The sequence below is a fragment of the Wasmannia auropunctata genome, unplaced genomic scaffold (genome assembly GCF_000956235.1).
Source record: "Wasmannia auropunctata unplaced genomic scaffold, wasmannia.A_1.0 LD335514.1, whole genome shotgun sequence".
NCBI classification, from domain to species: Eukaryota; Metazoa; Arthropoda; class Insecta; order Hymenoptera; family Formicidae; genus Wasmannia; species Wasmannia auropunctata.
The window spans coordinates 235930-380108 of record NW_012027376.1 but is presented as its reverse complement, the minus strand read 5'-3'; the positions used below and the strand labels follow the sequence as shown (position 1 = coordinate 380108).

The 144179-nt window shown below is 39.3% G+C and overlaps 5 protein-coding genes across 15 annotated transcripts; 4 read left to right on the top strand and 1 right to left on the bottom strand.

Moving 5' to 3' along the window:
• The first annotated feature begins 23497 nt into the window (after positions 1-23497).
• Positions 23498-83036, top strand: LOC105456869 (potassium/sodium hyperpolarization-activated cyclic nucleotide-gated channel 2). 5 transcript variants are annotated; one of them, XM_011701211.1, is made up of 13 exons: positions 23498-23678; positions 24683-24953; positions 58659-58822; positions 60207-60343; positions 60822-60965; positions 70575-70682; positions 75864-76013; positions 76439-76657; positions 76729-76875; positions 77086-77203; positions 77342-77618; positions 78773-78908; positions 79435-83036. In XM_011701211.1, exons 1-13 carry the CDS (start codon positions 23498-23500, stop codon positions 79579-79581), a joined length of 2199 nt encoding a protein of 732 aa, XP_011699513.1. In that variant the 3' UTR covers positions 79582-83036. The 5 variants fall into 5 exon arrangements, with proteins under 5 accessions (XP_011699513.1, XP_011699515.1, XP_011699514.1 ...); XM_011701213.1 differs by lacking the exon at positions 70575-70682; XM_011701212.1 differs by lacking the exon at positions 70575-70682 and having other exon boundaries at positions 77342-77630.
• An 8782-nt stretch (positions 83037-91818) lies between these two features.
• Positions 91819-109987, bottom strand: LOC105456872. 4 transcript variants are annotated; one of them, XM_011701220.1, is made up of 4 exons: positions 109443-109987; positions 108755-108936; positions 92323-92907; positions 91819-92217 (listed from the first exon to the last, which is right to left on the bottom strand). In XM_011701220.1, exons 1-4 carry the CDS (start codon positions 109692-109694, stop codon positions 92025-92027), a joined length of 1212 nt encoding a protein of 403 aa, XP_011699522.1. In that variant the 5' UTR covers positions 109695-109987; the 3' UTR covers positions 91819-92024. The 4 variants fall into 4 exon arrangements, with proteins under 4 accessions (XP_011699522.1, XP_011699523.1, XP_011699524.1 ...); XM_011701221.1 differs by having other exon boundaries at positions 92323-92895; XM_011701222.1 differs by having other exon boundaries at positions 108755-108918.
• Positions 96105-107455, top strand: LOC105456870 (carbohydrate sulfotransferase 11-like). Of its 4 annotated transcripts, none has more exons than XM_011701218.1 (7): positions 96105-96356; positions 100701-100873; positions 105037-105290; positions 105626-105866; positions 106387-106566; positions 106753-106910; positions 107026-107455. In XM_011701218.1, exons 1-7 carry the CDS (start codon positions 96344-96346, stop codon positions 107111-107113), a joined length of 1107 nt encoding a protein of 368 aa, XP_011699520.1. In that variant the 5' UTR covers positions 96105-96343; the 3' UTR covers positions 107114-107455. The 4 variants fall into 4 exon arrangements, with proteins under 4 accessions (XP_011699520.1, XP_011699518.1, XP_011699521.1 ...); XM_011701216.1 differs by lacking the exon at positions 96105-96356 and adding an exon at positions 99855-99897; XM_011701219.1 differs by lacking the exon at positions 96105-96356 and adding an exon at positions 99934-100078.
• On the top strand, positions 109967-118445 carry LOC105456886 (tankyrase). The gene is given in 14 exon segments (XM_011701246.1): positions 109967-109976; positions 110637-110756; positions 110759-110782; positions 111648-111850; positions 111948-112273; positions 112469-112722; positions 112830-113163; positions 113279-113409; positions 113487-113715; positions 113907-114292; positions 114513-114938; positions 115858-116390; positions 116483-116832; positions 117057-118445. Coding segments are annotated over 14 exon segments (3567 nt in total). The 3' UTR covers positions 117298-118445.
• A 3393-nt stretch (positions 118446-121838) lies between these two features.
• LOC105456868 (protein phosphatase 1 regulatory subunit 3B-A) lies at positions 121839-141913 on the top strand. Its single transcript, XM_011701209.1, has 4 exons — positions 121839-122527; positions 138527-138769; positions 139644-140165; positions 140673-141913. Exons 2-4 carry the CDS (start codon positions 138533-138535, stop codon positions 140853-140855), a joined length of 942 nt encoding a protein of 313 aa, XP_011699511.1. The 5' UTR covers positions 121839-122527; positions 138527-138532; the 3' UTR covers positions 140856-141913.
• Positions 141914-144179: the final 2266 nt, after the last annotated feature.

Below are 144179 nucleotides of genomic sequence, written 5' to 3'. Positions count from 1 at the left end.
ATGAGCGCATACAAACTTTAGATAACTGCAAACTACATTTATAATACATAGCGCAGCGAGATTGCATTATGCTGCCGTTAACCCTCTAAATAATGATGGGATTTAATCACAGGAAAAGTTTATACAGTTGATTGACGATATGTAATTTTTCTAAACTACAATTCGTAGCTATATAACGTCTTGATTACGACTTACTCGACGTCTTGCAAGTAAAATAAAGAAAAATGAGACAATTAAAGTAGAGGATCGATAAATAAAATTTCGGACGAAATAATCTTATGACGTTGTATTTAATTTTACATACTAATTTAATGGGGCGACGAATAATTTTCCAATAACTCGCGTGAAGTTTCCAATAACTACGAAGGCTTTAATCGGGTTACGAGAACGTAGGATCGATCTCGAGCCCTTTATTCAATTTAGTCTCGCGCGGATCGTTAAAGCGATGTCGATGGTATCGAAATTCGCGGTGCGAAGTATCTCGGATAACAGCTAGTTTCCTCTACAGCCTTCGCAAGATATATCGTCAAGTGCATCGATGCCTTTCACAGGACAAGAGTCCCCAGGGGAGACCCCTCTGCATTTTACAGCTGGATTTCCAGCTGTGAAACCCCGGGTATTATATTATAAAAGCACGCGAGGTATCGAATGTAACGGCGTTCTGCGATGGCTTTATTTTTATTACCGTTACCCTTTGACATCACCGCATTACGCGAAGCTCGTAGTTCACGTTACTAACCATTTTGTACATACATATGCTGCACGGCCGGGAAATGGACAGGCCGCGGAATCAGCGCTCGAAATCTATAACGGGTGACAATATACACTCGCGACACGAATTTAATTCAAACTTAGCTCGCTTTCGCTCTGTTTCGCTTAAGAAAGTATATAAATCAATACTTTCAAAGTATCGACAAGTGTCTCCAATTCATCATCGATACTTGTAATGTCCAATCTTGCAATCCTAGAACGCGACCTTATTTCATATGCATAATTATCTTCGGCTCTAGGTGGTGATCTTGCTTATCAAGAAAAAAAGCAAACACATGTGACTTGAAGAGCAAGATTTCGCTACTCGTTCTAATTTCGTTCTGGTGCATCCAATGTATATACGTATGTTTAGTGTCGATAGGGTGGTAAAGCAGAGAGCCTCTCCTGTTATACAGCACCACCTGCTAACAGAGGTTTGAAACGGTTTTGCAGCAATACCCGCTGTTGAGATTCGTTGAATCAATTGTGCACCGTCCAGAGAATTTATGCATTAAAAAGGAAAAAAATCGATGAGACACAAAAGCGTTGTTATTTTTTTTTCAACGATGGTCCTACACAGTAACGGATAATTTATGCGACTCGTATAAATGTTACGATCTTGCGAGATACGTCCGGCGTGACGGATAATTGGTCGCGCCGAGCACGTGACGCTCAAATTATTTACGAGACCGTTTGATCCTGATTAACCGGTAAATAAGACGGATCTTTAAGCAAATTGAGTCCGCACCGAGACCACTTAGATGACTTAATCGTTTTGATTGAACGAAAAGTCATGACTACACTGATATTACAAGAGAAATTTAGCGTCAGATAGACCGTTCTCTTCTTGGAAATCAAGAATTCTTATACAAATGTGCGTCAAAGGGATTCGCGCGAAAAATATCATTGACTTAACAAATTCAATAATGTATTATAGAATGACGTGACGTCCGCGCATTTGACTGGCGTTTCTAGACAGTGGCCTACAAGGATCACCTTTCCTTTAACCACAGATTGCGTGACGAAATAAACTTCTTCTTCGCAAAGACGATTTTCTTTTACTGCATAATATATATAATATTACTTTTGCTCTAAATATTATATACTTTAAAGCAGACAAATTTTTAAATTAAATATCTGTTAAAAGTATAAGATGAATTAGAATAAAAAACCAAATTGTGAAAAATTAAGCATTTAATCTCGTTAAATTTTATTAAACTTTTAAAACGTCTCGTGAATGTTAAATAACTGTGAACGTATCGTCGATATAATCATAATTTTCTTTATTTTCAAACATAGTGCCGTTCATCGTTCAAACACTCCATACGATAATTCTGTTAATTAGACGTAATTATTTGTACGAGCCGTATAGGTTCGCGCAAATCATTTGTCTCGTTTATTACCGTGACGATCGGAAATACGTCGAAGTGCGATAGGGCGTGATAATAGTTTATTGTTTGCGAAACGTATCCGCAGCGGATGAGTTAATTGCAATGCATTCCGCTGTTTTACAGTTTAATCACCCGTTATAATTACAACGTATCGTTAACCAGCGCGGGTAGCGCATTGCAATCAAATTATCGTTAACGGACTTGTAAAACTGACAATGAGTATTTTGCTGGGCACTCGCAACACAAATCCGAATGTGAGCGCGTCGTCTGCATCAAAAGTACAGCGCGCGCGTGCAGGCAATATATGCAAATAAGAATTTCTGACATTCCACGATGTTTCGTCCCCTACGCCCCGTGCAATCACATTCGTTCGTCCGTGAGAGAAAAGTTGCGTGAAATTTACGAATGTTTTCAAAGCGAACATGTTTGCTATCGACTGCCAGTCGAATGCCACTGACATGTTTATCCACGCGCGAGGAATGTGTATCTGTGCGCGTTGAAATCCTACTTCCTTATTTTTCTCTTCCGTTCTTTCCACCGCGCCGTGCCACGCAGGCGAGATGGATGAAGGACATGCACTTCTTTCGGTAGCACAAGCGCAAGTTAACAAGGGCACGCGCGATTTAGCAATGAACACGTTGAATAATGGGCATTCCTTCCTAACGGCACAGGTGCAGGCGAGGCCGTGCCGTGCGCCGATTTAACATGTCGAATTAAACTCGGGCAAGGCGCGAGAGACCGCGGTTAATTATATTTCGATGTTGTTTACGTACCTCGTGGCGCGCCAAAAAGAATCCCCCCGGGGATAGTATCGACGTGCCATCAAATTTATTCCGCATCGCCACCGCATCACGTTAGTCGGGCTCTCAGGCTACATCCGAAATTTACCTCGCCCTCGATATTTTTCGCAGCGCCGCGCGCGCTTGAACACGCATACACGACAAAATGTATAACATTACCCTAGTAGATTTAATAATCAATTATTTATACGCCAATTACCTTAAGTGGAATTTTATGACGTATATGTGCACGTATATGCGTCAAGCGAAGTGAGATGACGCTATTTGCGAGTTTTTGTTTAAAAAAAAAACCGATTAAAATTCAAATATAGATATATACCGTAAGCTGACAACGTAATTGCATAATGCACTCAAAATATATAAATTGTTTAAGCTCGAATTGATTGATGGAGACCCTTGAAATAACGAGTGCCTCGTGCAATTTGTGAATTTGAAAACGCCGAGGCGTAACAAGAACGAACAAATTATTCCGGTCAATAGCACGCACGAGTAGCCCGCGATAATCCTCCTTGGAAAATCCTTCGCGCAGCTCCAATTTCGCGTGTTATCCTTGAAAATCCGCGTTTTCATATTTGACGAGGTACGCGGCGCCGATAAAATCACTCGGCGCCGAACCTCGTCACCGTAGGACGCCGTTTTCGCAAAGTGGCGACTCGCTGCATAATGTCGTATTCTCACTGCGAAAAATAAAACGCGAGTTTTCCTATAGAAATCTTTATTGATAGAAGAACAAAATGTATATACATATGCTGAATAATCGAGAGCCACCGCGATGTAGACATGTATATATATAATTTCCTCGCGATCTATTTTATTTTCAACATTCGAATTTTCCTTCTGTGTATTTTTCTTACTCGATATTTTATATTTATATAAGCTTCTATTTATTTTATATAAATCCTTAAAACACAATTTGCGTTTTGTTTATTAGATGATAATATTTGACAAAAAAAAAAAACTATGAGTATCGTACAAGAAAAACGCAAAAGCGTGTAAATTAAAAAATCAGAAAAGAAATTTTGTTCTGTCTGTTCAGCATACAAAATGTAAATATTGAAGAAAATACTCATAGCTTCCAAGAAATCTGGAATCGCAATTCCGAATTAGCATGGGAAATACTATAGCTGCCAAAGAAGAAACTAGTTTAGAGCTAGTTTAATAATGCACCTGCAATAATCAAGAAATCAAGTCGCGTGCGGAAAATGCATGCTGCGACAAACTCAAGGAGTCAGAAGAAAATTCTTCTCTCCTCTTTCCGCCCATTCGTCCCTCTTGCCTTCCCTCTCCCACCTATATACGTTATGCCCCTGCGCCCTGCACCTTGCGTCTCCTTCCTCGCTCTTCCTCTTGTCTCGGCGCAATTCGAACATCGGCCGTTCCGCGAGGCTAGGTGTAGCGGGAGAGAAAAAGAGATGGAAATAGAGACAGATAAAGAGAGAGAACGCGGTGGTTCCGGTGGCGCGGATGTACCGCGAAGGAGCTGCTTGAGCTATGCACTTCAGTCAAGCCAGCCCAGTTCAGTTAGTCGAGCTGCAGTGGAAGCGTAGCCGGTGCAGAGCAAGTCGGAGAGCGGCCGGGCGGTCGGACTCCGGCCTTTGATCGGCCGTCTGCCTTTTCGTGGTCCAGCACGTGCGCGCCGAGACACCGCCTACGCACGCCGTACCCCAGCTGGCCACGGTACCGAGGGGAATCTCGCGCCGCGCCGCCGAGTGGATGGTTACCGTGGTGCGATCGTGATTTCGGTCGGAGACACCCCGTGACCGGCGAGAACCCGTGTCGCGGGCCGAGTCGGAGGCTGCGGGGCCGCGCGAGGAGAACCGGCGACGAGAGAGAGAGAGCGCGCGTTTAGTCGGTTCGCAGGAGTCGGGCAGGTCGGTCGATTCGCTCTCGACCCACCACCGATCAGCTGTTCGCCGCCGCTCGCTCCGGCGACAGTCCGACGATCGACCGTCGACACGTGCGCGCGTTCCCGACTCCCCGACTCGAATCAGCCGGCAGCGGCAGCTGACATTACACGGTGCCGCTGATGCCCGAGCGTCGATTTTCGCGAACGGCAGTTTCCGACATTCTTCCTATCAACGAATAAATCATCGTGCTCTCTCTCTCTCTCTTTCTCACGCACGGGACCACATCAAGTGTCAATCAGGGATCATCCAGTCCAGAATTAATTATCCAGTCTAGAGTTAATTAACCTATTATCTAATCTAGAAGTAGAGTTATCCAACCATCCAGCTATCGCTTGAGTGCAATCAAGTTCAAAACGTGCGTGCGAATCTCGAGTCGTTCGATCGTCGCGGACGAACCGATCCTTATCGCTCCAACTGTTCGCGAATTCGGCGCAGGTCTGTCGGACGTGACGTTGAAGGAGACCGGTGAAGGACGAGGATTCTCAGGGTGATGAATCGCACTGTCGCTCCCGCCCGTTGTGGATACGCGACCGTCGTGAAAGGTCGCGCGTAACGCTCGAATCAATCGAGCGTGGAGCCGACGAGAAATCGTCAGCGGCTCGCGGCAGCACTGAACGAGCCGGAAGAGGAAAAAGCAGCGAGGACACGGGTCCGAATTCCTTTTGACGAACGTGCGTTAGATCGCTCTACGATTAGCACAGTAAGTAGCAGGCATTCCTCGCATTCGTTCTCGCGCCGTCCGCCGGGTTCGCGCAACGAACGGATGCAGCCGTGAATAAATCAAGTGTGAAGTGGATAGAAACGTGCGAATTATCAAGCAACGCGATAAAACGAGTGAAGACATTTTTTTTTCTCCCTTGATTTTTTTCCCCTCCGATCGATTGAGCCAACCCTTAAAAGCGTGGTTTCCTTCCGGTTGAGAAGAAAGAACAGGAAGCTCCTTACAGGGTTGACTGCCGCGGCTCGCGCTCGCCGATATTTTCAGTGGGATTTTCCGATTTCCAAAGAGTTCTCTATCGGATCTCCGAGGTTTGTGCGTGGCTTTTCTGGGCTTTGACGCGAGTAAAATCGAATGCAAGAGTATTTCCGCGGAGTTTGCCGACCGTCCAAAGTACACCGGCGGCCTTGCCTTTCAAGTAGCTTTCAACGAGCTTTTCTGAATTCCCGATGAAAATGCGCAAACGTCAGCCGTCCATTAAAGCGACAGAAAATTCTTGTTAGGAGGCGCATATACGTCGCGAAACAATAATACCACATATTTCACGGGGAAAAACACGTTTAACCAATTAAAATCAGTGTCGATACACGAAACAGTTCTGGCCAATATAAAATTAGAATCAATTTACTGACTCCCGTACGCGTTGTACGTTCATAAATAATGATTGAGCGGTTCAATTTTACTGCCGATACGTGTAATAGGGGTGATCTGAGATTTATCGGAAAAGTGTCACGAACGACGGAGATATTTCCGGTTGTATTCCACGGAATATTTCCAAAATCACGGGAAAACGTCGATGCAGCCGCGATATGTACACCGACCACCGTGTTGTAGCTTTTGCCAGAGAAACTCCGGTATTCGCTGTGACGGGCGAGCACTCGGATAAGGAATATTGAAACGGCTGTGGCACCCGATAATCTGCATATCGCAAGATATACTCGTAGTCGCTTATCGCGGCTGTTCTACGGTGACAGAAAATTACCCGGCAGCAATTCTCGCCTCTCTCACCCGTTATCGCATACCGTAGCGCGTTTTGACACGCGTGCCCGAATGTGCGCGCGCGCGCGCAAATCGTGTCACACGACGGATTTCGATGAGCGTTTCTGAACAACGGATTTTGTTGCCTGGACTTTTTTTCTCCGGCACGGGCGCGTGGCAAAATATTTGTGGCCGCCTAAGCGGCGTCCGGCCGACCTTCCTCTCGGATTCCCGGACGAATTTAATACAGCTGATATATATTTTGTACGTCGGACGGCTGGAAGTACGCGATACGTTCCTCCGCTCCTCGCATCCGTTCACGCAATCGCACGTTTGGCAAGTGGATCAATCATAAGAGCGCCGGTTGATTCGTGCCAGGATCGAACGCGGAAAAGATCTCTGAGAGAGTATCTGAAAGACGTCCGTCGTTTCTATCGATTTACCATTATATGAGATTATTTTGCCTCTTTATTGGTAAGTTTGCATCGCGCAGTGATAAAGTTCGTATAATACAGTTGATATTTGAGAAAACGACTCGCGATCTTTAAATTTGACATTCAGCAACATTTGGTCGCGCTCATTATTCCGCATAACTCTAAAATTAGTTCGTAAAACGTACCGCAAAATTGTAGAGAAGAGGAATTCGTTTTTAGTATGATAATATCGTTTTCGTATAGAGCATAATGTGCATCTGGTGCATTCTTCCTCATTAATTATCCCGCGTCACACTCGTCAGGTGTGTGGCATATCAGAATGATTAACGATCGTTTAATGTATAATTATTTATCAGAATTATTCCTTATAGTCAATTACGGATTACTACGAAATCTCATATATTTTATCTAAATGTTGATGTTTCTTAAACTACATCGAATTAACGATGTCTAATTTATTGTCACTTTAATTCGGCACAATTAGAATTTTCTGATATTAACTTTTAATTTTTTATTGATTCTTAATTAAAAGAAGCTAAGTTTCTGTCATATTTTTATTCTGTATCTTTTTCATTTATTCTGAAGAATTTTCTTTAAAATACATATCTTAAACTAAATCGAATTAACGATGTCTAATTCTATTTATTGTCACTTTAATTCGGCACAATTAGAAGTTTTGATATTAACTTTTAATTTTCTATTTATTTTTAACTAAAAGAAGCTATGTTTCTGTCATATTTTTATTTTATACCTTTTTCATTTATTCTGGAGAACTTTCTTAAGATACAACTTCCTCCTGTCGTTATTATTGATTTATTACTTCATTACGATTTTCCATTTTCGACGCAGTGTCAATGAGTAGAGGAATTAATAGAAATGAAATACCTCTGCGGAAATTCCTTTTAGATTCACACGATAAACATTTCCCGGACTTAATCCGTATTGCAAATATTGATTCTATCGTGCTGGTGCAACTGCGATGCAAGCAGTAGGCTAAATCGCTAAGAATGATAAGATAACGTATTTTAAACCGATTAACGCACTACTGGTTAATACCATCCGACTGGCGCAGTCTGCGATTTAAAAATTTTGCTATCAGTCGCGTTTCTTCTTTCGTGGCCATACAAAAATATTCATCGTGATTGTTTCTATTATAATATATAACCCAAATCTACCTAACCCAAAAGTTTTATCTCAAAAGACACCTTTTTTTCTGAAAAGAATAGAAGCACTAAGAAAGTGGATTGGCAGCAGGAAGATGTAAATATCGATGACGTAAGCGTAATGTGATGAGAAACTCGAGGAAACATAATTCATCTTGAGAACGCAGAGAATCTCGACGCTGTGACAGCGCTCGTATAAAAACCAGAATGCTAATCACCATAATATTGTAAACTAATCAATGTCTATAGTAATCGTGCGATAAATGCTAGCGAAATTCCTGTCGTTAATAAACCTACTGGAGTTAATTATCGCCGGTGATAATCAAAGGAGAGATACGACCGTCTCCTTTGTTTACGCGACTGCAAAGTCATTGGTTGACTAAAACAAGCGAGAGAGATGCTCCGCTAAAAGCGACTTACTCAAACGTTCACTTTTAATTAGCGTTCTGACATTGGGACCGGACACGTCTCTCCGGACACACATTCAAGCATCTTCATCGTCACGTATGCGCGCCACGTGTCCTTTTCGGTGGCCAAAGCCGAGAAATAGCAGGAAGAGACTCATAGTATATCGACGCGGAATTCGAATGAGAAACGCAGGTGTGACGCGAATATCTCGGGGGGTTTAATCGATGAAAGTGGGGATTGGCGTCTGCACAAGCCAGAATACACTTCATTTCTCGATTGAAAGATTCGCGGAAGCGCCCGCAATCCAATTTTTAACGTTTCGTCGGGAACGCTTCGTACAAATTTCGAGATCGTAATTGTTTCACAAGGCAGTTAGGTAACTTTCGTTTCTTAGAAATAAATATTACTTTAGCACGTCTCTTATACATTTCTACATTACGAAATGAAATCATTCGTTTTCTACAGAGAAAAAAATATAATTAAAATGAGTACACTCTCGAGGCTTCCTCATTAGGATAAAATAAATTGCATAATCAATTCAGTTCGGTATAAAAATGGAATAAATATCATTTTTATATGTATTTCAGAATAATTTCCAATAAACCGTATGTTGCACGTGTGTATGTATGTGTGTAAAATTAATTAAGGTTGTCAATTTCTCTATACGATTAATTTTGGAAGGTCGCATGGAAGCTGGACTTACGTTCAGGCGATTAAGTTTAAGTATAGGAATTACGTGCGCTGGCAGTGAGACCGATGAGACCAATACTTTGGCGAAGTATTTCCCGGAGGTACTCACGGTGCTCACACAGATAATTTAGTTGAAAAAGAAGGTTATTTTCGATCGGAGACTTGGCTTTGTCCAATGGTAAATGAGTAGAGATCTGCTTTGTACTAATAATGTTACCAGTGGGATCACATACACAGAACAGCTATTAAGTAAAAGCGATTTTTCGTAGAATACCGTTGATTGCTCTATTCACTGCCTTTAATAAATGTCAAATTTCCATTGATAAATAGGATATGAAAATCATAAAAATAGAAATAAAATAATATTCTATAACATTCAGATAGCTCTCCGTGACATATCTGTAATTTTAAAACTCTGTCGTTTTTTTTCAGCTGATAAAGATTTCCAAATGTTAAGTAACATCTGACATGACCAAATTTTTCTGTTATTGTCTATAAAACGATAAAAAGATAAATTGAGGTCTTCACATATTGAAAGCGAAATGTATCGATATTATTATATTTACATAACGTTATGCGCAACTGATGATTCATGATATAGACATATTGATACAGACATTATTAATCATAACATGTGGGATGGCATAAATGGCGAGGATGTGCATAATTTAATTAAACGAAAAACTTCATAATGCGCTACTCATATGTAAGCTATTCATTGATTTGAAGAAAAATAAATTTGACCGATAAACTGACATTTAGCTAACCTTATATCGTTTAACGATTCGATTTGTTATATTCGATAAAAATTCGCAATTACATTAAAATGCCATGATATCGCTCTTGCTCTCTCTCTCTCTGTTTTTGACTCACTAATATAAAACCGATTTTCATTTATTTCATATTCAAGATTTTTATTTGCAAGTGTGATATTTCAAAGCTAACACATGATAATTACCTACGCGTTATCAATATTCTCCAAATATTTGCAAGAGAAATGGTGTAAAATTGTTATCGTATAAACATGATTATATGACAAAATTTTCGCGCGGTAATACTTACTATATATCTCTGCTTTAAATCTTTTTAAATAATGCATTAATATTAATATAACAATAACATTATATATATAACAACAATATTGTCATGTTATAGTATTTAATGCATTATAATTATTTATGAGAAAAATCAATGCATTATTTAAAAAGATTTAAAGCAGAGATATATGTATATAATATATAAATATTAACGCGTGAAACTTCTTCGATAAATGGAAATTGACAATCGTTTCGCATGTCGTTGTTTAACGTGCGATAATAGAAGCGCTAATGCGATTCGCACATATCACAATGGCGGTTAAACAGGAGACAAAACGGAAAGAAACTCAATTAAACGCAGAATGGGACGCGTATATGATGCCCGCGCTTTGCGGGTAGAGAATAACGGCGACGCGCGATTTGACGGTACAATGCCATTTCGCAGCGATTCACGGGGATTAATTGAGGCCGCGTTTGCACGCTTGATCCGCCGGATAAAAAGCCATGGACATAATGCATCTCCGGACTGCCGTGGAGCAAAGGAGCGCGATATTCGTAACTCTCACGCGGCGCATTCCCATGGCGTACGTACTGCGCCATATATAGGAAATTCCATAAAATTCTAAGCCATTCGCTCGATTGTGCGGTCCGCGCGGAGCGCAACGCGAGCTGCATTGAGAGACGGGAGAGACGCGGCAAACGAATGCGAATTGTCCGGCTCGATTGTTCGGTTTCGTGAATATCGTCACCGTGAAAGTTCGTGGAACTTCCTCGGCCAGTTTCGTATATACATGCGCACGACATTTAAATATCTGCGGCAAAGTAACCGACGCAATCAGGCACGGCAATATAATAATCCCGACATGCAGTTATTAAATCGTGTCTGATTTGTGTTCACGCTACCCAAACATTCCGCGCACGTGTATGCTATTATTGATATCGATATATTATTCGCGAGGAAATCGTCTGCTTCAACGCAAAAAGTAAATTTGAGCGACAAAAAAAAATATACAGGATAGGAAACAGTAGTAAACATCGCGATTAGAAACATGCGATCAATTCTTTTTCCTGTCATTCTTTATGTCGAAAGATTAAGCCAAGAAAATACTATTCATTCCGTGTTAGTTAGCGCAAATCTTCATCATAAATCTCGAATATACATCCATCGAGGAATCGGCGAAATAAATTCAGAGTATATATATCGATACATTTATGAGAGTCGGAAGTATTGCGTTTTTGTGAAAAAGCATGTTCTCATCGAGAGATCATTCGTCAAACGAAATTCGGGCAAGGTCGAGAGAGACGTTAAAAATCTCGTTTCCATAATCAATCCGTCGTGCCCGACGTATCACGGATTAAAACAAATGGCTGCATACAAATTCCGTCGATTTATCACATAAAATGAACGGTTCGCAAAAGTGATCAACCTGGGAGTATCCAATTTTAGATATTTCTAAATAAATATGAAATGTGGAAATGTACGTGTTGCGTGAAATTTCGTAGTGACTGTACTGTGTTTAATGTCAAACCTACGCTATGACATATAACACCGAGTTAAACTCAATTTGGCGTCATAGCCGCGAATACGCGGAAAATTTTGCGAAATGCGGGGGTCGAACTATCCCGATTATGTCAACTATAGCGACTGATGAATATGTATGCTTTCAAAGAGATGGAATACATTAACATATTCACGATAATATAAAATTATTCTTATTTATTACATATCAAACGAAATTTTTATTAAGCTCTCCATCAATATGGTACAGTTGTTTTTGATAAAGATTTAAACTTTAATTCTCCAATTTTTATTTTAATAAATATAATAAAATTTTCCTTCGATATTACAATAATAATTATAATTAACGTTATTGTTACAATGTATTTCTCTTTAACCTCTATTTGCCTATTTTAATTCAACCGAAATGAAATCAACGTCGAAAATTAATTTGTTTCAATTGTTGCATATTCTTCGATACCACTGGTAAGCGCATGCAATCGCGAGTGCAGGCTGAACATTTTTTTACGGCGTAAAGTGCCGGTGTTGCAAGTAGTCGCAAATGCGTTAAGGCCGATAAGCCGGCATAAGAATCGGGTTGTATGGAGCGTATAACTAGGTACTGCTAATCCGAACGAATCGGCCTCTGCGCAAGTAAATGGGTCAGTAAAGCTCGCTTTTTTTCCCCAGCAATCGAGGGAGTAAGCTACCAGGGATTGCGCCGGGGAGTAAATTGTGCGCCGACTCGCCATAAGACAAACTCGGAGCTTAAAACTTCGCGTGGCGCGCCCGCGCGAGCCCGCGAATTTATAACGAAAATCTCGCGTCATCGTTAACCTACCGTGATCCTTTGATCTCGATTTGTACGACATGCATGATCGACAAACATGTGAAACGTGTCACGTACGGTCCGCCGACGAAAAATGTGTCGGGCATATCGTTCGATGTGAACGTGGGACAATTATAATACGTATCCAATATTTATCCGGAACCAATTCCCGCGCCTATATTATATGCTCATTTATGGAAATCGGTCTACGAAAGTATTCCAATATCCAATGCATTAGGACTATCAAATTGGCTTTGAAGTATTCCACTATCTGTTCGCATCACATTATATCTGCAAAATTCGGAAATATCGCGATAACGAGGCACTACATTTATAAAGCCGAACTCGTACACGGGTTGCAATATATAATCGTTCTGCAATAATTGCCGTATTCGAATTAATTGGGATGTGCATAATACTTAAAGTTCTACTTTTACACGAAAGAAGTTGCTAACGTGGCGAGTTTAAGCGTCATTTTGGTGTCAATGTTACGCTGCGCGATGCCGTCAGCTACTCCTGTTCTTGAAGTGTCTTGTGTTTGGTATCTTGTTTTATTGTTGATTTCTGACATAATCACTCTAAATTACTTCAATGTAAACGTCTCGCACGTACGAGACCGGTGTGCAAAGCGACACGTGCACCTCAACCGAGCATAATCGGTCCATTGTTGGACTTTACTGAGTGTGCGTGAACGAATGTGATAACAACACGTACGCTGAATACGTGCGCTCCAACGTATACAGACACACGCTCTGACACAAGAATTAAAAATAAAAATTGAGCAAGTTTACATAAAATATTAACTCAGTTCTGCGTATTTTTGTTATAATTATATTATACAATGTATAACTTTTTCACGAAGACGAAGCTTTTTCGGAGAACTTCATCCAACTTTTTAATTATTTTACTCGAAAATATGTATCGTATATAAATTCCAAAACTTTTTTAAGACAAGCTAATTCGGGTTCTTCCTTTATCAATCTTCTTCAACATCTATGTTATTAAAAAATAAATTTTTAATTATTCCGTGCAAAAAGGTCTGTCATCGCTCTGCTTGTGCAGAAATGTTTCAAAGAAACGGCAGAAGAAAGATTACATTTACGTAAAATGTTTTCTCTCTCTCTCCAAATAATACCACTTGGGGTCATATTGTTACTCATAAGCGGCGGAGCGTTTAATATGCGGAACGTTTAATGCGCTATGACGAGGAGCTTGTACGTCCCAGCGGCGTAAATTCGCAGTTATAAATTGCCGGCGGGCCCGCGGCGGGCATATTTCCGTACCTATGTGAAAGGCGTTCTGTTCATTTCAACTCGTTACCTCCTGCTTTCAAGCTCGACTTGCGATGCCGCTTTACGCGAAGAAAAATCAAATCTCGTCGAGTGAGTTGCATATACAGAATGTCGTTGACTAAGATTATGAATAAATCATGGTATTTCATCTCAAATAGAGACATCCTTTAGATTAGAAAAGAAGGATATCCTGTAGACAGAAACAAGATTATAGAATAAAAAGATATGAGCGGAGAGAGCCAAGAATAATGTCTGAGAAGATATGTCACACCAAGTTTATGATATGTAAGAATTTGCATACATATACATACATATGTATGATTAAAGTATAAAATCGCTCCTTTCGTTTCAATAACATTGTACGCCGAGAGGAAAATATAGTTGGAATAACCATAATTTAACTATAATTTATAGTGAATTTCGGGGACAGCTATAAAATTATAATTAATTTAACCATGGTTATAATTTGCATGCATGCAAATTATAGCTTTAAAAATACATTATGGTTATATATTATGATTGTGGATATTATTATTTTCTCGTTTATTTATTTTTTAGTATTTACTTATTATTACAATACAAATAGTAAGCAAATAGTGATACTGTTAAGAAAATAGTTATACTTACTATAATTGCAGTTGCATTTACTATATTAAAATATTTATTTCATTTGTCTCATACATATCTTGATAGTTTACTATATTAATATATAAAATTATTATAATTTGTAGTAATAAATTTTTTTATATTTTGTAGGACTATACATATAAGGTCATTATTACTAACATTATAGTAATAATAACTATAAAAATAGTGCTAACCATAATTTTTTTACCATTATAGTTATCAAGCAATTATAGTTGTCACAAATACAAAATATTTTTCTCTCGGTGTAGGTTAATGCGTCGACAGTAAAATATAGAATGTAAAATTAGAGACATAAATAAATCTTTGTTCCTCTCCTCCTGCTTCCGGGGGATTTCATAGTTTTCGAATGGGAGGCAATTAAAAGTTATTACCGAGGATGTGCCATTTTTGCGCGGTCAGTGTAGATATGCATGCAATCTCGAGCGACTGCATGCATATCTACTGACCGCGTCCTGCAAAACTCGATTCGTATTTCTGGACGTTCTAAAATACTATCTCGCGTGAATAATTTCAACTGTCATCCAAGTGAAATTACAGAAATTACAGAAATATGAGGATACAAATACTCTCCCGTGCGAAATTAATTCCCCTTCGGTTATTCGTCGAGGTTCGGTGTCTATTTAGTTTATATAAGGGAAAGGGCGGTCGACCGCGCGACATTCTACGTACACCGATTTGATCGTTACGACCGCCGCCGTGACAATAACGACGATAATAGTTTTTCGTCGGACCATGAAATTCTATTGTTGCGCGATCCCGAGACGAGCGCTCGAATCCGCCGTTGCGGAGTGCCGGAATGTCGGAATTGCATTGGCCCCCGTGCCGAATAAATGTACGGGCGTTGCGCGGCCCAAAATGGCAGAAAGTCGGAGACCGTATAAAAAGAACATGACATTCTGTCCGCCGGAAACGAGAAATAGTAAAAGCTTTTTAGTATTCAATAAAAATGTTGCACGAACCACCGTAGAAAGACGAGCTTTCGGGTGTGTATCTAAATGACAAAACTTGATCGTTGAATTAAAGCGGACCTTGCAACGAGAGTACGAATTGTTCTTAACTCGAAGATTAAATACCAAAATTCTTAATGAATATTAAAAAGTTGGTAATGACTGCCGCTCTTGAAACTTCGCTCGAGAAGAGAAATCGAGGCACCAAATTTGTGAGAGTCCTTAAAATTCTTGAAATCCTCGAAGCCTATCATCAGAATTAATACCCAATATTTAAGGATCCTTTATATATTTTACGAGATACTTTTTTGCCGCTAAGAAATTAAAATATATTTCTTAATTCATTCTATCACGTCGTAAAATGCAAAAGAGACGCGATTAGTAAAAGATTAAAGAGATATCCGCCATCAAGATAGCGCAGAGCTGTAATTATGTAAAAAACTGCAATGTTTACAATGAAGCATGAATGACGTGTATACTGTTCACATGAGCATAATTTTAAGAAAAGACTTATAGCTTTTCTTATAAAATACATCGTTTATGTATAAAGCTCGAATTAGCTAATAAATACGTGTAGCTGTAAACGATCATAATTACGAACATTACGTGTAGAATTGCAATTATGAAAAAAGCTATAAATCAACTATAATATCTAACAAAGAGTCACGTAGTACGCAATCTTTGTACACTAAAATATCGTGTCAAATCTAATTTCACGTTGTGATTAACTATCGGAATATAACATAAATCATACGTGTTTTTTTTTACTAACTTTCATTAACTTGTCTTAATTTTTCACGCGTCCAATTATAATGTTTTTGTAAGAAATTACTTAAGTTTTGAAAATAAATATAGTCAAAATGTAGAAATACGCGGAAACAACGAACGAGGTAAAAAAAAAATACAATTATCTTATTGAATAATTATATGAATATAATTTTTTTACGATGTATCATAACAATTATGCAGCATATCAACTAACAAAAAAAAAACGCTATTTTAATTTAAACGATGTGGTTAATATCCATTAAGTACAATTCATACAGCACAAAAATTATATAATATATTCTGTTTTTATCGCGTCATTTTTCAAACACTTCCAATTTGCCATATTGCAGAATCGTGGATGCTAATGCGGCAGTCTACACTGTATTGATTACCGGAGTGTTCATAACTATGTGCTATCTTAATTAGATTCAGGTATTTCGCGATTAGAGGATTCTACTGCATGTTACGAACTTCGTCTGCGCCTCAGCAAGGCAAGACGCCAATATTGATTTACGTTCAATTCGATTCGCCTTTCGATAGAACATGATAAATTGAGGTCGAGAAACGAAGGCACGATCATATACGTAAGGCAAACAGCATAAGACAGAAAATCTATATCGCACAGTTCGGCGAATATATAATTTCCTTTCTTTCTGATTATCGCAAATAACAACTTTTCCTGATTTCCTTCAAATGAATAACCGTAGTAACATTTATAATGTAGCCTGTCACTCGTCACAGTCAAATATTCATTGTGTTAGACATATTTTTCGCCTAGCATATCGCACTGCAAAGAGATTTTATGAAAAAAAATAATAATAAAGCACCGTCTCTGTTAACAAAATAATAGTATAATTCGTCAGCCAATTTAATTTCGCGAAGGTGATTATAAAAGATGGTGATATTGAATTAGAAGTTAAATAAGGGTAGCCGAAATATTGTACATTAGCAGAAATTAAGATGAGCTAGCATTGTAGAGTCCGTTACACCCCGCTCATCCAAGGCCAATATCCGCGTCGATGGCACAACCTCGTCAAAGACAAAGTTCGGGTCAGGTCGTTCCCTCGGCTCGCCGTGCCATTTGGCAAATTGAGAAAGCTATAGCAATCGAAAGCGAACCTTGACACTCTTTTTTCCACCGGCGGTCTTGTATTTTCGAGAGAGGCGCATACATCTCTCGACTCGAATGCTTTTTGCCGCGGTCGACCGCATTGCCCGGCGGGGAGGTTTCTTAAAATAGATTCCGGTGCTAACTAGAGGTCGGTTCGAACACGTACGCACACATACATACGTATCGAGTGATGCCCACAATGGCACCGCGGGTTCCTCTAGACGAGATTTAGAATCTCTATGAAAGCCGGACATGTGCGCGCGTCGGCTACAATCCGCTGCTGCTACCAAAAAAGCTACGTCTCTCCATTGAAATTTAAATAAAGAATACTAATTAATTCAGCATTACTAAAACAATAAAATAATGTAGATTACGGATTGATTCTGGCCAAAGAGGAAGGTAGAGAGAGGAAAAGAGAACTCAAAATATAATTTAAATTTTAATGTAAAATTCCTACGGTCTTGTAAAAAAATAGAAATAAAAAAGGACATAATATTTAGTAAAAATATTTTCCACGAAAACATTCTATTTTCTACAAATGTCTAAAATTAAACGTTTATGTAAAACGCAAAATCGGAAATGTAATTTAAATGAAATCAATTCACGTATTAAATTTTTAATCCACAGCGTGATTTCCATCGCACAGTCTTGTAAAAACATTTGGAACTCACGAAAGCATAATGCAATTTTAAAGCAAATTATAATCTCGCATCCGCGCAATTTTTTTTACGTTGTCGAATAATTACTGCTTTTTAGACATTAGAATCCTGTTTATTCGCAACATCCTGTACATTTCATTTCTTTCTCCTTTTATCGTCTCGCACTCCTACTCTTGTCTCCGTCTCTACCTTTTCGCTTTTTCCTGTATTGAGAGACAAGGCACTTCGTAGAACACTTCTTCATTGGTGGTCTTTTCTCATCTATTGCTACTGTCGCTTCTTTTACGCCGGCAGCCTTTTCGAAAGAAAAGATCCGTCTCGCGAACCGTAAAGAGAGCTCGATGTACCGCGTCCGCTATTTTTACGTGTCTTTTCCGACGTCTTTCCTGACGCCTGGTTTATTTGCCCGTCACGTTGACGCGCAATTATTACGAACGCGCTACGTGATTTAATATGCGACCGCACTTCGTCGCACTTTAGATCAACGCGATAAAATTTCCGACAATTTGTTTTTCTTCCGTCGAATGCGTATAGCGGACGGACGCTATTGGCGCATCATGCGGCGCGGCGGAAATTGCGTTATTTTCAACTTACCGCTTGGAGAAAAACGAGCACACTCGTGACAAAATTTATGCCGCAGGAGTTACATCGCGATATCTTATAATTGCGATAAAAATAACTTATCAATGCATCTATCAGAAAACTGTCGATAAGTACAATAATAAGATTTGATCTCGAATTATTATCGGTGCGTCGTTCTGGGTGGCTGTCCGCTTTTGGCTTAATCAACTAATTTATTCTACCTGTATGTTATGCAACTTTTTTTATACCTTTCGTTCCTATAAGATTATACAATATTAGAATAGTAGTGCAAAGGAAAAAAGTATCTAAATATGTTTATTCGATTACGCAATCTAATAGTCCTCAATTTTATGTAAAAAAATTTTATGTAAAATTCGACTTAATAATTGTAGAAATACGAGTGATTAATATCAACAAATTATTTTATATAAAATTCTCTAAGTATCTTGAAAAAAATCACGTAAATTTTTGTGATGTTGAAAACGCTTCAAACGTTGGACAAGCCAAAGATTGTCGGTCCAGCAATGACCGTTTAATGACCGACTGATTTTGTATGCCTTACGGGACGTGACCGAAATTGACGAAGTGCCGCCGTTCCGCCCATCAGCCTGTGGTTCCTAACAATTTCGGTAATACAATTTGATCCCGAGTCACGCGTATGAATTTGATTTATGTCATGTGCGTAAAGCGTGATAGTGCGATAACATTGCACTTTCGCTGCATGCCGTCCATTCCCGCGCGTTCAAATTCACGGTATCGAATATTTGTTAGTGGTATACATGCAAGAAGTACGGGCAAGCGCCCGCGCCGGCTTGTGTGTGCAAATAGCGAAAATCCGCCGCCGCGATGTGATTGTACGGGAGAAAATATTTATTGCCGAGATGTTTTGCGACAAACTGAATATATGTGTTGCACGCGACATCACGACGATGAGAAAACGCATTATCGGCATTACTGTATCAGGTGTCACGTCGAACGAGCTGTCGATACCAGCGGCGAGATCGGCGTCACGCGTAATTGACCATTAGATCTTCCCCTCCCGAACTTTCTCCCAAACGTCTATTTTGGAAATATATACGTGTAATATGTTACAGAAGACCCTGCACATTATATTTTGTAGAAGAATCTCGTCGGAACGTCTCTTGCTCCGAAATAAAAAGCCATTAAACCTCATCCAAATATTATCTTTACTTAATAACTCAAAAATAAAACGGAATTATAAAATTTCGTCATGCACAAAAGAGCTCGATAATAAGAGCAATTCGTTGAATGAATCTCGAGCTTAAGTCAAACAAATAATTAAAATCTTAAAGTTAAAAATAATATTTATTTACCTACATTTTGAAACTTAGTTAGATTTGCAAAATTTCATATTTTAATATATTCTTGTGAGCCTTTTGGAAAATATGAGAGGTACGCGCCGCGGTATTCATTGTGTCGAATCGCCGTGCTACATACGAAGCGTCGCTACGAGTATTTCCATAATAACATGTATGCGCGAATAGTGAAAACCGCTTCACGCGACGTGCCGCGTCGTTGCCCCAATTCCAATTTTTCTTTGATGGTTTTGATGTATTCTACGAAGTAGAGTTATCTCTGCTATATATAGATATTCGTAGTGTTTTCTTTCCAAATTCTCTACAAGAGGATATAACACTCTATCGAATCTTGGCAAAAGGAGAACAATTCTTCGCTATAAACTCTCACGTCAAACTCCCTCGAGTTGATAAAACTCTGTATAATTGAAAAAAAGGCGGAGTAACTTCGACGAAAATTCGCGAATTTAATTCGGATTATAGCTTCGTGGAGAAACGGAGAAAAAAGGAGGAACCCACTTGTACAATGGGGACAATTTGTTGCAGGGAGGGCGAGGGCGGCGGTGGCGGCGGCGGCGGCGGTGGCGGCCGTTCTGTGACCGGGTCCGGTGGCGGCGGTGGTGGAGGCGGTCGTCGGGCACCGAGCTTACGGCTGGTGAACGGAAGGGCGACCACGGGGGTGAGTTTGCACACCAGCAGCACCGAATCCGTGCGCTCTCCCCATCATCAGCTCGGCCAGCAGGTCGGCAACAACAACTGCCACGCCGGTAACAACCCCGCCGCGAACAATCATCCACGGCTCAACAAAGATGACAGCATCAAGATCAGCATCGAGAACACCAACACGTGCACGGACAGTCTCGTCACTGCTCTAGACGACGAGACCCTGCTCATCACCGATTTCCTGGGCGACACAGGTAAGCACCGCCGGGCATCGATAATGAGAAAGAGAGATCTGATCTTAAAAGAGTCGTAAATACGACGGTTTGTCCCTCGTGCACAATTCGGGAACGGAATGTTTTGTAAATGTGCACTGAGGATATGTATCTAAATTATCACCGCACATTGTTTACAGCAATTCACACACGTTGCTCGCCATTAAAACGAACTGCTACTGATTAAACAGTTTATTTTCATAAAATGTAAATACGATAATGTCGACAATTGTTTCAAAGTTAGGTGATTCGATTAATTACGACGATATACAAATTGTAACTTTCATGCAGCGCGACAGAATGCATATTATATACATATGTATATAACACTGTATTTCACGAAATCCTAAGAGAATCCACATTAAATTATTATTTTTTATTGTTTGTATTGCCTCTATAATTTTTGCAAAAGTCTCGGTGAAAGTGTCATCACTCATACCGTTGTGCAAACATCAACGTCTCACAAGTAGTCGTTCAAATAACGCTCAAATAAACGAACGGTTCGCTTGAGGTATGTAAAAGTTATTTTACAGAGATCTGCGTAAAATGCAAAACGTAAGCACGTCTACGACCGTTATAAAAATTCCAATTAAGCTTACGAACCTCACAAACTTGTCGGAGGAATATAAAGAATGCGAGTAAAAACGACGACTTTAATGAGATCCGCCGTAATAAAGCGATACAATCCCAACAACGGGAATGAGTTGTACGATTGCATTGCGCGCTGCGTTGCCGTTAGCTTTATTATAATATCGAGCGTTATCCGTAATGTCCACGCGTTACGCGAATCACACACACGGAAGTGAACTGGACACGAGATTACAGGCTGAATTTTCCATTATTCGTGAGACCGTCAATACATTAATTTTTTAACCACGTCGCGCCAATCGATCGACTAAATCGAATCAGAACACGCTCATAAACGTCGAATTAAACGCCGCTTCGCGCAGATGTAACGCGAGTGCGATTGTCGCGTAGTGGCGCTTGCGGTGAGGTGTCATAAATCACTGATCGGATCTCTGACACGCGCTGTACACGTGTGTAACGAGCGTATTGTCCATCGCGTATTGTCCAACGCGCAGATGTAATGCGTTTGTTGATGAAATGTGACTGATGTAACTGATAACGATGAAAAAAGGAGTGCATTGTTCATTTTTTTTTTTATAGAAAAATAATTGAAATGCCAAACGAGATTACCACGATACAAGTAACATCGAAGCGAAAATTGATAGTGAAATGCAAAATACATTAAATGTCGTGAGATCCCGAAAGAAAGAGGTAAAGGGAGAATATAAATATTGGAGGATATGCTCTTCGTGTATAATGCAACGTAATATGTTTCATGAGAAACGATTACCTGCATGCTTAAAGCTGTTTCGGGATAAGACTATTTAAAATAAGAATGATTTAACATGCCCGTGCAAAGTAATAATATTATATGGCGATTATACCAAGTATATAGAGTTTTTCTTTAGCGACGTACTTACGCGAATTTATAAATGCAAATTCAACGCTGTGTCCTTTGCGTTAAAATTAATATAATCCATTACAGACATCTCGTTTTTCTGGTTTTAAATTAATATTGAATGCAATATTCGTCACATACAAATGCAAATCTTTCGCGGAAATTGGAAATACATGACGATAAACAGCGTGTGCGTGTGGATACTGGAATATAATAAACATCTGACATTTCATGCAAATATAGGCGATTCCGTGAATCGCATCCATTAAAATAACATAAACATCAATTTGCAGACCTTCTGACGATAACATTTTCTTAACGTAAATAACTCTATCGAAAAATAACATGGTATGATTTTAGCTTACAATTTTTAACTACCTACACAATATAACACAAAATCAAATTATTCCGGATTCGAAATCCGGAAATCGAATCTTTACAGAGTACTTTACAAAATCTGCAAATAAAATTGTAATTGATCTGTAAAGATTTGAATCTGAAATGATTTGATTTTGTATTGTGTAGGTAGTTAAAAATTTTGAATATTTTCTATAAAAATTACAAGGATATGAGTTATATATAAAATTTTGTCTTTCTGTCTTTCTTTCTCGAAATAATAATAAATAAAATTAATCTCTTAAATGTCACACAGAGAATTCCAAAATTTCCTTTACAAAATTTTGAAAATGTAAATATGCTGATTTAAATTTCATCTCTATTAAAGTAATATCTCCCCTCCCGATAAATACATTTCTCAAATAACAATTATATGAAACAGTACAATAGTTTTCATTCTCTTTACTCTCTTTTTTTATTGCTCACGATTAAAACACAGCAAAGGCTATTCCGTCCGTCCGTCCGTCTCGAATATCATACGGTATACAACGTGACGGGCGCAATAAATTGCGATATTGAATTTCTTACGCCACTGCGATACGTATCGGCAGGAATCATGGTAGAGAGTCCGGGGATTAATGTATACCAACATATGGGAAAAAAAGAACCGGGTTTATGTACTCGTTCGTCCGGCTAAAACCGGTCATACGCGCGTGGATATCTCTTCTCGCGCTTCTTCGCGTCCTTGTTCCGTTACTTAAGCGTGTCTCGAGCGGTAGCTGCCTTTCGACCGGGTCAACGCGATACTCAGTTTCATCTCGTTCCCCCGTCTGCCATGGCGTTGCACGCCGACGACGGAGAAGGCTCCGTTTTCTTGGAGAAGCCGCTCCTGCAGCAACGCGCCATGCCGTCGCGAAACGGTTCGAAATCGAACAATATCGACTCCTGGCCAGGATCGTACGAGCAGTTTATCTCAACTTGGGCATTATGGGGCGTTCGTAAACCGCGTAAATCCGGTGAGTGTTGATAAACCGTTAACGTTTACGCGATTGTCGATAAAAGTCATCAGCTTCGCCGGCAGATATTTATTTTTGAGAAGGAAAGATATAAACGACGATTGTGTATTCCTTTATCGGCTCTCTTTCATTTCTACTGCTTTCTAAACCAAGACTTTTGCAAGAAAATATAAAACTGATTTAAGTAATAAAAAAAATAATAAAGACATAAATAATACTGTGAGTTAGGATTAATGCAATATCTATATAAACGTAATAAATACGTGTATCAGTATAACATAATTATTTACATGCAGAAATATTTCATTAGTTATTTACATAAATAATTTACAATTAGAAAATTAAATTGAGATATTCATGCTGCAGGAATTAATTAAAATTAATATAGATTATAGCATATAAAACTGAGGAAATTATGCATGCTTTATTGATGTATGCATAGAAGTGATTCTTGAATAGTTCTCGACAAAAACTTCTTTGTTTCAAGAAAAAGAGATACAATTATGTCGTTACGAAGCAAAAAAATGTGGGCAACGAAACAAAGATACAGAATGATATCGTAGAATTTTCCGACTGTGTATCTGTGCATATAAAGACATGTGCAGGACTTTAAATAGGTTGTTCAAATAACATTTAAACTTATCAGATAATTAACGTTTTCGAGAAAACAGACAAAATAAATTTGACGCACCCTGTAATCATATAAGTTCTAAAAGGTTCCGCGAAATTAATACGCAGCAGATTTCACGTGAGTTATTTCACGAGCCATAAAGATACTTCGGGTTAACGACATTAAGTCATACGTGCCGGCGCCATCGTGGTGACGTGAGTTTACAAGTTCGGTTATGCTTGCGGACAGTCCGCGATTTATGCTTTGTGCAGCCGCGCTATCGTACGACTCGGCTCTGGTTTATCGGACGGGCGCTATCGGGTGACGATAAAAAGTCGCGGAATAACGAACGAATTGTCGTCGCGGCACTGACTTGAACACGATCGTGTTGCAGGCAACGAGATGAATTACAAAGGCAGCGGGAAGGTCCACTTCGGGGTGGACGACGTGTCCCTCTATGGGACGCCGAAGGAGGAACCGGGCCCGGGCCTCCCGGGCCAGGAGGTCAAGCAGAGCTTCCTGAAGAATCAGCTTCAGGCCCTGTTCCAGCCGACGGACAACAAGTTGGCCATGAAGCTCTTCGGCAGCAAGAAGGCGCTTATGAAGGAACGGATCAGACAAAAAGCCGCAGGTCACTGGGTCATCCATCCTTGCTCCAGTTTTCGGTATGTCCTTCCGACTGATCAGCTGATCTCATTCAACAGGCCGCATCAATATTTCGCGCTATCGCATTTCGCTTCCGGCCGGAAAACGCCGGAGACCCGCCAAGAGAATACGCCCCTCAGACGTAGTCTCATATCTAAGTCTGCTCGAATAAACTCACGTGCGATACATTGGTCCCACGTTCTCCATAAAAGAGAACAAAATTCCGCATGCACTTGTCCCTCACGGGACATAAAAAGTTTGCGCTTAGTCGTTGAGAGATAATTAGATATAAATAACGCAAATTAAAGTAGCGACGTGAAAAACATTACTATAATATTAATATTATTCATCTGATTTTTTTCACAAAAAGAAACAAAGGGTGTAAAAATTTATTTTCTCCAACACTTTCGTTACATCAATCATGAAATGCTTTTTGTGTGAGACCGATTTACCTTACAGACATCTTAAAAGGAAATGGTTGAAAATGAAAAATTACTTCCCTTTACGAGGGTTGCTTTTGAATCAATATAAAAAATTATTATTCAATTGTGCCAGTCATTTAAGTTGGTGCGATACAATTTCTAATTTTAACAGTCACCACCATCAGATATTATAGAGTCACGTTATAAAGAATTTGTTATCCGGATATGAATATGTTACGTGCATATGCCGGACGCAAGCGAAAGTGATAAATGGCAAAAGTGACCTGAGCGAACGAGCGTAAATCAATGAGTCGCGTCGGCTTACCAGCAACCCGCAAACTTTTCGGCTTGACTACGGCCCCGGCTCGCGGAACGTAAACTAGCGGCCTTTGTGCCGCAGTAAAATATCTAGCCGTATCCGGATCGTTCATCGTTCGGGGCTTTTGAGCCGCCGCTGCCGCCCGGGCGGCGCGCCACGTCTCCAGCAAACAAGACAGATCTCGAGGATCACAAAAGGACGCGTTTGACCTACGGCAAACCTACGGGGGCTAACGCGCGCGTCGCTCGCGCGGCTCCAATCGATCTGGGTCGCGCGGAATATTCAATGGCTCCACAAGAATCACGGGTCCTAGTTATGTGCATGCGCGTGTACATATACAGTCGAGCAGTCGACCTCGCTCGGCGACGAAATAGCATTGGGATTTTACGGCCTCAGGAAGGAGCCTCCGTCAGGCCTTCTCGCTTCCTGCCGGAGTCGCCTTATCGATGTGGCGAGTCACAATCCGTCGCTGAAAGTCCGGACGCGTGCTATAGACTTCTCGCGGGGAGGAGCTGTTAATGCGCTCGCCGTGCCGTTTAAGGACAAATGTATCGATTAGAATGACAACGAGCGTTCAAGAATGCCTGTCTACCGAACGATAATGGATGGGCGAGCCTCGATTAACGATAATTCCTTGCGGAATTAACCATTAATCAACATTAGTCGGGCAAAAAGGATTGCAGGAGCATCAAGTATAGATTTCGCGGCTTTGTATTAGCAAAAACGCAATTAAATACAATACGTAATAAAATTGGGAAAAGCAAGTATACTCAAATTTCGACAAAAAAAATTTATTCTCAATCAATTAAAAATAAATTTCAAGTTTTAACGCTTATAAATTAATAGAATATAATTTTTTTTCTCTCGTCAAACAATTTCTTGTTCGACGATTTACGGAAAAATTGTCGCAGTTTAATTTCCTGTTCAATCCCCATCGCACGTGCGAGTGTTTTTTTTATTTTATTTTCGAAGCGAAAAACTCTTCTGCGGGAGAAATCAAATGGGACGAATTCGCGCGGCTGAAAACGAGCGAATGGTGCCTCGGTATCAAATTGCCTATATTAACAGTGCATAGCGCGCGGCGTGCACAGTTCCATAACGCGCGAAACATTATATTCGACCGCGACTCGGCAGCGTCGGCGGCAGCGGTGGCGTTTGTCGTTCCAATTGGTTGAAATTGCCCGGCGCTTCCGTTCGGAATCTTGGCTAATTACCGGCAGCGCGGAGGACATCGGATCCTCTACGATTCCACTAAAACGCGAGGCTCTCTCGTTGGCACTGAAACTTTAATTCCCCCCCCCCTCTCTTGTTAATGGCAGCGATATCTTCCGCGGCTAGAACGAGCGGTAACCAGCGGTCGTTCTTTGCGCGACGTGTAGCGCTAATATCCCAGCTGCTGAATTATACAAACGAGCGTCAATGGTGCTCCATTTTCCAATCGTTATCGTATAGATCAGGTATCCATATATAATAAAAAGTCATATAAGCTCTCGTGTATGACGCGTATGTTTTATTCGTACGTGATACACAGCGAGGGACATGTGCCCTCGAATTAATAGATATATTATTTAAACGCGTGCAAAGACACTGCAAACATCATTAAACCTCTTTCTCATAACATAGAGAAAAATATGATAATAATTTCAATAATTTGACATATTAATATCATATTGTGTACTTTTGTTGACTTTATTTTATATGTATACACGGAAAGAACGATTTTGTTGAAAGACCTAAAAATTTTGTTAAAAACAGAAAATAATTTTTTATTGAATCACCAAAATAATTTGTTGGAATGTTAAAACTGATAAGTATTGCTATAAAACGCTTTGATATTCTGGCAATCATTTTGACTTTCGCACAAAATAATTTTGATTATTGAACAAAAATTATTTTCAGATCTGGATTCAGCAAAATTGTTCTTTCCGTGTATCTACTTATATGTGTAAAATCTTTTTTTTTTTCAAACATTATGAAAAAAATATAAGCTTTTTTATTTAATATACTAAAGAAAGATCAAGTAAATTCTACCAAATAACATTCGCAAAGATTATAAGGAATTTATAAGGATATACACGGGAATTTGGAGTGGCATCACGCTTTTGCGAGGGCGCGCGTCTACGTGAATGTGCTCTTTGATCTATAGGCCAAAATATAAATGATAGCCGAAATACCCGCTAACACATGCCACATAATCGGCTGTAATGTCGCCCGGTCAGCAGTTCATTATCCGAACATCCCGGACATGTGCACGTCTCTATAGGAGATATCACGTTAATGGAGATCCATCCTGCAATTAACAGGGATCCTTGACACGACATCGATGCGAGTTTCGATACGACGGTTGACTTTCTCTGTTATACCTAGTATATAAATTGCTTGAGCAAAATCTAGACAAAAAGTAACGCGATGACCAAAAAATTCGTTCTAACTTAGGGATAGTGAGAAACTACGGAGAAGATACTGATTGTGAGAGGCTAAGCAATAGCGAGATATAAACGATGGCCAAAATTGCCGAACACATCCGAATTATTCAAACAATTCTGAAAGTATAAGCAGACAGAGACCAGTGTCTTCCGTACAGTGTCTCGACTGGAGCTTCAGCTCGAAGCGAAACTTTATTGGGAGCTTAGTGTATCCCGAGACACTCGGCTGCGGAATATTAAAAATTTACGACGCGCAATGCCGACAATATCATTTCCTTCGTTTTAATATGCAGCCACTAAATCGCTGTCCTTCGCTTTTACATATATACGTTGCATGAATTCGCAATTCGTGGCAGTTCAATTCGCCTCGCCTCATGGAACGTGGCATTCATGACGACACCATGTGTATGACGGTATCTCGCGAAGTCGCGTTGTAAAATAAATTAAATGAAAATACTGTTACGCGTGCAGTCTGGGGACGAAAAAAGAGGAGGAGACTCTTGTCCTTTCACAGACCGCGGAAAATGTAATATGCAATTGTTTCTGTCGTAAAAGCTTCCCTGATTGTGTTCGCGGATTGCACGTATTTGTCTCCGGTCTCTATGTCGGTCGGAAGTGCCGCGGCGAGCACGACTTGACGGGGGACTCTCGGTCACGAGAATACGCTCTCTTTCCTCTCGGAGGGTGGGGCTCCTATAAATGTGAGACATCATAAAAGCGAGCATAAACCACGCTACTTAACTCCAGACGGAACGTTAGATATACTGCCCAGTTTTTTTTCTCCTCGTTTCGTGTTAAATTGTATAAAAAACCGCGTCTCTCTGGTGAAAACGACTTTCTTCGTGCTTGATTTACCATCGATATAATGTTAAGATATGCAAACCGAGCTCTCGAGTCGAGGATGATTTATCGTGCACGGCCACGGTATCGAATATTCGGCTGTTCCACATTTAACGTTTCCTGCTTTCGGATTCGTGAGAGAACATGTTATACCTTATGAAACGCGGTTTCCCGAAACTGTAAAATTTCCCTTGCAATTTAAGTTTCTGTTTTTACATTATTTCTATATATCAATGACGTATTTCGCCGCGTATTTATTCAAATCACACTTCTCTATAAAGTATACTAGAAGGAGAAAATGCACTTAAGCGATAATTGCTGTAGATGTTTAAAGTTGCCGGCAGACAAATTGTCCGTCTTCGGCACTTCAAAGTTAAATACCAGATTTGAACAAAGGGTCGAGAAAGTATAATTTAAAGCTCAAACTATATTTCTTTCGCATTTCTAAGTGAAATGCATTTGTATCGTTGCAGCATCGTGAAAGAAGAAAGATAACGTTTTCGATGCCTGAATAGTCAAAAGTAACAAAATAAAAAGTAAAACAATACAACTTACATACAAGTAAATTAAAACAACTCGTAATTCATAGGATGCGATATTTTGCGCGCATTGGCTTCGCTCTGACGTAAAAGAAAAAAAAAGTTTTACACGTGTCTGCGAAGTGATGTATTTAAAGGAACGACGACGTATTTTTATCTGAACAATCATCGTATTGTTACGGTATATTATCGAACGATACGCCTAATCGCCCATCGCTGCACAATCATCCATTCTAGTCTATCGTTTCCATTAAAGCGAGCTATTCGAGAGTAATTAACGATTAAAGCCGCATTCCGAACGATTAGCGGCGTCACGTTTCAACGAGAAAAAGTCACTATGAGATATAAAACGATTATATATAAATTCCATATGAGTAGCCATAAATATTAGAAAAACCGGGTTAAAAAAGAAATATCAAATATTCATAAGTACACTAGTTGTGGTGAATACTGTTCTCGATTTGGTTTACTTAACACGAATTCAATCCTGTAATATAGCGCGTGTATCAAATAAGACTTGAAATTTAACGGCGGATAATCGATCGCATCTGCATGCGAGAGTGTATCGCGGCAACGTGTTCAAGAAGCGTATTCAAGAAGCTGTAAATTTATGTATTCGAATAAGTGTACGCGGAACTATATCGTACATAAGGTCGTGTACGTGTGTGTGACGTATATCGGCATTGAGGATAATTTATACGCGAGGCAAAAGGGATCGCTGACACCGCCGTCAAACTTTGAAGCCGCCTCTTTAAACTTCGTCCTCTCGTCAGAACTCGCGAGAGTCACGCTACGTCATATATTAATTAATAAGCTAGAATGTTGTGATAGAGCGCGCGATTAGGCACTTCTCCTTCTGAAACGGCCGACTCGGATGACGTAAACGATGGGCGAAAAATCGTACTGCAAACACGAACAGGCGTGTGCGACCGCACAATTATGTGTATAATTTATGTAACGTAATAAACGCGACCGCGCGCGACACGCTCGTTACGTGCGTAAATGATTGTGTTATAAATGCGACCGACGAAGAGCTCGGCTTCAGCATTTCTGCGAACCTCCCGCCGCGCGCGCCGCTCGCAAAGACGACGGACTCTGAATTTCGCGTATTTTACGTTTGCCTCTCGGTGGTTTGTTTGAGATCCGAGAAGCGGACTCTATTGTGTGCCGGTTGAATTGAGAAAGGAGGAGGGACTTTCGACGAAGCGCGAGATATCCCAACGCGAGCACTTCGGTCGCGTACATTCGCGGAATAGCGAATTATCCACGGTTAAAGAGATTAAGACTCGGCGAAAGGCGGCCCCGTGAAACGTCCTAGAAATTAACGGAACAAAAACTGGATGAGGAAAGTGGCTCTCGAAGGGACAAAGAGAAAGAGGAGAGAGAGAGAAAGAGGCCGGGGAAGCAGGACAAATTGGTCCGGCTTGAGCCAGTTACAACCGTGTCTATACACGTACTATATCACCGCTAGTCCAGCGTGTCAGTTGTAAGAATGATCTCAGAATAATCATCCGATTAAGCGGAAGGCTACGGTGTCATTGATGGCGCGTTTGCTCGATCACTGGTGTAGCTGGCTACATTAGAGCCTGATAATCTTTTTTCGAGAGTAATATTATTTAAAATATTGTGCGTTCAAAATTTAATTAAAATTTTATTCGTATCGCAAAGTCGCAGGTAACTCGAAAGCAAAATTTATAAAACAAATGGATTTTTTGACCTATGATATATAAAATATGATATATAAAAAAAACAGACGTCATTTTTATAGAAAAAAATTTTCATGTGTTCGTTTTTTTCTTTCTAGCAAAAAGCTTTGACTGAGCATGTATGTATATGGTTGAAATAATAATTGTTAAAAATAAAATTTTGATATATATTTTTTTCGCAAGAGCTCATGACATGAAATTAAATATTTTCACTTCTGTAAAATCACAATATGCAAGTAAAACGCAGGAAAGCTATTAAAAATATTCTAACAATTTGTTTGTTTTTCCAAAAGAAGAAGGAGGAATAATAAATTGGTTACTTCACCGAGGTCTCTATAAATATGTATGCATCCAATTATTATATCGGGCAGCCATATGGATAAACTTGTAGGCATCGAAATTCATAGCGAGGAATAATATTGTGTCGCTCTCAATTGAGCATGCATGCACGCCGGCTAGTAATTCCCCCTAGACTCCTCCGGTCGATCAAACAATGACAATCGATGGGTTGTCCTCAGTATTCTATCGAGTATATCGTGGTGCCGGGAACATACGCTATATATCCAATCAGTTTAATCAAACACAATTCGAGTAAATATTCACTTCAAATAAAATATATCCATATTTTGCATAGAATAAAATTCAGCAAATTTGCATTTTACCGCGATATTAAGCGATTGTGGAGAAAAATATTTTCTACGGTTTACTTCTACGTTCGTCTCTCGCAAAAAGTGCACTTTGCGAAAGAAATAGCCAAGACTTTTCGTAAAAAAAAAAAAAAAAAAATATATATATATATATATATATATATAACCAAGCACACAATAATTATAATCTTACGCAAGAATTACTTCTATTCTAATGATGCATCGCGTTCAGTCTTCATTCCCATGCTATATAACGAAAAACCAACAGAGAGTGAACTACGAAATAGCTGGATGTATTTTCAGACCATTTCCAGGTGTTATACACGTACGAATCTCGCACGGGTATTCGATATTTCTCCGCCTGGTATGAGCTTCTCCAGCCGACAGTAAAATGTTATTCGCGTGCGTAATTCTTTACTTGTTAAAACGCTCATAAAAGTGAAATACAACTTCATTCGCCTGTTCCGCATTTGCTGATGGCTCTTCCTGCAAAACAATCCCCTCCCTGCTCCCCTCCGCATCCATCATCCGTTGCACTTGCAAAAATACACGGCCGTTTGTGCGGCCGGGGCACATAAATTTACGATGCGAAAATCGGAGTTTTCCGCGATGATTGTTATAAACACTATCGGCTTATTCGTGCCGCGTTATTATTACAGCTGTGGTGTACGGAGAATTTCATATATATACGCCTGCAGAAAAAAGCCAATACGAGGCGGAAGAACAAAGTCGTTTTGTCATACATGCTTTCGACGAAATAACTCCATTTACATCGGTAATGAGCGTATCGTGATCAGTTACTCTATATGTGCTCGATTCATAATTAAATATCCAATTAATTATATTTTAATTATAAATCGAAATATTCATAATAATAATAACTCCTTTAGACTCTCAAGTTCATTCCTATCAAATTTTGGTTTCACACGACTCAATGAAAAATATATTATTAATTAACATCTATGACTCTTAAGAAATTGATTAAATGGCTATTGGTTATAATGCAATCGATAATGCACAATTAGTAATTTAAGAAAATGTTTTAAATGCGATGTGTAGGTCATATATAAAGAATGTCGGCGTAATCCAGGATAAAAGATTTATTTATTTGTACAATCTAATCTCGAGTTGTGTCTTTCCTGCCGCGACTCTGCCTTATCACTGTTATGTCTTTCTAGGTCGGCGCGCGAATGCCAGCTGATGATTCTATTCGATTAAGCGCTTGATAGCACAAGAGCAGAGGTCCTGCTTCAAATCTCGCTTCTGCTTCGCACGCCGCACGTTGTCCGTGTTATATACATCCCGATAATTTTATCGCTCGCTTTTAATTACCTCGCGTCGTTTTCCAGTATCTATTCTCAGTACACTCGTAAATTTCGCGAACCAACCGTTTCTTCTCTTGCACAGCCCGCATGAGCATAATTCGCAGAAGAATTTTAACAATTTTGTGAGTCGCGCCACGAGTTTTTCGAGAGTGTCATCAAATTTTATTACAAACGATATTGCTGTAGTTGCAAAAAACTTTTTATAATACTTTTTCACGTCTTTTACTATACGAAGTGCGCAGTGCGATCGATCTCTTAATACCTATGTAGTATTTTCAATAATCTCACTCTATTTAAGATAATACGAAAAATCAATTATTATAATATCTAATTATATCCGCAAAATGTATAATTAATACATATTAGATGCTGTCTAAGTAGATTCGACGATTTTTCTACCTATATCGCATCTCGCGCGCGGTCCCAGATATCCTAATTTGTATTCAACTATTCTACGAAAGCATGTCATTTCCATATTCTTATGAGAATCGCTACCGCTCAAAACGGTCGGTTAGAACCTACTGGAAACGGCCTGCGGCCCGACTGGCGAAAATTAATACGTCAAAGCCTTCCTTATTCCTTCACTCGTGATTAGTTCGCGGCGCAAACGGCGTCATTAGACTCATGTTTCTACATCGCGTAGACGAGACGACGCATATATATATATATATATATGTATCGCGCGGCTGCTGACTGCATATTGTATGTAACGCGGTTCATAGCCGTGCATTCCCTCGGGTCAATTAAGATCTCGTGGCTATTCTATCATCCCCGACTCTCTGGAGCAGCGAACGTTGTGCAATTCAACATGGACGCTGGCTGTCTATTTCCGTCTCGCTCGCGAGAGAGCGTCCGCGCCTTCTCTCCCGCGAGTAAAAAAAAAAAGAAGGTCTCAGACCGCAATTAATTCGTCTATTCCCCGTTGCCCCGACGGGGGGGGGGGGATTGCATCAATTAACTTCGGCGGCGAGCTGCCGCGAATTTTCGCATCGGCATCGACCGATCCCCGCCGATTGAAAGTTAATGAGCCATCGCGAGTTAATTTCTCGGCGCAACGCGATTTTGTTCGTCCGGAAATGGGTTTTAATTAGAACGTCCGTTCGGCTCGAACGAACGGATTCGTTGTTCGTTCGAAAACGCGAGGTGTCATTGTGACCGAGTTTTCTTCGGGCCACGGTACGTATTCGAGGGCAATTAAGACGCTGTCAGGAACAATCGATTATGCAGGACACGCGGGGATATCAGGGAACCCGCGCTGCTTTACGAATCCACCGTATAAAATTGTCTCCGGGTCTTACAACTGTTCCCCCAGGGTAATTATCGAGGCATCACGGCCGAAATTGGCTTTGATGTATTTTACGCAATCATTCTTATGGAATTTTCCATTTTAATCGATCCGTAAAATTGCAATTACATTTTTCCATTATAATTCTCTCATCTTTCATACATACGTATTTTTTACTAATTTGCGAATAGTCACCTGGACGGATAAAAATGTCGACTTATCAAAAGTCACCAGGTAAAATTTCAAAACCGTCTCTAAAAAGATTCTAACAAATTACTGTGGAAATAAACAAATAGCAAAAACTTTTTCGTCACTCAATTTTACGCAAGAGAATTCTTAAACTTTAAATATAGGTAAATGCATTTAATATCGAACTATTACAAAATTATGGAAAAGAATAAAAAAAATATAAAAAATCAAATTTTTTTCTTTAAAAATTAATTGATTACAAATTCTTTAAAATAATGATACTAAAATTTTTTTAATAAAAGAAAATATAATAGTATAATTACAATTGTATGTACGAAATCTTTTTTTCTAGAGATAAGAAATAAAATCAATATTTGAATATGTATACACACACATACAATATTAGTACACTTGACAAGCAAATAGCTCAAAACAAAGACTCGCGCCTTCAGCGTTAAACAAAGGGAATCGAGAGAGTAATCTGGCTTTCCTGTTTGAAGTGCACTTTACTATTCGCGGTATCGATATAGGAAGCCAAAAGTACGGCATTGCGGATGGTTACGCCGTCGCTTCGTGGCCACGAATGTTTTATTCGTCGTTTAATTATACGGAACGTTAAATATGCCCTTTTATTACGTAATTACCAACGCCATCGTAGGGCACGTGCCTCGCTCATCCGATTAACGTGATCGTTTCCATCAAGTAAAGATACAAAAATCCCCTTTAATAACCTGCTATTCCGTCATCGCGCCTATCTCAAGAGATAATCGTACTAATTGAAATCGTAAAAACGTTTCTAAAGTTCAATGTACTTTCGGCTATAAAAAGTCATGAATTATGAAATGGATTAGCGTATAAAATCATAACTTCATCGAATACGGAGACTTTAAAGCGGTGATTTGACAAATATTTGCCAGACTTATAACGTTAAAATACGTCTGTGAAAATATATTAACCCGATAAAATTCGAACTATCTTTAGCGTTCCGAAATCACTAATAATTATCCTCGCTAATCTCTCGTTATATCCTCTTCTCATTAAAATAACGAAAAATTTTATTCTACATCTGGAAAGTATTTTTAATATATCGTTTTGTACCTGTAAAAATCGCCGAAATTGTTGCATACAAACTCTTTTAACGGGACTGATTGTAAAATGTTCATATATCTTGCACAAGATCGTGCGGCGAAGATTACAAAACAGCAGATGTAATTATTAACACTCAACAGCACAATAGTTGTTGATGACAAGTACCGTAATTGTCTCACAACAGGTTGGAGACTGTCATCAAGTGAGTTTGATCTCATCATGGAGACTCGACGAGTCGATTTTTTACATTGGCAATCACGATTCCTTCCGCGACGCTATCGATCGCAATCGGTTTTTGCGCTCGACTGCAATTTCTTGCGTTTTCGCTCTCGGCCGAGGGCCTTTTTGCCCACCGGCTTTGCTCCCAATCAGGGTCATCACGTGATTCCCTCGGCCGCTTACGTAACGCTGGCCGTAACCGTATACCCGACCACGACAGTGGTTCGCGTTAGCGGTAGTAGGAAACCATTGTTTAAATTTGCAAACTACCTAATGATAGGGCAGACCCGAACAAGGCCTCTGCAATTTCCAATCCGGCCGGTCGGTCGAGTTCTGATCGTCTGCCCCCCGATTTAGGTGCACCTAATGAGAGAGAAGTGTCACTCTCGCGATGTCATCGCACTTCGATTGCGCAAGGCGACGGCATTTTTTCGCGGCAACGATGCGAACATCCGTAAAAAAATAACCTCGCGTCTAAGCAAGTGCAGACTTGCATTTCCTTACGTTGTTTCGCGGACGAAGAATGTCATTCGCGATCGTTTTTATTTGAGCTTTTCATCTGCCGAATTTAATTGTACGGAATAATCATTAATCACTCATAGTTTTTAATATGTTTAATAGCAAGGATAATTCTTCATTCTAGCGATATTGAAGAAATTTCGATGCCCCGTTCGCCACAGGTGAATTACACATTTAATATGAAATATCGAGAAGCTGTATACGTAAAATTTCCACGATCATTTCATTAGTATTCCATTACAGCTCGCTAAACTGTAGCGGAACGTTAGCAAAGTCTTCGCGAAAAGCAGCCTAATTGCCCCCGGCACTTACAACTTGTATTAGCAAACTTGACCAACGGATGACTGATGAGCCAGCGACACAGCGGTCAGAGTAAGTTGTCCAGATCGCCTGGACTGATCCGACTTTAATGGCCGCGCGAACTTGAAACGTCTGGAGATTATACTCCCCGGTACTCGTCGTCCGAGCGACTTACGACCTTGCTCCAAAAATTTCCGGGTGTTTCTTCGATCATATTAAACATTCGCGATACGCACACACACACACACACACACACACACACACACACACACACACACACACACACACACAAAGAAGGGAGGAGGGAAGCGGAGGGAGAGAATGAAAAGTCGGCAAAGTTACTTTACTCTCAATTATGCAAAAGCTATAAGGCAATCGTTTGCCAATTTAAAGCGAAACTTTCGTTCTCGTTTATGCGCCGATAAAAGATGACGATAGAAAAGGAGACGACGAGGTACTCGGTATTGATAGTCCTTCAAAGTGCGAGCGGAGTTTACCGAACAGCTATTCTCGCGAATTCATTTCGCGCAAGCTAATAAAAAATTTTATCTCCCTCAATATACTTTCGCATCTTCGCCCTGATTGAAATAGTACCTAAAAGTTGTCCAAGAAATAGCTCCTTATTGAATCAATCTCTAATGATTGCATTAGATGGTCGCGAGTGTTAATAATGTGACAGAAAGTGTTGTACCTTATTAAATAATTATCACGATCACAAGCGTGATAATTACGTGATAATTATCTGCAACTAGCGAGATAATTGCGAGATTATCACAAGATCGATATAATAAAATAATAAAATATTCCTTAGCAAAAAATTATTCGTTTGACGTACATTATCGGATTTTCACGTAGCATTATCAGATTGTAGCTTACATATCATTATTACGTTACACGGATAATTACTGGTCGACACTATTAATGATAAATGGAATGCTCGGTGTATGATTGAAAACAACAATCCGGATCCGTGTCAATAACGCTGAACTCTTAAACAATTTTAACACCGCGGAATGTTAAAATCTCGATTAAACCATTTCCATGGGAATACCATGCGCGATGATCGATTAGGCGAATGGCTTTCCACGTGTACCCGCTCGCGTATACGGTCTCTCTTTATGTCGAGCAGCCTTGAGGCGAATAATAATCGTCGGTTTCCTCGCCTTTCGAGGAACACCGCGCCCGCGTGACGACCGTCTAGCAGATAAGTATGACATTAACCGACAGCGGGACAGCGCATTAACAAATTCGCGCGCGCTCGTAATAGCCGCGGCCGTGCGGCTTACTTTATGTAATGCCGATTGCTTCGCGACAACGCGTTACATAAAGATCCGCCGGGATACGCATAATGTCGCATTTCGTTCGCAAAACCGCGTGACAGTTTCGCACTCACGGTAATTTCGGAATTCGCAATTCTGAGTTCGAGACAGAGTTAACCACTTCAGTTTCTCCGCAAAGTAATTACTAACTGAGTAGCCGCCAGTGAAACAACTATGGTAATAAATTTAAATTGTTGTTGTACACTTGATTATTTCAAATATATTATCCTTGTTCGTGCAGTATGGCCGCATTCGTTACAATGAAAGGAAATACTTCCGCATTTATTGCCACCTCTTTTTTCGTGTTTTAAAATTATTACATGTATAAATCTGTTAAAAAATTGACATACCTACGCTTTATCTCTCTTTTTTTTTATTTATAAAGGAAGAAATTTTACTTAAACCGTATTTAATAGGCCGTCTCCGACCGTCGTCTTAGTGTGATCATTATTTCGTGGTCGCCTACTCAAGAAGCTATGTATGGCCACTATCCGGAAAATTACACCCTATAAGTATCATTTCGCATCGCAGCGTGCCATAATCCGGAGGCTATTAACAATACGCCCCCGTCGAGTGCTCGGGGCCTCGAGTGGCTCCTATTTTACAACGCTATTTAACGCGGGCTTTTAAAACACCGTGCGTCACGTGTTTTGCGTTTTAAGATACCATATAGGTACTTGAAGCAGGAAGCGTCTGAAACGGCTAATCCATCTTGTTCCGGTAGAATTATCGGAAACGGAGCACGATCGCTCTCGCAAATCGGTCTTCCTTCGAGACATCGAAAGCTCGCAAATTGCAAAGCGATTAAGATTAAAAATGTAAATCCGATATCGTTAATCGTTAATCATCTATTACGCCATCTGCCGTGCATACCAGTGGTCGGATGTATAATTGATTTACAATAATTTTTCTGCATACTCGACGCAATGATTGAAACATCAAATTAATTCATTTTATCTTCATTTATCTTTATTATTAATATTAATACATTTATCTTAATTATTGTATTTTGCTTTATTAGCTCTCTTTATGTATATTTATTATTAATTTTCTTTGAATTTATCAATTTCCGCGAGAATCACGTGTATGCTCATCGCAGCATTCGCGTCGCAGCTATATCTCGGCCTCAAGTATGTTTATCGAACACGGATTACGAAAATCCGACTAGCATAAGACGGTATTGGTACCGATTCGATAAATATATGGCTTGCCTCCCCGACATAGCGCATTTGCCGGAAACTGATCGCGCGTTCCTCGATATTGCGTCGGCTTCGTGGAATCGGCGGGGGAGGGGGGGGGAGGGAGAGGAGGACTGTCTACGCATTTGTTAAAACGATAATCGTCGAAGTTCTCGACTACGGCCCGGGGAATGCTTCCGCGCGCGAGCTGGCGCGGCGTGATTAATCATCGTCTAACGCGAGCTCCGCGACTCGCATTCGCGGATCGTAATTTATGAGCCAGATTATACCATGTTGACACGCACGCGGTACTTAATGCAGTTCAATCGAGTCAACCCGCGAAACCTGCCTGATACGATCGATCCCCGCCGCCGCCGCCGCCACCGCCTTGCTGATTCGAACTTGTTTCCCCGGAGTCTGACGCGCATTACAGACGCCGGCGTGTTATACCGTATACGCACTTTCGCAAATAGATTCGCGACTCGAATGACGTTCCCGAAGCACGGCTCTCCGATCCAATGGATCGGAGCGTCGCGCCGGATTCCGAGCCGATGAACGGTGAACCACGTAATAACGAACCGCGTTATTACGATGCATTAGGGAAATTTCTTCGCCGATGTCGCGAAATTTCTCAAGTGACTTAACCCGGGAGCAATCGGGCGAAAAATGCGAGCGACCAGTGCGGATCAAGCGCGCGAAATTGAAATTACGCACTCTCGTGAGTTAATTGAATCAATGGCGGAAACGGTTCTTATGATGACGTAAAAACGATTTACGAGTTGTACAGAATGGGACGTCAGAAGTAGAAATTTCCATGAATGAGAGGAAATGAAATGAAAATACGACAGAGGCTACTAGTGTTATCTCTTGTCGGAATCAAAGTCTTGTAAAAATAAAATTCTTTGTATTTTTTAATGGGAGATAACATAAAGTTTCATTATCCGAATATGTTTCATTATCGCACACACACGTATAGGCACGTACACTCGTTTAATTGTTTAATCACATTTATAGCCCGTAAAAACTTCATTCCGAGTTGCGAGACATTTCGTACAGTAATTTATCATTGTACCGTAGTATATTCGCAGTACGTTCAGTGTGTCATTCTTAACGATCGCCATCTGAAATGCATTAAAATAAAATCTTCGTCTCCCCCTCTCTCTCTCTCTCTCTCTCTCTCTCTCTCTCTCTCTCTCTCTCTTTCTCTCTTGCTCTAGCTCTCATTCTAGATTTTGCTCCTTTATACACGCATTCACGGGGACACATTCATTGCGCGAATGACGCTTCGAATAACTGCGTTGTGTCCCTTCGAAAGAATTGATTCCGCCACACGTGTACGATTTCCATCGATGTGTGCAGTACAGTACACGTGTACGGTTTCAAATGTGGAGATCCGAGATACGGGTACGGCACGTACCGCGCTGCGTTCTCGTCTCTGCGCAGAGTTCGCGAACTCAGTCCGGACTTGTAAATAGAATGACAATGTGGAAATCTCGATGAGCGGTACCTATCGCATGCTGTACCACTGCTGTGCCGGTGCTGTTTCCTGTGCCACTTGTTACACCCTTTCGAGTACGAGCGCACGCGAATGAAATAGGTCGAGTTTTAATTTGTACTGTTACTTTTACACCTAAAATTGGAACCGGTATCGCGGAAAAATGGTTTGGTCACGTTACACATGTGTTGTTTATGATTGTGATTTTTTATCGACGAGAATATATTGTTTGTTTTTATTTCTCTCATGTTGTATTTAATAGTTATACAAAAGAATCTTTTAATTATACATTGTAATTCTTTAATTATGTATCTATAAAAAATGTAATTTTGTTAATGCCAAATTATGATATATATATATGATACACACACATGTATTATATTATTTTATAATTTAATTATATAAAACGTTCCGCGATTGTCGAGAATAAAAACTATAAAAATAGCATTTTAAAAAATTTCTAATTTAGGATCGATAACTGTAATATTTAAACTTTATCTCTTTTTTTATAAAAATATAATTCTTTTTATTTATTAGCTTATTTGTTTTGAATGTCTTATTATTAGTATATTAAAATATTCTCCGAGATATGAACGGAGTCTAAACGTTTCCGACGGTAGCATAAATAGGCGTGATTCATTGTCGTAATATCTATTTCAATTACATTAAGTGCGATAGCACATTTGCGTGTATATTGCGAACCTTTCCGCAAAAGCTTAACTTTCGTGCAATGCTGGCGAAATGCTTAAGAGAGATAACGTCGTCTGCGAATATTGGATCGTCGAGCTTTTTAGGACAAATTCACGATACCTCTCTTTGATCTCAACGCCTCTTGTCGAATCGCGATTATTATTCCTATCATCGAATTGCAATTTGAAAACTAAAACTTTTATTTCCACGTGAGTTTTGTTACTTTTTTTCATCAACGAGGTCATCCTAAACGTTGCGACGTAATTAAAACGAGTATTTCAAAATTGGAAATAATATTAGACGTTTCGATCTCATACCGTAATATACGACTGATCATCTGCCTATAACTAAAAAATGTAAACTGTTATTTATTTTTACATATTACATTTTTATTGTTTTTTGAAATGTTTTATGCAGTTGAAAGAAAAATAATATGCACGCGTAACAAAATTTTTAAATTCTGAAAATATTTGTAATTTTTAAAATATAATATAGGTATTTATCATACTTTGTTGTGATTGCATTAAATGGAATTTTTCAACTTGAAAAAATTCTGTTCGTTACGCAAGATGATAATTAAAATTTAAGAAAATATATAGAGATAAAGTGTCTCTTCTAACTAAAGAAATTAGTAAGTTATGATTAACTCGCCATGATGTAGCAGCTAATTTAGTTTGCTTAAATTACGCTAGCAACACTATTAACTTATCAAACGTCATGTGCAAATGAGCAAACTACTGAGCAATCCTCTCCATTTTCCTTGGTTTCCGTGAACATGGATCAAGGCAGTGAAGCTTTGAAGCCTCAAGCCTTTGCTCTCCATCATGACACTGAAATGCAGCATAGAGGATATGAAATTTGTTTGCACAATATTTACGTGTTGTGGTGTTAAAGTTATCCTATCTCGGTAGCGTTGAAGCAGATTGATAATATTATACACGAGTATATCGTTTTACAGGTTTTTACAAAAACGCATTCACGCCACTTCTCGATTTAGTAGCAAAATTTCTAAATACAAGAGACGATATATTAATTTTTCTTATAATTAAATATAATAAAAAATTGAAAGTAAAATAATATAAAATTAAAAGTAATATTAAAGCGTACAAAATTTTTCAATGATGATTGAACAATCTTTTATGAAAGTTTTTAAAAAATTTTCCGTTGTGGCTCTCTCTCTCTCTCTCTCTCTCTCTCTCTCTCTCTCTCTCTCTCTCAACTAATTAATTAAAATTAAATGGAATTGAATTTCTCTCTAAAAGGACCCTTGCACTTTCTGTAGCTAACAATAAAATTCGTAAACCATTTAATTAAATCTGTCATCTTTAAATCATGAATTAATTGTAGTTAGAAACAATTTTGAACACGATGTGCGGATGACGCAAAAGGACAAAGAGCCGAATATTAATGCCGTTCAGTCGCACGATTCCGCATAGCCTGACTCCAACGAAATCGCGACGCAGTGCCGCTCGACCGCAAGCATAAAAGCTAAAACCGATCCGCCTCGTAAAATCGCCACGGTGCACGCGGTGCGTTCCAGCCCCCTGAAAGCATCCTATCTGCTATTTCGAAACTCATCTCTCGCCGTTTAGATATCGCCGAACAAACACTTGTAACCCACTTTACGTTTGGCGAACGACCGGCCGCTGAAACGCGTGTTCTCCCAACTTCCGGTCCTTTCTCGCGGCGCCGCGGATTGCCAGGGGCTGCATGCCAGGCGAACAGCCGCTTTATTAGCCACGCGAAGATGCAACATGTCCCGACAATCGCGAACGAGTCCGTCCAGACCTTTTGGGCTATCTTCCTAAACCATACGCGGCCGCCGCTTTGTCGTTAAACGCGCTATGCTGACCATTGCAAAATGTATCATCGTAAAATGCAAAACCGTAAACCGTAAACCGCGATTTAATGCCGGAATATAGTGCGGAGCGCCACACGACAATGCGAAATAGTTTCCTGTAAATACAGCTCCGTCAAGCTCAAACGTGGAGGCTTGCTAAATGCGCCCAATGTTTAAGCTCAAAGGACGCTAATTTTGAATAATCCAATTACAAAATCTGCAGTTCCCGTTCACATGTGACTTAATTGATAATTGACTTACAATACATAATTGGACATAATGTTGACAATCAAGGCAACATTGTAGAAAAATATCTGTGATTGAGGAATGAATTTTTCAATACATATTTTTATTTATATAATCCACATTAAAATACATATTTTATTTATATAATCTACATCCCAATAATTATATTCATTAGTTTATTCGTAAAACACACCTGATTTTACATACTATTGATGTTTACATATTTCTATTTATTCAAGAAAAATGTTTTCACGATATTTTTCTCTCATTTGCATCTGCATTCAACGAGTCTTTAATGATGTACGTGACGCATCAAGAAAAACAAATGTCATCAATACTTCACATCTAGTATTGAGTCGAGGTATCGAAATATTTAACGAAACGCTTTGCAAAACAGACCTATAATTAATGTTGTCGAACACGGAGAAAGCTCGGGGGAACAGGTAACAAATGGTTTCCTTCCCTTCCGGGGAAAGAGCCGTCGTGCTATTGCAGCGGTATCGATTGTTTGCACCAACTGTCGCAAGCATACCGGGCAAAACCGTCGAAAACGGTGTTTCGGGAGTTTATTATTCGCATACATATTCACGAAATCTCATTACTTACGCATATAATATACCATCAGCAAGAATCGTGACGTAATGAATTTTATGTATGTCGAGCTAGACGGTATGCTCGTTAACCAGGCGAGAAACGGGATATTTGATTTACGGCAACATTTCGCGTTTGTGAGGTAAGTTGATAACACGACGTGGGATTTGATGGAATTAAATTTAATACAAGACAATTAGTGGATTTTCATGCGCGATGACTCCGACAATTTCTCTCGTATTTTAGGATTTTAATCTCCTTTACAGGTTTTTTTTTTATAGCATTCTTCATAACTTTTTCCACCTAAAAAGCGAAACCACTTTCAAACAATGAACGAATTAATTTTCATACAGAGTTTTAATTCCATAAATCTTCAAATGTGTTAATGGAATGATAATATTGTTGTTGCGATAAAGCCGTAAAATCAACCAAAACACTCGTGGATGAGTGAAAGCGCGGAATGTGTAATGTGCCGCGTTCACAACGGTTTGTCGGTGATTCAAGCGAATCATTGTGGAACGCAAAGCCGATTATTTACCCATTCATACGGCGACACCGGCCGCGCTAATTGTTCGCATCAGCGGCAGCGGTTTTTCCCTCCGAGAATCATCATCCTCCGCGCCGCGGCCGCGTAGATTATTTCATTCATAAGGACAGCGTAAAAAGCGCGGCGCGATGCAGAGCCAGTTGCGACGGCTTCCGCCGCCTCCGCGAACAAAACGAAGGCTGCGGCGCTTTTTGCGGCCGTCAATTAAGCGCCCTACGTTTGCACACGTTTCGTCGCTCGCGCGTGCGAAAAGGAAAAACGGAGAGAGAGAGAGAGAGAAACGACGGTGTGTGTGCGCGCGCGTCTGATCAGAATTAATTTAACCGGAGGCGCAATTAAGATGACTTAATTAATTATCTCTCTATTTCTGTGTTAACTCCCCCGAATGTGAAACCACCACGGCCATGACCTACGCCCACCGCGAGATGTGAACTCATCTCGCGTCTCTTCCATATAAATGGTTTAAATCGCCGACAGGAAGATACATTTTTCATGGATGTATAATTAATTTCTGCTTTATCTAAATCGGGAGGCTGTACGTTTTCGTAATGTCATTCGAATCTAATATACACAAAATCTAATTTGGTCCCAGAGCAATTCAAGCACACGAAGACAATTGGTATAATACTCTTGTTCGTCGTGACGTATTCCGCGTACCATCGCATATAAAAAAAACAAGTATAAATAACGCTGGCGCATAATTCCAAATGTATTCAAAATTTGCATAATTCCTCGATTTCATAAATATGAAAACTTGGCGTTTGTAACATTGAGAAATGACCATGCAAATTGTTATAGCTACTCTTTTTCCTGTAACTTTTTATTCTTCGATCGTTTCTTTGCGGCCTACGTTTTCAGCTTACGTGTTTCTAGACAAGAAATTTATGTTCTACAAATGTAAAATAACCAAATTTGTTCTCCACTGCTATTCTGTTTTTTCCTCATTCCTGCTGAAACCAATAATTTTCTTTCTCTTGCCTTCGAAGTCGTTGCGAAGGTAGCAATAGATTTTAATTCGTTTATTAAACGTGACACGGAATAAGCCTTAAATGGAAAATAAAGTGGGCCAAGGTGTCCGAGGTGTCCCGTTAATGAGCGCAACGTGATACGTTTGATCATCGACTATGCGCGCTATAACGACTCAATCAATTATTCTCAAGTAGCGTTGATCAGCCGGTTCTACGTGTCGAGACAAGCGCTCAAAGCATGAAACAGCGATACCTGATACAGACGCTTTTACAGCAGCTTTTACTATCGTCGCAATCACTTTCGGAACAAGATTTGAAAGGGCAAATTTTAGGAAAACATAATCGCTTAAAATTCAACATTAAGTAATTTACACGTGCAAAATCGACGATTCTTGCGTTCTCGTCGCAAGATTTACGACAATATTCGCGTCTGGTGCGTCGCAATCACTTTCGGAACAAGATTTGAAAGGGCAAATTTCAGGAAAACATAATCGCTTGAAATTCAATATTAAGTAATTTACACGTGCAATAAATATCGACGATTCTTGCGTTCTCATTGCAAGATTTACGACAATATTCGCGTCTGGCGCGTCGCTATCATCTTCGAAACAAGATTTGAAAGGGCAAATTTTAGGAAAATATAATCGCTTGAAATTTAACATTAAGTAATTTACATGTGCAATAAATATCGACGATTCTTGCGTTCTCATCGCGAAATTTACAATATTCGCGTCTGGCGCGTCGCAATCACTTTCGGAACAAGATTTGAAAGGGCAAATTTTAGGAAAACATAATCGCTTGAAATTCAATATTAAGTAATTTACACGTGCAATAAATATCGACGATTCCTGCGTTCTCGTCGCAAGATTTACGACAATATTCGCGTCTGGCACGTCGCAATCACTTTCGGAACAAGATTTGAAAGGGCAAATTTTAGGAAAGCATAATCGCTTGAAATTTAACATTATTGCACGGATAAATTACTTAAGTAATTGCGTTCTCGTCGCGAGATTTACAATATTCGCGTGTGGCGCGTCTCACTCGTGATCCATTTCAACTCCACTGAAACGTAAAATTAATACGATGACGCGGCGATATGGGATGTCCGATGTGAGTAATTAACTCCGCCAGCTCGAAAATATATATCAAAGATTACTCTGCGGCGCGGTCGCGCGCACAGGGGATCTCCGTGCGCGCACACATCCTCGGAGAGCGGTGCATAAATTATTAATATCCTAGTTACGGCTAAGCGCGCGTTAGCGGCAATTTCGTAGCGTATTCTGGTCCGCATGATTCGATATCTAAATGCGTCACAGAAATAGCCGTGATAATTCCCGTCGGTGCGACGGGTATCGTTTCGCGGGACGGTATACGCGACAGCTCGCGTATAAACCCTCCTCGCGCAACACGATGGAAAGCCGTGCGACGGATCAAAGTCGCTTAAATATAGAAGCAGTGTCGAATGTGTATTTACTTCGTCGGCAACTGCGCGAAAATGAACGTCATGTGCAAATAAACAAACTGGAATTATCTCTCGGGTCTATGAGGCATGCGAACCGCGGGGGGTACGCGGCGCAGTTATTAGTTTATACGTATGCAGTTCGAGCGTAAAGCTGCTCTTTATTCTTAAAAGCACTTGCAACGAATTGCAACAATCAAGTCATTTCAAGAAGCTATAGAATTTTACGTTACATTTGTTTGACATTACATGACATTACATTTCGATAAGTGACAATGCAACGTACGAAGAAATAAACTCCTCTTCTTTTCAAACCAAGATTATTTTAACTGCAGAACACGAAAATCATTTTTTTTTAACAGCGACAGAGAGCTTCGAAATTTCACAATTCTAACAATAGCTATATCTATAAGAGGATTTCGGGAGATTCGAGCCTACAAGAGCGCTCGGTTAAAATCGTTCTCGCGCACGCGTCAGGTCTATAAAATGTATGATCGTGATTCTGATTATGTCAGCATCCTCTGTCGAACAATGGGCGACCCCGCAGTATTGTTCGGCACGCCTGTATGCACAAGTATACGGACGAACCATTTCATGGTGATTCTTACTAATCAATATAATCGGACGCGGGCGTGTGTGTGCGCGCGTATGCACGTATGCAGCGGTACTTCGCCAAATATGTGCATCTGATCTCTGGAGAATCTGGTGGCCGCTGTGGAATTGCTCCAATTGCGAATAATGTAGTTTTCTCGGTAACGTACAACCGTGCTTTTAATGATATTATGTCTTTGAAGATGATATTTTCTTGGATGAAGAATTGCAGATAACGAGTTGTTATTTGATGCGAGATATGAACAATATTTATCAGTGTCACAGGTCATAAAAAAAGTATTTCTGTTTCTTGAAACTAATTTAAGCGTTTAATTAATTCTAGCTTTAATTTCCTGGTAGAAGGTCATAAATATCAAAGTATTGCAATCAACGAATTATTATTATTTTTCCTTTAATAAATCGTATCGACGTATTTGCATATATTGCGGTAGCCGAGACCTTGTCTAATCTGCGGACATATCTCCTCTATATAATGCAATAGATTTGTAGGAGGAAAATGAAGACTTATTGCGACGCGACGTAATAAAAGAATATGTTGATTCGATCTACGTTATACGATCTCCTCGTTTTACAAATGCGACTGTGGCAAAGTCCCTGCTTCGCATGCGTAAAATAAAATATGCAGTCGCATTTTGCCAAGCAACTATTTGTCAATTAAAATTTTAGCTGCTGCGGTTATCTCAATTACCAGTTTTAACGTTTACACGTAATATTTAATTAATTGATCGTTTCCATTTTTATATGTTTAATATATTTTATTAAATTTAAATTTTATTTTATTTAATATATGTACTTTTTATATATTTAATTCGTTTTTATTCGATTCTACTAACTCTTGATCGAATCAGACTAACAAAGTAAAAAAAATCAAAGCCTTAATATTTTAAAGCGTAACTAGCCGGTTAAAGACGGAATACGTGACTATTATAAATTAAACGTAACGTAGTGTTATGTTTTTGTGGAAGAGATATATCCACATTTACGTCAGATAAATCTCGGATTTTCCTGCGGTTTTTACGTATCTCGAGTATGTGTAACAAAATGAAACGATGCGTGGCTTCCGACTTAAGATATGGAAATCGGCCAAGTATCGGCGATATAGTTTTATTTTTGGCGTGTCGCGTGAAGTGGAATTATCGTGCGGTAGATTCGACGAAGCGAACAAAATAGTTATCGCAACTGCCACCTGTTTGTCGAAGCTTATCAAGAGAGGCGTCCTCTCCGAGCCAAGTACGTATAGAATATCGCGATATAACTTCGCGAAAGAGAAGCACCATTCTTTGCTGCAAAGACTTTTTCAGATATTGGGAATAATTCCAATACTCTTGAATAAGCTATAAACGCTGTTACCTCAATTCCCAAAACGTATATATTTTGTAGCACTTTTAATTGAAATACGACCCCGGGGCAAAAATGTAACCGTTCGCATTAATAACACTTCCAGTTTTAATATTTTGATTTAATTTGAAAAACTGGTCTCGCGTGTGTAATAGAATTATCTTCGTCTAATTAGGTAGTCAATTAGCTCCCTAAAAGCGAAATGACTTTCAATTCCGCAGTTATTCGAACGTTTTCCCCGAGAGACAATGCTGCCGATATCATCTTTAGCCCACTCATTTTCTTCCCCCTCCTCCCCCCCCCTGCCACCCCGGTTGAATCAATTTCAAACTTCATCCCCGAAAACCTGTTTGCTCCGAGAATGGGAACACAGCGTACAGATCCATCAATGTCAGAAGAACTAATACGCCGGAACAATGTGTGGTTAACTCCTAGAACGTCGCGTATCGTATTGTTCCCGTTATTCTGCTGGTGCAGTCTGCTTCGATAATTACAGTAAGCAATGATGGAACATCATCTTCCGGCGGTGATACAAAGCTTATTATCAAGCCGCTCGTTCTCCCGCGAACGGAGTGAGCAACGAGACTTTTTTTTATGAGCGCTGCGAATTTTCGCGGATATACTGCATTATGCATTTCCAATCAACAAACACGCGACGACGTCGCGCATTTATGTGGCGCGGCGCTCTGCAGTAAATAAATTCTCCCAGATACATTAGCGGGCGCGGGAGAGCGTGCTCCGCGCGATTCTCTCGCTTTTATTGCAACATACGAGAAATGTCGCCCGCGTCGTAAATGGAGAAGAATGGATTGAAGCGACGGATGGAAAAAGGAGACGCGTATAAACAACGTCTTGCCTCGGAGAGAAAAGAAAGCGTATTTAAACTTTATTTTACGAAACATTGTGTGCAGTAATTCCACGCGTTAACATTGAATGGGATTGCTGTATACGTATCGTAAAAAAATAGAAACGAGCAGTTTAAACGTACTTTCTTCCTCGTTTTAACGTACTTCCTTTCCCGAGGCAACATTTTTATTTGCGGTTGGTCTTTAATCTTCGTGACACAATTATACAGATACTATAATTAATGTGTTTCAATCTTATATAAAAAACATTATACGTGTAATGCGATTTTTTCCCAAAAAGCGTGTGATTTTATTGGAATTTATTTACTCATTTAAGATATTTAACAGCTCGCCCGGAGAATGTTTCATCTGTAATGTCCCACAAATTGACCTTTCGTTCCGAGTCCAATGAGTAGCAAAATATGCCGATATAGCCGCGATTATTCATTCGGACATCGGCGGGACCTATTTCGCAGATAATATGGAAGTTTCACGTTGACTCCTTTCGGTATGCAGCGGCGAGGAGTTAAACCACATGTTGAAACGGCCTCTCGAAATAGGACATAATGCGAGATATTGTCGTTATCGATATTAACCGAAATCCTGCGGATCCTATCTCAAACAGTTGAACCGGTACCTATATACGCATTACACATTGTAGTTGAAATTCTTGGCTTCGTAGATACTTGATCCACGCTATCGGTTTCGATTGGTATTAACGACTTTCGATTTCCGATGTGACCATTTCAATAAAATTCCCGAACCACAAAATCTGTACATATAGTTTTCCATATCAATTTGAAAATTTAAAATATTTCAATTTTATAAAATTTAAAAGGGAATATTCATGAATCAAAATTAAATTTGGCAGAAAAGTAAATTTGCCATAAGTATTAATTCTCATCGGTTTCACATTCAGTATTGAAGAGATGTTTGCCGATTAATCTTCTGCATCGAATAATATGTTTGTACTTTAGTACAAAATTCAAGCTGTGTTTTTATGTGGTAATTTTATATGATAAATATGATAATCACCTAGCAATATTGTATATTCATCAGATTATTTAATAATTTCGCAATATTTGTATTTTAGATGAGATCGAATATATATGAAAGATAAAAATAATAAAATAATAAAGTCATTTGTACTAGTCTTTACTTTTAAGCTTGACGGTGAAGCAAAAACTTCGCGCTCCTAGCGAAGTCGTGCTTTTCCCCGGAGTTCATAAATTCTTCTCCACTATGTCCACATTTTTGCGGGGAGCGAGTTTGTGAAATACCTGTGGCTTCCCCGAATTGTCGTGTGCATTCGCGATTTTGTCTATGATATACTCTCGCACGTCTAGTCAAAATCCTCCGCGCTATTTCAAGCGAAATGTCATACTTTAAAACGGCATTTCTCGCAACGAGAGCTGTATAGAGCGCGTATGAATGGGACGAATATGTATATGCGGAAAATGGTTGAAATTCTCAGTTCCGAGCTCGATGTAATCCTATTAGAGTGCTGCACGGCCACAAAATTCGTCGTTCATACGTGACGCGTATATACACGTTAAGGCAAACCCTTAATCCTCAGCGTAGTAAATACACACGCGGGTAAGGCGTCTCTGGACGGCACATTTGCCGCGCAAGGAACGGGGAAAATGAGTAATCCTCTCCAATATTCATGACGCTAAAACGCTTTCCACACGTTCTTAAAATATGCAAGGCTATAGGCAGAAATACGCGGTTGTAACTAAAAATGGTCATCTCGGTAAACAGTGTCTCCGAATTCGCTCAATTCCAATTTCCGTGCCGTATAGAAATAAAGTAATGAATCTTACAATAAATGTCGCGAATAAATGTTACGTCACGATTGAGCAGTAATTCGTGCAACATACACGCGTAGCAGCACGTTTCATAATTTCGATAAAAATTGAAATTAAAAAATTAAAAATTCTTAGAAATGTGTATGTTACAACTTTCATTAGATTTTCATTAGAGTTTCCTGTTTTCCATGCAAAGTAAGTGTTTACGATACTCAGCTCTGATATAAGTCATCGTTATATTCATCAGAAACCAACAGTATTGAAACTCGAGGAATAGCAGTTTCAATAAGTTTCAATCCTTATTTAAAAGTGACGCATTCTTAGCACCCGTCCGCGTCGATTTGGAGCGCAAGATGGATCGCGAGCATTCACGACCAGAAATCATCCATCCTCCTGACGCGGCAATTCTCCGACGTGTCGCATTTTTTCATAACGGGAAAGGATAAAGAGGTCGGACGGTGAGAAAGGTCAAGAAAGTCTCCGAGCGACTCAATGCACCGGCGGAAAAGTTTTGATGTACGGCGCTGTTATACTCCGAATCGTCTAAAGCAAATTAAGATTAATGCGGTCAGCCTCTCTCGCAGGTAGGATAGCTGGAAGTATCCAAGAAGAGAAACTGGGACGATAACATATTCGCCTTTCGGCGGAGGGTCGAAGCGCGTGTGGGAGACCGTATTTCATCGATATCCGTGCCAACGCCGCGGCCGGCCGTTTCGCCGAGTTCCATGGAGATCGGGAACCGTGTAGGCGTGTATTTCCGCGCTTCTTCCGCTTCCACATTTTTGCGAATTTCTTCGAATCTTCGATCGGCAAATTTGTCGCTGGAGACTTTGAGGCGTCAGTAAAATGACACGTTCGTGTGGTCGTTAAGCTGCAACCGCTAAATTCCGGGAAAGATATAACGACAGAGAAAGACGTTAATACTTACGTAATTTATGTAAAAAGATACTTATAATTACCGCCGGGAAAGCTTCTTCGTGGTAACACGGAGCACCGAGTATATCATAATGCGACGAAGCGAAATTTACTAGGCGTTAATGCAACTGTCCGCCGCGAATAAGGCCGGATGCTACCCGAGAAAAAGTACCCGTGAAAGGCGAGAACGTGGTAAATTGTCTCGAATTCAGGGAACCCCGCCCACCCACACACGCTCGTACGCTCGTTAAAGCGGATCCTCCGAAAAAGCGGCATAAATCTGATCCCGGGGCATGGTTATCGCCAAGGTGTAATCTCACGGGCGCTTCTAGGTCACTGTCTAGCGTTACGTATATATGCGCGGAAAAAGTTTCGGTCTGATACAAAAACCGCTGGGAAGTCTGCCTGGTCGGACGGCGTAATTCTTCACGCGTCGTTAATTCATTTCATCTCGCGATTATTTACCTTAATACGAAAAAACAAACGCAATGTCCCTCTTTGTTATATTCGCTTTTCGACTTACTCCTACACGGAATCCAATTAGTATAAGGTCGAAATTTCTCTAAACGCAATTAATACTTCCTAAAACGGTCGGATCGTGTTTCATTATAAATTCGAGACGCGGGATTCGTGGTAAATTAAATTAAAATTATATTCAATGCCGGAACGTCCGATAGAAGCTAATTATCTATTCTCTTCCCTGCCGCATTTCATCAAAAATGAAGCATTGTTTCCGGAAGGCGCGGTTAAATCGAAATGATATTCCACACGAACGGGACGTGGAAACGGATACGGGGACGCCCACTTGCACCGAATCGAATGCATTTCGCCGATCCATGCCAGTTGGCCAATATCCACGAATTTGTACATGCGTCTTTTTTCTATTCCACGAATTCGACTGATCGCTTCATTTGATATATGACCCACATAGCGAGAGCACCGCAATTTTAATTACAGCGTAAAATATTCCCGAACATATTACAGATATTGCATATAACACATATTAAACATGACGTTTATTGCCTCGCTATAATTATTACGTCGATTACGAGAACATTAAACACGCTTAAATTATCCGCCCGAAAATTCTGTGATTCACTTCTCCGTCTCATAAATATCGCTTAATTACCTAAACGCGAAATATAAACGCCAATCATTAAGAGAACTGCAGCGTAAATTCCGACGATATACACGGCTCGCTCTTTACGACTGTTTGCTATTGTTGCGACACACGGTTTTATCACACAAACGAAAATCGATAAGTGAAATTCCTTCCAATGCACTTGGTCCTCAACATCGCGATATTGTATCGACACATAAAGCGAACTATTATAATGCGAATTCCCAAGGCGAGCGCGCTTTTCGAGAAAATGTTTCCGCATTAACTCTCACGTGGTGAAACATGAGCCGCGAATTGAAACAAACGACACGTCATAGAAAGAACTGTTCGACCTATAGCTACGCTGGGAGCGATCGGCCATCAATCTTCTTCCCATTTCCAATATTGCCGAATTAATTTCGCCCAGTATATGAGCCGCTCCAGTTTATTATGCTACATTTCATTTCATTTCATTCAGCTTTAGTATTTCGACTTTGGAACATTAAAATGTATTTCCCCCTTATTTTATCACAATTTCTCTTTCCTTCTCTCATTTTCTTTAAAATTATACTATAATATTATAATTCAATTTATTATATTACTTTCAAAAATACATTTATATCATAATTTCATAATAATTTATATTATTTTATATAAAATATGTAAATTCTTTTGACAATCACTAACTTTGATGAAACATTAATTCAATTAATATTTCTCTCTTATTCTCTCTCTCTCTCTCTCTCTCTTTCTCTCTCTCTCTCTCTCTCCCCTGTTTCTCGCTCTCGTCCTCCTAATTTTATAAAAATTAATACAAGTTCTGCCGAGAGACAAAACTTGTACTGAAGCTCATTCGCGACGTCAAGTAAGAAGTAATATTAAACTCTCGAATATTGTCAACGCGCATTTATAATCATTATCTAATTAATTAATTAGAACTAATGTCGACTTGAGCCCGGTATTCCATTGCGGTTTACCAGCATAAGCTCCAGTTTAAATGGAGTATAGTTGCGTCTTATCGCCCGCATGTTCGCATAATCTAATTAAATTACAGCGGAGAGAGGTACTGATGGCCCGCGCACGGATTATCCATACACATACACACATACACGAACACACTTTCTTTGAAATGCATCGCTTTGTGACGGGGAATAAATTCGAGTGCGCCATAGGCGATTTGTATTCGACGGCGAAACGTTTCCGGCACTCATTACACATCGTTGCTGGTCGAAAAATGGCGTGTGTAATATCACCGTGATGGTGCACACGAAACTAAATGAAATTGTCGTCGCAAAGAATGCCACCGAAGATACCGCCACACCGGCATGGAATGCTCACGAGTATTGCTTCCTTCCGCAAAGTATTTCAACGACATGCGCGCCGGCAGGATGCACTCGCGTGCAGCATCCAAGCCGAGACACGCAAAAGTTTAAGCTACGCGCGTGTTCTCTCATAATCTACACGATCAGATGATTTCCCTACAGAGAAAAACACAGAGATAGAGTCAGAGAGAAAGAGAGAAAAGTGTATTTATTACATTCCAATTGAAGTAAAATCTCTTTAAACATGTAGTGATGTTCGTGAATGTTCTATATAATAATACAATATGTTGCGAGTTGTAACGACGGTATTCGACGTTATGTTACAAATACAATAGCGAGCTAAAATGGGACAAGATCAAAGGCGAAGGTAACAATAAACGTAAAAACAGAAGTAATGCAATTTGCAAAACAATTTACGAAGCAAAATCTGCCGGAATGTGAGGATAAAGTAACCATAAATTGTGGTACGAATGTATTGTGCGATTTTTTAAATTTTTTGCAGAGATATGTATGAAGTTTGCGTTTTTGAACGACCAGAATAAATCAAATTCTTTAATTGAGGATAAGGGGACGAGAAAGAGAGAAAGAGAGAGGAGAGAGAGAGAGAGAGAGAGAGAGGGAGGGAGGGAGGAGAGAGCGTGGTGTATCAGCGGGGTGTTGGAGATTCAGGTATACGTCGTGACATACGGGCGCATTTATTGCCCGAACGCAGCAACGTTATTACTCCAAAAAGTGGGCCAATGTTGCTCCGATTAAAATCGAACTGATTAAAGTCGAGCTCTCAGAAATTGAGTTTCGCAATTGGCTGAACGGAAGCTTTTGCACTTTAATAAACGCACTCCGCAGGAGTGCATTATTTTCTTCATCATAACGCTGACGTATTATGTCGTCGTAAGATGCGTACACTTTGCAAACTGCGGGAACAAGAGCTTAGTTACCTTGCCTTACAGTTTTATAGACCAGTCCCTATACTACCTCTTGACCCCGGCACTTTGGCTGCAACAACAATGGCGTAGTAAGCCACAAAGGCTAATAAAGTAAATTCATCCTACCAGGATAAATTGAGAGCGTTGGCTAAGAGAAGAATGCACGAGCGAAGGCTCGGCTTTGAGAAAAATGTTTTTGAGAAAAATTCCAAGTTTCTGATTTATCCTCCTCATGCAAAATGAGATGGGTAAATTACATACGCTCCATTAGCAGGTAATGCTTGTAATTACTTCGAAGATATATTTGAACAAGAAAAAAATTCCAGAAAAATAATGATAGATAACTTGAAAATCTTAAGCCTTATATAATTACTGCGTCAACTTCTGGCCAGTTTTTTTTTAAGAAAAGAATTAATGGGAGTTGAGAAAATGCATTATGCTTAACCTGTGTGTATGTGTATGTGTACATAACGGCTTAATTATATTAAGATGGCAATTTGTTCGAAAAGGGGAAGGAAATAATTAAATTATTCGGTTTGATGAATGGCAATTTGTACTATAATGCTTCATGCTGAGATACTTACATTGTTGCTACAAGAGTGATAGCCCGCAATGTTGTTCTTGTGCATGTAAGACGTGAACTATCATATGTTTACGCATCAGAGATTTCGTATTAAGACAAAGTTTCTTGATTAGCGTGATAATTTCCAAGCTAAGCTGTTGGATTTACAAAGTTTATAATACGTCAAATAACGTTAAATTGTATGACACTTCGAAAAGTTTTTCACATAGCTGTTTCGCAATAAAACAATTGTCTAAATAATATTATAAATAATTCCTAAATGTGTTTTGTATATAAAATACATTGCAAACACTTAAATACTGTAAATATACATTATAAATGTGTCTTTGCAAATATAATTATATTCTTAAGCGTATTTGGATTTGCATATCGAGAAATTAATCCACGATGAATATTTCTTAATATTATTGCATTTCTGAATAAATAACGGATTAAATGTACGTCAAAGAAAATGATATTATCGTATTAAATTAAAGAGATTATTCAGCATAATAATTAGTTAATAAAGGAATATACGCAGCCATAAATATCAAAGAGTAATTAGACTTATACTCATCCATATGCATGATTTCACCGTCGTCATATTGTGCAACTTTGTATTATCCATCGTTCCCGTTAGACCACAGAAAAGTTGAAATGTTTTACATCGAAATGGACTACCGGGTGCATAACTTTGACGCGCGTCGCATATCTGATTGAAAATTCCAAAGTTGTGAAATTAGCGCTACGAGTTTGTTCATTAACCGTCACAATTTGCGGCGCAGTTGGCAAAGTTATCAATGATGTCCATCGAAAATACCCGCCGCCTCGTACATACCCCATTGGTTCTCTGCTCTCGTCATACATTCGGCACTAAGAACACACAGTGTTACGGCGGAAAATAATCTCATCTCGTCCCAATTCAGTTTCAATCTCTCTGCTCGGAAGCGTAATTAATTATAGATTAATATTCGTAATTGATTCAATCTGATTTGCATTTCGACAACCCCAATTCGCGACGAATTATTGTTTCAAGAATTGATCGTTATTTAGCATTCGCGAAGTTTTTAATTCTCTTATTTACCGCGTTTGTTACCGCAATCAATCAGAGTTGCAGATTTTTGTTAAAATATCAACCTAGGTATAGCCAAGTGTCGGAATAATTTTCGGGCCGTCGACAGCTTCCACAATTCGAGTGCTTCTCTTTAAAAAGCACAAAGCGCGGAAAAGTTTATTCTGCACTTCCACCTAATCTTCCCGGGAGAAATCGCCCGGTTTCTTCCATCGCGCTATAAATCTCCCGCTACCTCCCCCGCGAAATGGTGAAAAATTACCCTCATTCTTATTCACGAGCGCCACTTTGCAGACTAATGATTCCGTAACCGGTTAGGCGGTTCAAAAATGTGAAATAAACTTGTGTACCGAGGGGCGTGATAAAATGTAAATTCGTACAACTGGTTGCAATCAATATTCGAAACGTGTTATCCATCTCGCTTGTTTACGAAGTTAGCCCCGTCTTCTACACTGAAGTTTCGTGATATTAATGTCATTTATTTTGAATTGAACAATACGTGTACACAAATATTCTTTTATTAATTAAATAATTTGCACATAAAATTGCATGCTTCGCAGGAAATGTGTCAGTGCATAAAAAAACATAATAAAAATGTTCTCTAGTAAAATTATGTTTTAAAAAAATATATTATATACGATATACGCATATATATATATATATATATATATATATAAAGATTATTTTGTAAAAAAACAAAATTAAATTTAAAGAAGGAGATTTTATGATGGCTTTAGAGATTTACGGTGAAGGCGAGAGTTGGATCAAATTTTGAAGGTTATTTTAACCTAGATTGCAACCGAATCCCTACAATCCCCATTGTCTAAAAATGTCTGAAAGTGAGAATATAAAACGACTATCACGTGTGAGCTGAAAATGAATAAAGTTAAGTGAGAAGAAAAAGAATCCTAAATCGCATTAAAATCTAAGCTGCTCTAAACCAAATTTCACTTTTTAAACGACAGTGTCCGTTACACGATTTAATCCTGATTTTATATTATAGATTTATTCTAATGTAACTGTTAATTATTTACTGACTAATGTAATGTTAACTTTTTTTTATTTCAGATTCTATTGGGACCTCTGCATGCTCCTCCTACTGGTAGCTAATCTGATAATTCTGCCAGTCGCCATTAGTTTTTTCAATGACGACCTAAGCACTAGATGGATAGCCTTCAACTGCCTTTCCGACACGATATTCCTTATAGACATCGTCGTCAACTTCAGGACGGGTGAGTGTCATTCGATCGATCAATTTGCTTTGTTATTAGCTCCCCGTTATAATAAATTCTCGTCGCTTAATCCTTTATCACGAATGGAATCCGTGATAAAAAGCTTTAAATTCGCAAACGTGTGCCGCTGAGAAATTCCAGTTCTAATCTCTCATATCAACAGGATTTGTGTGCACGAACAGCTGCGTTGTCGCAGCAACAGCTCCGTATCTCTAACGATATTAGTAACGTCTTTTGAAACTTTCATGTAATACCATTAGGAGTTGCTTATATCATAGTGTCTCCGCGACATGCAAAATTTCACTTGACATTGTGTTTTGCATCATTACCTCAATAAACGGCGTAAATTACAGTCTGCCGACAAATAAAGCATTTACACACATTGAAATATTTTGCAAAAACTTCTTTTTATACGTAACACGTAATATACATACTTCGCAAGACTTAATAAAAAACAAATATTTATAAAGTTAGCTCAGATAAAAAATTAAAATTAAATTTACCTCATCGTTTTCTTCTCTCTCTCTCTCTCTCTCTCTCCCTTACGTGAAATTTTTCTTTCTAATATTATTGCTCGATATCTTGACTTATACAACCGCGCATTTAGAAATACAAATTTTAAAGATCGCAAAATTACCGCGCCGATGACAACAAATAATTTTTCTCTTTCCTAAGAACAAGACCAGTGGAATTTTCCCCTTAAGAATTCCTCTAATTTTTTTTATCCAAGATTTCAAGAGACGTTTACTACTTTAAATTATTTTCTTTCATGCGACTTATCCTTGCTACATTCCCGAGTAGAAGATACAAGCGAAAACAAATGCAATGTGAGACAGATCATCTTGTACTCTTGCTGGACTCGACTATGCACAATGATAGTATTGTTACGGGGGTAGAGAACACTCCTAACTCCTTGACATTTCCTTATTACCCGGGGATTAATTTGAAACGTGTTTGAGTCGGTTCCATAAACGTAGAATTGGGTCACGATGAAAATCATTATATCATATTGCACGTCGCTTTCACGTTGATTCGCGCAGTGATTAAAAATTTCCGAGCCGTCTCACGTCTCGTTCGAATATTAACACAGGGAAACGGTGATAGTCTTAATAATTATTTCGTTTTTTTTTACTTGCCGCTATAACGGATTCAGCGATTGCTTTTTCCTCGTTTCCATTTCCAATTGTTAAATTACGCATTACCTATATGTATATAATGGATGCATCAGATGCGCGAGAACGACGACGGTGACAAACTGTCGAATCGATGGCAAGTCGCCAGAGCGTGAGGTAATAGCATTAACGTTTTTCCAGCGGTTTGAGCTTCGCAGGCTTTGGAAAATCATTGACGTGAAAAACACCGGAGTAAAATTCTTTCGTTGCAGGTATAATGCAGCAGGATAATGCCGAACAGGTGATACTGGATCCGAAGTTAATCGCGAAACACTACCTCAGGACTTGGTTCTTTCTCGACCTCATCTCCTCCATACCATTAGACTACATTTTTCTCATATTTAATCAAGTAAGTATGTCCTACACCGTCCTGCAGTAACCTTACACGCATGCCTTGTTAAGTTGTAAGTTATTATCCCACTATTCTCCATGAAAAATCATCAAAATAACTTTTTAATTTTCTTGCCAAATAAAATGCATTTTTCATTATATATATATAAAATTATTGAAAAAATTTTTATTTTTTCTTTAATATTTATTTTTTTTTTGTATAATTTTTCTGAAATACAATTATGAAATTGAAAACAAATAAAATAATAAAATTTTAAAAAGACAAAAATAGAATAACATTACAAGTAAAAAATTAAAATTCTTATGAAACAGATATAAAATAAATATAACTTATAACACGTATTATTACTTTATATAAATATAGGATCAATGAGAGAAAATGAAAGACTTTTCTGAGTAACTAAATAATTCTGGATATTTGAATACTTGTTTACGGATTGGCAAGAAATAAATATTAAAACAAAGAAATTCACAAGTTTCAGGACTTCAGCGAGTCCTTCCAGATCCTGCATGCTGGACGTGCTCTCAGGATTCTCAGGCTTGCAAAACTATTGTCACTCGTTAGGTTACTACGTTTGTCAAGACTGGTGCGGTATGTCTCGCAATGGGAAGAGGTCTATGTGAGTGTTCCGCTACTTACTATTCAGCACTGTTCTCATTTTGTAATCATACGATACGTGTAGTTCGTGTATAATTTACGTATACATATATCTTAGAAAAAAAAGAGAAAAGGAGAAGCGTTTGGTGATCTTTAAACGGATTCAGGAAGCTGACGAACGATCTTCCCTCCTACGAAACTGCCGCTTTTCCTGTAGACAATGAGGCTTAATGAGAGCTAATTAGTGTCGATTGTCAGTTTTTTGAATCTGTCAATTGCAGAAATCACCTTCCGCACTTTACGCGGGATATTAAATAATTATGTCTATGCCTGTGATATATGGTCGCTTTAGAGAATCTGAGGAGGTAAAGGAAACAAGTCAGCCCACTTTCGTACCCTTATATCGTGGATATTTCGTACTTAGCCGCAGGTGACTCACTGAGTTACCAAGCGAAGTTCTCACGTCAGTGGTGGATTCCGTCTGTTCGACAGGCAAATCTTTTTTTTTTAATCGAATTTTCTCGAATTTGCACTCACTAACAGAGAGTTTCCGTTCTCACTACGTACAAAGAGTTTCTCCCTTTCATATAAGAATTTCGTCCAACCAAGTTCAGTCGATCGAATATGTATGTTACATAAAACCTTTTCTAGGTGTATGCAGCAAAAGTAGGATACGCTTCTTGACAAAATTACTTTTTCGTCGTTGTTGCAAAAGTCTCAGTCCACCACTGCGGGGAATCTTTTCGAACTGGGCAGATGATTAGATTATGTTTCGCTTTCCGTTGCTGAACATCTAATAAGTGTCCCTTCTTCCCCCCGCCCGCCCCCGCGACTCTACTCAATATATCCCGTGATACCACCCCCGCCGCCCCGCCCCGAAACTTCCACTCTACAAGAAAGTCTCCACAAAAATCCCTCCGTCTGTCTTTCTCTCTCGCGATAACAATAATAATCGTGAATTAGAATCAGCTGTTCTCCCTTGCTCCATCATCTCACCGCACCGAGAGGGGCGTAAACAGATAATAGCCATGACACAATGGAGGTAATACCTCTGACAAACAATTCGCGGAGACACAAGCGGAGAGATAGCGTGACGAGAAAAAAATACAAACAAATAGAGGAAAAAGGATACACGTGCACGCGATTGCGTGTCCCGCAGTACCATCGTTAATACACCGTGTAACTCGATACAAAGAGAATCCCGTGACACAATACGACAACATTTTATTATATTTTTCATTGTCGTTCCGATGCACCGATAATTGTTGTTGTTCGCTATTCGTATATATATATATCTTTTACTCGTTTACTTTTTTGCTCTCGTTTTAACGCACATGTCGATTTTGTGCACGTGATGTAATGGTACGACGATTCGTCGACGGGTAAGTAACTGCCCTCCCAAAGCAAGTGTACATACCACTCGATAATCGAAGCGACGCGTGAACGTATTTGCCCGCCCCTTTCGTTCGACCGGAGAGTCATTTCGAAAGATAAAAGAAAGAACAGAATGAGTAAAAGGTAAAATAAAACAACAAGATCGAACTGGTTTCTATCAATGTCTTCCGACAAACTCGCGTCTCTATTTCACTTTGCTACGAATATATCTCGCTATTTCTTCACAAAACGTTCAACAAATCAAACAAAATACTGCGACGTGACTGTTGCATTTACAATAGAATAATAGAAGAAGAAGATTATAAAACGTTAACATTATCACATCGATAAGAAATTGAGTCGGATAACGGTAATGATAATATCCATAATTTCGTGTACATGATGTGTATATATACATATCTCGCTAGGTCGATTACACGGCGAATGAGCTGCAAGCGCATTAATTGTTTGCGTGAGTTAATTGAGTTGAGAAATTATTGCTACCTTTCGGTGCTTCCGCACATCGGCGATTGTGTGAGATAACGTTGATTTTTTCTTTTTTTTTTTTGTTACTTGTTACCTCGCGCGCTGTTAGCGTAAAAAATCGTGGCGCAGCGAGGAGACCAACGAATCAATCAGGCTTTTCGTCCAATCGAGATAGCAGTCTGTCATTCGCTGAAAATCTTGTTACGCTTGCCTTGAAACGTTACTATTGCCTCCCTCTGCTTTTTTCCTCTCTGTTCTGTTCTGTTGTACTAGATATACGCTGTGAAAAAAAAAAAAAAAAGAGAAACGTATGCACGAGAGGAAAGCTGCGTTCCAAGTGCAATAGATTTTTCATATCGCGCCGGTATTGATATCGTTTGAACAAAATTCACTACCGTCAAATAATAAGCGAAGAAACGCGGGAGACGAAATGCACCGTCGAATACAATGATATCGAGAATCGCTATCCCGCATTCCCTTTCTTCGTCGAATGAATCACGATAAATTCGTTTTCGTTGAATTGCGGATAAAATGTTTTCTCAATTAATGCAGAAATCAAATCAATTCTCGTACGAGACCGCTTTCGAGACCGAGCTTCGGGTGAAAATATCAATGGACTTCGAAAGTGCGGCCAACGACAACGAGAGTTAGTAATTCTGGTGGCGCCACTATTCATAGAACGCTAATAGAGGGATAATTGAAAATATATGGGATCCATTTAAGATGAAACTTAGCCAAATATTTTACATTCATCTTCTCCTCTGCGTTGTTATACTGTTGTCGTTGTCGCACTTATTTTCGAAGCGCCAAGAATAAACTTCCAACGTGTACGTGGTGTTATACATACCTATCGCGCCGAGAAAATGCAAGCGCGCCTAGTTAATTTACAAATCATTTCGCATGATTAGTCAATCAAAGTTGATTATATTATCATCTCTTCAATAAGAATGGGCAGACTATAAAAATATATCGGTTGCTATATAATATTTGTAGTGAAATTGTTTTAATTTAATTTACTAATGGCTAATTATTGGCTAATTCGTCGTTATTTTATATACTTTGCCATGTAGAAAAGTGCAATTTGATATAAAAAAAACTGTAAGTGCAAAATAAATAAACGAAAACTTTGTTTCGCATAATGCATATCTCTGCAGTCATTCAAAAAATATTAATGTGTAAAAAAAAAACAGCGCTTACAAATTTTTTTATTTCAAGTTCTCACATATATTATCAGACACAACCGACACTGATGTATAACAAAACGGACGGTTTTCTTTCACAACACACGTACACGTATACACAATTGTTATGTTTATCCCTCCATCGTTTCGATACGAGAGCCGATAATTCAACCATTAGACTGTAGCAGCAGAAAAATCCCCATAACGAGTGGATATGAACACACACGACACACATCACTGAAAACGAAGACACACCACAAGCGAGCGTGAGATTATCACGTCGCTGTACACACAAAACATCGTATCTCGCGGGGATCCTGTAATTCATCGTCTCATCGAAAAATATTCTCGCCCTATCACACACTCACCCACTTACTTTCTTAAGTAATCAAGTGCCGTGAGAGATAATATAACGCGCGATCTCCCTATATTCCCCGAATACATAATTTTCCATACCGTCACTGCCTTATAAAAACCTGTACATCCACACGCACACGCGCACACACATGCATACACTGACACGCACAGAAATCTTTTCCATCTCAATTCCCCCCGACATACAAACATAAGTACAAACAACAAAAGAAAACAATATATACAAATCGACTACTAGGCGTACTGCGAGAACACGTTTCCGAATGGGTTTGCAGATCCCCCTTTATCAACAGCCGGAGAGGCACTACGAGCGTCGGGCGACACCGCCCCAACCAGACCGAACCAGCAAGGTGTGCCTGCCTAGTTACCCTGAAACCAAGGCCAATTGCCCTTACTTGATTCAAGCGTTCGTTAACACAAAACTCAATGTGTTTCTACGTATAAATATATCTATATACGCTAGATCATTATTATTATTATTATTATTATTATTCACTACTGTCGTTTCTTTCGTTGTTTACTCATTGATTACGATTATTCTGATTACCGTTGCCGTTTTCGTTTGTGGTCACCTGTCTCTCGGCTTTTTTTTTCTTTTCCTTAAATTTCGTTTTGAGTTTTCATAGAGAACGTGCATAGTCTTGTCGTGTAATTTACAGTCTCCGGTACGAGAAGTTATTTTTCCTTTTTTCTTTTTTTTTACACATATAACACACCCGACATACTTAGATCCAGTTTGTGAATTGTAGCAGAGCCGATCAAGAGCTTCGAACGTTGTGTGTCGGGAAGTTCCATGTTCCGTAGAGTTGCCGAGCGTAGACCGAGCGGGGAAAAGACTATGCTTACTATTTGATCAAATGTTAAAAGCCTATTACGGACTTACGGAGTAATTAAACTCCTTCCTTGCCGCCGCAACTTCGTCGCGAAATCTGAAGCACTACAAACTCGAACGGGCAAAGCGGAAAGAGTCTTATACGTATTAATTGATCACACGTACCATTGAGTAAGATAACGGAATTATTGAAACGGTCATTCCGGTTGAAATTAATTGAAGAGTGATATATAGATGTAAAATTCGATATTTCATGCAGAACTAAACGTATAGCTGTATATTCATGGAAGTCAAATAGCTCTCTCACTGCATAGAACATTTCAACAAGCTCTTGATCAGTCTTGCCCTTAGTCCCGTAGTCCTGGCGATGCGACGTGTGACATGGATCACAGATTAGAAGATGCGATATTAGCTGAGAAGAATCCAGTATGTATTGATCGATGGAGAATGACAATGCTTGCAGTATTAAATATATACCTTAGTGACGATGTTTTTTTTCTATAACTATATATATATATACATATATTGTTGGAAATCCATGTTTCACCGGACTAGCTGATTCCTCGCCAAAGTTTCTTGAGAACGGTTTTTTGGTATGAGATGCTACCTTGTTTTTGTCGGGTTTTGTTGGAAAGTTCCGTTCTGCTAGGTACTAACATGAGTTTGAGTTTACGAATATAGTCATTGTCGAACTGGTCGTGTCGAATATTCGATCGCGCGCGATCGCAGGAACGGCCCCCGGCCGTTCGTGCCCGATCGCCGCCGCGTTGAAAAAAAAACACGTTTCGAATTTCTCGGCTCTCGATTATCGCCGGCCTCATAAGCCGCATAAACTTTATTGGCCTGATACGACATAGATGCGCATGTACATTTATGAGTCAATAGCGATTTATCGACGTTCTTTCAGCGACGGTCTGCATAATCTAGATACGTGTGCATGTAACTGTATACTGATAGTATATCTATATATACATTTCCGGATGCACCATTTTTTGACAATGGTAGCGCATGAGGTGACGGTGACGATGAAGAGCCGAGAATTCGTTTGTCGTGGATCTTTGCCGCCGCGTCCAATTGGCGCGTCATAAAACAGGAGTAGTCTAATAAAAAAGATTCTTGCGCACAACGTGACAATACGAGAGAGTCAGCCCGATGAAGAATTTCCGCGAGTTATTCGACACGAACCGCTCAACAGACGAGAAAACGTTGGTTGGTCTAACCGTAGGTCTGCCTGTGAGTGTTAGGTGTTAATTAACCTTATCTGTCCAAAATTCTTGGCAATGTGCCCGTGTTCAGTGTGTGTTCCCAGTTTTATTTATTCCCAACAATTTACTCCTCATCCCTTATTCCGCCTTCCTCTCCCCCCCCCCTCCCCCGTGATAAATTTCTAAGGAGCACCCCACAGTCCCGCCGATTATTTCGACTCCCCCTCTCCCCTCTCGTTCGCGTTCCGTTCTGATTGCCTGTTGTTTCGTGTTGTCTAGATATGCCTGATTTTACGAGGAGGAAGCGATTCCGATTTCGTTTCTTTTTGTTTCATTTTGACATTTTACTTCCGCCAGGACGGAGAGTACAAATTACGCAGACGCCGTCGGTACTTTCCTCTGCCCACGTATGTATCCGTATTATCATATTTTTGTTCGTTTGTTCTCTCTTTTTCTCTCTCTCTCTCTCTCTTTTCTCTCAGGAGCACGTTTTTATATTATAATATTATATTACCGACGTGTATTTTCCAGCGTTCTTTTTCCAATGTAGACGGTCGTTAGGTATCCACCCTGGGTATCTCTTTTACACGTACGACAGGCGAGCGAGGGAAGTACGCGGAGAAGCGCGTGCGATCCTTTAATTGTCTCGCCACCCGATATACACACGTAACGGATATGACGTTTCCTCTCTTTCGCGTGCGTCTTTCGCGTCTCCGCTCTTGTCTTGAGAATTGCTGCTCCTCTGCGCGATCGCAACGGCGAATCCGCAATGACGCAGTCTCGTTCCGGCTCGATTGTGCAACGAGAGGAAAATTTTCCACGAGAGAGAGATGCTTCTTACGTGTTGATTTCTGAGAAAGCGGAGCGTAACATTTTCTGGATATATGTGTGTGTACATATATTGTACATATATGTACATATATGTATATATGTTACATACGTCACAATGTACTGTCATTCACGTGTACATTTCGTTTTTCACGAAGAGAGACAGGAAATAAGGAGAGAACAGTCGATTAATCGCGCAGACTCGATCTAAAAGAGACGATTCTTGTTCTTTATTTCTCTTCTTTCATCGCACAGTATTTTCCGTATTGTTCGCCGAACGAAATTTTTCACGCAATTGGATTTGACAGATTTAAACAAACGACGCGAACGTCAATCTAAAAGATTTAAGTTATGACTGCTTTGGTACACCAAAGCTTGTCACATTTATTTGTTAAAATAACAAGGCATTAAATAAAGAGAAAGATAGTGAAAGAGCTTCATTACATTTACATTATTTTAAGTCAAAGCCAATTTAATTCTAAAAATTTCCCAATTTTCGTTTCTCCTAGTTATTTTGTTTTCAGTTAAATATTTTTAACATTAAAATATATAAAAAAATAAATACATAATGCATAAAGATGGAAAATCATGTTCGAACAGATAAGGTAAAAAAGACAAATCGATAAAACGGATAATAGGATGATCGCAAATTTTCTGCATTATTTATTTAATACTGAATTTTCGTTATATGATTTGCGTCAATTCTGTGTTCTCCATTAAACAGCAATATCCTGCATATTATACAAATGTGACTTGCAGATTATGTCACCAAATATTTCAGAGAGAGACAAACAATTCCTTCATATGCGTGCATACGCCTTCGAATTTAATAAATCAACAACGTGCTCCAAAGTTGTTGACGATCCCCTCGCTCTTATTAATTAATTAATTAATTAACTGAAAAAAAAGTAACAGCAAAACGCAGTGCTCTTTGTAACGAGTGCAAAAGCTTTCTGCCCGTGGCACGTACATCCAGTTTCCCTTTACATCGTAATTAAATCAGATAACAAACACACGAGTGCCTTTGTGAGCACGCACATTAGAGTTAAACAGCCGCACAGTAGCAAACCGCCGCGATAATGGTCGGGGCTGGGTTGCATTCAGCGTGGCAAATTAAAACGTACTCGCGTGTGTACGCACATTAAGAGACGATAAATCATAGCCGTCATGCAGAAACGCGCGATTGTACGTCCACCGCGTGATTTTCGCGGTGCGCAACTCGATTGGCGTGGCGCAAAATCGCGCGTTTCTCGCGTCGCGCACAATTATATCCGCGATGTATGCAGTAAGACGCGACAAAGGAATGTCGTGAGATCGCGATCGACGAACATGAGTATTCTTTTGTCCTGTGCTGTTTGTGTGTACTTTAATAATCTCTAATCGATGTGCGACCATGTACGATGTTCTCTCACCTCGAACTACACACACGCGGTGTGATCTCTTAACGGGGGAAAAAAAAATTCCGATAATTCTCAAGTTTCTTCTGCCTTTTCGTGACTTTTGCATGGAATTTTTCAGAAAGAGATGGGAGCGTTCTCCTTTTGTCAATGTTTATCTCGTCACAGACTGTTTCTTTCAGCAGAGCAGCGATGCGCGCACATTGCCCCGGGAAGAGCAGAATTTTTATATATTTCACAATTATCACATTTGCAGATTTTTCTCTCTCTTTCTCTTTCTGTCTTTTCTCTCTCTCTTTCTCTGTCTTTCTCTCTCTTTCATCAATATGAATTTTACGAATCGAAGCTAAGGCAATGTCTTATTATTATGTATCACCAACACTTAAAATGATTGTTGTACCTTCAAGCGTAAATTAATGTGCACTTTTCTTCTTCTTTTTTAGCCTTTCTTCGATTAACGTCCTATTTCGATTAAATTACTGAAATGTTTGTTCAAGACGAAATGAGCAGCCTCTCCCATGTGGAAAAGTATATAAAAAAAAATTCTCCTCGGCGTATATCACAATGAAATTTTAGTGGATGGTTTAAACCAGAGACAATGCCGTCGAATTTGCATGAAAGATAATATCGACAGTGTCGCGAATAAGTCAATTACGTTCTCGCGTGCTGTATTACTTCGATGGATCTACAGACCCACGCCCGGGATCAAATTACGCGGCTTTGCAAGTTAATATCGCGCGGTTTTTTTTTTTTACTCAATCTGTAAAATCCACCACGACACCACATATATACAGAACCGCTAATTAATTCATCGAGCTTCATCCGAGCTTGACAAGGAACTGCGGCTTCACGCTTGGCGCGCGATTGCTAATTCGATAGCTTTGATATTAACGAATGGCTTGTTTGACTACTAATTACCTAATTCACGGATTATACGGACTGTTACTCTTTATCGTGTCGTGTGCCCTTGCCGATTATACTTTCGCGTGCACACACCACGCTCTACATCACCGAAAAAATCGTTTCTCTTGCGCCCGCCACTCACACTTTACCGATCTCTCATCACCCACACGATCGATCGATCGTTCTTTGGGTACCCAGATTACGACGGTCGACACTCGCCGGCGAAGCGAGAATTCGCACCGACACCGATATACCGATATACCGACACAATGGTGTAATTATTTACTCTGTTTATGTGCTTGTGTATGTGCCAGTACTAGCGTTCAGGAGGGAGGATGGAAAATGAGAGGTACTAACACCTTATATCTATGTAAATATATTTATCGTCTTTCTCTACTTTTTTTTTCTTAATTTATTCGTTAAATGGATAAACTGTAACGTGATCCACACATACACGTGATTTGTGCGTACTGGGCCTGATTCAATGGGTGGTCACAAAGTTAAAGCATGTCCACAGTGACGTCGATTTATACTACTTTTGCACATCTGCTGGCGGACCTCGCGATCCGAGTATATATATATATATATACTTCACATAATTATACAGCGAAAGGACGAAAACCTTAGGGGATGGGATTGCCTTTCAGCGTCCGTTGTGTAACGTGGCCACAAGTACCGCACACGGGAATTTCTGACTCCGACGAGAGACGAGAAAAAGAAAAATCGATTCCTGCAACCGCCCGACAATCTCCTATTCTACTTCCGCCTTACTTTTCGCCACTTGTATCCACCATACTGTCTTGCAAACTGTCAACTAATATATATATAAATCCGCCTACTGTACTAACTATACCAACGTTTCTCTCCCGTCTCCTCCTCACTGTTACTTTTCAAAACTCCGTTTCTTTCTCCCTCTGTTTTTTTCTTAAACTCTTTCTCTGACACTATTTCTACCTCCTTCTCTCTGTGAAATTTCTATTAACCTCTGCAGAATTTCTATTAACCTCTTCTTACTATGTCTGGCTATGTCCCGCTTTCTTTTGTTTCTAGATATTGCAGAACCTACAAAAAAAACGCACTGAGCGGAGGGGGCGCCTAAGTTCTGACAATATGACTAAAAAGAAGTCCGGTTTCAGCAAAAGCGAACTTATTTTTAAGGTAACCCGCCCTGGCGAACGCGCGAAGCTCACGTCCACGCGATTCGCACCACGAATCAGCCTCGGAAATTTCCCATCCGGTTTTCCGCGAGACTCGATAGAAGGAAGTCAACTCTCTCGACCTCCTCTTGGCCGCACAATATTTAACATAATTATTGAACGAGATCTCCGACAGTCAAGAATTATCATTCGCTTTACGATTTCTCGCCGAACTTTTTGTTAAAAAAAAACGGCGCTTTAAAATGTCGCAAACACGACTGGAAATATTATAGTGAAATATTTCAGAAATTGTAGATCCCACAATTTTCGCCTCAAAACCGAGCTATGTATTCTTGACCGGTGAATCAATTAAATCGTTTATCTCCTTACCGAGGATCAGGATATCCGAAGAATAATTTCTAGCATCGCGCGGGAATCGGATGGATCGATTGTTGATTGAACCGATCGACTGCCGTTCTGTCGGTGTCTCGCGGGGACCGGGAGCCGGGCTGACGAGGTTAATTGGACGGAGGAGCTATACGCTGATTGGCTCGTTGGTTTATTACAAACATTCAGCTTTTACTTTTTCCGCCGCATTATACATTTACATATACCCGCAGCAATAGGCTATGCTTCTTTACATTCACCATCGGCACCCGCCTAGCGATGAGAAAGTACATGTACATAACTATGTGTGTGATATATGACAATCTAGAGGCCCACAAATATAGATATGGCAAAGAGAACGCCCGGCACGGTTTAATTACGGAGCCCACCTTTAGCGCCAGCACGGCGTCACTTCGCGGATGTATTATGGTAAAGGCCCCGAATTCCCGACGATCGCCAATCGACAGCGCGATATTCGACGTGAAAGTGAATGAAGTAAACGAGGATCGGTTGTCAAAAGTCCGGCGTGGCGCGTCCGACTCAAAACAATCGTATATATTCGTGTTTAAACCCTTCCTCTCTCCGTCTCTTTATATATATTGTATCTATCTCTCTCTCTCTCTATCTATCCATCTATCTATCTATCTTCTCAATCTAACTTCCTCTCGTTTACTATTTGACTGTTTGTTGTATCTTCTACGTCTCCTCGATCCCTCCGTCTTGTATCCCCCCTCTATTCCAGTCCGATTCCACCGTGTCCCGTGACCCGATGGACGACCGCAAAACCGCCTGTGTTTCCACGCACTATCTTGTGAAACGCTTTTGATCGCTAGACGGTGTGCACGATCCTGTGAAAACGAGCGCACGTGATTGGGCGTCCCTTTTCTGTCGCTTTACTGTAAACTGTGTATCACACTGTACATCGAGACTGTGTACCCCAAGATGCATCGCTGCCTTAGAAGGTGGCAGGAGGGAAATGGATACACACAAGACCACATTGGCGCGAGCGCTAAACGGGATAACAATTAGGGATGCAATGCGTATGAGAGTAGAGGAGCTCGCTTATCCTCCCCTAACGCTGCTCTGCAAACGACTTTCACCCTGTAACTAGCCTGTCGCCAGCCGCGCGCGTCTTACCCACCCGCTCTCTGTTTTTCGCTCTGTCGCTGCCCGTTTGCCCCCGCTCTCTGTCGCTGCTTCTCGGCCGAGAAAATGCACCTCTATATCTGTGTATAATATAACCGCTGGCTATCTGTGTGCTTGCAAATTCGGAAAAAAAAAACCGGAGAAACGAAGACACGACAGAAGAGCGAAGACACACTTCGCCTTCTCGCTTCGTGTATGGCTTGGCTTGCGCGAGGCTTAACAACGCAATGTGTTTGATTTGACAGCTGCGTTTTGTTCGTCGTCCCTCATAACGCTGATCATAATCACTCGAATTCGTCTCGGCCAAAGGCGCGAGGAACTCTCACCCTCACGACAAACATCTCTCTCTTCCGGTGAAGAACCCGCCCCCCCGTACCTCGGTTGTTCTCTGTTGTGTCTTTAGTTTGCAGTATACTCACTTTTGTTTCCGGTGTCCGTTTTAGAGCGTTTGTTGTTGCCACTTACAAATCGCCATCCGTTAACTAGTGCGCTGACTCATTGATCGTTGATTGTTCATTAATCATATATCGTGGAGAACATAATCAGAATCAAGCTTTCATCTTTACTAGACCTGTGACTGTCTCGTAGAAGAGAAGGTTGATGTTGAGTTGACCAGTGTATCGTTTACCTTGTGTTTCCCTTCTTTCTTCTTTCATTTTTTTTTCTCTTAATTCTTGTTGATTTACAAATCCACGCCACGCACGTACCTATATACGTCGCATCGCTCATTAACGGCATCGGCGATATACATACGTATGCGTGTGCACGCGTGTACCGTGTATCCCACGTGTACACGATCTTTTTTACTTGTAGATCAGGTAATGTATTTGAGCTGTATGTGGTCTAGCCTGTAAGTTCTCCCATATGTTCTCTTACTTGTTTCCCGTAGGCGCAGAAACAGTTACCATTGATCATCATCCATGGAGTATCATAACACCCCCCGATAGATACTACCCCCTAATATTTTACCGCATTTAGATAACCAGAGCTCCGCCCTTCATCGAAATCCTACGGCGATTGGGCATCGAGATGCATCTCTCGTCGTCTTTTTACACTGTTGCAATCTGTTAACGGCCATGTCTACGATAACTGTAAATGCGACTCTTTTACGACCAGGTGTTCGGCGTGATCGCACAAGTGATGAAGCCATGCAGGCCAACTTCATACAATAAACTAAATTTCACTCATAAATATTATATTATTGATATTAAAAAATTTCTGATTATTAAATCTAAAAAAAATGTAACGTAATTGTTATCAAATATTATATTATTGTAATTTGAATTATCGTTCACTTATAAACTCTATGAGTATTTATTGCTGCAATTTCATCGCGATAAAATAAAGAGGGAGTATATACAGAATTTTTTCCCCCCCAAAAAAACACGCATGGAACTAAATTATCTTCAACAAGATGACACATCTGTTTGAAGCTTATTGTACGTCATTATGTCATTACGGTCGGTACTGCAATGGCTCTGTCATTTCTGCGGTTTAAGTGCAAGAATAATTACCTAACTGTTATACACAGGGGACAGGTCCCACTGCCGTACGATTTCAAGATCATTATGCCGCGATTGCCCAAGACTCGACAAGTACCTCGTAAACAGCTTCACCTACTCCTCGCCTTTGCCTTTGTCGCGCGTTTAGATTTATTAATAAATCGCCGGCACAAATTTTTCATCTGCGTCGAGTCCTGCAAAGTATTTTTCTTCGCGAGAGTATCAAACTTCCGTAAGTTATAAGAGCACGAAAGTGTATATCGAGGATGATAGATACGGCGGACGATAAAAAGAGAAAGCTCGATAAGGCTCTGAACTACTTGCGGGTGCTTGGGCAAGCGCGTCTAAGTTTCGGAAACTTCAGTTCGTCGCCGCATATAACGGGGGCCGGATTCGGAGAGAATTTTCTTCGCACATACGTGGCTCGGGTCGACGGCGCGCCGGTATTGGAAATTCATTTGCGCGCCACCGGCTCAGGGTTTATTCGCGAACGAAATCTCTCGAACACCGAATACGGTGGCCGCGAATACGGTGCATGACACAGTTCATTATTGCAGCGCGCGCGTGTCACGAGTTTCGTTACGAGTACCGTACGCATACAAGTGCGGAAGCAGATATATATATATATGTCATCGCCACATATGTACATACGTTATGTACATACCCATAAACATGAGTCGCACTTCATGATACCTTCAACGATCCTTAGATAATTCTATCCTTATTCTTTCGACTAACAGGAGAACGCTGAGACCATCCGACGCCAACCCATTCGAGTAATTTTATCAATCGCTTTTGCCGATCCCTTTTTTATAACGTGTAAAACAAAATTGATCTATAATTTTTAAATTTTTAATTAAAAATCTCTTGTAAAAATTCGTAATTTCGTACGTGCATATATAAAAATAAATTAGAAAATGTCTAAATTAAGAGATTTTAACTCATTTGCTGTACATTAGCGAGTGACTATATATTAAAAATAACTGAATCGTTCGTTGAAATTATACATCTATTAATATTTCACTTTAACGCGCAAATTACTTTATCGTGCGTATTAATTATTGGGAAGAAGATCAAGATGCAACTAACCGCGTGATAATCATCGAAGTAAGATACGGATCGGAATCTCGAAGGGTTAACTCGGCAAATTAGCCATGTCGGTACGCTCTCCGCGTGTTCTCCAGCTTTTTATTTTAGTGCGGACGGATTCCCATATCGTACTTATTGCGCACGATGGAGCCGAGCAATTTGCAATTATGGTTATGGAACCGAACGGACTACATCGACGTTATTGGATGAGCGTCGATTTCTTTTTTTTGTTTTTCCTTTCTTGTGTACGTCATATATCATGAACATTTGGCGCATAAGCGGTTTGAGAATCTTGGCCCAACCAGTTGCAAATGATTGATATTTTTTGTTAGAGCATTCGTAGAGTAACCAGTTATTTATTCAACGTTTTAGGTTACATTGAATTGTTCTTTTGTGTGCCACGTGATGCGTATTTTCTAATGTAGCATGCTTTTCTTAACGGACGAAAAAAAAAAGAAAGAGTCTCAAGAGTATGAGAACGGCGATGACAACTTAGGAAAAGTGTGTGACACTCTCACTCGAACTATATATATCCGCGCTAAGATCTGAATGCGAGCATCGATTCTTGCTTAATATACATTTGTCAATGATGAAGATCTTAATTATTTAAGCAGTTATCCTGTTATTTTATCATTTAAGCTACAAAAATCAGCTTGAAATATTTGAAATTTCACAAGGAATCTTGAATATCGATTCTAAATTAAATCTTTGTCTAAAAATTTGCTGTTTTATAAAGGAATGACTGGTTAAAGAATTAAAACAAGCTTCATTCTCTATAAAATTTGTAAAAGTGCTCGTTGAATAATTTATCGATACGACGATCGGATCTTAGTGACGGATCCCATCACGTAGTTTGCTCAATATTCCTAAATCTGAGCAAAAAAAAAGAAACAATAATAGAACTAATTGTTCTCGACGAATTATCTACCGCGTTTTTTGTGTAACACTCGCTTACTTGCTGTACACTACGCAAACCGGAGCTTTGGATAAACAAGAGAAGTTTTAACCAAAACGTGTGAGAAACACTTCGACGCGCCCAATCCGTCACGAGAATAAAGCTCTAACGTTGTTGTTGGCAGTTCCTGAACATGGCGTCGGTGTTCATGCGGATTTTTAACCTGATCTGTATGATGCTCCTAATCGGTCACTGGAGTGGCTGCCTGCAATTCCTGGTCCCTATGCTTCAAGGATTTCCCAGTAATTCATGGGTGGCCATCAACGAGTTACAAGTGAGTGATTAACGATATTATTTGAGTACCATTGTACGGGCCACAATTCTAATGAACGCTAAATTAATTAATGTATAATTTCAGAAATATGAAAAATAATCTGTTTAATATTTTTCTGAAACTCCCCGTTCATTCAACTTACTTTTATTACCTTCTTATGATTGATTTCTCTTTTAAAAATTACTTAATATGACTTTTTAAAAATTATTTATAAACAAGTGTGTTACTTTTCAGTACATACAAAAAATAGTGTTAAACTCTACGCGAAAGTTCTTTGGCGATTTGACAATTGTGAATTTTCAATTAGGGAGCAAGAAATCGAGCGAAATTCCGCGCAAACGCCATGCACTTTGTGCCGAAATTAACGATACATAGAACGATTTGCAAAATGCATTTCCGTATTACGACCTGACGTCTACTTGCAGGACTCGTTTTGGCTGGAACAATACTCGTGGGCCCTCTTCAAAGCCATGTCGCACATGCTGTGTATCGGGTACGGTAGGTTTCCGCCACAGTCCTTGACCGACATGTGGCTCACTATGCTCAGCATGATCAGCGGTGCGACGTGTTACGCTCTTTTCCTCGGACACGCGACGAATCTCATTCAATCTCTCGATTCCTCGAGAAGACAATACCGCGAGAAGGTAGATAGCGCGTGATATAACGACGCAACACGCCCGGAGTTTGCTGGAATTTAATTCCCGTCTGTCCGCAGGTGAAACAAGTAGAGGAATACATGGCCTATCGAAAACTACCGAGAGAAATGAGACAGAGGATCACGGAGTACTTCGAACATCGGTACCAAGGAAAGTTCTTCGACGAGGAGCTGATCCTTGGAGAGCTTTCGGAAAAATTGAGAGAAGTACGATTTATGTGAAACGTTTCATTTAATGGAAGCTAAAAATGATATATGTATAGTATTTCGGGAAAAGCGTAATTGAAAATTCAAGAGATGTCTCATTCATATTAATGTTCAATATACAGTACCGATCTCTGGAACCCGTCGAGAAAATTTATGATATTTAAATATAAAGAAAATATAAATGTTTACAAAAACTGCATCTTATTTCAGGATGTGATAAACTACAACTGCAGATCGCTGGTGGCGTCCGTGCCCTTCTTCGCCAACGCCGATTCGAATTTCGTCTCGGACGTCGTGACGAAACTCAGATACGAAGTCTTCCAGCCAGGTATATCGATTGTTATAAACGCGTTTTTCTATTTTCCGCGCTAGATAAAACGTCTCGCGGCGCGGGGAGAAATCTAATTCTCGCGCGTCGCTCAAGAGTCGTGCGAACGGTATTCGAGCGTGTACGGTGTACTTGCAGGCGATATCATCATCAAGGAGGGTACAATCGGCTCGAAAATGTACTTCATCCAAGAGGGCATAGTCGATATCGTGATGGCGAACGGCGAAGTCGCGACCTCGTTATCGGACGGGTCTTACTTCGGCGAAATCTGTCTGTTGACGAACGCGAGGAGGGTGGCGTCGGTCCGAGCGGAGACCTACTGCAACCTCTTCAGCCTCTCGGTGGACCATTTCAACGCCGTACTGGACCAGTATCCCCTGATGCGCAGAACGATGGAGAGCGTTGCCGCCGAGAGGTATAAGCTTTGGTTAGGTTTGTTCTATCGAGTTGGTGTGCTAATAGATGTCAATCATCACTCCCACTCCCATCTACTTTATTTGAGCATTTCGTACTGTCCGACAAAACGGAGATCAGTCATTTGCTGCCTGTGGAAATCATGTCGCTCTCGCCTCAAACATACAGATTTCTCGTATGTGTTTGTTAGAAACTCTCGAACGCTTGTTTTACACACACGTATACACACACATACGTCAATGAAATTTTTATCGGAGAAAAAAATGAAAAAGAGATCAGAGCGACGGATTGTCGCCCATTGACTTCCTCGTGACTCTTGAGCGCGACAGTTGGAGAGTTGGGGAGAATTTGTGACAAATATTTATGATGAAAGCGCACTAACTTACGATATATATATATATATATATAATGAGTTGAGAGGGTTAAAATCCGTTCGAAATATCTTTGATAATCAAAGATATGTACGACCGGAATTCGTTCTGTATTCACATAGGAGAGGGAAAATATCCGATGTAGTGGTGCGTACTTCATGAAATCGGATATTACCCGATTGAATAAATAACAATTGCAGTTTCGTGTTAAAAGTTTTACACTCTCGACACATTCATTACATAATAATGTTCTATTTATAATTTGGCATAACATATTATTGACATATTTTATAAATTATTTAAAGTATCATTTTTGTCACACGTCCGCATAAGTACCGATCTTATGCAAACTTGATTGTGCGAAAAGTTGAAATTTGTAAATCTCTCGATGTTACGAGATTTCCGCGAAAATAATTTGCGAACTATAAAAATTGTAAAAGTTTCTTAAATGAAAATCGATATAAGATTATATATTCGCTGTTTTATTATTTATTTTATGTATTCGCGTATTATTCGAAATACAATTCCAGCGGTCGGTGTGTGACAAAGATAACAAATTTTTTTATCAGTTTATTATTTTATTTCATTCAATTACCTTTAGCAGTGCAAGTAGTGTCGAAGCAAATAATAATCGCTGTTGAGTACAGATAAGCGGCGGGTGTTGTAAAGTGCCACGAAACGGACGAATCACTGTGCTGCTAAGTGGTTTAGAATTTGATGTGAATAGTAGTTGGTTATGCCCCGTGCGACATTCCCTACGCTTAATATCATGCTCTCCTTGTAGGCTAAACAAAATCGGGAAGAATCCCAACCTGGTGGCTCATCGCGAGGAGGATCTTGGCAGCGAATCAAAAACGATAAACGCCGTAGTAAATGCACTCGCGGAGCAGGCCGCGCATGCCAGCGCCAGCGAGGAATCAGTAAGTACGCGAACGCGAATAGCACTCGTAAAATCTGTAATTAAACTACATGCTTTTTTTTATCGCGTTTCCTTCTCTCAGCTAAAAAGAAGAAATTTGTTCTTATTTTCAACTTTATTTTAATCTTACCGAGTGTAACTTATCTCTAATCTGAACGGGCATGTGTGAAGTTAGCAGCATCCCAACATTAAAATAGTACTGATTAGAATTTCCGCTTCATTTTGAAGAGACGAAGAGCTCTCTATTTTATAACACGGTTTCTACTTCATAATAATTTTTATAAGAGATTAGCACACATTTTTTAATTTAAATTAAAAATTGTTTAGAATCCTTGTTATAAACCATAGAGAACTCTTCGTATTTTCAAAATAAAGCGGAAACTCTAATCAGAACTGTAGAATTCGAATGTTGGAGTGCTAACTTCACAGACGCTCTGAACAGATCAACGAAGTTCTATGGTTTCTCGTATCTTTATAAATAGACGCACGTGTATCTTATGTCATCTTTGTAAAATTTGTCATTTCAGGTACATAGTATGGAGCTCAGAACGCTGCCGGGTTGCCTCTTGCCCAGACCAAAGTCTGAGAATAATTTCGCGAGCCAGGAACTTACGAGGGAAGGACGGAGAATGTTTCACAAGAGCGACACTTTCCACAAGGATTCGTATCAATGACGACACTCGTTTTACTAGCATATGCAGAGATACTAACGGCTCCATGTTGGAAGAACAATGGAACTTGTCTCATCGATAGGACAAACACTTGGTGGTTTTGTGCCCGGTGCTAGGGCGATCCTATAGCAGCGGTCTATACATAGATATCGGCCATGCCAGTAGTCCTTTAGCAATCGATTTATAGCGCCTTCTTATATTAATCTGACGGCATTTTCGTCCAGGACCGCAAAACCGCCGCGACCGAGTCCTATGCTCCAACTGCGATACAGATCCGCGAAGAAATAAACTGTTGCAATAAATAAATAAATATATATATATATTATACTGTTATATATAAAATTTCCATGAAACATATACCACAAAATAATTCCGTGATGGAAGGAAAAAAGGTTTGAAGAATAAAGGAAAAAAAAAACTTTTACATTTTAGGCCCCTTTATCTTTCAAACTTGGTTCGACTTCTTTTATTTAGAAAATTATAACAAAGCACTCCATACAATCGCGAAATTTTAATCTTTCACGAGCACAAGGTGAAGAAAAAAAAAGAAACATCTGTATCTCGGTTGGAGAACATGGAGCCACGTTTCACGCCGTGTCTCTTCATTGAGAACAATCGCCGCGTCGCATCAGATGCAATATTAAAAGACGGATGGACGTAGCGAAGAATGAAGATCTCAAAGACGACGAAGAGCAGGCCTAGAAGTTTATAGAGAGTATGTAGCCCACACAACGTGGGGAAAAAAAATTAGGTATAATCCTAAGTAACAGTGTAACGATGCGTAATTCTCTGTGATTTTGCAAGTTGACGTTTCGCACCTTAGGAAAGAAGAAAAAAAACCAGTATAATCTACGTGAAGAATTAGAATGCTCTTTTTTTAAGGCAACAACTAACATATAGAAGAATCGTAAACGTCGTAAGACCAGAGTATTCCGATTCAGTTGACGCGATTTATCCTTAGCTTCGTACTGCATTAGAGCCGCGTAAATAAGTGAAACGAATTAATAAATGCGTAATACTCTGTGCGGGGGAAGAAGTATTATAATGGGAGAAGAAAGGAGAAAAGGTTCACGTAGGATGATGGGTTAAAAATGTCTTGTCGGTGAAGGCTCTTTTTCTGATTTCAGACGCGAAATAAGTTTGCATTTCCGTAAAACCTCGCTTGTTTGGTAGAGTCCCTCATTTTGCTACGTTTTAGTTCACCTCGAGGGTATTATAACGACACTAAAGCCGAGTGATGATCACATGTTGCGACTCAATGTCGGATACATTCGATAGACCGTCCTGGTACAGAAAATATGATCGGTATAAAGAGGGAAATTACGGTCGCGCGTTTGAGAATCCGCGGACGAATCCAGAAAAAGAGAGAGAGAGAAAGCTTGAGATACGATTATACGGATTAATCGGTTCTACAAATGCTTACCGAGGGCCCGGAGGCTGTGTTTAATTGTTGAGAGTCCTTCGGGCCGCTGTGGTTACATGTCAATGAATGAATATTAAACGTAACGCGAGCAAAGTATCTTTTTATGAGATGAAAAAAAAAACAAGAAAAAACGCGATGTACTATAAAAGAAGCTATAAATACTATGTAATAAATTATTATTATTGTTACAATTATTACTTGCAATGATTACTACACCACTACCGCATAATTAGGCGACTAAATAAATTACCAAAAAAAGAGAGAAAGAGAGAGAGAGAGAAAGAGATACAGATATACACATATATGAAGTATTATGCATAGTGGTTAAATATCGTGTTGCAAGATAACCCTAATGTTCAGCTCTACGTGCGAAATGGTTTGACACCGACTAAACCGATACTTACAAGCAGTTTATACACATCATAATTCCCCCGGAGCTTGAATCTATTGTATTCCGTTTTAAAACAAACATTTTATAAATATCAATATCTCTTCGAGGCCAACTGAACCATACCGATCGATCTCGCTTTGCGTATTTTATAGACGCTAACCGGAATCAAACAGAATATTTCATTTCAAATACCTCGTAGCAGAAGAGGATTCGGCGTAAAGAACTACTTTTTGAAAGATAATTATAGTACTGTTTAGTTCACGACTGTAATAAATCCTAACGTGCTCCTTAGTTCTTAATCCCGAAGAGCACAAGTACATTTCTAGCATCACCTCACAACATAATATTCCTGAATTTCTATAAGATAACATAGCAAATATATATATTTTTTTATCAAAGTCATTAAAAAGAAAAGATTATTTTCCTTCGGCAATTTACATATAAAATTTATAAAGTTATTAATACATTTCTTTTTAAGTAGAGTACATTAAATCGCTCGTTGTGCTCTTTGGGATTGAAGAAACGTCCTTTCGACATTAGTAAGCACGCGATCGAAGCGCAGGCATTCGCTTTTATTTTCTCTCATATTCGAGATTGCGGTGCTCCCTTCCGTGTGAAAAGCAAATCGGTCATCCACACTATTAAAAATAACGCCCGAATGTTATTTTTACTTGTACGATGACGAGACTCCATTTAGCGGGCGCATGAAAGGAGTGAGCCGATCGTTTTTTCTAGTTGACGCGTATACACATCGCGAAATACACGTGTACATATATCTTCACCGTAAGAGGTTTAGAAATGCGCGTTTCATACATATGTAAACTTACACACGCGTGCGAGAGGGAGAGAGAGAACGAGAGAGAGAAAATGAAAAAGAAAAAAAGTACCTATTTTTCATGTAAGAGAGACATAGTTTTTTGTCATTATTTACACATCTTCAACATACACGTCTCATCCTCAATATATATAAATATATATAAATATATATAAATATAAATACTGTAATAGCCATGAGAGAGTGTGAGAAGAGAGAGAGAGAGAGAAAGAGAATGCGTACGAGAGGTCAAAACATTCCAATGGTAGAGTAGTCGTAGACCGCATGATCGACGTTTTTATAGTTTAATCTGTACGAACGGTCTAGGATTAATCTGCCGGTTCGGGCCTAAGAGGTACGCATTAATATATAAATATTATAAATAAATATATATATAAAACATTGTTACTGTGCTCCGAGACGAGTGCGAGGGAAAGAACGAAGTGATTGTATACAAAACAAAAACAGAGGAAGAAGCTGTACTCTTACTACCACTGCTAACTGATAGACACTATTTAGCCACTGTCTACTTATGTCGATAAAACGATAAAAAAAGAGAAAGAAAACTGCGGCAAGGAGGTGCTGTGTTAGTACTCTACTCGCATACACATATACAAGATTATTACGTGTACATAATACCGTAATATGTACGTAAGGGAGATACGCATCTCTAGTGCACTACAAAAAGAAAGAAGACGAGAGAGGGGGGGGGGAGAATAACTCTTTAGGATTAAACAGAGAGATCGTGTGACTATTTGAGGCGTGTGAACCTTACTCCGTAAACACAGACAAGAGTGAGACACTTATTAAATAAAAACAAAAAAAAAAGAGGTGAATAGTTTTTGTATTGAGAGTCAAGTCGCGCGTGAATAGCGGAATATTATATTGGATCAGGATCAGACCAGAGGGAGGGAAGGGGGGGGGGAGGTGACAGGGGAACAGATCCGGAAATCGGAAATGGACGCATATAGTGTCTGGCAATGAATCAGTAGGAAGCCCGAGATTAAAAAAAAAACGAGAAACGTAAGTTCCACATTTGTTGCAAGAAATTAACCGGATAGCGTGTACCGGATCGCGGAAGCGTTAGATACGTCGTTCCGAGGCTGATTTAAGTGCCGTGATCTGTGCAGAGCACGCAGAATGGGACGCCGCGAGGAAAAGGACGAGATCGTAAACGGGTGTTTTCAAATCTCACATATCAATCGTTCTGTTGAAAGACGTCGCGAAAGTATAACGCTGAATGCGAGAATTCTTTTTTACAGCGCGCTCGGCAAAACCGCTTGACTGATATATAGCGTTTATCATACTCGTCTTTTTTCTTTAGAATATTCGATCTCGCAATTCACTTGAAACAGACTTAAGGCTTGAACAAAATTTTCACGTATTGCACATCTCGACCGGGTATACATATATCTATCGGTAATCCGGCTCGGTTAAATATCGTGTTAAATGAACACGACAGAACGACCGTCTAAAAATCATCCTCCCTTCGAAGTAAACGTACAATTTTCCGTTTCCGGTTTCAAGGATCGAAAGCTGTAAGAACGATCGACAAAGAAACATGCGACTGTCCAGAGCTAAATAAAACGCTATTAGATGATCCGCTGTTAAGCGTTTCTCAATAGTTTTCGCACGGTGACACGGTACTCCCCGGAACAATTGCGATCCGCGATAAAAGTGTATTTCGTTCTTATGTATTATTCCGCGTTGCGTGTTGCGCACTATTAAATACATCTTCAATATTGAATGAAATTATTGCAATTGAGTATCGTTATTTTAACGATATTGACAAATGTGAACGTGTCGTTTAAAAAAAAAAATCCACCATTGTCCGTTTTTCTAGAACTGTTCAAAAATCAAATGTGATTGAAACAACGAATTATGCACACATCAGAGCTCGCGCGCGCGGTAATTCTTGTATAATATTAAATAGAAGTGTGTAATATCACGTAGATCTTATAACGGTTTCTCGAATGCGATGGTGCTATCACAGGTCAGTTTTCTTTTATAAAGAAGCCATAATTAAATTGAACTCCCCGATCGAAAGAGCAGCAGATAATCCCTCGCATTAAACGACTGTTATCAAATTTGTGTCATATCTGTTTCGATAATATACATCTGCTGCTTAATTAAAGTCTTATACTGAAATTTTTAATTTTCGCTTTTTGGACCTCTCAAAATATCGTGACACCGTGCGAAGGCTAGGGCAACTAGCTGGGAAACCTGCGTAGTACGCCTTGTAAAAAAATAAAATAAAATGAAGAAAACATTACCCTAGCGTCAATTTTCTACGAAAGAGTTTTCTACAGGGTTCACACCATGAGCGGGAATTCGACGTCGTGCTTATGGTATGAATGTGTATGTACGCTGTTGCGGCGCTGATATGAATCTACCGACGTTTTTTCTATTACACGTTATTGCGTTTGTAATTACGATCGTTTTTTCGAGCGTGCGAAGGGAAAGCAGATTACAGCGAAGAGCATTATAGTGAGAGCTTGCTAGAGATCGATTGAACGAATGAGAGGAGAGAAATACTTCGATGAGAGAGAGAGAAAGAGAGATGCTTCGATTTTTCTACGCGACTTCGCTTCCGTTTCTTTAGCGATCTGAAAATTTACTTGGCATTTTGTAAAATATATAAAATTTTTCAGTAATTTAGCTGCAGAAATTGTATGAAAATTTCTGGATGAAATACGTGGCAGAGTAGGAATACTGCGGTTCTCTAGGAGTACACATTGCCGGTATCTTTCGCGATGCTAATGGTGTAGCTTGTAGAACAGCACTCGCAAATATGATTATTTGAGAATATTAATATTCAAAGAAACCAATATTCTTCCGTTGGTTATGTGCAAAATAAATACATTTACGACAGTTTTACCCCCCAAATTAGAGTTCGTACTTAACTTTCGGTAATAATTCAAATCACGAACGATTACTTTCGTCGATGCTACGCCATTGCTCGCAAAAGGTCTTACATGTGCCATAAGAAAATACGAAGTAATAATAATAAGTAAACATGCGGACTATGCCGCTTCTACGCTGCTGTGCGTATTTCATTAAGGTCAGCTCATGCTGTGAGTAAGCAATAATTAATAGCAAGCATTTAATTAATTCAAACTCAAAGAAAATCAATCGGACCTTCAGCTAATAAACGCTTGATATGTACGAATATCTCAAGCTATCGTACGACATCTCGGAGATGCAGTTGCACCTCGTTAGGCGTCATTCTTTAATATACCGAGTGAAGGAAGTTGGAACGCCGTACGCGTTCTGACCGAAGGAACACACACTCGTGCTTCTCGAGATCTAACTTCTTCTCGTTTCGCGACTTTACGTAGCGATTTGCAATTCGATATATTTTCCTTATGGTATAATTAGGCGTAATAGATGGAGGAACTGCATGCGATTAGGGGAAAAAAAATTAGCGCGGGCCGCGAATGTGCAAGCCGCATACCTATATATATAAATATATAAATTCGAATCGAGGTCACACTTCTTTTCTAACGGGGGCCGTCGTTTCCTTTAAAAAAAAAAAAACACCGATTCGATCCTAGCCTGGCTATATATTATATATATTTAGGGAATTAACCGGCCGACTATACTTTTATAAAGTGTACGAGAAGTATTTCACGCGCGTATTTAGACATCGGCACCTTTAAAATATACTTGCCATAACGAATGCCTTAGCAAAATGTTACTGTATAATTGAGATACCATGAGGTGGGGGGGAAAGAAGGTATATAAATATAAGTATACATGTCATACGCATGACACGGTACACACGGACAGATGCATACATATACAAGCGATGTACACGAAGCCGTACACACATACACACACACACATACATACACATACAATAGGCAAATGAGTCAAAAGCCAATGCACATCAAAGAAAAACATAAGTAGAAAAGAGTACCTACATTCACCGCGTGCACGCATAAGATATACCGTGATCGCGTTCGGTCGCGATAGATATTATACGTGTGATCACGTTAACAAATAACCGACGGAAGTTGAACCATCACTCTAAAGCAGTGTATGCGAGACTTCCTCAGAAGCGCACGAAAATACAAGTAAGGGATGAAGGTGCAAAGTGAGAGTATATAATTAAATGTATTATATTAAGGTTGAATTACTTCTAGAGCGAGTGAAAGAGCGATCATTAATCATGTACATACCATTCTCGATGGCAATACTCAACTTCGCCCGTCCATTTAGTTTCTACGTTATATACGTTTCGCGTAAGAAGACTAAATTTTTTTATTTATCTGTTGTTAAACTTCAGAGTTCAGCTTGCAGAAGAAAAGGGTCGTAATGAAAACACTGTGAACTATTTCTTTCTGAACAATTTAATTTTAAATGTCGTCGCGCCTTGACACATGTGCCATATGGAAAAAAAAGAGAAACGTTAGATACTAAAGAATATAGGACGGAAATTTTTAACGTAAAGAAGAAAACTCGAAGAAATCCAATTAATTTTGCACGCGAATTATTTCTTTGTCGCGAAATGACAATTAATTATAAAGAGACATGGAGGAAAAATAAATTATGCACGATTATTAATTGTTTTAATTGCAACGCAAAATTACTTTTCGCAATCTCCAACTAATTAGGTCAAAGTAACTCGCAAACAAAAAATGTATTTGCACGCATATTTTACATTATATTTTTATCTTTCGACATTATACTTGTCACGAACATATACGTAAATAAACGCGATACGTTGAATTTATTTTTCTCTCTCGTTTAGTTCCGTCATCGCGATGGCAATTAAACGAATTTCTTTCTCAGGCATGTGGTAACCAAATACTAAGCCAATACAATGCCACTCGATTTCCCAAACAATACTCAAACATAAAGTTCAAATTCTGACAACACAATCTGTCTCGGTATTGTCGATTCATTTCGGTATTACTCTCGTGTTGTACACTCGGCCACTTATAAATCAAATTATTAATAATGACATACTACTTAAGGCATCATACATTCTGTAGCATAATATTTTGTTCGAAAGCGTTCTTGATTTTTATCCGAGAAAAGAACGTCTTTTTTTAGTGCACATCGTCACACATTGTGTCCTGCCTGCCGACGAAATTATACATGCATCTGCATACATAACGTTCGGAATACAGCACGGCGAGCGCGAATGTACAGACACGTGCAGCAGAAACGTACACGAATACACGTATATATACACACGTACATGCATACTCCGAGATTTCATACAGTATCACACTAGCGACTAACTAGTTGATGAACTAAACTATGTTATAAGAAAATGAGAGTAAAAAAAAAACAATATCAAGTATCAAAGGTCAATGGCAAAATAGTTGAAAGACTCTAGCTTCGTGGCGAGGAAAACAATTATTTTCTATGCTATTATTTAATCACTGAATAATGTAATCTATGTTAAATATGTCCGCGCGCACGTGTACATTGCAATACGTCCGCGTGTGCTTAATGAAGTGCTTCATGAAACTACATTAATAGCAAACTATATGCAGAAATAGCGCGAAACTACGATAACTATATATTTCTTCTTATCTTTGGATGCTACTAGAATTTCCGCGCCCGATGTATTTCTCGCTGGAGATTATTTTCCGATTGCCGCTATCGAATATCCACGTTAAAATAAACATCGCGATGTAAAACCGATGTACAGGGGCGCGCGGACAGACGTGTACATATATATAGAATGAATTGCAAATAAAATATTACAAAAAGCGACACGCGTTCTACCAGTGAAGTCAATCGCGATAAATCGTATAAGTAGCGGAGAGAGAACAATTTCAAGAGAAACAAATACTAAGGCTAATCACGTAGTGGGGAAAAGTAACGACGTCTCTATGCTGAAGTCGGCGAAAATAAGGCGCAAAAAAAAAAAAACGTTTGTATATTTCGTCAATAGATTTCCACACGCATCACGACGCGACTAACGTAAACGCCTGCGAATAACATTTACTCTGATTTCTCGATCGCGCGATGAGTTACTGGCGAGTGTCATAAATTAGAATATTTCGATCAGCGTGGAAAAAAAATATGTTTCGTTCGTTGTTGCAGCGTTGAATTTCGCCAAATCGACATTGCGATAAATATTTTGAGAGTTTTATGTTACCGCATAATAGGAGGTGAATGCGGAGAGGAACGCATCAAATGAAAATTGTAAAATTAAAAGGATCTACATCATAACACTTTCCTTGCGTACCGCAAAATACGATGACGCTCGTATTTGTAAAAAAAAATTTAAACAATAGATCTTCTGGGATTGTCCTTGTTTCTTATAGACGGCACTTGTATGCTGATAAACTGTTAACTTTACTTTCGTAATAATCATTAATGAACAGATATTAATATAATTTAGTGCCTTCGCTGCTATTTATTCTAAGAATAAATACTTTGGTGCAATTAGTATTGCCTGTTCAAGAAACTGATTTCTCCTCGTACCATCCTATAACTCATGTAAAGTTTTCTTGGATGTGGGTGTGCTATACTATACTGTATTACAATTTTGTGCATAGTTTTTTCTACAAATAACAAATGAAAAACGATAGAAAAAACTTTATTTTCTATAGTACAACAGAAGCGTGAAAAATAACTAATATACGGATGATTAATGCGAATCTGTCTTTTACTACTACTTTTTCTTAATTTGAACTATGAATATTAATAAATCTTTAAAATCTGAATACACTTGAATTTAACATTCACAACAAAATAAAAATTTTAGTTTTTAAAATTGTTAAATTTTCACACATTTGATTACTTATTTATTTATTTTAATACAAATTATATATATATATATATATATATATATATACATATAAAATTATGTATCTTAACTTTAAATTACGACTGTTTTTAGGGTATAAAAAAGAGATATGAGTACTTTCTTTAAAAATTTAATGACAAGTATGCAGCAAGTATATCATGTGAAAAATTAATTCAGATTATCTCCGTACACATCTCGTTATATCAAATGGATTCGTTGCAGAAAAAGAGACGATTACGTCAAAGCAATCAATAGTGATATACGATACTTGTCATAACAGTGAAACCACGATTATCATCGCAAATACGCCGATATTGATTGCATTACGGAACATTATGAGAAGACAAATATGATAATAATAATACAGGATCTTTTTCACTTCAAGCTTAGTTATGCTATCAAAATTACGTATATAATTACAGTACTATTATTACTACGTAAACAAAAGCACATCAATTCTAAGACTTTCTCAAATAAAGGAACAGATATCGATTTTCATAAAAAACATGTTTACGCTATATATTGCGTTATATATTACATCAAGAATCTTCTTTTATAGAATCGTTTAAATCTGAATTTAATTGCACTGCTCATCAAATAGCAGATTTCTCTTGGCAAACAAATAGTATATTAAATTACAGACACATCACTTTTCTGCACTTTTTTAAGGAGCGTTTCATTAATTCGAGTTTGTCTTCTTTCAAATTCGGATTTCGATAGCATCGCTTGCTAAAGATCATGCATTCGATATGTCTATAAAATCGATGAATTTTATAAAAATCGAGTTAAAAATAACAAAATGTACTCGTATAAAAAAAAAGAATTATATGGAAATTATTAGCTTTTTAAACTATCTTTGAGATAATTCTACGTAAAATGTATTGATGAAATGTCAATCTAGTTTCTCATCCATCTTATATATTTCTATAATTCGAAAATTTCACATACCAAATAAATTCTTTACGTAGCAAATGATAAATCGATTAGTTTGACAAAAATTATCGTAAAATTTCGTTAAATTATATTTCGTAATAATTGAATCCATGGTCTTTAGATTGCGAGGCTCGAGCAGTCTTACAATCCTATCAAAAACGAGCCAAAAGCCGCTCCAGATATAAGAACGCGACTGAACGCGAATCGGTGAACGGTCAAGTGTTCGCATATTCGCGACCTTTATAAAACGAGATATTACTATGCGTACGATTTAAAGCTTGGGAAATAAAAATGCCGAATACTGCTAGTGAATTATGCGCTATTCAAACGAGGACAGCGACGTTGACGACGGCGGCGGCGACGACGACGACAGTGACAGTGACAACGACGACGACGTGAACGAAAACGTCAAACTAGTTTATTGTAAATTACGCTCACGAGAAACGAGAACGAATGAGCATTGAGTATCTATGTACATTGAATATACATATGAGTATATATCCGCGTGTACAGTCGAAGCCCAATGTAGTATGTAAATAAGCCAAGCGGACAATACGTGAAAGAGAGAAAGAGAGCGAGGGCGAGAGTGCGGTGATGGAAAAAAAAGGGACCGAGTGATGTCGCGCATTGCAATAAGCATAGATGCGCCGGCGGAGTTCGCAAGGGAGAGAGAGAGAGAGAGAGAAAGCTTTCAATTCCAGGCACACACAAACAAGATTAATTAACTCGCCGTTAACAAGTGTCGTGACGAATGATCGCGGACTGATGATGTAGAGATGTAATAATATACCAACCTCTCGTCTCGGGCGCGAGACTTTTCTCCACGTGCGAACGAGCCGGTCCTGTTGACGATGGGTTAAAAAAAAAGAAATAATTAAAAAAAAAACTTTATTATAGCCACTTGGAGGAAGAACTGAACGACGTATGTCGTGCAAACAAAAATTAAACGGCCAACTACAAATCGATCGAGATGGGCTTTATCTCGATTAATTAAAATATATATGTATATTGACGTCGCGTCGGGTCGATAGAATTGGCGTCAACCGCTCCGCTAAAATGTCGTATCGACGCATCGAGAATATTAAAAAAAAAAAAAAAAGAAGATAGACTTGAATTCCTACCGATGATCCGCGCACTCCGATATTTCATTACGGGCCTCAACCTACGAAGAGTGCGAAGCGGCGATAGCCGACGTTTTAACAGAATTCTCACGTCTCGCCGCTGCTGTGCCCCTTTACATTCAGCCTTTAATCAACAGCAAAGAGGCGTTTATCGATTTTACAATGTAGGTATCTTAACACATAGGCGTGTACATACTATTGCGACGCGTAAATCAGTCGGGATATTATACGTAGGACGCGGTGCCGAAGACACATGGCGCGGGGACATGCGACAAAAGTGATACCTGTAACGAAACGACTGTATACGTGTGTGTTATCGAGAAGAGAAATTTGTCGTATGTACTCGTTGATGACGTTAAAATTGCACACACTGATCGTAGCGATGATATTTTTTATCGAAAGTGCTCAGCGAAGACTAATGACCCATCATATTGATTCACTCACTGACTCGCTCACTCACTCTGTCACTCCGGTCACTCACTATCTCACTCTCACTACAGTATATATGTTACGAATATGTGCTTTATATAGTTTAACAAAATAAATTATTTCAAAAATTTTGCAGTGTTTAACATTATTTCCAGTGCGAGTGCTCCTCTCAGCGTGTGCATGCAAAGATACGTACAGTACGATGATAAATATTTCATAATGAAAAAAGATTTGTGTATTATAGATTTATGTAAAATATCTTGAGAAAGTGAGACAATTGACTTGATAATTATACCAATTATAATATCAATTATTATAAAAGTTTCAATATTATAAATAGATTGAAAGACGAAGTAATGAAAACTTAATTTATTTAATACTGCTCTTTCTATTTCGTCGATTAGTTAGTTAGCTTTGTGCATAATATATTGCTGCATCAATTGTCAACAATATTTTACTTTTTTGATATATTTTTACACACGACATTATTATTGCAAATAATTATATTACATTACGTAACAATAAAAATATCTTTTGCAATCTTAAACAATGATAAATAAGTCTTAAGGAATAAGTAAGTCCGTTATCACTCTCGCTTCTTGTATCTCGCGAATGCTTTTCTTATCGCGAATCATCTCTAGCTCGCGCTTCAGAGCGTTCGCAGCCTCAATGCAATCATCAGACTCCTCCACAACGGATACATCCGGAAATTCGTCTTGCAGAAGATACAATATTATATTCAGCTGGTTGACAGATCTGCAATCGTTGATAATGTAAATCTATCCTCCAACATCGCACGTTTTATCGCGAATCGCAAATCCGAAGAAAGCGTATTTCTGCTCGTCGGCGAAATCCATTTACCTGGCAAAGATCCTGATATTCGTTTCGTCGGCATCGATCGATTGTACCTCGACCAAACAGTACGTCAGGGAGCCGTGTTCTTTCACCAAGAAAACGTTGTCGCAAACCTTCGTGAAGGTTATCGCGGTCAAAAAACGACAGAGTTTATTCAGACTCATTTGATCGTCTCGATCGTCTCGATCGTCCCACGAGAATTGAACATTAACGATCTTCTCTACGGTAGATGTGCTTTTCAGAGCTAGTATCCCGCTATGCCTGCTCTTGTCTAAGAGTCTCATACACGAACTATCGATCGTCTTGACGATGGAGAGCTGAATCGGCGGCAATGGGATTTGGAATTGTGTCTCATCGATCTCGTATGAGATTATACCCCAGCACTTGACGACAGGCACCTGATCGAATGTCGGTAGATCGAGCACCATTGTCGCCACAACGGCTCCGGGTTGGATCGAGCTGATCTTTTCCGAATGGAAAAAATGTTCCCTTTTCAACTTCCAGAACGTTGACTCGCCGGAAATCTCCTCGTCCGGCATGGGTAGCACGTACGGATAATATCTGGGGTTGAGCAGTGTGCTGCAAAGAAAACTTACGTAACCGCGTTCTGCGCTATTGACAATCCTGACGGTTCCTCTTTTTTAACACACAGTTTCCAGTTAGCCCACACGCATAATAAAATATTTTGTTGCTGCTTCTAAAGAATGTAAAGTTTATATAACGCGTAAATTACAATTGTAGCAAATATTTATTATTTGCACGGAATTTAGTTTTTAATGTCGCTCTAGTAATAAGATGTAATAATACAAATAAGAATTATAAGATTTAATCTGTTGAAAATTTGATGTTAATCTTGATAAGTGTCTACATGATTATATCTAAATTATCATCTTGTTACAGAACGTAAAACGCATAAAATAAAAATGACGACAAAAACAATTCATGTTAGAAAATAAATTTTTCGGTTTTAACTCTCTTGAAAATTTTTATCCTAAACTTAAATTATATATTTATGATAATAAGTTGTCTTTGCATCGTGATGTGATGTCATAATTTGTTGGGAGAAATCATGGGAAGGAGATATCTCGCGCTTTCTACGAGAAGTGCCAATATTGACGTTAAAGCCAGGAAAGTTGTGTCATCAATCAGATATTTCCGAAACCAAGCATTTAACAGTAAAAAAAAAAAAAGTCAATCGGCAAAAACTCTTAGATAAAATTCGTTGTAATGTGCCACATGATATAGATATTTGCCTCATTTTATGATGATAATGCATGACTTGTGCGACGGATACGTCCATGTAATCAGCAATGCGTGAAAATCTCGCATGTTACATAACATACGTGATGTATTCATAGTGCGTAGCATGAATGCAGATTGATGCCAGCTAATCGAAGCGGCAAACAGCTTGCATTTTAATTAATCACGTTTAAATATATCAATCCACGGCAATTATGCTGAGAAAAAATGAAAAGAAACGCGTTGTGTTCAAACACTGACAGATTTATTATCCGAACAGATTGAGATATCGATACGAAAATAATCAAAGACGGGGACTACCGCGGTCTTACAGAGAGAAAATAAACCATCTTAACTTCCGCCATTCAGACAGTTCTTAACTTAATTCAACTTAATCTCATTTCTTTATCCTCTCGATTTGCATTTCCTGCGGAATATATAGATTTAATCTTGATATTCCCTCTCAATCGACATTATTTCGTTAGAATAAAAATTACAGTTTATTATTATATAAAAAAAATCACGGACATACGCTTTTTTCCCCCAAAAAAAATCAGGTCATGCACAGATAAAGCAGTTGCCACGTTGGCGGATATGCACACGCGAATCGACCTTGAATGCTTACACCGACATTACCCATGCAAATCGACTCGCGAACAAAGATACTAATCGCGATGTTCCTGTAAAAGTATAATAACATGATATCAACGTAGAACATGGTAGAACAATTTTATTATGCAAATTATACTTTGTAGTTGATATAATTTGCAAAAATTTAGTTTTCTTCTTTTCCCTTTCTATAAAATTCAAATTGCATGCGATTTTTTCTTATACATTCCTCTCTCTTATACACCACATGTTTCGTTTTAATCACATATTTAAAGCGACTTGAAGCGCGAGAAACTGATAATTATAATTAATTAATTAGAAATTTCTTCAAATCAGATACAAATCTAAAAAGTAAACATCTATTGGCTAATTAATACGAGAATATAGGCGAGAAAGACGTTTCTCCGATTTCATTATTTTTCTTTGCAATCTCGTACGTTTCTCTAATCTACTTTACAGCCCGTTGCTCTCTAAATTGAGATATTGTATCGCGGCAGAAGTTTGGTCGAAGAAGTCTGCTGCCGACGTCTTGACGCAATCTGGTATAGCTATTTTCACCTCATCACCGCTGTTGAAGGAACCGCTAAAAATTTCTTCTAGCGAAAACCCAACCGGAAGTCAGTGGGTGAAGGAATTTCAAACGCCACAACAATTCAATAGCGATGATGAGGTGAAGACAGCCGTACAGGCCGAGACAGTAAAAGCAGACTTTCTTTATTAACAAATAAAAAGACCATCAACAATTCTTTCATTTATCGTTTTGATACTTATTTTCCGATATTTTCGCATTTTACTCTTCTCCTGTGTAATATTTCAATACGGACTGACATGCGAATAACGAAAAAACAAATGTTGGAAATAAAATTATAATTAAATGTAGAAAGCCGTTAGTAATAAAAGTGCAATTCATATTATTTCTTGTTCTAAAATTAAAAAAATAAAATTATAATTCAATGTAAATGTAGAATTGTTAGTGAAAATACATATAATCCATATTATATTTCTTATTATAAAATTAAGTACTGCAAACATCATTAAATTCCGAGAATGATCGGAAAACGTTAATTGAATTCGTGCAATCGCGATGCAATATTTCATGTCAACTTTTCGCAACGCAAGGTTGCAATATCGAACTGCAATTTGAAAATAGCGTCTGCAGTTGGCGATTGCACGGGCGCGCGGTCGATACGCGTCGCGAATCACGAAGTTATCATTAGTAATTAAGTTTCAATTTCAATTGATCGATCTCCGAGAAGGCGTTCACTTGCTCGCGATGCCTAGCAGGCCGCGGTGCGTTTGCGCGAGAAACGTCCAGCGGCAAATCGACCCGCGAAAAAAGCGACCAATGAACGGAAGCAGACAAGCCGCAGGTCTGGCTTCGGATATTTATACTCTGACACGAGATTTAATATTTATTTGTTCTCATATTCACCTAGCACTCGCTTGCATATGCATCTTTAATCTTGTTTTTAATTTTACTCTATTTTAGTATTGATATAATATTTAAACTATTTTTTATTTACAAGTAAGACGTCGCGAAAAACATATACATGTACAATATTCAATTTATAACCATAAAATATTCTATTAATGCTTCTTGTGTATTCGCTTCAACCATATATATGTCAAAAACTTGAAAATATTAATTTTAAACTAAAAAAGATTCAACTTTTTACTAAATTTGTTTTCTCAATTTGAAGTTAAGAGTAATTTCTAGATTAATTTTCTCAAATTTGCAAAGGGACGGCCCGCACGAGCGTGAAAATCGTTGCCGGACCGAGTACTTCACGTGCTCCGATTTCTCGACGGGAAGCGTCGCGCCTACGAGAGCACCCTGCGAAACTCGGCCCTGGTGGGGACGGGTTGGGTGGTAGCGTCGGAGACGCGAGCGTCGAGGCGCTCCATGGAACGAGGGCCGGTCGGTCGGCCTCAGTGATCTGCACGATGCCGCCGTGATCGTACGGCATCGTACTCTTTTCCTGGCGACACGCGGCACGCATCACACACGTGGCACCCACACACCGCGTCCGCGCGCGCTCCTGCCTCCTGCGGCGCGACACCACGTCCCCCGACGTCCCTCGCACCGACGCGTTGAGAAACCGACCCGGGGGAGAAACGACGCCCGCCGACGACACCCGCGCGCGACAACAAATGCGTCAGTGATCCCGCCGTTGGATATATGCCCGGAGAAGGTATACCTGCGGCGATGCACGCGACGATCGACCATCGGGGTTTCTCCCCGTGGTCGTGCGGTAACGCGGCCACCGCGCGCAAATCCCGGGATTAGAAAGGCCACCCGCTGACCCCGTGAACCCGTGACACGATACAGCTGTGTGCCGCGATAGCTTATACAGTTTTTTCCGCGAACGCGAGTCCGATCGGCATCCAGGAAGAGCGTTGTCTTCTCACGATAGCGTCGCAAGGATACAAAGATAAAGCTAACGTAACGTCGAATCGCGTGCACGATGTAATGTTAGACCGTATAGTGATAATTGTCACGACGACTCGTAACTGTTTTGCAACAGATCTAGGATTCTAACGTATTCGTGATACGGTATTGCGAGAGCCGCAGATTACCTTAATGTAACTGAAACCTCGTGTCACTTGATAGCAATCGCAATTAATCAAATTTTCTTCCATTATACATTACTGCCACAATACCGTAAACTACAGAATCACAAAAAGTTAAAGTATATCAAGAAGTTAAAGTATAGTTGGAATTTATCGTTAGTTAAAACTAGGCCTGAAGTTAACAACCTTAAACGGTTAATCGTTAAATAATTCAGCCGACTTGCTCCCTTTCGGTCTTTAGAAAGGGGTGGAAGTCAAATTGCATCCGACAATACGGGTTAATTAACTGCAAGTTAGACGTTCTCAGTGTTCTCACTATCTCTTTGTACAGGATAGGTCTGCCAACAAAGTTGCGAAGAAAGAAATGAGCTAATTGAGTCAATGTTAATTGCTATAACCGGCCCGTCTAAAGTAAGGTCAAAATTAATTGCCATTGGAAAGAATGAAATTTTATATCTGCCATTTGATTCCTTTAATATCTCTCTCGCGGCTTGTCCGTTGACGATTATGATGTGTCAAGGCTGATTCTAATAAACCGATCCTTGAAAGAGAACAATTGCAAAAGTTCCCGACGATTTCTATATAAAATGAGCGCGACCGTACATCCTTCTTTTATTATTCGATCTATTTCCAGTCAATTACCAAGTCACAACGTGACTAATACAATCTGATTATTTAGTCGATATTTTGTTAAGCCAACGCTTATACGCACATGAATCCGCTTCGTGCGCAAATATTGTCTCGACCTAACCTAATTTTACAAGCAATATCGTTTACATTAAATGAAGAGAAGATTGCTCTTTAATAATTTTAGTAATTTTACCCATCGCCATCTTGCAGCTTGACATTGACATTTATTACGATTTATTAAAAACTTTTAATCGGCCAGCTAAGTCTTTCTAGAAACAGCTTGCAGCAGCTTTTCCCGTTCTCGAGTCACTTATCTGTCATATTATCTTTTATTGACAAAATTTTAGTCATGATGATAATAGACTAATGCTTCAACCAACATTTGCCGCTGTCACATGCTTCAGCAATGAGTTCTTATCCCGCATACACAATGCAAATGTAATCGTGAATTACAAATCAACGGTTCCATTCACGTCGAGATCAAAGATCGTTCCCTTCGCTGTGAGAGCGAACCGTTTCCCCCGTCGTAGATCTCACGGAAAACATAAGTCACATGCACACGGAATCGCCTAGGCTTATGTAATCTAATGCTGAAATCCTGGCGCTAGTATGGATCCGTTTCGCATTGTGTCGCATGAAGATGGCCTGTATATTCATGAATAAGATAAATTCCGTATTATAATATATTCTGCATTATATTCATTTGCACTGACATTACGCAAGGGAGTTATCGTTCTGACTGATATAATTCTCAATTTCTCGTAATATTGTTAATGCGTTATTACGTTATTACGTATAGTGCATCTTATCGCACATGGAATTATTCGTTTAAAAAAAGGAAACATTTATCCGACTGTTTAGTTGACTTGAATAAATTTTTCCATGACAACGAAGCAGGAAAAGCACATTTTACTGATTGCATCGAGTCTATATAGCGAAGACTAGAGTTACGTAAAGATTATGTGATTGCAAACGAATGACACAATAGATTATCTGAAACGGTATGAAACGGAAAAAAGTCATTTTTGCGTTAAAGATCGACCGACTGATATCGGTAGTAATGATATTGCAACATTGGACGCAGTAAACGAGTCTATTATACATTCCATAGAAATAGGAAATAGTGAAACAATTACACTCAAGATATCTCACTAACTAAACAAGATTGTAACTATAATTATTTTCGTACTATATTATCAATGTATATGTATCGATAGCGATTCTTTTTAAACTCGGCAAAAAAGCAACATCTACAATTCATCGTATACTTTATTATATCTGTAGCGCTGATAAATGCTGATACTATGAACTTATTGCTGAAACACGCTTACTTCATGAAGCCTGGAATTTGATATCGTGTACGTACTTTTGACGCAACACTTCCGCAAAAAAAGTTCGCATACGCCCTACTAAATCCTCCTCGCAACTGTGCAATTTTTCTTTTCGGCTCTTTTTACCTGCCCAGCGCAACGCGAGCAATATATCAACGCGAAACTTGTTTCGAGAAAAGCGAGATTTATGTAGCCTATACACTCCGCGCTTTATTCAATAATTACACATCTCTCATTTTCCATCTGCGATTATCCTTCTAACGAGAAACATTGTCTCATAAAGTACCAGCAATAATTACATGGAATTGCGAAGTAGAATACTATGACGCATCGAGAACCGGTTTTATTTATTGACAAGTTCTTATTTGTTAGATCTTTTCCTCATTGCTTCAGATAGTTCTTGATACGTTTTTATTGCGTATGAAACTCGAGCTTCCTCCTCACGAACAATGACTAATTCGATCGTTCTTACATATCACAATATTATGACGCTTCGTTATAACGGTCGGCATAACCAAACGGAATGGAATACAATGACGAATACCGACGAATATCTGCATGGCCATTAGACGTTCCAGCCAGACGCATGAGACGCATTGCACGATTATGCCAACGTCGTGAAAGTCAAACTGCGAGCGGAATCATTCACGCCGTCGCGTCGTTACCGCGCTGACATACTGACCGTGAGAATTTCTGCAGCGCGCGAATGCCTTATCGCGTGGATGCGGTCACATTTCCGCGGCTCCACTGGCTGCTCTGGCGCGCGAGTACTCGCGATCTCGATACACGGACGGGCGCATACCGGCACCGGGAAATGCGAAACTGATTACCCATTCCATCGGACTGGCGCGCGCCTTCTTCTCACGTCGTCTGTAACATTCCGCGAATAAACACGGCGCTCTTATGTTTCCTACAATCCTCTTCGCCGATCTAATTATTGTAGTCTGCGTCATCAACTTGAGTATTCTTGAGCCGTCCCGATATACGTCTTTATATACAAACTATTCTCGATATGCTATACAAAATTAAAAAGATTAAAAAAAAATTAAAGATTAAAAACTATAGAAAATATTTATATATTTAAAAGAAAATCCGGCCTTTTTTAAATCGAATAATGTAAAGTTTTTTAATCGAAAATATTGCAAAGTTTGTGTTTAATTAAAATGTGTCAATATGCGGAATAAATATCCACTCGTCACAGGTGCGTCATTGTCGTTTTTCCCAAACACCGTGGGCGTTAGGACGAAATGCACGTCAATGTAACGAGAATTGTTTACGAGAATTCTAAAAGAGGTTTATAACTGATTGAGCTGTGTCGAATCGACCGTGTCGAACGTCGAATTGAACGTCAGGACACATCGCGCGAGGACGTAATAATATAGGTATTTGTCAACGTCGCTACGCTTCCTTGCCGAAGCGGAACGCGCCTATACCGAGGAGCAAAAATAAAATCCATTTTAGGGATAGATAGCGGTGTAGGAACCAATACGGTCCCCAGCCAATTTCCCGCGCTAGTCCATACACCTATTATAGCCCTAAATCGACCTCATTTATGCTCCCCAGTGTACACAATGTCTACAAAACAAACCGCACGAGCCATAATTCTATCTTGCCGTGAAGTAAATATTATTTACACTATCGACTTTGAAAACAATTGTTACCCGCTAAAGCAAGCAACGATACGTGCGTAGTCATCAGATGCGAGAGCTACAAATCGCGGAGTGATGAACGCTGAATAATTTCCATGATCGGAGCATAATACCCGAGCTGATGTGTGCAACAGCCTAACGCGTTTACGCTCGCATTCACGGAACAGCCCGTTTATCACCTAATCTCGAGCGTCCTCGTTAACGAGATTCGAAGTATCGGTGTCGCGAGCGATCGACAGACAATGCAATTAACGTAATGGCCCGCGGAGACGCGCGACTCGGTGATTAATTACAGCGAATTCGTTACGCAGGAAGCGCCGTAGATATATGGTAACCGCTCTAAACGTATTTGCAGTCCGATATGAGTACAGACGGAAACACGTTCTCCGGGAGAAGATGACACCACGTCGGCGCGTCTTGGCAGGAATTCGCCGTGCTATTTTTGCCGCTGGTGTCCTGGCGCTCATCATCCTGGTACTGTCGGGCCAGGATGGCACCAACACCCTGCAGCACGGGAATTCGCTGGAGGTGAGTTACAGAGAGTTTTTTTACCGAGAGGTTTTATCACTCGATAATTACGCGAATGTTTAACGTCCTAGAAATCTGCGCCCCATATGTTTCGGATAACATTCGAATAATTCGAGTATTAATATATATTAATTAATATATATAATATAATAATTTATGGAACTCGAATTAAAGCCAAACTATATATTATCGTGGATCGTTTAACATTAGCATGTTTCATTCAATAACTTCAATAGCATTCTCCATATAAAGTTTCAACAAAAAGTACTCAAGCATATCGAACTCGCGCCAATTTTCAATGTTATACAACAAAAAATTGCAATGCTCTGACTGTACAATATCAATTTTAATTCTCCCCGTAATTGCGCGCGCCGGATTCCATTTTTAAGCCGTCATTCAACCAAATATTTACCTCTATTAAACGCGCTGGAAAAGTGTTATTTCAAAAAGGCATGCTTTACATTGCCAACATAACAGAAATTCGTGTAAAAAAAAAAAGTTGATTTTGAGGGAACGCAGAGTTCTGTGCCGGTTTCCTCGATTCCAGGGAGACCGAAAACGTTTGCCTTACGTAAAGCGCAACGACCATAGATTGGCACATTTCCAGGCGCAATGCGGTACATGGATCAGTGCCCGCCTGATATGGCCCATTTAAATGTCCGAAAAAAGAGTTAAAGTTACTCCTGAACACAATCATATCGCGATTGTCGGGAACGCATCTATATACCCATTAAATCTCTCGACATGAGATTTATCAGACAATTATATAAATATATACATGTACGTTTCAATATAGGAACATTATGATCGATCTAAATGTGTCACCGCAACGTAAGCTCTTCAATATCAAATAAATTTCGATTATTTTCAAAGAAAATACATCGCTAATAAGAAAACTTTATAAAAAGTTATTTAACAGAAAAATTTATCGATGTGAAATATAAAAATTCCAAACAAAATTTGAAATGTAACGTTACAAAAATTTTCTATAATCGTATAATCTGAAAATGATTTTCGTTCAACACCATAAAACTTTTGTAAATAATCGGCCTGATTTTCTTCAGTGAACATTTTTTTTATTCATACGAAAATTAAGGCAAATGGGAATTGGAGTTATTGGTACGCAATTTTTGATTTATACAAAATCTACTTTATTCTCACGTAAAAGTAATAAAAAGTTTCCTTTTTAAACATCCTTAATGACATTTGATAAACTCTCGCTCTTTTTTAAAAAAAAGAACGTTTGATTTTTACGTGAGAATGAAGTAGATTTTGTATAAATCAGAAATTACGTACCAATATCTGCAATTCTCATTTGGCTTGCTTACTTATCGTATTTTTAATTCTGAGAATCTTGTTAGAATTTTATTATTTTTTTTATTAACAAAACGTAACGACAAATAGATCATAAGACGAAAGGAGAAACATATATAAGATCGGAAGAAAGCATTATATTTCACAGGATCAACGAGATTATCCGCTTTAGATAATGTATAATGCCGAAAAGGTTTCTACGTGTCGGGGCATTCGCATGATAAGTTGCGGTCATCACACACGCGTATAACACTCCATATTTTTGCTATGAAGTGCTCAAGCGCATAAGCCGGAAAGTCAAGCGTTGGAAAAAATTAATACTGACAGAATCGCGAGGTAGAAATTTGTGTTGCAACGCATACAATTTTTTTTTTATAGAAACAACGTATAATTGTCTTTATTAACAAAGTTATTCTCTCACGAAATAAAAATTGAATCAGAACGTATAGCGTAACGTTTCACAGTCAGAGATGCAAAAACCAAAACGCGGATTGAAGTTAATCAGAAATGAAACAGTAACGGAAATGGAAAGCCAACGGTAATTAAAAGCGAAAATAATAATTCGGACGCCATCTAAATAATAAAGATGTTTTTATCCGAGAGACATTAATTACTTATTACACCTTAATGTGCCGAGCGAAAATGTAAATAAAACAGGCAAAAACAGTTACAAATAACGGAGGGAAAAAATTGCAGCCGCGTAGCGGTTGTTACACAATACCGAAATAAAGGGGACGTGTTGCGGAGGAAGACTCTCGAGTAAATCCGCAACGCCGCTATTTCCCCCTTACAACAAAGTACTTGAGCCGCGACAAGTGATTGCACTTTGAAAAGCTGCCTAACCGGAAATTTGTCCTATCGCTAAACAACATTGGCACCTGTTTCAACGTAAATAATGCATGAAAAATACCGGGAAGAAAAATAACGGCGATCCGCCGCGGTGCGGCGGCGGCCCTATAACACCTCGCAGAAAGGTGGCAGGCTGCACGTGCATGCACGATGCGCCAGTGCATAAACGTGCGCGATGCGCCACCACCCTCCGTGGCCCACATTCGTCGCCGCACAAGGCGCGTTCCACATCGAAATCAATAAGCGGAAGCCGGTAGTTCTGCATTCGGTCTTGCCAGCTCGCCGCACTACAATGCGATATCGATGCCGAACCACTACGCCGGGGAATCGAGGGAAGAAATCAGTTTTTAACGGTTTCCCTTCCCTCTCCGCGCCCGGGTCTCGCTCGCCCTGCGGAGTTTCCGCACGATCGCAATCAGTTTGTAGCAATCTAAATTACTAATCCTCGGAAACCCGACGGGGCTGACGCAAGATATTTGATTTTGTAATTGACTGAATTTTGTAACTGAAAGATTTCTATCCCCCTTGCGAGCGGTAGAACCGTGTCTCGGCAGAAATTTCAATGTAAATATGAATGAGCGACGTGCGAAATAAAGCACTGATAAGGATGACGTAAATCAAACGATATATATATACACCGTTCCGGAGCATCTTGGAAACCAATTTCTCGAAAGTACTGATGATTCATGAAATCGTACAAATTTACCATCTTATTTGCGACACGGATTCTCTGAATGTGTCTCTTAATATAGTACGCAAAATTGCCTCTTGCAGCCCGTCGGCACACATAAATTTGTCACTTGTAAATGTATATTATGTTTACCTACAAACATGTAAACTAACACACTTGCATTAATTAAATATAAATATCAGAAAATCTACTTTAATTAAATATTTTCCTCGAGAAAGAGAAATTAAATATAAAGAGCGCTTAATTATGTTGAAAGCGACGCGAGAGACGCGTTAAAAAAGAAAGATGCGCTCATAAGTGGCATGATCTCCAATTTAAATGCAAATCACGTTCGTGCACTCGTCGAGCATTTCAGCGGCAATGCGGCGCGTATATACTCGGTAAACGCATAGACACGTGTTTAAATTCTAATTGCAGGAATTAGGGAATTGGATTAACCTTACGAGTCGCGAAGAAGGTCAATATACGTGCAGGTCGCAGCGGTGGTCTTGCACGGCAGTCGCGTCGCGATTCGCGTATACATGGACTCTTCGGGCTCAATCGATGATCCGCGGCTCTCTAAACTTTTCGCATGTGCGCGATTCCAGGCGGGATTCAAGCCATAGTTATCGCTCATTATCGCGTGATCACCTGTATTCTCATTACCGCATAATTATCTGCGTCGTAATCGAGCGCTGTTCTATACATCGGATGGCGAGAGGATCATATTCATTCGTAATTCTATTCGACGCGTTACCATGTCAAACAAATCTTTTTTTTTTTTTTTTCCTTTCAATTTCCATTGAGCGGATAATGTAATAACCTTGTACCTACGCGTAAACGAGGTTACTCGCTGTAAATGATAATAGAATAATAGCCGGCGGAGTAATAATAATTAAATTGTCACGTAAAAAGCGTTGTATTACTGTGAAAGCATTACAAAGATTACGCGAAACAATCGAGCGCCATACTCGTCGACCCTTACTCGTTTCTTACATGATACGTCATATATCATAACGTTAGTGCCTCGCGTCAGGGTCCAATTCATAATTCAGTATAGCACCAGGCTCATTTTATAGTTCATCGCAGTAGTCTCTAATACATTAACCGCCCACTAACTATTAATTTAGGTCAAGTTAACGGTAAATGACAGTAGTAACATTTCTTGACACTCCTATAATTCTAATTAATGGCGCGATAACGAGGTGACATCGTTAAACGGAGCAGTAGAGCCAGCGTTGCTACGTAATATAGGATATCGATTACGTCCTTTCGCATCAGTCTAATTGTAAGTCTCGCAAATTGAGGAGCTTTATACGTATTTCGGCAGGACGCGAACCTGACGCCGGAGGAGAAAATATTGGAGCAGATTACGACGGCGGAAACCGAACAACGTCTAACGGCCAGGCGAAAATTCCTGGCGGAAAAATGCACCGAGGAGGGGCTCGATCGTCCTGGCAACGACTCACTTCACAGGCCGAACGCCTGGGAATTTCTTGTAAATAGAGAATACCATCTTATATGGTGCAACGTTTTCAAAGCGGCGTCTACGTCGTGGATGTATAACTTTAATTTACTTGCGGGGTAAGTCGTTTAATGTAACTAAAGTTTCCCGGCGAAAACGATGAAAACGAACACGACGGGGATAAAAGTATACCGCGTAATTCATTTATCGCTGCAAATTGCAAATTGCGAGATACGATCGTAAAAAGATAATTAATTAAAAATAAATACTTAATTATTTTTTAATTATCCCCGAACTCGTGTAAAGAGTTCTCTGTTTCTTCTGCTCTTATCGTCAATTCGCTAAAGCATTAACCGAGTTATTGAACGACGGGGCTGGTTGTATAATTGCTAATAACGAACGATATGATTAATCACGGATGAATAATCGTTATTGCGCTTAATCGACTTTGCAGATACAGCCCGCAATTTCTGAAAGCCTCCAAAGCAGTGCCAGTCTCGCTGGCCAGACAGAGGTATCCCAGGCACAGCGCGGAAGAGCTAGCTAAATATCTAAACGACAGCATCAGTTTTTTGATAGTGCGGCATCCTTTCGAAAGATTGCTCAGCGCCTATCGAGACAAATTGGAGCACAGTCTGCCGCACACGTTTCACAGCAACCTCGGTGCACATATAGTGTGGCATTACAGGGCAAGGGTAATGTCTTCCGACGATTTTTACAAACGATAAAAATAAAAATATAGAAAGACGCGGATTAAATTAAAAAAAAAAATACGCGTGTGTGAAGTTAGCACCCAACACTAAAATTCTATAGTTCTGATTACAGTTTTCACTTCATTTTTGAAGAGACGAAGAGTTCCCTATAGTTTATAACAAGCCACTCAGAAGTATTTGATCATGAATTTTGATAAGAAGTTAGCACCCCAAAATTTTAATTTTAATTAAAAATTGTTAGTAAGCAGAACTCTTGTTATAAACTATACAGGAATTCTCGTCTCTTCAAAATTAAGCGGGAACTTTAATCAGAACTATGGAATTTTATTGTTGAGGTGCTAACTTCACACACAAAAAATACTTAGAATTTATTGAAAAATTTGGAATCAACTCTTCTTAATATTCAATATTGTGCAAATTCACGTTCATATTGATAAATTTGATTGATAAAATCACTAATGTCGAGCAAAGGATTTTAAGATAGAACTTTGGTAAAATATAGGATTCGAAGACGAATACAAGACAAGGGCCGAGATACCCGCTCTTCGAGGAATTCGTGCGATGGCTGTTATGCCAGTGGAGGGCGGGTAACGATCTCGACATGCATTGGACACCAGTTGTGAACTTCTGCACACCCTGCCAAGTACGATTCGACGTGATAGCTAAATTCGAGACGCTGCATGTAAGTAAATTTAGACGTCGGCTTCCTTGACTATCATAAGAGCTAACGAGCAATTTTTGAATTGTGTTTATATTATTAAATATCTAATTTGTAAAAATTAAACGAGATTGATTGTGTTTTTTGCTGAATCGAGAGAATGTGTCTTTGGCTGAATTCTCTTAAAACTATATCTCTTTCTTGTTAAAGGACGATCAAGACTATCTTATAAAGCAAGCTCATGTGGGACACATCATCAAACCCGAATGGAAAAATCCTACTAAGGGCGTCCAAACGAAAGATGTCATAAAAAATTATTTTACGCAATTATCCAAGACGCAGATCGAGGAGCTCTACGAGATGTTCAGGTAATGTTTGCAGAAACGTGGAATTTACATACGTCGCGTATGATATAAGACGCGAAAGTGTATGAATAATTACTTACAGCACTGTAAAATATAAAATTATTTTTATGATTCGCAGGTACGACTTCGTACTGTTCGATTACTCGCCAGATGAATATTTAGCATTTGGTAGAGACGAAATCACCACATTAACGTGCAAAAAATGAATCTCGGCATTTCGATGAGGTGAAATAGAAGATGAGGCATATACGACACACAACGAAATCGTAGATAGCGCTTAAATGAATTTGGAGAAGTAGGAAGTATGGCCGGTATTCATAGTCGACTATTATTTCAAAATCTACTAATGTCTTAAGATGCTAATACAGCTCTGTGATTGGCTTATAACATCTTAAGACTGTACTTAAAATGGTATTATCTAAAATATTATAAAAATCGACTATGTTACTCGATATATGCACAGTCGTTGACAGATCGGTTGCGACACTTTTTTTCTATAGGTTTCAAAACGCACTAATATTTTGCAAATGCGAACCACGATTGGTGTTATACTGTCTCTAGACTAAAGATAGTACATCGTGGTTCGCATTTGCAAAATATTAGTTACCTATAAAATATATATTATGTAATATATATTAAAAACCTATAAAAAAAGTTGCAACCGATCTGTCCACGACTGTACACAGTGCTCGATGCATTTCTTATACGGGACTATAAAAAGGAATGGAGGGATACACGTTCTGGTTTTATAATTTACATATAAACTGTGTTGTCACATATTGAACATTTTGATAGTGCGTTAAAGTTTATCGAATTGTTATACTGAAGTATAATCGAAGATAGAACACAATGAAACTTTGCGAACATGCAATTTGAACGTATATAGTTGTGCTTGCGTACTTACTTAAATTGTTAAAATAAACTAAAATTTATACAAATTTATAGCTTGGAGAAAGCATCATCGGTATTTGATCATTCAAAATTTTCAACTTTCTCAATTATCTTCCGTTTTAATAACGATTTAGATTGAGTTAGAATTCTGCTAATAAATAAAAGTTGCTGAAGCCTTTAAAATAGAAATGTGCAATAAGATCGACTTAAGAAAAGGCTAGATTGAAAGAATTTTAGTACGTGACACACGCGTGATTTGAACAGAATTTGTGATAGCCTCAGTTTTGCAGTAAAGCAATAAGAGTATCTAATTATGCCACCGGGAGTTGTCCTGACAACTGCACAATAATCTTTGTAAGCATAAACGTAGTACCCACTATAACGATGGTAATAGTACTGCCTCAAGGAAACATGGTGCAAAAAATATTAAGGGAAACTAACTTATCACATCACTTTAAGATGCAAACATTTTTGTAGAGAGTTGCGTTATTCCGAGGAATAATAAAACCGAGTATATACATATATATATTTCCGAGCAACGATACTGAATCAGCAGTATATTTGCGTTTTCGCTACAGTAGAAATTTCGATTGATATATAATTGGACATTTAAAGTTTTGTGTCCCAAGTGAAATATTTGTCTGCGTGATCGCCAAATCACTCAAATTGATTGAATTCGAATGACGTAAAAGTGTCTCGAATAAACGTTACGAATTTCTATACTCGTAAAATAAAACACATTGTTGAATAAACAAACATTTGTACGACATTCTATGTGTACAATCTTTATCGATCCCTCCTACATTTTTCTGCAGCTATACATATATAAATATACATTCCATTATTTATTATATATTGTCCCATATTTATTCTAGTTCGATATCTTTCCTACTTCTCTCTTCGCTTTCATTATATGGCCAGATTAGACCAAATGTGACAACTAACAAAAAACTCACCAGCAGGATCTGTTGTGCAATTCTGCTCCAATAATCCATTTATCCTGAAGAACACATTGCCACTGCGAGGTCAGCTCTAAAATTTTCTCTGTGCAATTATTCCTTTTACGTTGCTGCTTTTTTAAATCAGATGTGCATACAGGTACTCCATCGGCAGTGTACATCTGTATATATAAAATAAACTGTAATATTATAATTAGATATTCCATATCGCCAGTTAACACAAACAATTAATTGTGATACTAATATACATTGAATGCAGTAAAATTAATCCTCTAATGCTCTCGCAGAAATAAAGACAAAAAAAAATTTGAGGATTTAATAACATAAATATAAAATTAGTCTCTTATTCTTTTATTTGAAGAAAGACGTACAAAACAGGAGAATTACTATTTGTTTTTTTTATAAGGACTTAAATTATTTCTCACAAAGATTAAGCTTTTCATTTTCAATTCAATCGGCGGGACTAAAAAAAATCAAAAGAATATTTATCATAGAAATTTATGGACATTCCGAAAATGTAACAGTTTGCCGATATTGTAACAATGCATCAAAAATCAGGGATGGCAGCTTTGCTGCTGAAAGACTGCTGCATTAAAGCGTAATGTCGAGACCAGCTCGAGAGCACAAAGGGTTAAAATTAAAAAAGCGTAAATGTCAATTATCGAATATAACATCGCTCGATCACCTCGCTATCCGAATCCGAGTTCGCGTCCTTCCCGTGAAGCGCGTGCCGTTCCAGAGCGTTCAAAATGCGCGCATTGGTCGCCTTCGTCTCGGCGATCTCGTTCGTCGCGACGTCGATCCTACCCTCGACGTTGGCGAGCAGCTTCAGCAGGTGCTCCTCGACGGGGTTCACCGGCGCGATCCGCGCCGGCGACGGCGTATCCTCGTCGCTGATAGCGAACATATCCTCGTCGCCGGACTCCATGGTCTCCATTGTCCCCTGCGAGTTCCCGTTCGCGTCCTCGAATGCCTCGCGTACCGGATATCTCCGGACGACGCCGAATCGGAGCAACGCGACGCGTAACAATTCCGCGCGTAACAATCGCGCGACAACTTTCCCGAGTAGCGCGTTTGGCGAAAATGACGAAAGCGCACCTGTGACCCGATCATCGACACTCGTATGCACTCGAGCGGACTGGCGGGCTCGTCGTTGCGAAAATTTCAAACTAACAACAAGAAGAGATCAGTGACAGGACTGCGGGCAGGATGGCCAACGGTATCGTCACGTAGCGCCAACGTTAACAGGACAAAATTATACTCAATGTCTCAATACCGACGATGGGAAAGCGAACCTGAGAAGAGTTTATCGGTCGGCAACGTCGACGCTCTGCAGCCGTCATCTGGCTCCACCTGACAATCGCGACGAGGCCTTTGCTTACGGTCGCGAATGGTCGCGAATCAGCTATATAGCTCCGGAGTGCTCCGACACCTCTCGTCGGCAGGCTGTGGTGGTGGTTACGTCGCGGAAACGCGGAACGTCGCTGCGGGCCGGGGGCCAATAGCAGCTTCCCTAGCAACCCATCCGTTCGCGGCCCGCCCGCCCGCCCGCCCGCGCCCGCGTGTCTATCCGTCGGTCGGTCCCCGTCTACCGTCTATCCTTTCGCCCCGTCCGTCCGTGGCTCCGTTCGTGGCGTGCGTTACAGACAGCCGGACGTCCGCTTGGCGTGGTGAAAGAGAGAGAAAATGTGCCTGCCCGTCCGTCGCAACTGCGTCGCGGTGCCTGTCGTCTTCGGACGGCGCGACAGCGTGAAAATGGCGGTGTGAAGAGAGATGGCAGGACGCAGATCGACGCTGTCGAATGCGGCGGACTCGCTGCCGGGATCGGGCGGCGGCGGCGGCGGCAGCGGCAGCGGCGGTGGCGGCGGCGGCGGTGGAGGCTGCGGCGGCGGCGATCCGCTGCGTGAACTCTTCGAGGCCTGCAAGACCGGCGATCTCGCCAAGGTGAAGGCGTTGGTCAACCCGAAGACGGTCAACGCCCGCGACACTGCCGGACGCAAGTCACCCCCCTGCACTTCGCAGCTGGTGAGTCGGGTTCGGGTGATCCGCGAGATCCAGGGGTGGGGGGACCTGGTGTCTCCGCTCCACCTCATCCTTGATCGCACCTTCCTCTCGGTTTGCTTCGGAGTCCTCGCGAAACACGTGTACGCTGGCCGAGGGAGGTTAATGAGCTCAGCGAGTTACGTTCAGCTGATCGCGGCTTGTCAAAGTGGAGAGCTGTCAAGCTGTAATCGTGTGCGACGACTTCCCCGTTGTCGACACATGATTGTCGTTGGGAGACGCGCGCTTGGGAGAATCTTGGATGAATGTGTCTGTGTAGAAATTTTTTTAGCGAGAATAGAAGAGAGTAAAGAAGTAAATTTTAGATAGGTTATTGGAGAGAATTCTTTTCTCCAGATTTTCGACGAGTAAGAACTCCATTTACGAACAGTGAACACCAATATATTTATTTCCTTTCTCAAGTTAGCATTTTGTATTACAATACTTTTCGGATTATTGTAAATGTATAGCTGTTGAGAAATAAAGTTTGCAAACTTGATATATAATTATATTCAATAAGTAATTCAAATCTTAACAAAAATGATTGCATTAATGCTCCATATAGTTTAAATCAACATGTTTGTATAGCAAAAAAATATATCCTTAGGAACTCTCATAACTTTTTAAAAGTAGGAATCTACATGTCATTAGAATTTAATAAAACTGACAGGTGTGATTATGTATGCAAGATGATTGCTCATAAATATGCATGAATCATTTTTCATTATTCTCATCACTATGTATTCTCTTTACTAGTTTTTTTTTTGTATATGCAATTATGTGTATCTTTAGAGGCTATTATAAAGATATTAAATGTGTATTAGATAACATTCAAATACATTTCTCACAGGATATGGTAGAAAGGACGTTGTAGAATTCCTTCTGTCTGCCGGCGCGTCGATCCAAGCGCGCGACGACGGTGGTCTACATCCACTACACAACGCATGTTCCTTTGGGCACTGCGACGTTGTGAGATTACTGTTGGAGGCAGGAGCGAGTCCGAATACGAGAGACAATTGGAACTTCACGCCTCTGCACGAGGCGGCGATCAAGGTGCTTATTTTGTGGCACTTACATGACTTTCATCAATAACTAAGGGCTGAAGATGGAAATGGTGTCTAACTTTTTCATCTTCATTTGTACTCGACAGGGTAAAATAGACGTATGTATTACTCTGCTACAGCACGGAGCAGATGTAAACATTAGGAATACAGAAGGAAAGACTGCGTTAGAAGTAGCGGATATCTCTACAAAACCGGTACTAACGGGAGAGTATAGGAAAGATGAGCTCTTAGAGGCGGCTAGATCGGGAAATGAGGAACGATTGTTGCAGTTGCTAAATCCTCTTAATGTCAATTGTCACGCCAGTGACGGAAGAAGATCTACGCCTTTACATTTGGCGGCTGGATACAATAGATCCAGGGTTGTACAGATTCTTCTTCAGAATGGCGCAGATGTGCATGCCAAGGATAAGGGGTTAGTGTATGCAAGCATCTAGCTTATAAATTAATATATATATCTAATGTAATAAGAAAGTAAAGGAGATCGCGCTTCTTTAGTCTATTCAAATTTCTTCATTATATAGTATTTGATTTTTATTTCCATTTTTAGTGTGACTCTTGTCATTTAAGCAATCGAGATCCATTGAAATCCTAATCGACTTATTTACAGAGGTCTCGTGCCACTTCATAACGCTTGTTCGTACGGCCACTTTGAGGTAACCGAGGCGCTTCTGAAGCACGGTGCCGCCGTTAATGCCAGTGACCTCTGGACATTCACTCCGTTGCACGAGGCCGCGAGTAAGTCCAGAGCGGAGGTCTGTTCCTTGCTGTTGAGCGAAGGCGCGGACCCGACGCAATTAAACTGCCATAGTAAGAGCGCCATCGACGTGGCACCGACCCTCGAATTGCAAGAAAGACTAGCGTGTAAGCGTTCCGAGCGGATCTATCGTACCTTCCTCTCATTCGATTCGTAGATATTTAATTGTCATACATACTTCACTCAATCGATGTCCGATGTGCTCACCTTACAGATGAATACAAGGGTCACTGTCTATTGGACGCCTGCAGGCAGGCAGATCTTGCTAAGCTTAAAAAGTATCTGTCGCAAGAGATCGTTAACTTCAAGCATCCCTACACCGGCGACACACCGATGCATTGCGCAGTGGCGTCACCGTACCCGAAGCGGAAGCAAGTTATCGAGGCCTTGATACGAAAGAACGCTGCCATGAACGAGAAGAATAAAGACTTCCTCACGCCGCTTCACGTGGCGACCGATCATTCGCATTACGACGCGATGGACATACTGCTGCGGCATAATGCGAAGGTCAACGCGCTCGACGGCTTGGGGCAGACCGCGCTGCACAGGTATCTTTGTTCTGGAAAGCCACTCGTCTCGATCTCGCCGTCGCGGGAAAGAAAAATGAGCGAGCTAGTTTTGACAGTTTGTTCATAATACGTCAATTAATTATTTCCTTACTAGGTGCGCTAGAGAGGATAACGTACAAGCTTGCAGAATACTCTTGTCGTACAACATCGACCCTTCGATAGTGTCCCTTCAGGGATACACCGCGGCACAAATTTCCGCCGAGAACGTATTGAAAATATTGCAAGGTGAGGCGCACTCGATCTGATTTCGCAATTTATTTCTTTGGGGGAACATTTTTCTCTTCATGTTTCATTACGCGTAGATCCGCCGAATGGGACCGACGATGTGGAGGCCCAGCTCTTGGAGGCGAGCAAGTCGGGCGATCTTTCTGCGGTAGAGAGAATCTTGCAGGCCAATCCACATGCTGTGAATTGCCGCGATTTGGACGGAAGGCACTCGACCCCGCTGCATTTTGCAGCGGGTTTCAATAGAGTGCCGGTTGTAGAGTACCTATTAGCACACGGCGCAGATGTGCATGCCAAAGACAAAGGGTAATTAATTCAATATTAATGCGACGGAACACGAGAACAGAATCTAAATTATTCGTTGATTTAATTATTAATATTTACATAGTATTAGTTGTTTTTTTTTTTTTTAAGATATTCTATAGTTCAGTATTCATTTTTATGCGCAATTTAAAATACTTTAAATAATTTTGAATATTATATTTATTTTTATACAGTGGATTGGTTCCTCTCCACAACGCTTGCTCTTACGGCCACTACGAGGTTACGGAATTACTAGTGAAACACGGGGCGTCCGTGAATGTTGCCGATCTATGGAAATTCACGCCGCTCCATGAAGCCGCCGCCAAGGGCAAATATGAGATAGTCCGATTACTGCTGAGACACGGGGCGGATGCCACCAAAAAGAACAGAGACGGCGCGACGCCATTGGACTTGGTGAGAGACGGTGATCAGGATGTGGCGGATCTCCTGCGTGGAAATAGCGCACTTTTGGACGCGGCGAAGAAGGGCAATTTGGCCAGAGTTCAGAGACTGGTCACGCAAGACAACATTAATTGCCGGGACGCACAAGGGCGCAATAGTACTCCGTTACATTTAGCCGGTAATGCATCACTTCTGAATACGCATAAGAATCAATAATCTCACCTTTCTATTTTTAAAGATTTAAATAGCTTCCTTATATTCTCTCTTTTTTTTTTCGTTTTGTTTTGCCATAGATTTGTAAAATGTGTTACGCTGTGATTTTAATTCAAGCTTTTAGAAATCAAAATAGAGAGATTTTGTACATTCACATCACAGACTTTGTTCTTTTCTTAACGCAGCGGGCTACAATAACCTGGAAGTGGCTGAATTCTTGCTCGAACGTGGAGCCGACGTAAACGCGCAAGATAAAGGCGGCCTTATCCCTCTGCATAACGCGTCGAGTTACGGTCACTTGGACATCGCGGCCTTGCTCATTAAATACAACACTGTGGTAAATGCGACCGACAAGTGGGGATTCACGCCGCTTCATGAGGCCGCGCAGAAGGGTCGGACGCAGCTGTGCGCCCTTCTGCTCGCTCACGGCGCCGATCCTTTTTTGAAAAATCAGGAAGGACAGACGCCGGTGGATTTGGCCAGCGCGGACGACGTGAGATGTTTACTGCAAGATGCTATGGCTTCGCAGCAAATCGTTCCATCCGTGCCGTCGGGCAACATGAGCAGCGCCGGCAATACTATTAACAGTAGACCACCTAGTATCGTATCCGGTAAGAATTGTTTCCAATTAAAGTAAACGTACCAGTGACTGAACATGTATCTATATCGGTACACAAAAAACTATTTTTAAGTGCTTTTTTCATAATATTATAATATTAACTGTAATCTTTAAATATTTTTACAATTAAATTTTGATATTATAATAGAAAAAGCATTTGAGATTAATAAATTTTGTACGTACGTGTTCAGATATAGATACATGTTCGGTCACTGGTACATTTACCTTACAAACATTTTGAAACTTTCTGTCTAATTTAATTAAAATATAAACAGAGTTGGGAAAGTTACTTTGTAAAAGTAACTAGTTACAGTTTTTGTCTCTCGAAAAGTAACTAGTTACCATTACAAGTTACCGATTTTGAAAAGTAACATGTTACAGTTACAGTTACTCAAAAAGTAACGAATCGTTACTTTTCAGTTACTTTTAATAAAACAGCATTAGCATTATTTAAAAAAAAAGGATTGGTTTACATTTACATATTATATAATTTTATTTAAAAAAGAAAAGTAATGCGCGTATTTAAATATGAGCATTTAAATATTTCGCATAATTACAATCAACATTACGATTAGGTGATTGAGCAAAAATGTTGCATAATTTTGATCCATGAAAGTGACGATTTGACATATATAAAGTAACTGTAAAAATAACTATTAAATTAGTTACTAGTTACTTAAAAAATCTAACTAAGTTAAGTTACACATGGAAAGAAAGTAGAGTAACGAAATTAAGTTACAGTTATTGAAAAAAAGTAACTGTAACTTCGTTACAAGAAATGAGTTACTTCCCAACCCTGAATATAGACTACAGATTTAAAACACATGAAAATATATATATGGACTGCAGATATGAACACAGATGACATACAATATTAATACACTTATTATTATTCTCTTTCTTTTTTCTAGTTCCTGTTACACCGCCGCCGCCCCTCACTCAAGAAACAGTTATTATGCCATCTGGCGCAGCCATGACTCTATGCGTGCCACTGGCTCGCCCGACGTCGTGCCTGAGTCCAATGCCATCGAGCGAGCCGTGCTCCGAGAAAGAGTCCAAAGATTTATGTAAAGAACACAACGGTACCATCACGACCGTCGCTGGTTTCCTGCAGAGCCTCGGTTTGGAGCATCTGCTCGAGCTGTTCGAACGCGAGCAAATCACTTTGGACATATTGGCGGAAATGGGTCACGAGGATTTGAAGCAAGTCGGAGTGTCGGCTTACGGCTATAGACACAAGTTAATCAAAGGCATGGATAAGCTGCTGAATACAGCGGCGGGCTCGCTCTGGCAGCCCTCCATTAATCCGGGGACGTTATTAGTAGACTTATTAGCGGAAGACAAAGAATTTTTAGCTGTCGAAGAGGAGATGCAAAGTACCATTAGGCAACATAGGGATAACGGTCATTCTGGTGGTATCTTCTCTCGATACAATATAGTTAGAGTACGTAATATTTAACATTTATCAGAAGTAACACATAAAACTCGGTATTTACTTTTATCGACAGTTTTGAAAATTGAAAATGTTTTATGCAGATACAAAAGGTTCAGAATCGCAAGTTGTGGGAGCGCTATGCTCACAGAAGGCAAGAAGTAGCCGAAGAAGTCGGTGCTGCCGCACCCGCTTCTCCTAGTACCGGACCAAGGGGCACTCCGAGTTCGACGGTGTCACAGGCGAACGAGAGAATGTTGTTCCACGGCAGTCCGTTTATCAATGCCATTGTTCAGAAGGGCTTCGACGAGCGGCACGCGTACATCGGCGGAATGTTCGGCGCCGGCATATATTTCGCGGAGCACAGCAGCAAGAGCAATCAATACGTGTACGGTATATGCGGCGGTACCGGATGCCCCGCGCATAAAGACCGAAGCTGTTACATTTGCCACAGGTAGGCGGAAGGAAATTAAATATTCATAAGAAGTAAAGACTTTCTCCAAGACGTTTCTAAAAGATTAAAAATTTATCGATAGCTTTCACCATTAATATATACATTAAATTTATCGATCGCGCTTCTCTATTCCCTTTTTATTCCCCTTTCTTCATTTCTAAAAGTATTAACTTATTCTCTGCTATTTTCAAAACATTTCTGTTTACAATTTTTTTTTTTTTTAGACACTTACTGCTCTGTAGAGTTACGCTCGGCAAGTCGTTTCTACAATTTTCGGCAATGAAAATGGCACATGCCCCGCCCGGTCATCATAGCGTAATGGGCAGGCCGTCGCAGGGCGGTCTGGTGTTCCCCGAATACGTTGTCTACAGGGGCGAGCAGGCATATCCGGAGTATCTCATCACGTACCAAATCGCGAGGCCACAGCAGGAAAGCGGCGGCAGCGACGGCGTTGAGGAACGGTGATCGGAAGAGCCGGGCCCCGCGGCGCGATTACGCAGCCTCTGCTGCTGTCAGAGGCCGAGGGCATGCGGCGCATTGTCGCGGACATAGAAATTGAAAACTGTTTCGAGATTCGTCTAGATAACATCAGTTCTTCCATTTTTAACTGACTAAAAGAGAATTTGCGAAAGTAACGGTGTGTATGTGTGCGTGTCATGTGTGATCGAAATATGCAGAATATTTTATTCCAAAATAATATCCAGTCTTACTGAAAAGGAAAATGACCATTGTAATAGCTTATTTCTAGCATTTAAATCCGATATTCGAGAGCAATCTAATTCCGTCAGATGATGGAAAGAGATGTATATTAATTGTGATGTATATATTAATACAAAAAACAGTGTGCGTCTCTTACATCAAATTTGATATGTCGACTAGAGCGTGTTGCTAGGATTAGTCAGTATTAAAGGAAGTTACAATTAACGCTCGTATACATTTGTATACGTATGAAAAAGATTAATACATGCTTCAATTTGAAAAGAGGTAAAGGCGAAAGCAAATTTCGATCTTGAAAGTTATACAAAATCATCGAAGGAAGGATGTAATTTACTCACCGTCTCTCACGAACATATAGTAGTAGCTTGTATAAATTAAATTTATCTATTTCATATGTACATTATAGGTAAAGTCTGCAATGTGATGAAATATATATATTTATATGTACAAACGTAAATGTTTTTTTTTTCTAATACGGAATAATATATTTTACAATTATTATATTTTTCTACATTATGAATGATTTTATGGTTGCATCTTGATAACCGTAACTCTGCTGAGAGAAGTACATTTGTATTATACGCATTACTTTTCATGTGGTACACGAAGTTTTTTTTTTATTTAATTATTGATGCAAATAAAGATCTTTTGCATTTCGGACTTTACTTGCAATGTGTATAAGCTTGTAACTTCGGTATTACAATATGTAAATAATTTAATTACCTACTCCCTTATAGTTCGTAAACATAATCAATGGGGTTCCTATAATTCGATAGCTTTCAAACACTGTATAGTCTTTTTTTACCAAGATGATATAATAGCTATTTTATTAATGTCTATCTGTTTTCGGGAAAGGAAGATATTCGGGAGATGTTGACGAATCGCTAGTGAAAAAAGAAATTTGTATGTATTCTCGACACTAAGTGACACATAGCTGCAAACTATTATGACAGTGATTGAATTATTTATGAATGAAGTACTAAATGTATAGTTGAATTAATTTGATTTCGGAATACGTAATGCCGTTCGAAGGATAACTTTGTTTCTAAGCGAACGGAAGATATCGAAGACACTTTTCTGATCTCATTAAAAACGCCGTCTTTAGCGCGTCCTCGTTCGTGACACTTTTAAAATTATTTCGTCATAGTTATAAAAAGAAAAAACTATGCAAATATATATATTATATGTATTATATATATTATGTATATTATATATTATATATATAATATACATAATGTAATATATATAAAATATTATATATATTATACATATATTTGCAAATTATATATAAGAATACTACGACTGTGTGTAGATAGCGGAAAATGAACACCATTTACAATCACAATTGCTATAGTCTTAACACTTATTCTCGGTGATGGTGATCTTTTTTTTCTGTGTTTTTATTTAGGATGTTCACTTTAAGCCAAGTGCTACCGATTGTCTGTGACCGCGCTAGACATGGACTAGCAGCCAATGACTTCTCCGCGCTGTTGTATCTGCTCTAAAGCTGATTACAATATTTTCATGTAAGGCAGGTACACGGCGTAGTCGGAGTAATACTGAAGTGCATACATATTACCACTGTGTTCTAATTGTAAGAGAACGAGAGACTTATAAAAAAAATGAACAATGATCTTCTTTAATTGTTGATACGTGAGTTGTCTTCTCTCTTTTTTTTTCTTTTTGTTTCTTCCCCTTGCTAGAACGTAGAGGTAATACACGCGAAAGAAACACACATCCTCCTTTTCCTCCGCATTTTAAATTATTTGTCTTCGCTTGCTCGAGAACTCGGGCCTACAACGCCGATATTTGCGCCAATTGTGAAAATCTCGTTTTAGCTCGCGGACCGTACGATCAGAAGGCCGATGCTTGCCGGCACGCAATTTTCCAATGGATCTCGTTAAAACACAAGTGACTCTAACCGCGCGTGTATCGCAATGTAGGATTTATAAAAGCAATTCCGTAAACAGTATTATATTTAATCCTCAAGTTCATGTCTTTGCGCGCGTATTCCCCGGCTGTCTGTCTGTCTGTCTACTTCTTTTTCAGTGTGTGGATTTTTTATAACCCACGGAGTCACAACATCACGACTTCACGCTTTAAGTCGTCCATATACTTGTTACAAGCCGTCGCTCATATTATGTTGCATCATTCGCGGAAATTTTTCGATTTCACAATTTATACATAGAGGTATACGTGCGCAAACGCTGTGAGAATATACCAACGATTTTAATCGCTAATATGCATTGATGTAACGACAAATCCGATTACATTATACGCTCCGTTATACAGCAGATAAATTATTAAAGCGCGCGTGCACACAGGCGATGCACATTTATGGTATACGTTCGCGCGTGGAACAGAAAAGATACCAACGCTCGTGCTTATCATTTACTCGTTAAATTACTCCATTTTTTTTGCGTTATCAGTTCCTAAGCATCTATAAATCAAAATATCTCTTACAAATGAATGAAAGCATGGGGGACACTTCACGTCGCACAAAGTCCCTTTTTTTTTTTAATAAATTAATTTTATTCTTAGAATTTTTTCATGATAAAATAAAGTTGATGTAGGAGGGATTAGCCAGTCGCGGAATGCACTTTGCTGTTAATGAATATGCGTTATTATAATTTATAATCGATGCAACACGTACCACGCACCACGTAATACGTCTGAGCGTGTCACGTCGGGAACAATTTGCATAAGAATATCCGATCGCGGCGGCGCGACACGTGCTTTCGGCGTGCAACAGCTGCGAATATCTTTTTTTCTTCTTTGATTACGAGCGAGGAGGTGTCCTTACGGAAAGTCGTACGCATTTTTTCGCACGATTAGCGCAACGCTAAGCACTAAACTGTAAAAGGGTATCGTTTCGCATTTTTTCAACGATATCGAGGATATCGCTCGGAGCAAAAACAAGTCTCGGCTGATATACATAAGTACATATGTATGTCGTCTCAGACGGGAATTCACAAAAATTAAATTGCGGCGACCGTCACACGCTTCCGTTCGTGTGTATCTTCCTCGAGAGCACACACGGAAAATTACACGCGTCGGATGTTTTAGAAATTGTGTTAATGTGACCCGCGTGCACGTGTCGCGCATATAGTATATCGTTCGATGAATCGACACATTTTGATCAATGGCATCAAGTGACCACTTTAATCTTCTCTCGCGAGATATATCTTTTTTACTCGTTTATCTCCGCGTCCCACTGGAGGCGGAAAAAATGCGAAAGGAGAGAAAAAAAAACCGACGTTGCAGATTGTAATATTATTTTCAGCGCGGCTTGTTTACTCATTATCGCTTATGCGACTTCTCTGCTATAATTGCAAAGCATTGTGTGTCGCGAAGGCGGAGCGGCATGCGCACCGCGAAACCGTTTAAAAAAAAAAATCGAAACGCAAATATTAATATTGTCATTTTCGCGAAATTTCGATAATGTTGTAAAAAGAGAAAGAGAGAGACGAACAAAAAAATGACTATTGCATCTGATAATCGGCTCGGCTGTTTAACGCTAAAAATACATAAACGCGCCAGTCATCGTATCCAGCTCAGTCCGGTGCGTCAGCGACACCTGTTTTATCACGCCACGCATGCTACTTTGTACCGAGCGCATTATTAATGTATGCGTAGGTACGCATGCAAGCACTATACTCTCTCGCATCGCGCGCTGCACGGTAAGTTCCGCGGAAGCACGTCGAGGGGAACTTCGGCCGTGTATCTTAGGCGCCGGCCTAAGTTACACGTGCGGGCTCTCGAGTAGGTCGACTCCGGCCGCTCCGGCGCCAAGTTGCAGCGAGCACGTGCACCGCGTCTGACACTGCCGGGGCGACGGGAGAAGAAGGTGGGCGGAGGGGAGAGAGGGAAGGCCCGCGGCAAACATAGAGATTGGAGTAATTCTTTTCCCTTTAAAAAAAAAAAAGTCACGCAAGCCGACGCGGCGCGGCGTGGCGCGGCGCGTCGGGATCGCGCGTCCCCCCCCCTCCCCGCGTCGCGCGGAGGCGAAGGACCACGGCGACGCGACACGAGAGAGAATCGGCCGATCGGACGATCGAGCGATTCTCTCTCGTGGGTCCCGACAAGTAGTCAAGGCGGCTGCAGGGCAGGAATGCGCACGGGGAGCACGCGGCACCCGCGCGGCTCCAATTCGTGCACGCGCCGCGATCACGTGAACGTCACGCGAAGCGCGGACGGGCGCGCAGGCGCGACGCTCGCCGCCGCGCCGGCCGGTTCGCGGTTCGCGGCCGCGTTCAAACGCGTGTCGAACGTGGTGTAACGTGGAACGGTACCCGGGTACCGCGCGCGATCATCGGCGCGCCGGCCGAGCCGAGAGACATATTTTTCTCTCTCTCTCTCCTCCTCTTTCTTTCTCTCTTTCTCTCTCTCTCTCTCCCCCTCTTTCTTTCTCTCTTTCTCTCTCTCTTTTCTCTTTCCCTGTCCTTTCCCCTTTCATCCGCATATGATATCGCGGATCTCGCGACTCGTTCGAGGAACGTCCGATTGTCGTGGTACAGCGACGGTGAGATAAGACTGCCGCTGTCGGTGGTGCGCGTCGGAGTCGGTGATAGACACGCGAGCGATGCGCTGCACAGCGGTCATTATCACGTGAGGAGGAAAGAACTGTCCGGCCGTTCCCCGCCGGTCCTCCGAACGCGATCGGCGTTTTTTTTTTACAAGGACACCTCTGTTTATCATATAATACCCCGTGCATAATGGATTCTCAATTCGTGATAGTACCCAACTAATGTCACGTACAATCGTATTACGAGAGAGAAATTATCTCTCCTGGAAACGCAACTGTAATTGACAATTTGATCCCGAAGTTTCGCGGAGCAATTAAGAGGATACCGCGTGAAGAAGGAAGGAAGGAAGACGTCGTCGGTGTCGTCGAGAAAGCGGAGCGGCGAGCCCGTGAGAGTTATTTAAATCCGCTCCTCGTCGCGTCTGAGGAGCCTGTCGTTACTGCGAGAAACTAGTAAGTAACATGTTACACTCAATTTTCTGTCGGTTCGCCGACATTGTACGCATGGGCGGTTAAATCCTCAGGCCTCTCTCGCGAAATAGATCGATTCGACCGTGAACTTTAAATTCGCAAATGTGCACTTACTACCAATTATTAATTTAAGTTTAATAATTAGTTGAAGAAAGCTTTGTCGCATGTTCTTTTTATTTAAACACAGACTTTTATTCTCAATGTGCGAAAAGTGTAAAACACGAAAGAAGTTTGATTTTTCTTTTATTGTTCTACCTCTCACTTGACTCCCTTTTTAGACAAGTTTAAAAATAGTATTCTTGTAGCAATCTTATCAGTTAAACTTGCACTTGATAGATAAAATTATCATTTATTAGTTTGAACAGCGCTTTCGCACTTCTTATTTTTTCTAACTTTAATTTGTTTAATTACTACAACAACTTTTTTACTGTATTATGACATCATAAAATATAATTCTTGTATTATAACATTTTTATAAATTTCATTTGAAAGCAAAACAACATTTATATATTTGATAAAATAAAAACTATAAGTAACTCGTAATAACAATTTAATTCAATAACAATGATTTAATTGGCAATTAATTGAATAATTGCAAGCGATTTTCGCAACTTTTGCAAGTGAATCGTGACATTCACAAGGGCAGACTTTTTTATACCGAAATCGTTAATTTATTCTTTTCAATCTTTAATGCAAGCATGACAGTGCTATATATTTTTATATTTACACACACACACACACACACGTGCTCAGACACACATTTATTTTATATGCATATCATGTATATTACATATACATATGCATCAAATATATATATAACTCATGTACTTAATTTTAACTACAATAGTAACTAAAACAGTTTCGACTTGGCACTTGACATTCACGAAATTTTCCATTCTCCGTTTTGTATCTCAAAGAGAGAACAAATAATGCACTGCAATATTTTCAAAACTTGATACATGCATTATCATGTTTGATGTCTGAAGGATATACATGTGCGAAAATTCGGTATCATTATGATAAGCTTGAATTTCATTGATACAATGTGAAAATGATCCTCTGATTTATCTCAAAATAAAAATACGGGAGATTGTGGCGTGAAATACGATTTCCCGTGCTTGTGACATGAAGAGAACGTGACACGTATTAGAAATCTTATCGAAATTAATCCCGGTTTCAAGCGTACGCTGCAAACGCGCGACGCAGTAGTTGCGAACGCATTGAACGGACTCTGCTGCTCCGAAACCGCGTCTGCAACAAGTCTGGACGTTCCCCTTGCAGCTGCTGCAAGTAAGGAGTAACCGCGTATTTCTTGCGGGTATCTCGTGGGCATCTATATATGCAAAAGATGTTTGTTTATGTTTGACACTTCATTGTTAGCTCTCTCTAATTTCGACGATACTGAATCTAAGTACGAGTACATAGAATGAAGATTAGATAGGATCACATTCGGATTGCGCGCGCGCGTGATGAGGACAAATAATTCGTGTTTTCAGAACTGTTCGGCTTTAATGTGATTTAATTTTAATTGAAGCTTTATATTTAAACGAATTTAAATTTAGCAAAAAGCTGTCAATAGAAATTTTATTATTTTTCTTTTTTTTTCACAAGTTAGATTTCAGTTTTCGACTTTAATGCAGAGATTTAATTTTAATTGAAGCTTTACATTTAGACGATTTTAAATTTAGGAGAAAGCTGTCAATAAAAATTTTATTATTTTTCTTTTTTTTACAAGTTAGATTTCAGTAGAGATTTCATTCTTGAGCGAAAAAAGCACGTGTTCGACGTACGTGAGAATAAATGCAAAATTCAGATTGTATTCCGACCTAATAGACATGGTTCTGACAATGGAAAATGCCAAGAACAAGTTTCTTTGTGATGATCTATAAATGAACTCTTGTTCCCTTCTTATCGATATGGTATTTCTGTTTTGTAAAAAATATAATTGTACCACATCAATCATAATCTTGTTACATATTTCAACGCGAAACCAGCTTATGGAAAGATTAGAACTGGAACAAAAGATAATATCTAAGCCTCAACATGTCAAGTAATATATATGTATACATAATTAATTATTTATGCGCGATTTCGAAGTTTATTTAAAACGGGCCGAGTAAAACGCCTTTACGGCATTATCGTTTCGCGAAGGGGATTCTTTGTTTACAAACAAGATCCAAGATAACTTCCTTGACAAGTGCATAATTTACGTATATGTTATATATTATGTCGTATCATTACCAAATTAGCCCGTCCGTGTTAACCAAATCTATTTTTACTCCACGAACGTCACGAACGCGTTGATTAGCGATATATATTTAACTAACGGAATTTTGTTTCGCAATTAATCAGCAAACTGCATCGAAAAATTAATTCAAACGAATGTGACAAAATTCTGTAATTAGTCATTTACCAATGATGTGCGACTGAGTGACATTTTGTTCCATCTTTCATTTTCCCAATTTTAATAATTCATTATTTCATTAATTAAACGTTCAACAACAGAACAATAATAGAGCAAAATGGTTTCTTAATAAATGGATAGTGCTCGAGAAATGATTCGTGAAAATCTCTTGTATCGGATCTTTTCAGAAAAATATGGAACTAGCGTAGGTCGCCGAGATATTCTCTCGGAACCAGCTTGACGACTTCCTAGACGGCATTCACGCGTCGTGTACAGTCGTTTCGTTCTCGTACGAAAGTCGGAATTTTTCTCGATTAACCGACCCTCGAACACACCTACGTGATATCCTATAATGGTGCGGAGCGAAGCACTAGTTTCCGGGGAAAGTCCGAGGTCGATTGTCGCGATCTTTCCGATTAGGGGTGCACCGGGAAATGACCGGGGATATCCCGTGGGAAATTAAAACACTTCTGAAAAGCTAGGTATTCAAGTAGCAAAAATTTGAATTTACGCGAATCCATCTCGCGCGGGAATAAATGTATATCTTATATCTCGTATAGTAACGTAAATGCAAACGTGCTCCGTTTCTTACGTAACACGCGACGCGTGGGTTAATGAGCAAGTTACGGATATCTGAGAAAGCGAAGGAAAGTTTAGACACAACGGATAATGAATAAATACCGATACCTTATCTGCGTCTACCAAACCGTCTACTGATTTCACGTATCGTAGTTTAAATAAAAAAAAAGAGACGAAGTAAGCTTGTAGAGCCACGTGATTCTCGAATGATATTACATCAGATATCACGGAAAAACGTTTAAGACGCCACAGTTTAATTAAGTAGACGTGAATGTAACTTTGATACTTGAGACTCATTGACTTCTCTCGTTCCTTCTACGTACGGTGAGCGTAAAGGATGTTTTCTTTATCGCATTAAAATACATTAATTCATTATTATTTAGATTTAATTCTTATGTATTAATTAATTCATATCCAATCATTATTAGGCAATTCATTTGCTTTTCTGAGGTTGCTTATCTTATTTATTTATTGTTAAAATGAGCAATTTGCAGAAAATACATATTATCTGTCATTTACATAAAAATAAAAATTATATATATTAATTGAACGTTACATTAAATAGCGAATATTGAATATTGAATTATGAAATTAGACATTCAACATTTTTTAATTTTAATATATTTATGAAAAAAAAAAGATAATATTTAGACCACCTTTATTACAATCAACTTCTAAAATTATTATATTTAATAAAAGAAATTTATTAACTTTATATCTCTCTGAATTAATCTTCGAAAATCAAGTAAGTCTTAAATTATGCACAAACTATTAAATTATAAGATTATTTGTATCGCATAATATAGTAAAAAAAAAACACACTGAGAAAAAACCGTATAAAATTTCTAATAAAATAATTTCTCTATGTTTCCGTTTGAAGAGTAAGTCAATGTGCCTCTGATACTACTATGCATATTTAGTGATAACGTGTGTGCGTTAAAAGCGTGCCGTAGCGTATCTCCACGCTCGGTCTAACGTCGCGTGGTTTTGGCGACGAGTTAAACTTTGCTCGGTAAGATTCCGCGATCGGCCACAACGCGAGGGCGTTAGAGCCAAGTGAGAAGGAGAAAGAGAGAGCAGCGAGGATATGTGTATGTCGGTTATCACTACTGCTTCGAACCAGAATACCGGGGGCGATAAGGCCGGGAGGGTTCGACCTCAACGGCGCCTCCGTCGGAGCGAAAAAAAAAGGAAAAAAAAGGAGAAATACTGCTGGGTACAGGATTCGGAGTCGTTCGATACCGAAAGTATCTGCAAATACGGTTCGTCGAGTGGCGCTTAATACGATCTTTCCCACGTGCTCGTCGCGTGGATGTCTGGTGACATGCAGCAGCGATTGGAAATTAGAACATTCCTATCGATAGTTCCGTTGAACTTTACAACCAGTTTAACTTGAATTTCGTTCTCAATTTCCGCATGCATCCAGATTGCGAAAATATGACTTTATACGAATTTTTTATATTACCTATATGTATTTGGTCGAGAAAGCAAATCGAGGTATTAAAAACAAAAAAAACTGGATAAGCGAAATTTCGAAAAAAAAATCCAATTAAGTAACTGATACAATAATATAAGACAATAAGTTTATAATTATAATATAATAATCGACAATCACTTGGCCACGCGTGCGCTCGCGAGCGTTTTTTCAGATCAGTCTAAAAAAAAAAAGACTGTAAAAAGTAAAGTATTAACCTTTAAACCGCTATATCGGTTTCACAGACCGCTATTGAAACGTTACTTGTCAACAATTTTCTTATTTGCCATCATTTAAATATATTTTATTTCTATTGTATACAAAATTTTTTTGTTAACCCTCACATTAAAACGTAGTTTTCCTTCTCTCCATCAACAAGTATTCAGAAAACATACATTTTTATTATAATTAATTTATAAAATTAGCGGAAGCATAATAGCGGTCTGTTAGACCGACATTGTGTTTAGTGTAATTTTTTGAGCCTGGTGGTTTAAAGATTAAAAAGAGCAAGAAATGCCAATCTTATGGTAATCTCCGAGCTATTTGTAGTGTCACGCAGTGTCGTGGTCAGACGGTCCCGATCCGATCTCGAATTTGAATGAAGCTACTCGAATTCCATCGACCGGTCCTTCGGCTCTCTACCCGGCCCGGTTTCGTGTGACATGCATATGAAACGATATAAAACCGGTTGAAGAACGTCTCTTCTCCGTTCGTCATTCTACCCTTTACTGGCGGCTACTTTTTACCTTCAAAGGTGGCTATAAGCGTCGGTTCCATTACTGACGCTTATTAACATTTGCGCAAGGTAAATCCAGGGTTGTCGTAATCAAGGTTTATCGCACTAAGTAGACTCATCGATTCATCGATACATATATGCCAAACGTAATGAGCGAACATGACACGTGTCACAAGTGCAGATAAAACGTTTTGCGACAAATATTAAAGTCACTCCATGTTCTTCTCGTCTTTCTAGCGTCTCAATGTTAATAATTACAGTAATATACTTTTAAAAAATATAGATTGCATTAATTGAGGTATTATTCTCCATATAATAAAACTCCAATTTTTGTACAGAGAGAGGGCTCTTTAATTTATATAAATACCTTTTCCAAAGTTTTATTTATCGTTATTTGCTGAACATTCAGCCAGTACCTATTAAGAACATAGTTTGACTCCAATACATAAATGACATTATAATTATGCTACTAGGAGATTGGAAAGCAAAGTGTCGATATATTTAGTATCATTTGCATTTATAATGTACGAAAAAAATTAATTCGCATAAAATTAGAAAGACGTTAGAAACATTTGAAAATGCATAATATACTTTTTCTGATTTTTTGATTTGAATTAGATCCTAATAATTGAGAATTAATTAAAATATAAATTGAGAAAAATTTAAGACGGCAATGATTTGAAATTATAGGAAACGCCAATTGCAAAGAGAGAAAGGAACCTGATAAAATTTTGTTCATAGGTTCCTGTATGACTTCGTAGATATTAAAATTCATTCTATTATTGTAATATAACTTGTTTGGGATGCTTTATAAAAAGTGGGCCTCTCAAGTTTTTACATTAGAGTGTCTGGCAATTCAAAATGGCAAAGAGTTGCGCGATTCAGGGTTATCCGGCACATTGTTTACATTCTTGCACATATCGTTTACATTCTGATGGACATTCTTTGAACAGAGTAACATGATATCGAGATTATCGTAGGTCAGGCATGGATAAAGGTTTTGGTATCATTATTTCGGCATCATTTGTCTCCTCTTTCAGATAACGCTAATTCTTTCGTATTTTACGCATCCGGATCAAGAGTTATAATTAGAATGCGATGCTAGATACGGTATCAATCGAATGTCAATTCGAGCGGAAATATAATGAACTAAAGCTAATCCCACCGATTACTTATTTCCCTTCGAATTTAAAATCTCATTTATTTAATTATCCAAAACTCAACTACTTAAAAAAAATTGTATTGGCATTTTTTTAGTATAAATTAATTACAATATTTCTCTATCAGAACGTTTAAAATTTACAATTATAATCAGAAACAAAATTTTTGTAATTTTGCGCATAATTTTTCGAATACATTCGCCCTCTCTTTGTACATTTTACGAGTAGCGAGGAGATAAAAGTTTGGATCAGCTTCGCGGAATCTATAACGCACCCACGAGAACGATCGTCACTTCCATTCACGATCGTCATTCCGTCTTTATTTTTGCCAACTGATTCATGCGACGGAACAGGCGCTCTGAACTATTTGCGGGATTGTATTCAAGAGAAGAGAGTGAAATTGAGGTGGCTGCCGCGTCCGTCGACTTTGCGTGACAATAATATACATTCTCCTCGTAAACCGCGTCGAAACATCTCGAAATATTGTCTCCGACAACGTCATTAAAAAAACGTCATTTGCCGCCTCGATCGCACAAGTGCATATTTAAATGTGCTATCAGTCAAACGTGCCCTCGCCTTTTTTTCCTCAACGATAAAGAATGTGTGTCTTGAGTGGCGCCGAGGTAATTCCTGATTGGTTCAAGAGGCAATGTATCAGGCAATATCGCGCATTGCGGGACTGACAAACAAAAGTCACGCTACACCGGCAAAATCGTCGCAATTAACCGATATCGATGTGTGTTTTTGCGCTGCACGCGCGATTAAATTTTCTTATTTGATCTGAAGATCTGCCGGATTGTCGACAGATCATAATACAGTAAGAAAAAGAAAGACAATCTTGTTCTACGATGATGTAGTAACTTATGTCGCAATCCATTTAAAGCTACCTGAAGGATAGACATACACACATAACTCAAGTTATTTCCGAGCTTTGCATTTTTAAATTCATACCGTTCATATCACTAGTGATTCGATAGGTTTATTAAACGAGAAAATCGAATTGCTCTAAATTAAGCGAAGTATACATAAAAGCAATAACATTCTTCCTCGGATATGTATATTACGACAAATGCATCTTTTCTTTTTTTTTATCTTTATAACGTTTTCTCTTATTATTGATTTAGTATAAAAACTAAGTATATTATGATAATATCAAAATTCAAGTTTTGCCGTCTAAGGAAAGCGATTATTAAATGGTTGTGCTATTGATGGCCCTAGGTCAGTTATCGTCGATTGCTTATGTATGCAATAATCATAAAAATAACGGAAATGTAATAAATTAAATCGTAGATTAAACACTGTTTATGAGAAAGCGTGCACAAACTATGTTTGACATTTTCCGCGTAGCGTTTGACACCTTCTGCCCGCTTCTATTATCTTTGCTATGTTAATTCCTCCCAGTCAGATAGCGCCTTATCGTTTTTTGATATAGTTAAATACGACAACTGATAGCGACGACCGATTAACAAAACATCTGTCGTAGAGTATTACTTCATAGTATTTTCCCAGAGTGGCAGAGTCAATGTATAAGTATATGCATATGCGATTGATAATCGACATCGGTGTTCCATTTTTTATTTTTATGTAATATCAAGTATTTGTAAATATTTACGATTATGTATATATAATTTATGTATCATTATATATAAAAGAAACCAAATTTGTAAATTTTATAAATTGTATAAATTTAAAAAAATTAACGATTATAAATTAAAAAATTGACAATAAAATTAGGAGTTAAACATTACAATAAAGTTGAAAGAATTAGTGATAGTAAATAATATATTTAAATCGTTGCAATATATTTCAATTTTCATTTTTATATAAAATATATCGCAGTTATTGCACAAAATTGTTTTTTAATTTCTCTGAATTTAATAAATATTATTTAATAATTAATTATATATTTTTTATTAATTAATTATTTATTTATTAATATTTGTTTTGCGATTATTGAGTGAAAAATCAATGCATATTTTAAGTTGTTATAAGTATGTATTATGCAACAAAAAAATTTTTGTGTCGAGATAGATAAAGAAGGGAAAACGTAGTTCTTAAAAATTCACTGTAATCAACATATGCGCAGTTTTATTTTAAATTAATATCTTATCAGTTAAAGCTATGTAAGTCGCGTACGTGATGTGATATTTTGACTTCGACGATTACTTTACGTAACTTATCCTGATCTTTGATTCGCATACTTTACCTCTCAAATAAAACAGATATCATGTCTACCGTTCCGAGCGATGCCTATCTAATAATTGTCTATCTAATGAGACAGATACATTATAAATAGCATATTGAATCACTTATAAAGATTTACAAGACAGATTTTGTTTATCACATTCTTTTAGTTAATAAAAGTCATTTGAACAATATTTATACTTTTACATAATTTCTGCAATTGATCAGATAATGAAATATGTTTAATTTGTAAAAAACTTCATAGTATTGTTTGTTGTAACTTTCCAAGCTTTAACATTAAATATCATCGATCTAATTAAGTCTCTATCTATGAGGTAATAACTGATAAAAATATTGTTAAAATTAAGTACAAAAATTACATGTATGGAGAATTTTCTGAATCTTCTTTTTTAATATGGATTCTTACTACTGATATACTATATTATATTTTCACCCATATTCACCTATATTTTCTCTTTTTCTCTATCTTGCGGACTTCTCACTAGAATAATTTAATAATGAAAAGTAGAAGGGATGTATGCTTGTTAATTTGTTAGTTTTCGCCGTCAGTACAAATGTTGCGTTTCATGTCTGATAATTTACCTGTTTGTCATGCAATGTTGCGTTCTACTGGCAACAATTGATTCGACGCTAGAGCTGCATATAGTCATCACATGACGCCAATGCAGTCTCCGAGACTGCATTGGTGAACAAACCGCAAAGTGACCGCGGATATCTCTGGTCATGACCCTAGGATTACAGCGGACTTTAAATTATGATTATTAACATAACGAATTTTTTAACACATACAGTATCTCTATTACTTATTAAAAATATATTTGCTGTCCAGTGAACCTGCGTTATCTGTCTCATTACTTTCTCATTATCGTGTAAAAATTAATAACCGGAAACTGAAAGGGAAGGGGGGGGTAAATAGTGACAGGGGGCAAATAGCGTCACTTTAATTCTCCTCTTTCCCGGGTCTACTTTACCACTATTCGTTAATAGAAAGACAGTTCTCAAGCATTTAATCATCTTCTGAAAAAGCCGTAAAAATCGAAAGCCAATTATAGCTAGCGGAGAAGTTTAAAACGTTGCATTCGTGAAATCAGGTAAAACCTGGATCGTTTTTTGATATTTGAAGTTATATTTTCTTAATTGTTGAATCGTTGAATGAGATCTAACTTATTTTATGTTATACGGTATCTTTTTCTTTTATTTTGATGTCATTCCTATGCTTGTATATTAATTTTATTTCTTTCAATAAAATTTTAAAAGAAAAGGTAGCTCCTGAGGCAAATAATGACAATTTTTAGTTGGGTAAATAATGACAAGTCAAAAAGCTTTTTTAATATTTGAATATGATTTTTCTAATTCATTTGGGATAATGTGAAATTAGTTACAAGGCAAGATCCAGAATAAATGTGATTTTTAATAAGAAATATCAACAAATAATGTTATTACTATTATTTATCAATAAATAAAAATTTACATATGGCAGAGTATAGAAATTAATATAAATTACCTTATCTAATCAAAATGTCAAAAAAAAGATCGATTAGGAATTACGAATTATGTATTTTGTAATTGTCCCATAGGGTGTCATTATTTACCCATAGGGTGGGGCAAATAGTGACAAATATAGTTTTTAGTTTTTATAAAAATCTAACCTGTATACATGACTTACGGAAACTCTAATTAAGTTTTTTGTATATTTGAAAGTGGAAAGTACTCTTTTAGTGAAAAATCATATCTTGTAAACTTAAAATTGGCTTGTAGGAAAGAAAGGAAAAAATCTGTCTATTTGCTCCCCCCCCCTTCCTTTACATAAATACACATGTACCATTTACACACGTATTATAACTAAAAAAATTTACAGCAATATAATATAAAAAAGAGTGAGAAATATATTTAAAATATACTATTATAAATATATTGTTGAAATATTTTAGAGAGAGAGAGAAAGGAACAAGAATACGATTAGACATCCATAAGCTTTCGTTTTCATTCTTTGAATTTATTTCTTAAAGTAATTAAAGCTGGCTGCTTATGAGTTGGCAAGTTTCGTGACCCCTACGCGGGGTTAAGGTTTTCTATTTTAAGCAATTCGCAATTGGGCTGAGAGTTTCGCCGTCACTTTTCCGCTCTATCCGTGAGTTTATATATCTACCTTAAAGAGTGTGGACAATTGGATCAGATCCAAGGACGTGTTTCACGACGATCTAAATTTGGCCGCGAGATTGTCCGAAATAGTTTGACTGCGTAATATTCCTCCTCCTTCATCTAAGATTAAGTTAGATAGTCTTCTCCGATGAGAAAGGGCACCGTCGTAACTGCGCTTTTACAGCGTATCGCATTTAAATGCTTTCGTCAGGCATTGGAAAAGTTTTTCGCGCATAAACTTCGTGAGAATTAAATTACATCATATTTTACAAGTTTTATTTTGTATATCTTAAAGAAATAACGCAACATATGTGAATAATAATAAGTTATTTCTCCAAAAATTATCGAAAAGAGTTTCATATATATATAGTCCAAATATTTCAATAACGAGATTGAAATATAAAAAGAAATAGAGATAAGTGTGACATAAACGTAAGATGACCCAAGAGCAAGCTTATCCATGCAAATAATAATGCAATTTATATAGAGGACATAGGAGATAAATGCATTTGGCATACATGACTGATTAAAAAATGCTGATGATATTAACGTGATCATCTTATCTTGCAAAAACGTGTTATTCTATTTAGATATAAAACTAGATCGCGTCACGTAAACGTATCATAGAATTATTATTACATATAAATAGCTAGTAGTCGATTACAGTTATTAAATATTGAAATGAGAATTACCATAATAATCATTATCAATTGTTTTTCTTGTCGTGAGTGAAAATTATTTACAGATGAATGTTTATTTCGAAAATATAAGAAGTACTTATTAATTATAAAAATTTAATATTATAATTTAATTAATTTAATATTAACATTAACTAATTTTTTATGTTATAAAAATTATGAACTGTGTATATCGTCAGTATATCAATTGAAGCGCAGAAAAGTGCGCTTTCACAACTGCGTTCGATCGCCTATCGAACTCGTGCATATCGGACATTCGCTGCAATCGTGTGTCGCGTATTCCTTCTCATGGCCTCGCAAGTGTAAACAGAAGAGGCCAAATGATAAACTGCTGCCGTTGACACGTGTACGACCGTTTCTTTCTGCTGCTCGTATTACCAGCAGCGAGAAAAACCACGTTGTTGACCATCGTTGATAATTATCAGTATACACATATGTATATATGTATATAATTGATGTAATGATTAACGATGTAAATAATTCTTTAATATTATATTAAAGAATCATTTACATCGTGAATTATTATTTTTATGAAAATTTATAACGTAAAATCCGTTTATTATTTTTCTATATTGAGTTATGAATGTTCCAGAAAATAATACTTCGCGATGTTCCAAAGACATTGCAGCAAAAAGCATTTCAATAAACATTATCTTCTCAACAGTCTACAGCTCATTATATAACGTTTACCTAACTGTTTACGACAATTAATGAATGGCTTGCCAACCCGATCATTACTTCGATGAGAGGTTTCATCTCCTTGTATTCGCGATAAAAATATCGCGGATGGATTTATCGCGCTGGAGCATGCAACATGCATGCTCGAAAAAGCGCGTTAGAGCTGTGAATAGAGATGTAACGAGGCGCGTCACATCGGGAATTAAGTCCGTTGAGTTTAAAGCCTGTTCTGCGATCTCTCTTCGGGAACGATAAAAATACCGCCGCCAAATATATCGAGTTCGAGCACGCGGCGGTTGTGCCTGAAGAGAAAAGTGCAACGCGCCGATCGATCGTCGAGTTGATGAATAGGAAACGCAACGAGGCGCGTCGAAGACTCATTATCCGCGAACGTGCGGTAATCAAGGGCCTGACAGGGTTATTACGAGATAAATCTCGATCGATAGTTTTGAATAAATTTTGAATCTCGATTGCTAATCTTGAACGGGCAAGGAAATCAAGTAAAATTTAATTCTTTAATAATGTCCGCACTTGTTGATGCTAAAGACGCGAGGATAATTATAATTTTGATCAATAAGAAAATTATTGCGCAAACGAATATTCTTTTATCAGTTTTCAATATCACTTTCTCGCTCGTAAATAAAAACGGGATTAATTGCATAACCGAATCGCTATTTCGTCTTGTTATAATGTTTGCCGATTTTTTTTGATGAAACGTTGTTGTTGAACAGATAAAGCGTATTATATCGGCTCCGGAAAATTACAAGAAAATGATAATGACAGTTGCGGTACGAAACGATAAGATTTTTTGTATAAATCATTAGACCAAACAATCCGTCCTTCCTAAATCATTAATGTCAGATGCGGCAAAATGAGAATGACACCATGCTCGACGACCTCAACCCCTTACTTACGTACATGAACGTGAACCGTGCAATACCTAGGTTTTATAACGAGTTCTTTTCTGTGTGGCATTTAGCTTCCAATTTATTAACTTTTAATTTCTAATTTAATTTTTTTGTTCTAGAGAATCCTTATATCTTCTTCGCATACCACACGCTTGTCAGCGTGTGGACCGTAGACATGTAAGATAGACTCCACTACATTGGCTGGATTTTCCGATAGAAGAGACGTCCATGCCATATAATTGTGTGAGAGGAAAAGAGAGAGAAAATTGTAAGATTTCTTGTCCTTTATTCATGTATGCTGAGCGTGCATACATTAGTAAAGGACAAGAAATCGAAAGGTTCTTCTCTCTCACACATTATGTTGTGGACACAGCCAATGCCAGTGTATATACAGCCAATGTGGTGTCTATCTTATATGTCTATGGTGTGGACAATCTCTTCTAAATATATCCGCAGATGTGTAGTTTCTTGATAAGCCATTCTAATCGATACTATCTTAATTTACGAACGATCTTGTGATCCGAATCGAAATAATGATTTTTTACAATTTTGATTGCGTTACTCTATATATATTATAATTAATTGCATTCCCGCATGTTACATACTTTTATTAAATGTATGTACAAACGCGAAAATTTATAGATTAGCATGTCGCGAATATTTAAATGTCGAATCTAACAAGTGGTTAAACATATATCTACTAAATCCATGCACAAATCATCGCAATTAAATCTCTTTAATCGTGCCGACCACATAAACTACTTTGTAAACCTGACTTTGTAGGCTTAACTCGATTGATTTTTACATATCGAATAAGCCACACCTTTTCTCACTCTTCCGGGAGAAACGGTCATTGCGCTGCGATAAATTCGTACAAAATATTTAGAAATGCACTTACTTTTAGCCACGTGCTCGCAACAGTATTCGCAATCTGTTGCAAACTAAATTACATTCTAAATTATATCTGTGATTTAGGAGATAACTCCATGCTGGGATCTCTGCAAATCGCGTCCATGCGATTCATGGTCTGCCGATTCTCTGCGCCGCCACGCCGTTCGGTTTCGGTCTGGTACCTACTGTACATGCGTGTCGCGTACATCTCGGGGCCCGGTTCAGCCGGAACCGGTCCCCAGAAAAGGAAGAGCCGCTCGCCGGTTCGTCGCGCGCCTGGGAGTCGTAATTTTACTCCGCGAGTAACTTGATTATGCATACATATACGCGCCAGCAAAAGTATATCAACAGCGCAAAATTATGTGCGCAGATATTTGCAACATTCTAACGAGCTCCAACCGCAATTAGATCTTTTTATCCTTAATTAGATCGAAGATTGACGCAAATTGCAGTAAATTGCAACGATCTTAAACATAGCAAAATAATATTATTTCTTTGTCAAGATAATAATTGCAGACTATACAGAAAGATACGAACGTTACTTAAAGAAAAAATTATATGCAAGAAATATTTGATTTAAATTGCTTTGACAAATAGTAAAATCTCTCTCTCTCTCTCTCTCTCTCTCTCTCTCTCTCTCCCGTCAAATACTCGTTAAGGATAAATCGATTCTAGATGATTTTATTACACCCTATATATTATTTTTTAATCTAAAAACTCATATTAATAAGATGTAATAAATCTTACTTATGTGGCAGGATTATGATAACCTTTAATCACTTATACCGTTCACTTTTTAACTGTGCTATCGTACCGTATCTCGGAACAAAAATGCACGTACGTAATACATAAAATAGATCACTTTGCAAGATACTGTAATGCACTCGAATAAATCATTGACGGCATATCTGGCCGCGTTTGACGTAGAGTAGATAATAATTGATAATTGGGCAAAATACACTGGCGTGGATTATGCGCGCTTATCGTATATATAAGTTCTTATAAGGTATAAAGGTCTTCAGGTTGATAACATATAAAGGTACGATTGTTTTTGTCATTGCAAACAATACGATTAGTAAATCGATGATATGTCACGCGTATCGGCAACTAATTGGCATTCGATCGATATAGTTAACAAATATTTTCAATGGCCTCGAGATTCGTACGGATCCACGTGATCCGGGGATGATTCGAGTAGTCGACGAAATTTTTGGCAGCCAAGAGACGTTCCTGACAATTTTGAATGCTATATCGTTCGTAGATTTCGCCCACGACGTGGCGAAAATGAATGCTAACGGCATATTGACGATGAGAGGCGTCTCATCGTCAATAAATTTCAGGCGCCAGAGTGCTATTAAATAGATTAAGTGGCATGTTTCCAGTCTCGTTCGATTTCTCGTGTATAATTCTGTCGCTTTTGCCATAGTTTTACAATTATACTCATACTCTCTAAAAAAAAGTGAATCAGTGGAATCATTACTGATTTTTAATGTATATTATTTTCCACTGGTACACTTTGAATTGTGATAAGCAGTGACTATTTCAATGTTGTATCACTAAAAGAATGAATTTCGTTTCTCAATACTGTTTGACAGTGAAAATCTCACTGTCTTTCAGTGATATTTACTATTTGAATCAGTATATTATCACTGAAACAACATTAAAATAGTGACTATTTATCATAATTCAAAGTATATGCCATTGGAAAATAATATACAGTGACATAATGAAAATCAGTGATGATTTCACTGATTTACTTTTAGAGAGTAAAAAAACGAATTAGAAAGTGTGCAAAAGACAACACCGCCGACGCAAATTATATTCTTAATCAGTGGTCCAGAAAACACAAGATAAATCGTAAACATGTAAATTAATAACATAAAAATACAGCTCTTTCATATTATATAAGATATAATAGACGTCTAATTTTAGAACGTATAAAATTTACATTTCAAAATTTCTCTCGATTTTGAAACTTTAAAGGCCGAAGTAAAAGTGCGGAGCGTTCTTTCTGTTCTAACAATAAGAGTAACATTTACTAACATCGATATTTGCGTATGTGCGATAATAAAACGGTAATAAAACTCGATCTCCTTTCGTTTGCAGGTCTAAATGTGTTCGATAGCGATGCCGGCCGAACTGATGCTGCACAGCCCCCCGGTGTACAGCCCCCTGCTGTACGGCCCCTTGGTGGTCACGGCGCCGACGATCACCAGCCGATCGGTGCCGCCCAGAATCAGGCCGTGCCTTTCTTCGGGATCCTTGTCCCTGGACTCGCTGCGAAATAACGATGGCAAACAGAAGAAACGGGTGGTGTTCGCCGATGATCGCGGCCGCCCTCTCACACAGGTATTTCCGCGATTTTCTCTTTGCCTCCGTCGAGATGAGTTACACATCGGTCTTCTTTTATGACAGATGGATTTTATTACTCGCGTATTACAAACGCCGAATGATGTTATCTTCTTCAGCGAGAATAAAGAAAGAAGATCTCGTAAACTTAATGAGAATAAATCTGTCGTATCGCGAAAGGTCGTATAATTTCGGCTACCATTACACCGCAAGGTGGACACACATCTACAGTTTACTTACGAAAGGCAAATAACGAGATAGGCAAAGCCAATAGTACGGGTGACGGGTCAAACAACGTTCTTTACTTTGCTTTTAAATCACGGTTTTTGTTTAAAGTTGTTCTTACTGAAGTAGTGTGCGGTAACATCTGGCCAGGGGCCCGCAAATCACGCGTTTGACATGTGCGCTGGTAATCGCAAGCTTTTTGACAATTTTCACTTCGTGTATATGATAAAGTGTATTACGAGCGTGTGAACTGGATTCGTGTCAAAAGTAAGCGCCAAGAGACAATTTAAATCCGTCTAATGCGCCAAAATCTTTAATAGAATTATCTTATAACTATGAAAATTAAACAATAAAATTACAATGAGTTATTCAATTAGTAACTAATCAAGCTTGCAAGTCGAAATTTAATGATGTTAAGTTAACGAGGATTTTAATCACGAATGATTCGCAATAATTTTCTAATAATAACTTGTGTGTTTGTCTCACCGTCTGACAAAAGAAACTATACGCGTTAGTTCCAATCTGTTATCATTATACTGCATCATCCATCAGCAGTCGGATTAATATTAGGTCCAATTAACTTTTTCCTCTCTCTCTCAATTTGTTGCCATTCTATATTTCAAGATTTCGCTTGATTTGGCATACGTAGATTCGCGTGATGTCGGAACCGAGCAACGTACCACCACTGTGGAGCACGGCTTACGTGGCCGGCCTGACCGGCGGTCTGCTCGGCATATCGAAGGATCAGAGTCAGGAAGCGGCGCAGGACGCCACGCCGCCGTGGCAGGTGACCTTCCCGCAGCCGGCGAGCGACTATCTCGCCTTTCGGCGTAAGCTCGATCAGAACAACGTCAGCCTGGAGAATGTGATCGTCCGCGAGTCCGAGCAGTGTCTGGTGGGCACGGTGAAGGTACGGAATCTGGCCTACGACAAGGAGGTCGTGGTAAGGGCCAGCAGCGACGGCTGGTCCACCCACGAGGACGTGCATTGCACATACGTGGCGCAGCCGGGGTCGCCGGGTCCCCTCATCCTGTACGACACCTTCCGTTTCCGGCTCACCTTGCCGGTGGCGTCGAACGTCATCGAGTTCTGCGTGAGGTATCGCGCCGAGGGCAGGGAGTCGTGGGACAACAACGAGAGCCAAAACTATGTGGTTAGGAAAAAGCAGGAGGTAAGTATTAAAAAAAAAAAAAAGGATTATTTAATCTCTTCATATGCGCGGAATATCTTTAATGTATCCGTGACGTCACTTCTATTTGTAGTCCTTGTAACGATGTACGCGGTACTCCACTGACTGACGGACTGACATATTTCGTAAAAGTTATGTGATTTTATTTACGAATATGCATATCCGAAGGATCTTCGGATCTCCATCAAATATTTGCCGCAAGCAGAGGCGATCCATCATAAATCCGTGGTTTATTGATTTTCAAGGATGTTCATGGCTAAATACTCTCTCTAGGATACACATACCCGAAAGACGATCTCGTTCTTTGCGCAATACTCAAAGTTTTTATTTTATCTTAACGCTCAGAAAGTAGAGAAATATATATATCTCGTGAAGATTCCTTTGCTTCCTTTTTCGTATGTAAATTGAAAATTTAAATAAACTGCGAATTTTTTTTTTAAATTCATCGCGCTTGCCAGAGGATTGAGACACGTTGTACCGATGCTTCAGCCCCGAGTGCCGGCGACACGATATGACAATGTCCAGACGGCGAAATGCGACGGGCTCTCTAACGGCAATGGGACGAGGGATGGCAGCGTGCCGCAGATCGCGGATGCCACCAGGTTGAACATGCGTACCTGGAGCGAGTTCGCGTCCTGGCAGCACCTGACCAACGACGCGCCCTACTGGTGAATCGACCGGGCGAGGAGGTCGTGTGGCCCCCCTTCGTCTCGGTATCGAAATATCATCATGTACGAAGCTGTACAAACTCTTCCAAGTCCTTCTCACCTCGGCGACGTTCGCCGGGACGTAGATCACGCGGGACCACGAGCAGCACAGGAGGCATCTCGAGGCACGTGAGTCGCCAGGGACGTGGGAACGGGGAGGAATAAACGCGAGGACGTGAAGAGAGAGATGCTGTGCGACGAATTGAGAACGAGGAAACAAGAGCGCGCGTGCGGGAGAAAAAAAAGAACGAAAACGGGAGGGAGCGATAGCGCGGGCGGCGGAGCCGGACGACGCCGAGCGTCGGATAACGCAATCTGCACGGTAAGCCCCGATTCTCTCCCCTTATCGCCTCTTTCGTGTAAGAATACTTCGCCGAGTTTTAGCGCTTATTTTCACGATTGCCTGAAAGAAAGAAGCGATTCGCGTGATAAAATGCTGCTTATAAACGCTGAGAAAATGCTGAGTAAGCGCTATATGTACTTAAACATTCGCGATGGAACGAAAATCTGAGAGGGGACACACAGTTTTTAATAATTACATTATTTAAGAGAACATACACGTGTATACACGCAAAATGTTTACGCGCGCGCATTTTTTTTAAGTAATTCTTCCAGAATAGAAATGTTTAATCAAACGCGCGCAAACATATCGAGTTTCGTTGCACGTACGTTTCGTAAATTTGATTCTTCGTCAACTTTCACCGCCATACTTAAGCCGAACGGATCTACTCGAGTACTCGTAGCTTTACATTCCTTACGCGTGCTTGAAATGGCAAGTATTTTTATAGATTGATCCATGCACGCGCGACATAAAATAAAAAGCGAGAATCATGCAGTTATACATATACCGATACATCGTACTCGAATTTTCAATGCAGCAACATTCACACAAGATCAATATGCTGCTTTTAGAGGGAATATAATATGCTCTCGAATTTTAATGAAGCATATTTCAAGTATACTTGCGAGAACGTTTACTCGTTAAATAAACGTGGAAAATATTTTAAGAGAAAACAATAAATAATAAAAAAATCTTGCGTTATAATGAAAATACATAACGATTTATGTTAAATTAATTTATCCAACGTAACATTTTTTACTAACTAATTAAGATTTTTGTTTCAATAATGAAAAAAGTTTAACTTCGAGCTTTTTTTCTACTGTAAAATATTAAATAGAAGCTTTGAAAAATATCAGCTGGCTACATCTACACACTTTTTTTTCTTTCAAACATAAATTTAAGAAGAAGAAAGAACATTGCGACGCGAAAATTCATTGAACATTGCAAAGTGAAACTCTTTACTTCCACTCACTGAACTTACGACGGCAGTTTATCTATTTACGTCTCGCGCGCGCACAGACGGAATAGTACCACGCTCTAGGAGCTATTATTAACCGGCAAGTGCAACGAGCTTTCTCTCGAGGATAGCCGAAAGCTCTTTGAAGAACGAAATCTTCCGTCTCTCGTTATCGTCTCGGCGATTTCGTGATCGATCGATCGCGGCGGCGCGATCGCGAAATCGCGGCACCTCGCAAAATTTCGAACGGCCTTTCTCGCCGCGCGAGCGCTTGAGACTTTCTCTCTATAAATAACGTACGGTCGACCGTCGATGTCGTCGTGCGCGAGACAAGCGCGATAACATGCCCGCCCGACGAGGAGAGTCGCGCGACTCTAATCGCCTTGACGAAAGGTTGTTACCACGCAATGACAAGACACGCCGGGTTTCATTCCCTCACGCATGCACGTTTCACGTCGCATCTCCTTTCATCTCTCGTTCTTCCCTTCCCCTCTGCCCTCTCTGTTCCGTCTCTGTATATATATCGTCGCGTCATAATACATGGAATATAAAAAAAATTCAAGAATTGTATCGCGAACTCTTGAAAATAAAAGAGTTACACTTCCTCTACGAGACCTCCTCCTTTGACTTGAAAGCGACGGAGACATATGAGAGGGCTGTTTGTGTGATCGACTTGCTGCAATAAGTAATAAAGTCTTACCGCTTAATTTAGTTTCCAGTGGATTTTGGTTAATGAATTTTGAGCTCCAGGCTCTTGGTTTTCGAGATATTCCGTAGCGAGAATTGAAATTGTGTGAAAACGCGGAAAGATCTTTTCGTCGACAAAATCGACGTGCACAAAGTAGGTGTGTTACGAATGTGATGGAATCAAATTGGACGCGTCCAATAACCAAGCCGAGTATTAATCTTTCGATAAATGTTATATAAATAACGCTGAAGTCACGAGTGAATGAAGGGGAGACCGGCCCACGTGGTATCGTCGGGGCGATAACTTTTAATCGCCTTTCCGAAGGCACATATACGTATGTATACTTACGCATACATTCATTCACCCTGTCAGTGTTTTTTCTTTTCCCTCGTGTGCCGGTAGTGCGAAACGTCGAGCTTGCTGCGTTCTCCGTCTGGACGACACGCCGCGCCGATTCGTTAACGATATTCCAAACGAGATACTCCTGCTTTCTTATCCGAGACGCAACGTCTGACGGTTGCTTGTAGTATCACCGCGTATCACCGCTTCAAGGCTCAGCAACGTCTAGCGGCAAGATTTTCGGATTATTTTCACGGCCAAAAAGGAAATAGTGTCCTTGACATACTGCCAATTGACAAGGCGATGTATTTCGTTCGCGCTCGCTATTATAAGTATAACAAACAAAACGGATCTTTTCCAAGCGCCAAAAATGTCCTCGACCCTGATCCGTCCGAGTCGCGGCACGCGAGATGTACGCATATCCGCGACGCGGAGATTCGCCCTCGGTTCGACTCGGTTCGACGGCTCCGCGTTCGAGTTTTGCGAAACCCGACCCTGGTGCGAACGCGTTAACCCACTTCGCTCCGGTGCCGCTAAATCCGTCTGTATTTGTCGGCGCGACGCGCTTTCCCGCGGATGACGTTCGGCAGCAGGCCGAACAGGTGGCTTTAATACCCACGTTTTCAGGCATTCTGACGAACGAAGAGGACCGCGTGTAACAGGCCGCGGAAAATCGCGATGCACACGAAATATAATCGTGCACGTAATTTACAGAATGTGAAACTTCGCTGAGACGATGATCTATTATCGATGAATAATTCACAAATTTCATTTTATGAATGTTTTAAGATTCGTTTGTGAATGACTATTATTTAATCGATGATCAGCCTTTTCATAAAATTCTTAAACATTCGCATATTTCTTTTTCTGATAAAATATATCAGAAAGAATTTTATACATATATGCAAATTTTAATTGGAAGATTTCAAATTATATTAAAATTATTGAAATATTCTTTTTAAAA

Excerpts from the sequence above, each read along its gene's own strand:
- LOC105456869 (XM_011701211.1), top strand. The coding sequence starts at position 23,498 with ATGGCGTTGCACGCCGACGACGGAGAAGGCTCCGTTTTCTTGGAGAAG. Across the intron at positions 60,966-70,574 it reads CGCAATGGGAAGAGGTCTAT|ATATTGCAGAACCTACAAAA; the intron begins GTGAGTGTTCCG and ends TTTTGTTTCTAG. Across the intron at positions 76,014-76,438 it reads TGGCCATCAACGAGTTACAA|GACTCGTTTTGGCTGGAACA; the intron begins GTGAGTGATTAA and ends GTCTACTTGCAG.
- LOC105456870 (XM_011701216.1), top strand. The coding sequence starts at position 99,870 with ATGCGGAATAAATATCCACTCGTCACAG. Across the intron at positions 105,867-106,386 it reads TGTGGCATTACAGGGCAAGG|GATTCGAAGACGAATACAAG; the intron begins GTAATGTCTTCC and ends GGTAAAATATAG. Across the intron at positions 106,911-107,025 it reads GAGCTCTACGAGATGTTCAG|GTACGACTTCGTACTGTTCG; the intron begins GTAATGTTTGCA and ends TATGATTCGCAG.
- LOC105456872 (XM_011701220.1), bottom strand. The coding sequence starts at position 109,694 with ATGGAGACCATGGAGTCCGGCGACGAGGATATGTTCGCTATCAGCGAC. Across the intron at positions 108,937-109,442 it reads ACTCGGATTCGGATAGCGAG|TTTATTTTATATATACAGAT; the intron begins GTGATCGAGCGA and ends ATAATATTACAG. Across the intron at positions 92,218-92,322 it reads AATATCAGGATCTTTGCCAG|ATCTGTCAACCAGCTGAATA; the intron begins GTAAATGGATTT and ends CAACGATTGCAG.
- LOC105456868 (XM_011701209.1), top strand. The coding sequence starts at position 138,533 with ATGTGTTCGATAGCGATGCCGGCCGAACTGATGCTGCACAGCCCCCCG. Across the intron at positions 138,770-139,643 it reads GCGGCCGCCCTCTCACACAG|ATTCGCGTGATGTCGGAACC; the intron begins GTATTTCCGCGA and ends TGGCATACGTAG. Across the intron at positions 140,166-140,672 it reads TGGTTAGGAAAAAGCAGGAG|CCCCGAGTGCCGGCGACACG; the intron begins GTAAGTATTAAA and ends CCGATGCTTCAG.